Below are 144,179 nucleotides of genomic sequence, written 5' to 3' on the forward strand. Positions count from 1 at the left end.
ATGAGTCAGCAACACGTGAGCAATTGCTTGAATCAACCAACTCAACTATGTTTCATCAAAAATGTTTGAAGATTTGAAATGATGTGAGAATTTTGTGAATGAAAATAAACGTCAAGTCACCATTTTCCTACCACACCATAGGGATGCACTGTAACTCACATGAAAGAGAGAGAGAGAGAGAGAGAGAGAGAGAGAAACATGACTGGTGAGTGGAGAGGTTAAGAAAACGATTCATTCATGAACATCAGCCAATGTGGAAATATACTCACTGGGCACAAATCGTGTTCTTGCTCCCACTTATTCATATTTGTGCTTTCTTCTAACGTTGTGCATTTCTTTGCGGTCAGATCCCAGCCACAGTGAGGGTCATGAGCTCCCACACATGAACTGTAGGCACAAGATAATGAGATCAAACTTTACATCTCTGCTTTAATCCATACATATAATTGCACAGTACAACATTAGAGTACGTACATGCAATGTTTATTATCCATACATGCACGTCTGTGCTTGGGTGTCAGCTAGAAATAAATTCTGTTTGTCAGGGAACTGCAAGGACTGAAATTTGGGACAAAATCAATTTTAGAATCTATTTGAGAACAAGATTAAAAGTTATATTTGCAGTGATCATGAACACTTTTTTAACTGTTTATTTTTGATAATGGCTTGCAAAACAAAACAAATTGATCCGGCGTTTATCCAGGGATCTAATCCCAATATTTATACGCTGATTGTGCCCTCCTATGACCTCCATCATCCAAGAGCCTGGGCTACTGCATAGCTAATGAAGTTTGAGAGGGGAACTGCTAGATAGCCGGATCGCAATGGCAGCTAACATTTCTTCCTTGATCCAGGCTTAATTCAGGGAAACCCAGCAGAGTATTTTAGAATGCTTCTCAGTGAAAGGAAAATGTCCAAGTTAAATCATTACATAAGTCTGAATGGTCAGTGTTTTTTATTAGATTAGATTAGATCCCGTACAGTATGGAAACAGGCCCTTCGGCCCAACAAGTCCAAACCGACCCTCCGAAGAGTAACCCACTCAGACCCATTCCCCTACCCTATATTTACCCCTGACTAATGCACTTAACACTTTAGTTTGGTCAGTGGATATGTGCACATGAAGAAACAGGTGATATTGATAATATTTAATTCAATGCAAGGTTAAATTGAATGGAATTGTAGCTTTGAGAACCTACAAAATACGTGTTGAAGTGCAGATTCCATTGCTCCTTTGCATATTGGACATATACAGAAGCAAAGGTTCCATTCATTCCTTTCACCTACCACGATCCTGGCTAAATCCCAGAGCCAACATCATTCAAATAATAAAAGTGAACACCAAACCTGTAATGGTACAACAGAGAAACTTGTTCCACATCAGCTGGAGCATGGGATCATTGCCTAGCCATGAAGGTGACCGTGAGCCTGTCAGGAACATTCTCTGCTTGGCTTAATGAAAGTCCCACCTTTGAGAATTCCAAACTTACTATGTGAACACTCACAAATTTTGCTCCATTCCCAAAACAAATATTGACCTATAAGCAGAATGGCTAGACCCAAACCCCTCCACTGTTCCCTCTTCCTCAGATTGGAGCTTACTGTTTTCTCTGTGAATGAAATGGCAATCCACCAGATCTAGCTCCTGCTGCTGTCAGAATCATTCCTGAATTGGGCAGATTTATTTACTTTCTGCAGAATTTTTAATAATGTGAGTTTAATGCTAACATGACAGAATGAGTTAATGGTCTATAACCAACACTGCATATTTACAGGAATATCTATTTCATACATGCAGTCAACAAGCAACCTCCATCAGTGTAATAATTACTATGGATTCAACTCTCATTAGTATAAAACAAGTTTGTTTCTTCATTGGCTTAATTAAAGCCTGTACCACAACAAAACAAAATACATTCTGTAATAAAAGTGATAAAGTTTCAATGGAATGAAAACTAGGAAACTCAAAACCCAATATACAATATTATCAAAGATTATATCAAGGTGCAATAATATGCAATTATCTTGTATCAGTAAATTTTTATTTTTAAAAGTATTACCAAATAATTCAGAGGAGGTAAATTATTTTTGACAACATATGATACACTGCCATTAGAATTCTAACCTTTGTAAAGTTTGTTTTTCATAATTCTTTCACATAATCTATAGCCTTAACATTTCTGCTGATAAACTGTACCAGCACAGGCCAGACATGGCCTTTGTGATCCTTGCTTTGAAAATGCTAATCCAAATGAGGTTTAACTGCGACAGAAGTGCCTGACATAGAAAAGTCAAAACATGGACTACGATTAAAAATCTGCAAAGATGCTTTGATGAGAAGCTGACTCGATGGGTGAAATGAGATGAAAAGTCAATGACTTGTCACTATATCATTAAGCACCGCCATGTGCTGGTTCAGTCAGAGTGTCCTATTGAGTGGTTCCTGTCCTCAACTTCCAAATAGCGGAGAAAAATTGAAAAGAGGGAAATTTGAATCATCAACCTCTGCTTTTAGTGGTTTCCACTCGATACCTACAAAGCGAACTGGGGCTGTCAGCATTGATCCACTCCAGACAACAAAACAAATAAGATAAACTTACCTATTACTGGAGCAGCAATCCCTTCAATATACCACTGTGTAACAACTGCAACTGCATTTCTTAATGCTATGTGATTGCAAACTGACAACATCTCTGACCATTGTGTGCAATGCTCACAAAGATGTTCCTTTCCCCTGAGGCTGTTGCAATGGAGTAGTATAGGTTTTCTGTGAATGGTTTATTTTTCCATCACTGATGTGCACAATTGCTGTACTTTCATTTTTGGAGCGATCGGGATAAATGCCAGCGACCACACAGAACTTTAGCATTATAACCCAATGTTATAATGTGAATCACATGTACCAATAGATCACATCCATCTCTAACTACACCTGGTCTCTCCTTCTTACTATTTCGAGGGTCTGTGATTTTAAACCTTAACTGCACTGGCTTCCTCTTCCTGATGTCAGTATCTCACACTGGCGCACCTTTCAGGGGTGACCAGCAATGGCTGTCATTTGTGGAGAGGTACTGAAAAAGGCTGAGATGGATGAACTGGGACTAGGGGAAGGAGATTGGAAGTTCAAAGTTTGGACAGTTTTTGGAGTTTTTGAATGTACAAAACTTTAATGCTCAATTGCCTTTTCTAAATAGTCTTTTGCAGAACCTTCATAATACAACCACACACCCCTACTCCCTCCCCACACCTGTATTTTGGTACTCCTATCCTTTTGGTCCGAAATGCTCAAGGCTTTCAGACTGACCACATATTTTTAATTTTTTTCAACTTTTGCAGTTTCTTTGCAATACAGTTTGGCTCTTTATGTTCATTTTGCAATCTATAAGACCGATACAGTGAATTCAAAAGGAGCAGGTACCCAATGAACACAGTCTGCCGATTTCTCAGCAACAAACTCAGACAAGCAGACAAAACAGAAACCCTAGCCACTCTCCCCTACATCAAAGCCATCTTGGAAATGACTGCCAGACTACTCAGACCTCTTGGCATCATGGTAGCCCACAAACCCACCAACACACTAAAACAGTAGCTAATGAACTTGAAAGACCTGATACAGGCATCAAGCAAAACTAATGTCATTTACAAAATACCTTGCAAGAACTGTAACAAACGTTACATTGTATAAACAGGCAGAAAACTAGCCACCAGGATACATGAACATAAACTAGCCACAAAAAGACATGATCCTCAATCACTAGTATCTTTACATACAGATGAGGAAGGGCAGAACCTTGACTGGGATAACACATCTTTCCTAGGACAAGCCAAACAGAGACACATGCGAGAATTCCTAGAAGCATGGCATTCCAACAAACACATTGACTTGGATTCCATTTACCACCCCTGAGGAAAAAAGAACAGGAAGTGACATCACCACAGGAAGTGACATCACCAACCCAAGGAAACCTAAACCCAAATAAAAAGCAGGCCATACCACCGGGTGCTTCACCAGAGGCTCACTGATGATGATGATGAAACATCTGAAAATGAATCTTCAAGCTGAGCAAGCAACTTACATCCATGATCTCTGAAATATCCTAAGAAGCAGCTTCTGGGGGGATAATACTTGTGACATTTATATTACAATAGGTGCCCCCTTGAGAGGAAGTGATACTTAAAGTGAGGTCAACTTCCCTGATCCCCCTATCACCTTGTCATTGATGCTGAGCAACAAGAGCAAGAGTGTTAGAGAGAGCAGGTCTGTGCATATATCCAGCAGATGACTGCATATGCTGGATCTGGCCCTCGATGGTGGTAGTCAGCCTGTCCGTGGGGGTAGCTGAATGCATGCATGCCGTGGCCAGCACGGAATTGATAACAAAGATGGATCCCTCCATCCTTCAATCCAGCTTACTAGCTGCCTCTGACAAACTTGCCATGCTGTTGCTAAGCCTTTGTGTGCATTTTGATGAGGTAGAAATATTGGATTATCTCAGGCTTGTGCCTGGTCTCCAGCAATGTTCTGTGCATCAGCAACCTGGGGCATTTTCTTCTTGAGCAGCTGTGGAGATGTGTCAATGATGTGCTCATTAGAAATGTGCTCCCCATTCTTTGATAGATAAAGGTCCCACTGAGGTGAACGTTTGCGAGCTGGTGGACAGTGCAGGTAAAACTTACCAGAACCTCCTCTGAGGGATCAGTGGCTTGGTCCTCAGTGATAGAAGGGAATTGGAGGTCTCCAGTATCTGACCTCTCTGTGCTGGTTCACAGGGCACTGTCTGTGTCTGCATGTGAGCGAATTAGTTGTGTAAGATGGATAAAAGCTTGAGCAGATAAAGAATGTGTTAATGGGAAAGTAGCACAATGAAGCTCACTGAATCAGTTTGCCATTGAAGTCTCCCTGTTCCTATATAAGCTGCTATGCTCTTTTCTAGCTAATTCAAGAATGTTCTTTTGGCACAGAATAAGGAGCCTGATATCTGCCACCACAAAATCTAACCACACCATGGTGTGAAGGACAGTTCCTCACTTGCAGTTGTGTGCAGTGAATGACATTTTGATCTCTCTTTTCTCACAGTTCCCAAGAGAGTTGCAGAATTAATGAGGTGGAGAGCTGCTCATGAGAAAAGTCACTTGGAGCCACCATGGACTGAGCCATCACTCAATGGAACACTCCCTGAAAAAAGGAACATTCTGCCCATGTGTAATTTGTCATTAGTCAGAAGAGGAGAATGTAATTCTGTCACAACACAACTAAAACCTTCTTCATTTCCTAATATTCAAAAATCTTACCTCCGACTTCTGTAAAAGCTGCAACGTTTCAGAGGGAGTCTTATCACATGCTCCTGTAGTCCAATAAACAGAACACTCTCACTGTGTAGGATTTGAAGGTTCCTTATACGGTCTCGCTGATTGGTTGGAAAGAGTTCTATTTCCTCCAACAAACAACCACTCTGATCTTGATTCACAGGGGCAAGAACTTTCTTAATAGTTCCATAGTCTGAAAGATATTAACAGGAAAAGGCAGAATAAATAAAGATAAACTATTTCCATTGGATGGTGATTCTAGACAGACTGAGAATTAAGGCTAGCTGAGATATTGGGAAGCATGTCCACACACAAACAGTGTTAGTGTTAGTTATTTGAAACTCTGTTCCACAAGCAGCAATGGAAGCTGTTATTTTTAAATTCAAGATAATTTTTTGTCAACCAAAAATATTAAGGGGTATGGGCCAAAGGCAGGTATATGGAGTTAGACCGTGGATCAACCTCGATCGCACTGAATGGTGGAACAGACTTGAGGGACTGATGGCCTCCTCCTGCTTCTAGGTTCCCAAGGGTAAAGCATGAACAAGTTGAGCAGAAGGCAAAGTCGGACAAAGATAATACCTCACTTGACTCCAATGGGAATCATGAAATAGAGGCCCATTATAAAAAGATAATGTTTTTTTTCCATGGCTAAACAATAGCTCACTATATCTCTGAATTCTACACAGTCAAGAACTTACGTATTGAACGTTTCAGAATGGAGGCTGTATTTGCTGAAAGACTCAAGATCAGTAAGTTCATATTGTGTGATGTGTGTACAGTCAATATTAGGTTCTGCTTCACCTCAGTGCTTCTGAAACTGTATTGCTCCATAGTGGCATTCAGTAAAATCAATACAGCTCAGAAGTGTGTAAGTTCCAGTAAAAAGTAAATTGATTTACTTTTCAAGGCACAGAAATAAAAAGTTCAGCAGACTTTAGTGAGGATGTAAGGAAAGCCTTTTTCACCCAGAAGGTGGTGGGAATCTGGAACTCACTGCCTGTAAGGGTGGTAGGCATAAACCCTCACAATCTCGAAGTATTTAGATGTACATTTGCAATGCCAAGGCATATAAAACTCTGGGCAAAGTGCTAGAAAATTGGATTACAACAGTTAGATGGCTGTTTTTGACCTGTGAAGATCCTTTTTTGTGTGTGTTCTGTAGACCTTCAGTTCTAGTCTGAATTTAAAACCACTTTCTTCATTTGAAGGCTGTTATGATATGATCTGGTGAGATTTGGTATGGAGTGCCACCATATAGGAAAATAATTGAGGCTTTAACATGTTTACAGTTGAAATTTAATAGAACACTGTCAGGTATGAGGATATACAAATACAAAGTATAATTTGAAGAATTAGGGCTTTGTGCATTAGAACAATTCAGATTACAGGGCTTTATGATACCAGTCCTTAAAGTTACTAAAGGATAGGACAAGACAGGTAAAAGTAAGATTGTTTCCAATATTTCAGAGAGAAAGAAGATGTGACAATAAATAAAAATCTAGCAAAAGAAAGTTTAAACAGAGAGAGAAAATTTCTCAGGAGTTGTGAGATTCACTTAAAGGGTAGTGGTTGAAACAAATAACGTCAATGTTCAGGATTAGACTGAATAAGAAAAGGAAAAGGATGATAATGGGATTTAGTTTTTTACCTCATCTTATTTACCCCTGGGAATAAGCACTAACGTGGGTCATGTGAGCTGGTTCATGTTGATATTTTGTAATAGTTTCCCTTAGCTGACAGGGTAGCAGTGAGGCAGGATTTATGCCCATTTATTTGACTCTGTCATAACTTTGATCCATTGTCTTGTATCAGGGCTGTTGGGACATGCACAGCAGTCTGCCAGAGGCATCTCATCGCTGAAATCGTAGAAATTCTGCTGATCATACAAGACTCTCAGTAAAGTGTCTGAAGAAACAGACAAAACTCAGAATGGGTAGACAGGTACTGAAGACAACGTAAAAAAAAACGATGCAGATGCTGGAAACCAGAGTCTAGATTAGAGTGGTGCTGGAAAGCACAGCAGTTCAGGCAGTATCCGAGGAGCAGTAAAATCGACGTTTCGGGCAAAGGCCCTTCATCAGGAATACATGCAGAGAGCCTGAACGGTGGAGAGATAAGTGAGAGGAGGGTGGGGGTGGGGAGAAAGTGGCATAGAGTACAATAGGTGAGTGGGGGAGGGGATGAAGGTGATAGGTCAGGGAGGAGGGTGGAGTGGATAGGTGGAAAAGAAGATAGGCAGGTAGGACAAGTCATGGGGACTGTGGCTATTTGATTAGATTAGATTACTTACAGTGTGGAAACAGACCCTTCAGCCCAACAAGTCCACACTTACCCGCTGAAGCGCAACCCACCCAGACCCATTCCCCTACATTTACCCCTTCACCTAACACTACGGGCAATTTAGCATGGCCAATTCACCTAACCTGCATATTTTTGGATTGTGGAAGGAAACCGGAGCACCTGGAGGAAACCCACACAGACACGGGGAGAACGTGCAAACTCCACACAGTCAGTCGCCTGAGGCGGGAATTGAACCCGGGTCTCTGGCGCTGTGAGGCAGCAGTGCTAACCACTGTGCCACTGTACCACCCACCCAGTGCTGAGCTGGAAGTTTGGAACTGGGGTGAGGTGGGGGAAGGGGAAATGAGGAAACTGTTGAAGTCCACATTGATGCCCTGGGGTTGAAGTGTTCCGAGGCAGAAGATGAGGCGTTCTTCCTCCAGGCGTCTGATGGTGAGGGAGCAGCGGTGAAGAAGGCCCAGGACCTCCATGTCCTCGGCAGAGTGGGAGGGGGAGTTGAAATGTTGGGCCACAGGGCAGTGTGGTTGATTGGTTCAGGTGTCCCAGAGATGTTCCATAAAGCACTCTGCTAGGAGGCGTCCAGTCTCCTCAATGTAGAGGAGACCGCATCGGGAGCAACGGATACAGTAAATGATATTGGTGGATGTGCAGGTACTGAAGACAAAGACTGGACCATCTTTGTTAAGCTACAGTATTGTTAAAGACCAGCAGGGAGTCAAGGGCATTGAGAAAGAGGTGTTGGGAAGAAAATGTAAAAGCACAGAATGAGTTTAGTTTGGGCCTGGAGTCCAGAAGCTGAGACCCTCCTGCTGCTGCTGGCAGTCCGTTAGGTTAAGTGAGGAGAGCCTCAGTAATCATGAAAACCCAGAGGCTTTTAGATTCCCTACGCTGTGGAAACAGGCCCTTTGGCCCAACCAGTCCACACTGACCCTCCGAAGAGTAACCCACCCAGACCCATTTCCCTCTAAATGATGCACCTAACACTATGGGCAATTTAGCATGGCCAATTCACCTGACCAGCACATCTTTGGACTGTGGGAGGAAACCGGAGCACCTGGAGGAAACCCACGCAGACACAGGGAGAATGTGCAAATTCCACACAGACACTCACCCAAGGCTGGAATTGAACCTGGAACCCTGGTGCTGTGAGACAGCAGTGCTAACCACTGAGCCACATGCAGGAATAGGATGAAGAAATCATGGAGAGGGAAATAGAGATCTGATCGGCAGCTTTCATCACCCAAGTTCCTCTATATTTTTCTATATTACTTTTTTTGTTTATCTATTAATTGGTTTTTTAGAAAAAGACTATAGCAGAGAGGTATCAGAAAGTATTTTAACTCAAACCTGTACAAAGTAATAAAATAATTAACTAAGCAGAGATGGCTGGGCAGGTGGTGTGCTGTAGCTATATGATGTGTGAGCTGGCTGATCCCATTGTGAACGGCAGTGACCACATCTGCAGCAAGTGTTGGTTGCTGGAAGAACTCCGGCTCAGAGTTGATGATCTGGAATCTGAGCTCCAAACACTGTGGCACATCCGGGAGGGGGAGAGTTACCTGGACACTTAGTTTCAGGAGGCAGTCACACCTGGGAGATTCACATTCAGTTAGTGATCAGGGACATCAGAATGTGACTGTAAGTGAGGCAGGTAGGGGGAACCTGAGTTCAGGAGTGCAGGAGCCTCAGCCCTTGACCTTGTCCAACAGATATGTGATTCATGCTCCCTGTACGGATGAGGAAAAGGGCTCTGGACAGGATGAGCCAGCTGACCACGGCACCATGGTGCAGAAGGCCATTCAAGAGGGGGGAGCAAAAAGACAAGTAGTTGTTATAGGGGATTCTTTAATTAGGGGGACAGATAGTATCCTTTGCAAGTCGGATCAGGAGTCTCGCATGGTGTGTTGCCTACCCGGTGCCAGGGTACGGGACATCTCTGACCGGCTTGAAAGGATATTGGAGCGGGAGGGGGAGGATCCAGTTGTTGTGGTCCACGTTGGGACTAACAACATAGGCAAAGCTAGGGTGGAGGACCTGTTTGGGGATTATCGAGCTCTAGGAAGGAAATTGAAGTACAGGTCCTCAAGGATCATAATCTCCAGATTACTGCCCGAGCCACGTGCCAATTGGCATAGGGGTAAGAAAATTAGGGAAGTAAACACGTGGCTAAGGGATTGGTGTGGGAAAGAGGGATTCCACTTCATGGGGCATTGGCATCAGTGTTGGAACCGGGGGGATCTGTACCATTGGGACGGTCTCCACCTGAACCAATCAGGTAGCAATGTTCTAGCAAAGAGGATAAATAGGGTGGTCAGTAGGACTTTAAACTTCTGACTTGGGGGGAAGGGAAAGTGAAAGCGACATGGAGTATGGAGTTAAATGGAAAGATAAGCGGCAGGATAGCATATGTGCAGGCAGATTTAAACTTGAGACAGACTGGGAATGCAGCAAAAAGGAAGGATAACTTAGGACATCTTATGACTTCCAATATCTCTAATGATAAGAAAGTTAGCATTAAGGCACTTTACCTGAATGCTGGTAGCATTCGTAACAAAGCAGATGAACTAATGGCACAGATCATCGTGAATGATTATGATGTGGTAGGCATCACAGAGACGTGGTTACGGGGGGATCAGGACTGGCAGTTAAACATCCAAGGGTTTTCAACTTATCGAAAAAACAGGGAGGTGGGCAGAGGGGGGGGGTTGCCTTGTTAGTTAAGAACAAAATTAAATCTATGGCACTGCATGACATAGCGTCGGATGATGTGGAGTCTGTGTGGGTGGAATTGAGGAACCACAAAGGCAAAAAACCATAGTGGGAGGTATGTACAGACCACCTACAGGACCAGGGGCGCAACATGTACCGGGAAATAGAGAAGGCATGTCAGAAAGGCAAGGTCACGATGATCATGGGAGACTTCAATATGCAGGTGGACTGGGTAAATAATGTTACCAGTGGATCCAAAGAAAGGGAATTCATGGAATGCTTACAGGATGGCTTTTTGGAACAGCTTGTCATGGAGCCCACAAGGGAGCAGGCTATTCTGGACCTAGTGCTATATAATGAACCAGACTTTATAAAAAATCTTAAAGTAAGGGAACACTTAGGAAGCAGCGATCATAATATGGTAGAGTTCAGTCTGCAGTTTGAAAGAGAGAAGGCGAAATCGGATGTAATGGTGTTACAGTTAAATAAAGGGCATGAGAGAGGAACTGACGAAAATAGACTGGAAGCAGAGCCTAGCAGGGAAGACAGTAGAGCAAAAATGGCAGGAGTTTGTGGGTATAATTGAGGACACTGTACAGAGGTTCATCCCCAAGAAAAGAAAGATTAACCGGGGAGGGATTAGACAGCCATGGCTGACAAAGGAAATCAGGAAATGTATCAAAGAAAAAGAGAGATCCTATAATGTGGCCAAGAGCACTGGGAAATCAGAAGATTGGGAAGGCTACAAAAACAAACAGAGGATAACAAAGAGAGAAATAAGGAAGGAGAGGATCAAATATGAAGGTAAGCTAGCCAGTTATATTAGAAATGATAGTAAAAGTTTCTTTCAATACATAAGAAACAAACGACAGGCAAAAGTAGACATTGGGCCACTTCAAACTGATGCTGGAAGCCTAGTGATGGGAGATAAGGAAATAGCTGGAGAACTTAATAAGTACTTTGCATCAGTCTTCACAGTGGAAGACATGAGTAATATCCCAATAATTAAAGGGAGTCAGGGGGCTGAGTTGAGTATGGTTGCCATTACAAAAGAGAAAGTGCTAGAAAAGCTAAAAGGTCTTAAAATTGATAAATCTCCTGGCCCTGATGGGTTACATCCTAGAGTTCTGAGGGAGGTGACTGAGGAAAGAGTGGAGGCGTTGGTTGAGATCTTTCAAAAGTCACTGGAGTCAGGGAAAGTCCCGGATGATTGGAAGACCACTGTTGTAACCCCCTTGTTCAAGAAAGGATCAAGACAAAAGATGGAAAATTATAGGCCAATTAGCCTAACCTCGGTTGTTGGTAAAATTCTAGAATCCATCATTAAGGATGAGGTTTCTAAATTCTTGGAAGAGCAGGGTCGGATTAGAACAAGTCAACATGGATTTAGTAAGGGGAGGTCGTGCCTGACAAACCTGTTGGAATTCTTTGAAGAGGTGACAAGTAGGCTAGACCGGGGAAACCCAATGAATGTGGTCTACCTAGACTTCCAAAAGGCCTTTGATAAGGTGCCACACGGGAGGCTGCTGAGCAAGGTGAGGGGCCATGGTGTTCGAGGTGAGCTACTGGTATGGATTGAGGATTGGCTGCCTGACAGAGGGCAGAGAGTTGGGATAAAAGGTTCTTTTTTGGAATGGCAGCCGGTGACAAGCGGTGTCCCGCAGGGTTCAGTGTTGGGGCCGCAGCTGTTCACGTTATATATTAGTGATCTGGATGAAGGGACTGGGGGCATTCTAGCGAAGTTTGCCGATGATACAAAGTTAGGTGGACAGGCAGGTAGTACTGAGGAAGTGGGGAGGCTGCAGAAGGATCTAGACAGTTTGGGAGAGTGGTCCAGGAAATGGCTGATGGAATTCAATGTGAGCAAATGCGAGGTCTTGCACTTTGGAAAAAAGAATACAAGCATGGACTACTTTCTAAACGGTGAGAAAATTCATAAAGCCAAAGTACAGAGGGATCTGGGAGTGCTAGTTGAGGATTCTCTAAAGGTAAACATGCAGGTTGAGTCCGTGATTAAGAAAGCGAATGCAATGTTGTCAATTATCTCAAGAGGGTTGGAATATAAAAGCACCGTTGTGCTTCTGAGACTTTATAAAGCTCTGGTTAGGCCCCATTTTGAGTACTGTGTCCAGTTTTGGTCCCCACACCTCAGGAAGGACATACTGGCACTGGAGTGTGTCCTGCGGAGATTCACATGGATGATCCCTGGAATGGTAGGTCTAACATATGAGGAACGGCTGAGGATCCTGGGATTGTATTCATTGGAGTTTAGCAGATTAAGGGGAGATCTAATAGAAACTTACAAGATAATACATGGCTTGGAGAGGGTGGACGCTAGGAAATTGTTTCCGTTAGGCGAGGAGACTAGGACCCGTGGACACAGCCTTAGAATTAGAGGGGGTAAATTCAGAACAGAAATGCGGAGACATTTCTTCAGCCAGAAAGTGGTGGGCCTGTGGAATTCATTGCCGCTGAGTGCAGTGGAGGCTGGGACGCTAAATGTCTTCAAGGCAGAAATTGATAAATTCTTGATGTCACAAGGAATTAAGGGCTACGGGGAGAATGCGGGTAAGTGGAGTTGAAATTCCCATCAGCCATGATTGAATGGCAGAGTGGACTCGATGGGCCGAATGGACTTACTTCCGCTCTTATGTCTTATGGTCTTATAGTATTGGGCAGAATACTGGAGAAAAATCAAGCCCATATTCTCAGTGGAATAAAAATGTGCATTCTTCACCAATTCCATTACAATATGAAAGGAGAAAACATATTTCTACAGTATTACTTTATTCCAATATATGTGGAATTGATTTTTCTGTCCCTGAACAAAGTATTTAACAATTTATAACCTGATTGATGTTTTGTAATTAGATCAATGGCAGAAACAAGATATGATAACTATCTTCACATAAAGAGCTGGACATATTCCACTTGTGGTTTTGTTACGTATTAGTCATATTTTCAGCTTCACTTGTGGAGATAACATCCAGTCAAAACAATATACCTGAACCAGGATATCACCACTTGTTGGCAGTAAACAGTCAAATAGGAGAAAGTGAGGACTGCAGATGCTAAAGATCAGTGTGGTGCTGGAAAAGCACAGCAGGTCAGACAGCATCTGAAAGCAGGAGAATTGATGTTTCGGGCATAAGCCCTTCATCAGGAATTCCTGAGAGATGATATAGGTTTTATGGAGCATGAAGTCAAATCCATTTGGATGGATATTAGGAATTCCAAGAAGAAAACATCACTGATAGGCGTAGTCTATAGGCCACCAAATAATAACATCACATTGGGGTGGGTAATAAATAAGGAAATAACTAATGCCTGCAAAAATGTTACTGCTATTATCATGGGGGATTTTAATCTGCAGAGATTGGTCAAACCAGCTCGGTCAGGGACCCTTGAGGAGGAATTTGTTGAGTGTATCAGTGATAGTTTTCTTGAACAGTATGTAATAGAATTGACGAAGGAGCAGGCTATCCTACATCTGGTCCTGTGTAATGAGACAGGAATAATTAATGGCCTCATAGTCAGGGATCCTTCAGAAAGAAGTTATCAGAATATGGTTGAATTTAAAATACAGCTAGATAGTGTGAAGATAAAATCCAAGACCAGGGTCCTGGAACTGAATAAGGGGGACTATGATAGGATGAGGGAGGACCTGGCTAAAGTAAGATTGGAAACAGAGACTTTATGGTATGACAGTTGACGAGTAGTGGAGGATCTTCAAAGAAATTTTTCAAAGTGTTCAGCAAAAGTGTTTTCCAGAGAGCAGGAAGGACTATAAGAGGAGGGGTAATCTGCCATGGGTGTCTAAGGAAATAAGGCAGGTTATCAAAGTGAAATAGAAGGCATACAAAGTGGCCAAAAACAGCAGGAAAATAGCAAATATGACATTAGTGTTTAGAAAGAGAAGTAGACAAAAGATGGGGAATTATAGACCAGTGAGCTTAACCTCTATAGTGGGGAAGATGCTTGCATCTATTATCAAGGAAGAAATAGCAGGGCATCTCAAAATAAATTGTCCTCTTGTACAGCCGCAGCCTGAGTTCATAAAGGGCAGGTCATGCTTCACAAATCTTTTGGAATTCTATGAAGACATTTCAAGCAAGGTGGACAATAGGGACCCAGTGGATGTGGTATACCTAGATTTCCAAAAGGCCCTTGACAAGGTGCTGCACATGAGGCTGCTGCATAAGAATGCATGGTGTTAGGGGTAGAGTATTAGTTTGGATAGAGGATTGGTTGACTAACAGGAAGCAAAGAGTGGGGATAAATGAGTGCTATTTGGCTGGCAATCAGTGACTAGTGGTGTGCCTCAGGGATCGGTGTTGGGACCACAATTATTTACAATTTATATAGATGATTTGGAATTGAGGACCACACGTACGGTGTATGGTGCAAAGGTTGCCAATGACACTAAGACGAGTGGCAGAGCTAAGTGTGCAGAGGACTGTGAAACTTTGCAGAGGAACATTGAGTGAGTGGGCAAAGGTCTGGCAGATGGAATACAATGTAAGTAAATGTGAAGTCATACATTTTGGTAGGAGTCACAGCAAAATAGATTATTACTTGAATGGTAAAAACTTGCAGTGTGCTGATTTGCAGAGGGACCTGGGTGTCCTTTTGCATGAATCGCAGAAGGTTGGTCTGCAGGTACAACAAGTAATTAGGAAGGCAAATGGAATTTTGTCCTTCATTGTTAAAGGGTTGAGTTTAAAAGCAGAGAGGTAATGTCACAGCTGTACAAGGTGCTGGTGAGGCCACACCTGGAGTACTGTGCACAGATTTGGTCTCCTTACTTAAGGAAGGATGTACTGGCACTGGAGGGGGTGCAGAGGAAGTTCACTAGGTTGATTCCAGAGTTGAGGGGGTTGGCTTATGAGGAGACACTTAGTAGGTTGGGATTATATTCATTGGAATTTGGAAGAATGAGGGGGATCTTATAGAAACATATAAAATTATGAAGGGAATTGATAAAATAGAAATAGAGAGGATGTTTCCACTGGTAGGTGAGACTAGGACAAGAGGGCATGGCCTCAAGATTAGAGGAAGCAGGTTTAGAACTAAACTGAGAAGGAACTTCTTCACCCAGCAGATTGTTAATCTGTGGAATTACTTGCCCAGAGAAGTAGTTGACACTACTTCAGTAATCACTTTTAAAGCTAAGATAGATACTTTTTTGAAAAATAAAGGAATTAAGGGATATAGTGAAAACACGTGTAATTGGAGCTGAGTCCAAGAAAAGATCAGCCATGATCTTATTGAATGGCGGTGCAAGCTCGAAGGGCCAGACAGCCTACTCCTGCTTCTAGTTCTTATATTCTAAAGACATTTGCAATGAACAGGTATTTTAAATTTAAATACTAGGCATAACGATTTCAGCTCTCTACAGCTTAAGTCCTGTGTTTAATATAACTCCACAAAATGGTTCTCCTAAAAATGTCAGCAGGAAACAGTGGAAGATAATGAACGGCACCCTTACAATTAAAATATATTTAAGCTTTCACAAAACACTTGCTCTCATAAATGACTTTTCTTTATATGAGACAACCTAATTATGAACCAGAATTTGCTTTGCATATCTGTATAAATCCATTCAATGTTAAAATATTCGGATTAATTCACTGGAATGGAAAGCCTTTACCTGATCAACACAGAAATAGACAGGAAACATGGATAATATATGTCATGGACACCAAAATGGCACGGTAAATTATTTATCTCAACTAAACAAGCTAATTTGTAAAGATGTAGCACCACTGATACGTATAAGCATCTTTAATTCAGATGATGTGAAACTGAACTTCTACTCAAGTCAATCTGCTGTTCATTTTGTTTCACTCTGCAATGACTAAATTTCAACTGTGATTTAATATTTTTCTTTACTCTCGACGTACAGAACGTTATTCTAATGGACGATTGCGCTGGGATTGCTGTCACAAGTAGACTAGTGTAATTGTATTGTTAGTAAATATAACTGTGTTTATGAGTTAGGTAAAACGGGCAAGACAGCAGGTCATTTTATCTTTAATAATTTAAAGTGTATATAATATTACCAAGTGATCGGAAGAGATGTACAATGCAACTGAATCTATCTCTCCTCTTTTACACCATTGGCCAAAGTCAAAATTATATTCTAAACAAAAAACCAAACAACTGTGGATGGTGAATCTGAAACAAAAACAGAAATTCCTGGAAAGCAGATCTGGCAGCGTCTGTGGAGAGAGAAGGAGTTAACATTTCAATTAACGAGTTCAGAAGAAGGGTCTCTGGACCCAAAACATTAACTCTGTTTCTCTGTATACAAATGTGCCAAACCTGCTAAAACAGCAATTTCTGTTTTTGTTTCAAAATTGTACTATTTCATATATACTTATTTTCTCCCAACCATGATATTGTTTATAAATTTGTTGACTGACAACTGCTTTCGTTCAAGAGGGTTGACAATCTGCCTCAGAAATTATCAATAACAAGTTAATGTGAGTAATAAATGCAGCAAAACCAGCGATAAATTCGTAGCAGCAAATGACTTGGCATGGGCATATACTGCACTGGCTCTGTTTTCGCAATTTCCAATGTAGAGTAAACTGAAAGTATTTAAAGAGGAAGTAGATAGTTTTTTTTTTAAATATCAGGGAGTTGAGGGCTATGATAAGCTGGCACAAAGTGGGCCTGAGGCCTGGGTAAGATCAGCCATGATTTTGTTCAATGGCAGGACAAGTTTAAGGGGCAGAATGGCTTGTACCTGCTCCTATTTCTTATCATCTTATATTCTTAATAGCAAGACGAGGAGCCAGTAACTATCAGTATCTGAGCTTTATCCACCAACTGGACATGAAACAACTGAAACAAGTACCTTCCCAACCCTCTGATACCAGTGGTGGATGGTTTTGAGTGACTGGATATAACAATGACTGAAACTGGAAGTTTACAAACCGCACAATCACAAAAACAAACAATAATGATTTTAAATCAAAGAAATGTAAATGAAACATAATATATTTATCCACCAACCAGATAGCTTCATCCTATTTGAGATGTAAGCAAATGGATTGTTGTTAAAGTGACATGTTATACATAAATTACCAATTATATTGTGTCTACTAACAGTGTCTAAAAGAATACAAAGAAGTGGGAGGTGTAGCGACTGGGGAAAAGAGGTCTAGAGCTTAGGTCCATGCAATACAGCCAGAGTCACCAATGATGGAGCAATTAAAATGAAAATTCAGGAGGTCAGATGTAGATGTTTCAAAAGATCATGGGTTAGAGGAAGTTGTATCGAATGGGGTAGGAGGGTTCAAGGCAATGGAGGGATTTGAAAACAAAATAGATAATTTTACACTTGTGTTTTTGCTTAACCAGGAGCCAATGTCGATCAGCCAGGATAGGGATATGAGCAAAGAGGACGTGGTGCACTTATGACAGCAGAGTTTCAGGAGTGGATGGGCTGAGACAGGACAAGTATCAGGCAAGGTCATGGAGGTCAAAATAGGCAGTTGTAGTGATCATATAGTTATGTGGTTGGAAATTCACCTTGACGTCAAATGTGACAAGTCGTGAAAAGTCTAATTTAGCCTCAAAGACAATTGCCAAAGAGAAAAAGTAGTCAGTAGCCAGGGAGCACTGTTTATGGTAGGGACTGATGAAAATTTGAGTTTTCTCAATGTTTAATTGGAGATAATTTCTGGTCATTCTGTCTTGGCTGTTGGACAAGTAGTCTGATAATTTGGCAAAAGTGGAGGAGCTTAAAGTGATGATTAAGGGGTTGAATTGGGTGTCATCAAGATATGTAAAAACTATTGTTGAATTTTTGCTAGATGTTATCAAATCTCCAAGTTTTGTGGATTGATATTAAATAATATTAATGCCGACCATTCACACAGTAATATGAATTCAGATCATGCAATTTATTCATGAGCTGAGAGTTAACATGTGTTACCTGTGGCCAAGTACATAACATGAAAAAGCATGTCCTTTCCTTGCACAATGTCCACAACTATGTGGGAAAACCGACTGTTGTTTTCCAGGAAGACAGGCATTGAAGATGTGGGCTGCACAGCTTCATTCATAAGAATAAACTTTTCAGCATCCTGGAGATTCCTCTCTGTGAGCTTCACAGAAGGACCAGAATCAATAGTACCACACTAATAAAGTAAAAATTAAAAAATGTAAGTATCTATTGAAAATTACAAAGGAACACAAATAAAAGAACAATGAGCAATCATTGAAATTAAGAAGTAATTCTCAGAATCTTCCAGCAGTATCTGAAAAATTACTTCCATAAAATCATGAAAATTTTTATATCAATTGAGTCATAAATACCTGAAAATTAGGATTAGGATTGGAAACAGTTTGCCATGCTGAATTTTCCTGTAACTTGAATGGTCCAGCAAAAGCTTGATTAATGGCTTTCAGATTAAACATGCAGACAGCTGAAAACGCTAAACCATTGCTGTAGGAAATATGCCCATGTATAATTAAATAATATCAACAAATATTACTTTACGTTTTAATATCATTTTTATTCTATACCAGTAAATATGGGTGCAACATCTGAAAGATAAAGATGCATCACGACAGAACATTACAAGCAATAACAGTTGTCTGTTATGAACATTAGAAATAGGAGCAGAGGACGCCATTTGCCTCTCAAGTCTGCTCCACTATTCAAAAGATCAGAGCTGGATTTTCCTGCCTGCCATCCATTACTATTAACTCCTTCATCAAGAAAAACTCTCTCCAACACAGTCTTGAATGTACTTCATGACCAGGCTCCACTGTTCATGTGGGAAGGCCACTCAATATACTAACAACCTTTACAGAAAATATACCTCTTCATCTCTCCTGAATGGGAAACCCCTTGTTCACTAGTTCTAGAGTCCCCCATTAGAGGAAACCTCCATTCAGCATCTACTGTCAAGACCCCTCAGAATCAGACATGTTTCAAAAGATTCCTTCTCATTCTTCTGAACTCCAGGGATTGCAGGTCCAAACTACTCAACATTTCCGCAAAAGACAAACCCTCATCACAGGAATCAGTCTAATGAACCGTCTCTGAATTGCATCCAATGCAAGTATGTCTCCCCTTAAGTAAGTTTACCAAACCTCTAGACTCAGTCTCACCAATGCCCTTTCGAGCTGTAGCAAGATCTTCCTACTTTTATAATCTAGTCACATTGCAATAAAGGGCAAGACTCTGTTTGATTTTCCTGATTACCTCAACGCTTCATTTTTGAGAGCACCCAAATCCCTCTATGCTCCAGAGTTCTGCAATCTCTCTCTCTGTTGTTAGATGGCATTCTGCCTTTCAATTCTTCTTGCCAAAGTGGATAATGTCACATTTTTCCACATTATACTCCATACACGAAATGTTTATTTAAAACTTAAAACTGCCTATACCCCTTTGCAAGCTTTTTGATTCTTCATTGCAAATTATTTCCTATCTTTGCACCAGCAGCAAATTTGGTTGCAATACTGTCAGTACCTTCACCCTTAGTCAGATGAAATTCAGATACATCATCATTCATTAATCTGATTGTTACATCCAGAAAAATCTCTAATAAATTTATCAAACACAGTTTCCCTGTCACAAAGCCATGATAACTCTCATTGACACTATTATGATTTTGTAATTGGCCTGCTACTAATAATAGATTTCAGTATTTTCCAAACTACAGATTTAGGCTAGCTACCTCATACAAAAGTGGGTAATGTTTTCATAGTCACTTACATGTTAGTGGTGAAGATTCCAGATAGGATGTCTTGCTCAGGTAAAAAGAAAGTGCTTATCACCTCCTGGTAATAAAAAGGAACTACACCAGGGCGAGAACAATTTAATCGAGCTTTCATAAAGGTTGTCCAGGTATTCTCCAGGATAAATTGCCCTCCAATATCATTTTTACACATTCTGGCCACTCTGGGGAAAATATTTATTCCACAGTCAATTTCTACTGTATACTCCCAAAAGAAAAAATACGTGAATGTTCCAATTTCATGAGATGACACAAAATTTGGTTCTGCAAAAAAGTAACAAAAATCACAGTCATGACACTTTTTGGACATTGTACATTTTTCTGTAGCTCCTAGAGTAGAATTATTTTTCCATTCAAGTCACATCATTATATAAAAACTAATATAATAACAGTTACAAAATTCACTTGGCATAATCTCAGACACAACATTGTCATTGTGTCCAATGCTGTCTTACAATGTAGACCATACCCAAGTTTATGAAGTTAGTAAGGGGACATTTACTTAGCATGAGTCAAAGTGGCACAATGATTAATGTGGCTGAACCTTCAATTCCTGCATTAACAGTTCCCAGGCAGCCCAAGTCACATGACACTGAATAAAAGAGGCCAACTGGAAAAATGGCAACAATAAAACAAATTCCTCGATTTGGAGGTCCAAGCCACATCTCAGTCCCTGCACACAATTTGTTTTTAAAGAAGATAAATGAAGGCCCTTCCCCCTTTACAACTAATGAAGATGATTGAGATATGCCCCATTTAGCCTTTGACATCTTTCCAGGGTTCGAACAAACGAACAAATTCTGCCTATTGATGATTTTTGGAGCCACTGTGCTTTAATAAGCACAATGGTTTGTCAGGGCTAACTTCAGAACTAAAATATATAAGGTAAAATAATATTCCCAGTATGTCTTATGCTGAACTCATGGCAAAGAAGTAAGAGGGCCTCGTACTATTAACACCAACGTTAATTTTATTTATCAAGTAGTGAATTTTGCTAAGTTGCAGCACCATGTTAAACTTGGGCAAACTGAGAAGTCTGTACTTGGCCATTGCCATATACATGTTGTCTGCCCCTGACAATATATGTTGCAAAGATCCAGAAAGAAAATGCTGGGTGCAACAGAAAATCTGGTGTGCTAACTAAAAAATAACTTAACACATGAAATAATTAACTGATAATTGAAATAGCCAATCCCTGAAATCTCAATATACTGAAGTGAAACCAAAATTTCCCCAGTGCATTAATCCCACAGTAAATTGTTTTATCTATCTCATGAACAAATAAAAAATGGCTTTAGACTAAATATGAAAAATTCTAATACCCACATTGGTAACATACACCACAATCTGCACTATTACTCAATGCCCTATTTAGCTGATGCTTCCTTCCTACGGCAAAAATAATGAAGTTGTTAGTTGGCGTAAATGTGGCTGCTTAATGCAGGTGTAAACCACCAATATAGCAGGTACCCCTTGTAATTGGTTGGAAGGATGCCATAGCTTGAAAGCTTCAAGTTGCAGTCATCATGCTGTCAAAGTAAAGAACATCTACATCCTGTTTGCTCATTATTCTTCAGCGGATGATACAATTTGACAGCAGCCACTTTTCAATGCAGAGGTCTCCTGTGAACTCTCCAGGTAATTGTGGGAACCTCCAACAATGTGGGTCTGAAGTAACATAATGTATTCATTAACCCTTTGTGAACTTCCCTTTTTGGAAAAACAGTACAATGCATTTGGAACTCCCAAAGAAATATTCAATCTCTCACTTTTGTACAGCAGGGCTTAAATAAGTAGCAAATAAGAAAGATGAATTAAAACATTAGCAGGAAAAAAAATCCAAAAAAGCAAAATTAACAACTAGTTGATTGACTGAATTAATCAAAATGGAATTAGAATTGCAAAGAAATTATAACATAGACGTTTGGCTATTTAAAAGTGTGAAAACTGACACAGTTTAGCAAAGATGAAAGGAATTATTGCAACCCACTACTCCTGATGCAGTAATTTCATGTGCTGTAATCATTGCACAATTGAAATTTCTAGTCTAAAGACCTTTAACAACAATTAATACTGCCATTTTACTCAAGTACCAGGATTTGCAGTTTATATTGACAGGGGGCATACAGACTTTTGCTTAAAGCTGGAACATTCAGTCTGAATATTTTCTAATTTAATTTCATTTTGAATTTTCATTTTGAAATATACCCTCTACATGCTGGAATTGGCACATGTTGGGTCCCAAACCATCGCTTGGAAAATCAGGCACCATGCTATTCAATTGTACTAATTCCCTGGTGGGACGGCCTCAGAAAACGGATCCTTGTATAAAGTTGCTCGAGTTTTCCAACCAGTATTGTTCCAGTAATATTCAAAGGCTTTAAGGATCATTAGGTTCATAATTTTTTTGTATTACACTCTGATACCACAAGAGTCTTTCCCTGTCGCAGCTCACCATTCAGCCATTTTGAGTTGTATTGAGCCGTGCGCAGAGGAGGAAGCCCACCCAGGCTTCGATAGATGCCAACGTCTCTTGCTAGGAAATCCATGGCTGTGGCAGCATACAGTTCTCCAGTGGATGTAATTAGAGCAGTGAAAGGCAGATGTGGATTGTATGGACAGCGAGCCATGCCACTGATGCCATCATGGATTGCTGTCAAGTCAGTTAGCTGCAGAAAGTAAGCATTTCAATAAAAATGTAAGAATTGACCACTTTCAACACATTTTAACATTCTTGATCATAGCAGTTCCACTCTGCAATAGACATGTTCCAAAGTGTCAATGGGCACTCCTTTATACCATTTCAGATAGTAGCTACCTGTGTAATTAAACTCTAGGCTTCATATTGTTGCTTGTGTACAAAGTAGATGTTATAGTAGGGATTCTATTGAAGTACATGAAAATACACTTTAAAAGAATAGCAGCTCTCCAAAAGTCTCTGACCACTGGTGGCAGCCCCAGGAAGCAGCAGAATGAGGATGGAAAAGAAGTGAATTTTATGGGAATCTGGGCTCTGTCCCTGTAAGGAAGAAGTGATCAGCAGTAGCTGTGCAATGCATTAGCTGGTCAGAGTGATAAGATAAGGAAAAGTCCCATCACTCAAATTTCCCTTCATTCACTGCTTTTCAGCAGGACTGCAGAGACAACTTGTATGCATAGTTCAATTCAACATTTGTATTGCATTGCAATCTTCAGTTACAATATGGTCCTCATGTTTAAACGAGCATTTGATCAATTAAATCTAAAATAATCATTTCTGTTATATACCTACATCCTTTTGTTAGGGATGGGGCTAATAATGCTAAAGGATACCAAAGGAAAGCACACTTGCTCACATTTTTCCAATTGCAGATAGCAGTCATGGCCATCTCCAATTCAGATCTAAATTCAGAAAAATACACAATTAACCAGTGCTGTAACTTGAATTTCCAAGCCAACCACACTAATGGAAATCTGTCTGATAATTCAAGACAATCTTGAGTCATGGAAACTTCTAAAACAAATGTCATTTTGGTCTTCATGGTTGACACAGAGACCAGAGTTTTTTTGTTTCATAAATGCTTCAAAAAAAAGAATAATATGTTACCTAATCTGTCAATCACAATTTGACTTTCAACACAGAGAAAGTTGGGATAAAAGATGGCAAAACTATTTGCCAAGTATTAAATAACTGCCTTCAAGTAACAAACTCTTTAAAAATGTACATAGGGCTAATTACTATCAACTTGAAGGAAATAAATTCTTATTCCTAACCATTTTTAGTGGTAACCTCTTTGAAAAACTACCCTAATGTCAAGAAAAGGCAGTGCCTATTATTTTCTAGTTAAAGCAAACACAATCCCAGGACCACATCAATTTCCTCATGGTATACTGGATTATATTATCTAGCTTTTTACAACAAATCCATTGCTAACCCTTCTAGATTTAAGGACAATAGCCATATTATTTTGAATAACATTGCTAAAAAGACAAACAGTCATTGGGACACCAATTTATATAGGAGATGGTGATCTTGTCATTGAGATTATGCTGAATCTGTTAAGTGACAATCTTAGCCAGTTGATTACTTCAAACCAAGCAAGTAGCCTCTGATTGGTCAAGATGTTGCCATGGGGAATGCAGTAGGATTTGTAGTCTGCATAATCCTTTCTCAATGCAATAGGTGTAAGGTATATGCAAGCTTCTTTAGCATACACAGAAAGGTTGTGCTTCTGTTCGCCGAGCTGGGAATTTGTGTTGCAGACATTCTAGGTGACATCCTCAGTGCTTGGGAGCCTCCTGTGAAGCTCCTCTGTGATGTTTCCTTCGGCATTTGTAGTGGTTTGAATCTGCCGCTTCCGGTTGTCAGTTCCAGCTGTCCGCTGCAGTGGCCGGTATATTGGGTCCAGGTCGATATGCTTGTTGCTTGAATCAGTGGATGAGTGCCATGCCTCTAGGAATTCCCTGGCTGTTCTCTGTTTGGCTTGTCCGATAATAGTAGTGTTGTCCCAGTCGAACTCATGTTGCTTGTCATCTGAGTGTGTGTCATGTTGTTTCGTGGCGCGTTGGTGTTCATGGATGCAGATCATTAGCTGTCTTCCTGTTTGTCCTATGTAGTGTTTTGTGCGGTCCTTGCATGGGATTTTGTACACTACATTGGTTTTGCTCATGTTCTGGGTATTGGGTCCTTCGTCCTGGTGAGTTGTTGTCTGAGAGTGGCTGTTACTTGGCGTGCTGTTATGAGTCCTAGTGGTCGCAGTAGTCTGGCTGTCAGTTCAGAAATGTTTTTGATGTATGGTAGTGTGGCTAGTCCTTTGGGTTGTGGCATGTCCTCATTCCGTTGTCTTTCCCTTAGGCATTTGTTGATGAAATTGCGGGGGTATCCGTTTTTGGCGAATACATTGTATAGGTGTTCATCTTCCTCTTTTTGCAGTTCTGGTGTACTGCAGTGTGTTGTGGCCCTTTCGAACAGTGTCTTGATGCAACTTCTTTTGTGTGTGTTGGGGTGGTTGCTTTCGTAGTTTAGGACTTGGTCTGTGTGTGTGGCTTTCCTGTAAACCTTTGTGGTGAATTCTCCGCTAGGTGTTCTCTGTACCATCACGTCTAGGAATGGGAGTTGGTTGTCCTTTTCTTCCTCTCTAGTGAATCGGATTCCTGTGAGTGTGGTGTTGATGATCCGGTGTGTGTTCTCTATTTCTGTGTTTTAATGATTACAAAGGTGTCATTTACATATCTGACCCAGAGACTCTTTTTTTATATAGAAAGGATGTTTGAGACTTCTGTGTTCCTTGTGCCAAAAACCTGACTAATCAGAGGCTATCTGCCTGATCTGAGGTTAATCAACAGATAAGACCAACAGTTAATAGATCCTGATCCATGCCAACCATTATTCAAATAATCAGCACTTTTTTTCCTATACTATATAAATTGGTGTCCTCTGTCAAAGATTAGGTTCTTGTGTCCCACTCCTGATGAATGCAAGATGAAAGGCTTTGATTTTGTGTTTCTTTTTAGTAAGCTTTAAATTCTGTACTAACAGGCAATGAGATCACATAACCTGTATACAACCAGCTGGAGAAGCTGGAACTCCCTATGACACACTTTCTTAGCAAAGAAGCAATTAAAGAGGATTCATCTATGGATGCCAATGCCCGTAGAACTGTAAGGAACAACCTGAATGGTATAAATTCCCAGATTCTGCTTCACATTCTGAGCCTTCTGTTTCATTGTTTTAACATCATAATTTTTATGAATACATGTAATTTTCCTAATAATTAAATCACTCATGTTGGTATCACCCCATAAATCACTTCAACTGCTCTGTCATGGATCAAAACATTGCCAGATGCCATTGACAAAATTACAGTCATATGTTTATATTTGTACACCTTTTTCGCCTGTTCAAAATGGATACACAATTAAAATAAATTTATTCTGTTTTGAACTAAATTTCAAAGAAATGACATGAAGATTGAAAACAAATCACATCAGGTATAGTTTTGTGATATATTATAAATGTAAATTTAAATGATGTATATTTGAATGTAATCAATCACAATCTCACTTCATTATAAACATGTAATTTAAAATGCAAAGAACAAATTACCGGCCGAGAGGTACATATTGGATTAAATGCATTCGTGCCACAAGTGAAGATCTTGGTGCTGTTTATGAGGAGCACCCGGATATAATTCTGACATTCCTCCTGAAATGAAGTTTTAATACAAATGAAATCACTAAAATATGAAAGTTTTAGCTTGCATTCCATTCTTTCAACTGTCATATAATGGCAGACCACAATGAAAATTATTATTATGCGATTTAATGAATTGAAAAAATCACATCTCAGTTATTGGCACTGACTGAATCTTTAAGATTTCTTTCTTTATTTGTAAAGATGGTACATTCACAGCAATTTTGGTATCATTCAGTGAACATATCAGGTTGTATAGAGGGTTATGTGGGTGTTTTATGTAACTGAGATGGATTGACAGTAATCAACATATATTCCTGATACCCCAATGCTAATTTGATGCTATAATAAAGCTGACTCAAAGCAGATCAAGGATGCAAGAGATCCTTAGTTCAAAGAAATAAAGGAAATGGGAGCAGGAGTGGTTATTCAGTCCATCAAATCTGCTCCAGCATTCAGGATGGTCATGACTGATCCTTGATCTCAACACCATAATTCGGCCCTCTCCCCAGACCCATTCCATTAGCATCTAGGAATTGATCAATTTTTTTCTTAAATATACTCAGTGACTTGACCTCCACAGTCCTGGGTGGTTGAGAATTCCACAGGCTCACCACCCTGAGTAAAGCATTTTCTCCTCATCTTAGTCCCAAATGCCTACTCCATATCCTGAGACCACGATGACTAATTGTGGTCCCCCAAGATGAGGAAAATATCCTGAATCCAGTCTGTCCAACTCAGTCAGAAAATTATATGGTTCAACGCAAATCCTTAACATGCTACTACACCGTTGTGAATATGGGCCTAATCGACCCAAACTTTACTCATACAATAATATTCCATCTCAGGAGTTCCATCATTTTTATGCTTTACTTGGAATAAGGGTAACCTTTACACCCCAGTCAGTTGGCGACAGTTTATCTTCACCTGTGTTAGGGCTAAAGCCTTTCAGTCAAAAGAATTTGAATTTACGCAGTATTGAGTTTAAAATGTGGCATTTAAAAATACAGCTCACTGTGTAAAATTATAAACTTTGGTTTTGAAACTGTCATGGTCCTCCAGTTCTTCCTTTGCTGTATCTAAAATAGCTTCACCCAGTGTGCAATCACAAACTTAGTTTGTTTTAAAGGAGTGAAGTATTGTTATCCAAATGATGAAGAAATTAAATTTCGGTTTGAGGGAAAATCAAGAAGAATATCAAGTATTACTTTCTATATATAGCTAATTACAAAGGATGAGATATTTAGACAAGTGTTGAATGCCAATGATAATTATTTCAATACAGACCTGAAACCACTGTACCCAGATTGGAAACTAGCTCTTACATTAACATATTAAGAAGCGATGCAGCATGGGTACCCCATAACAGGTGCTGATATATTTCTTCTAAATTTTAAAATTTCAGAAATGTTACAATCATAAATGGTTGGTATGCATGGTATTAAAATGCAGTGTGGGGCCTTTCTAAATGTGCCCATGGTTCTGGCTAGAAATTCTTACATGGCTGCTGGCACAATACCCAACTGTGAAGGAGCAGCCTGAGCTCCCACTCACCTCACAGTACAAAACATTGCCTTATTCCCTACAGCATAATCACCACCTACCTCCGTTTTTCCTTTACTGAAACAACTCTTTTTTGATGTTTCATCTGGAAGCCATTCCACTCCCTGAAGAAAGGAGGAGAAATACCACAAGGTTACAATTAAGGCAACATCCGGCTCAGTAACACATTTCTCAGAGCCTCCGCTGACTGTATCCTGACCAATGATTGCTGTAATTATGAAATATCTCATTGACTTTGTGAAAAGTAATGCCACAAATTTAAGGTAGCCACATACACACATTGAAAACACTTCAAATTAATTGATGCAATGGTGTGGTGTGACAGACTTCATTTATTGACATCAACAAGGACTGCAAATAGATGTCCTTTAATTCCTACACAAATGGCATAGCTGAATATTGCAAGGGAAGTCAAACACAAGTTTTCCAATATATTGCAAATGCAAATGCAAATGTAGGAATCCAATGTAAGTTTAGCACATGGCTTTGTCCAGTGCATGAGGTCCATCCTCCCAGTAATGGAGAATGCCATGAGAACATACTGGTGGTTGATGCTTCAGCTTCCATTGCAAACACCGAAAAATATTTGAATTTTAATAATGGGAGCTCAGACACAAGCCATGAAATATCTACTAGCTGCCATGTGGACTCAGACCACTGCCATCATGGCTGCCAATACCAACGCCAATGAGCTTTCATTGTGTCACAGCTGTGTAGAAACCTGTCCTACAATAACTTCATGGCATTACTGGGATCTCCGCTCCCACAGAGGGGCTGACACTGCTTCTGTGAAAAAGGCCAGGATTTGTGTTCCCAGCACTTGCTACTCTTCACGCTTGTGGCCGAAGTGGGTACTGCAGGTGCTGGAAATTAGAGTCAAGAGTAGAGTGGTGCTGGAAAAGCACAGCAAGTCAGGCAGTTCCTCGGATGTGTCAAGGCAGTGCAATCTAAAATTCGACACTCAAGGTCAACTTGCAGGTATCCTGCAAAGCCACTTGCTGTCTCCACCTGTAAAGGTCAGCACCTTCCAGGAGCCACACTGTAGGCACTGAAGTAACACACCACAGGAACACTAGGGCAGATAAAGACACCTAAAATACAGTCACAAATAGAAGGTACAAGGGCAATTAGTTGGGAACTACTTGGAACATTAGATGTTGTTGTGGAAAGCTTGTTTAGTCACAGCTTTTATGTCAACATTGCCACTGCGGGGAATAGAGCAATGGTCCATCACAGGAAGATGGTTGAGTGGAGAAATAGTGAACAATGGTGCTTTGGGTTTTCATGAGGGAGAACTGCAGTTTAATGGTGTTCTCATGGAATGACCATCTGAAAAGTGGATACATCAGCTGCCTCCTCCTCTCCTCCCTATGTGCAAAATGCTAGTGACAAGGCAGGTAACCAGGTTTAACAGAATACAACACACCACCAGGAATCAGGCCACATGGTCCAAAGAGTCCTGGACTGCTTCTCCTGAGCAGTGATGACAGCAAATTGTTGCTTCCTGTCTCTGATGACCTGCTCAAAGGTGCGCCTTGTTGCTGGCCATATATGGAGAAATTGTGGAGCTGATTCATCAACCGGCTGGACAGTGAATAGCCCTTACCCATTCAGCTACCTTCCAGTTCAGCATTCTGCTGGAAGGATTACTGGATCAGTGGACTGGCACAGAATGAATGTATCATGACTGTTTCCAGAATAAGGTGCATTCTCTAGCATGATATGCTGGATGTGGTCGTACAACAACTACAAGTGAGTGGTACACTTTGTGGTTTCAATACATTTCCTATTGAGATGCAGCTTCCATAAAGTCAAGTGGGTGCAGGTCACGACACCTCGCTTTATGGGGAAGTCTGTTCTCCTGAAAACATCATGGGTGTGCTTTGCCTGCTTCTGGTCGTCTGGAGAAAACCCTTTTCTGCACACAAAGCTTTGACGATCTTTTGCATTCAGAAATGGCTGGAGATCTGGAGACGTTTGTTGTGTCACCTGCTCCAACCTGGCAGGATCCACTGGTGAAAACAGTCTGGGCCGTGGTCAATGTGCTGCTCGGAGAGTGCAAGTTCCAAGGAGCGAAGCACAGGCACTGAACCCAATGCCATTGGCCTAGATGCAGGGAGGAGAAACACTCTCTAAAGACCCTCAATAGGTAAAGCCTCCTGCTGAAAGTTCTCCCCTCCTCCTCTGTGGAGAGACTATCTTCTTGGTTCTCTCTGCTCCATATCTCTGAGGTGGGCAGGAGGTCTCCTGTATTGTCGAGCTGTGTTCAAGCGAAGGCATTCACTATAGAGATGTTATCATGAATGACAGGTCAGACCTCCTATTATTTTTGAATGCTGACTGGCATCACATTTTGCTTACTCCCATACCTCTGACACTCACACAAAAGGGCCTTTTGTGGTGCTGTGACAGTGTTCAAGTCCCACCTGCTCCAGAAGTATGTCATATCATATCAGAACAGTTTAATTAAAAACACCCAGACTGAAACCATCAACAACATGACTAGAGGTAAGCACACAAATGGTATCACAGACATTATTTTCATCTAAACCACCTTCCCTAGCAGCATAACTACTGGTGCTCAGGAGACAAATAGCACTTCAAACACTGAAACTGTTTGATTGAAGCCTCTAAAACACGTCCGAAGAAGGACACGAAATACTAACCCTGTTTCTCTCCAGCATTTTCTGTTTCAATCTCTAAAATACTTGCTCATGTATTTAATATTTAAAATAAAGAAAGCAATGTATGTTTTATTCAGCATGCTTAGTCAAGGGAGTGAAATAAATCAGCCAGTCCTCCTGACCCTCACCACTAAGTCAATAAACACATCGACTTAGATCCTGTCTACCTCCCCTTGAAATAAAGAACTATAAATAACATCACCCACTTTAAGAAACCAAGACCTGTAAATAGAGAGGAGGGACATATCACCAGCGCTTTACCAGAGACTCTCACTGATGATGTTACCTAGTATGGTGACAAAACATCTGAAAACAAACCTTCAAGCTCAGCGAGCTAACTTACACGCTAGAGGTAGTTCTCCTATAACGCGCATTTCGCAAACGGGATTTGGCTGCAATGCGATTTGTGAATTGCGGACTTTTTTTTATAAAGTGAACTTTTGTTTGCTGTTATGTGATTCTGTTCCCTGTATTACCAGCTGGTTGTGATTTACTCTGCCAGCACATCTATTGCATGTTGATTGTTGGCTGCATGTGTGTATTTTCTTGTTTCTATCTGCAACTAAGGTAGGGGAAGTGAACATTGGAATATTTTGCTGGAACGCTTACTGAGACCATGCATGGAGTTGGTGTGGTGGGGCTGAGGAGCAGAAACACAGAGAGAGAGAGAGTTAGGGGGCAAAAGAAGGTGCAAATACAGAGATGTCCAGCAACTGTTGGAGATTAAGCAGGACCTTTTGTTAAGCAGAGGCTCAGTTGCTGGAGTTTTAACACATAGCAACTTTACAAGGGAAGGGAGCCCATGTGTGTGGAAGGGGTGAGGTATGAAACTAAGGATGGACCACTGGTGACCTTCATCTTTCCCCACCCATGCATTCCCAAGTTATGCCTGATCCAAGTTCACCCGGTCTCTGTTTGAATAGGGAGTGGGGAAGGATCTCAGAGTCTCAGCCCCTCATTCTCTGAAACCCGAGTCCCATCAAAACCTCTCAACCCTTCAGCGACCCCCTCAAAAAAAAGGATATTTTACTTGCACCAAAAAAATTACTTCTGGAAGTTACACAAAGTTTAATGGCAGAGAGCTGGGTTTGAGATAAACTCCACTCCACAAGGAGACAGAATACAACAATACATTGGGAAATTTCACTTTAACTGACCAGAAATGGACAGATTCACTAAACTGGTGTCCCTAACCCTGTATTTTCTGTTGCACAATTTTCTATAACACAACATGGCAGAGGAATGCCACTACCGCACTATCAGTGAACAACCTGTATATCTAATTCAATCTTTAGGCTCAGCTGCTTTCTGTAGCAGAGACGTCCACAGGTTCATCACCCTTTCCTCATCTCACTCTTAAATGGCCGGCTAACTATCCTCAGACTGAAACCCCTTGTTCTGAACTCCCTGGTCATTGGGTGTACGTAGCTTTCTGTATTTTAATGCCTTGTCAATGTTAAAAGTTACCAACAGGTCAAAATTAACATAATAGAAACAAATTAATATTCCATCTGCTTGCTCTGAGACACTTAGCATATACAGTACAAGGCCCATTTCCACAGATTCGCTTTCCACAGTTTCAGTTATCCGTGATTTATCGCGGCCCGAAAATATTACATGGAACATTCCAGAAATAATTCCAGGGGACTGCCGGGGAGGTAAGTTTCCCATATAAATGATAGAGTTCACTACTATTCACAGTTTCGGTCATGAAACGTATCACCTGTGGATAAGGGGGGGGACACCTGTATTTCACTATTCATCTCGACAATCCTACTGCCCTCAATGAAGCGTATGTGGTTTCCATTTCAGCTCAACACTATATAGGATTACGATGACACAGACCAAATTATTTATCAGACTATAATTAAAAATGTGTAAAAACTGCACACTTCAATCAATGTTTATATCACTTAATAGTTGTAATTATAAGAGATACTATCAGTTGCAGATGTCAGTAACTGCCCCTTAATTGCTACTATGTTGTATTCTCTACACCTATAATGTTATTTTGGTATACAGCCAAACTTTCATTCTGAGGATACCCAATTCTTTGAAGCTCTGTTTCCTTACTTCCATATCAACTTATTCAACAGCATCTTTTCAGAAGATCAGTACATCTATGTAATCCACATTTTAAACTTACATCTCTATCTCTACCCCTTCATAATTAATTTTCTCAATCATTATGACTATAATGGTTCTCACCAGCTAGTCTACACTCAATATACAAGTTGCTTTGGAAGAAATTGTATCTATGAGTGGGTAAAATGCACAGCACATATATTTTATTCATGAAGTTAGTTGTCTATTGTCCACCATACTACAGGAGGCTTGAATATAACATTCTTCAATACAACATATTTAACTACAACACATTGGTGATAATTTATTTCAATTTCCAGTTAATTATGAACATATTATAGCCCCATCCTATCAATAAACACTTGTATGCACGATTATCATCACTTGCAGCACTTAATGCAACACAGGCCTCATCCATATCAGAATGCAATACTCTCACCCAAGGTTAATTTAAATATCACATAAATTTGTCCCCCACTAACTGCTTTGAATAAGCCCTGAACTCCATGCACCAGTTGGGTGTGTGTGTGTGTGATACTATGCTTGTGGCTCATCTACACACCTGGTCACCTCTTCAAAAAATTCAAACTAGTTGTCAGACATGGCTTTCCTTAACAAAGCCACACTAACTGTTCATGCTAATCCCTGCCTCTCCAAGTGTAGATTAATTCTGTTCCTCAAAATTGCTTCCATGTATCTCCACCGCTGAGGTCAGACTGACTGGTCTGTAGTTTCCTGATTTTTCTTTTCCTACCTTCCTGAATAGCAATACCACATTGGCTGTCTGCCAATCCTCTGGCACCTCTTCTCACTAGTCAGCTAATAGATAATAATAAGGTGTAAATGCATGCAAGTAGGCCCCCACATGCTCATTAGCAAAATGTTCATTTCACTGTTACCATCTTCGGTGGAAAATCAAACTCTTTTACTTGATATTGAGAATTCCATCTTTCTGATTTTGCCATCATTCAGGGCTGAAGAGATTCAGTCCATAAAGTTATACAATCATCAAACAGCTTGGCAGATTTATTTAAGAAAATAAGGTTGTTGGAATGACATTAAACAGCAATATTAATCTGTTATCAAATTTTATTATAATATTATCAAATATCAAGTCAAATTTTATTCATTGATTTATTTTCCCTTTCACTTGAGCCACTGTTTCATCCCTATCTTGTGCTGACTATAATTGTTTGTGCAATTCTTCCAGTTACTTTCAGATTAAGAATGAAGAGCCTTCGGTCACAGGTCAGGGCACTATCAAGAGTGTAGGCAGCCACAAGCCAAGAGTAATCAACAAGTAATCATGAGGTATCAAAAACCAAAGTTAAAGGATTGATGTAGGAGAACGAATAAGTAAGGTAATTATAAAACTGGTGAACAAGGCATAGACAGGAAGAGAGCGCTATGGTAGGAAAATGCCACATTAGATACAAAACCAGTATCTTTTTGCACAATTAATACTTAATCTTCTTAACTAAACCTTCATGATGGAAGGCAATCTCCAACCACACTGGTTCTATCGGTTCTGAAAACTTCTCTCAAATTTTCTCTCAATATTTTTCTTCTCCAAAGAGAACAGGCCCAACTTCTCCAATATATCGACTTAATTGAAGCTCCTCAGGCCCCTAGAAAATTCTTGTGAATCTTTTCTGCACAATCTTGAATGTTTTCATGTTCTGACAGTGTGACGAACAGATCTGGACTCAATTTTCCACGTGAGTGTGAAGCAGCTTATTTTACACTTTCGTACTCTATCCCCCCCTAATGATAAAGCCCAGGATGCATACTCTTTATTAATCACTCTCAGAACTCATCCTCTCCCCTTCAATGAGCAGGTCCTCTGCTCCTACACAGACTTTAGAATTGTATTCTATATTTTCTCCAGGTCCAATTGTACTCTTCAATCAAAATTAATCACTTCACGCTTCTCGACATTAAATTTTATCTGCTATTTAAATGGCCATTTCACCAAACTATATACAGTATGTCTTTTTGAAGCTCTACTCTGTCCTCCTCATGGTTCACCATTTTTCATGCCAGCCACAAATTCAAAGGTGGTGCCTTATTGTCAGTCAGAATGTATATCAGGAACAGCAAATGTTTTAATACCAATTCCTGTGACACTCCTCCATGCTGAAAGAGAACAGTTCACAGTAACCCTTTGTTTCCTATTACTTTTCAAAGATTGTGTTGCTGGAAAAGCACAGCCGGTCAGGCAGCGTCCGAGGAGCAGGAGAGTTGGCATTTCAAGCAAGAATGACTTATGCCTAAAACGTCAATTCTCCTGCTCCTCAGATGTTGCCTGACCAGCTGTGCTTTTCCAGCACCATGCTCTTAAACTCTGATCTCCAGTATCTGCAGTCCTCACTTTATTCTTTCCTGTCACTTGGTCAATGTCATATCCATGTTGCCACTGTGCCTTTTAATTCCATAAGCTCTAACTTTGCTCTCAAATCTGTTGTAGTGCATTGTATCAAATGTCCCCTGGGAGTCCATGTACACCACAACAGCATTACCTTCACGGTTAATGCAAGCTAATTAAAGATTATTTGCCCTCAACAAATCAATGCTGGCTTTTTAAAAATTAAACTAATTATGTGAGGAAAAGATAGGTTATCCTGAATTGTTGTTTTCCAGAAGTTTCCTAACCATTCAGGTTATCACAACTCATCTGTAGTTGTTATCCTGGCATGTTTCTTTGAACAAAAGTGTAACATTTGTCATTCCCCAATGCTCTGGCATCAGCCCTGAGTCTAAAGGAAGCTGAAAAATTAATGTCAGTGCCATTGCAATTTCCACTCACACTATTTTAGTATCATTGGATACAATTATCTGTCCTTGATGCCTTATCCACTTATCAACTCTTCCATGTTTCAGTAGTGTTTTCTAGAATTCAGTTTTATGATCTTCAACAATGAATTTTGTTTTGTCAAATCTTATTGATCAAATCATAACCAGTGAATCATTTGCAATAGCTTCCCTTCTTGCTTCCACAGCATTACCTCTGATGTGCTCCAAGTATCTATCTTTGGTTCCATTCTAATTCTGATTTACATGTTTCCTCTTGGCAGCATTATTCAAAAGCATAGCATAATTTTCATGTGTACTCTAATTATACCTGCACTGCCACACCACCATCTCACTCAATTCCTCTACTGTTGTTATGTTTCCAGACAGCTTTATCCAAGATCCAGTACTGCATGAGCAAATTCTTCTTCCAATTCAATATCACGAAGATAGAAGCCATTGTTTTGATTCCTTCTTAAACTTTGTTCCCTAGCCACCAACTCATTCCTAGAAATTCCATTCTCTTTGGCAACAGTCAGAGGCTGAAGTCATATTTGATTTGAGGTGAGTTCTGACCATATATTCATGGTTAACTCAGCCCTCCTATTTCCACCTCTATAACAAAGCCCAACCTGTCTGCTACTGAAACTCTCATTCATCCCTGGACATAACTATTCCAACACACTCCTGGCTGCTCTCCCACATTCTATCCTTCATTAAATTTGAAAACATCCAAACTTCTATGTATGCACAAGCTTAGTATGTGCTCTACGCATGTCGAGAGGGAGGGCTGGAGGGGCTGAAGGAAGTTACAGAAATATGGAGGGGTGTACAAGCTGGAGAGGGAATAGAGATAGGGAGGGATGTACAGACTGCTCATGACTTCCATCACACCAAGTCCTATTCTTCTATGATTCCTGTGCTTGCTGGCCTACAGTTGTCCACCGATCAAGCAATGTCTTCATGTTAAAATGTGCATATATGTTTCAAATCCTTCAATAGCCTTCTCCCTCTCTATTTCTGCACTGTCTTCCAGTCCCACAACCCTCAGGAATTATATTAATTTAACTCTAGCCTTTTTAGCATCCCCGATTTTAACCGCTCCATCGCTGGTGATTGCCATTTCAGTTACCTTCATTCAAACTCTGAAATTCCGTCCCTACATCTCTCCCACTTTCCCCTTTTAGGACAATCCTTAAAACGTAACCAAGCAGTTAGTCATCTGGCCTCTCCTTCTGTAATTGGGTCATATTTTATAACAAACTACCTTGAAATGATTTGTTACGTTAAAGGCTCCTTATTTTACTATTTTATATCACAAGATCACACAAGGCAAATGAAGACGAGAGAAGACATTCATATTCTCACATTTATTCATACCTTGAGTGAATCTAAGTTTTCCATACTAACCCATCTGGAATGTTTATACTGAATAAAGTATAACTTGGAGGAATGCTTAAAGACATTTTCAAATATTCTAATGTACTCTTCAAAGATACTCCAAGCTATATCTTTCTTTTTCTCCTTATTCTTAAACTATTCAAAATGGTGCCATTTGTGGCAACAAATGAAGACTTTTCACTGTATTTTATTATATTTTTACTGTAAAATACACATGACAAAAGAATCTAAATCTAAATCTAAATCTAAGGGGATCAACAAAAGCATATATTTTGTGATCAGGACATTGACAGGGACTCAGAAATGGGAAGGCAAATAAGCATTTGGATTTAATAGCTTCACACAATAATTCATCAGCAATAATAAGAGATTGCTAAGTAGTTCATTGCAAAGTGACCACTTGAGGCTTATAATAGACATGAATATGTAGGAGTTAGTGAGAATTGCAGATGCTGGAGAGTCAGAGTGGCTAGAGAGTGGAGCTGGAAAAAGCACAGCAGGTCAAGCAGCATCAGAGGAGAAGGGGAGTTAACTGTTCATCAGGACTTAATATTTAGAATTCTTCCAACCCTCTCCATTTTATTTGCTTAAAACCTATTACATCACTCGCTTTTCTTGTCCTCTTACAAATTAATTTACATGAAAAGTAAAATCAATTTCTCTCAACAAAGATGCTGCTCACCTTGCTGAGCGTTTACAGCATTTTCTATTTTCATTTCAAAAGTTCCAGCATTTGCAATTTTTTTTTAAAAAGTACAATATGTTTTCATTTAACTTTAGCACAAACCAAATGATTGAATGGGTCACATGACGTTTTCTGTTTCTGTATTGAGATGAACCCAAAGCGAATTTAAATTCCTCATTGTACCAAGAACGATTTATCTGTAAATATTAATATGAGCTACAGAGGTAGATGTAAAACCAATCTTCCCTCGACCTTCAGGGAATGCATGGAGCAACAAATTCAGACTCCAGATTCGTTCACAGATCTGCATCAGACCCTGGAATACTGTGACTGAGATACAGAGGGTAAACAGAAATGCTCATTTCCCTTTCGGGAGTGAGTGAATTTCTCAGAATTACCAATTTTCATTTTCCTGATCCTAAATCAGTTTAGGACTTGCTTTTAAGATATCCATAGTTATAAGGGTGACTGAAAGTAAATGAACTTGCATGCAAGTTACAGCACATTACCTCTGAATAAATTACTGCAATAAACTACTGCAACATGACAAATGCAGCTTTGTGTGAACAAACACAAACACAACAGACAGGTCTATGAAAGCACAAACTCTAGCAAACAGAATCCTTTATGGTAATTTAAATTTATTGCTTCCTTTAATCATTAGGAAATAGCAATATAGTTCTGCTGTTCCTTCAATGAATACATATACATAGTGGTATTCAGTCAAGCAGACAAGGATAAAATCAGATTTAACCTTTGGTCTATGCTCACTAATCTCACAAAGTACTTTCAATATTTTTATCATTCTAGTTCTGTAGTTAGAAGAATTGGAAGTTATTTATTTTTCTTCAGTTTTCAAATATCCTCATACTGATAAAACAATTGATATATATAAGAATTGTTGAAAAATAATAACTTGTGTGTAGTGATTTTTTTATTTCAATTTAGCTTCTATAGATCTATATAGAAGAAATGAATGTGGAAAAGAATACTGCCACCTGGTGGATAACTGCCTTCACAGCATGGCCAATAACTGGTTTAATTGTTATTAACCTTTTGCTTTCAGTCAAAATACAAGTATCAAGTGATGAAGAATCAACAGAATGAAAAAAAAGAAAACACTGGAAACAATATCAACACATTCCTGATTTACTTCCTTCAGGAACCGAATGTATAATAATTCTATAAAACAAAATGCAATTTTAATCATTCAAAAAGCTACCAAAACAAGAAACAACACCTGGGGTTGGAATTTCATTCTCTGAATACAGTAGGTTCAGAATGGGGTGTGCCAGCCAGACTACTGGTACATTACTGTCGCTGGTCTATTTTTAGTGAGATTGCTTGCTGGAATGGTAGTGAGTGGTAGCTTGCTGCCAGTGACAGATAGTAATTCAGATAAACTAAAATACCAATTGAGGGCACGCATCATGTGGGCCCTGCCAAGGCTGCAATGTGCTATGGATGGAGGCAGCCTCCCAGTGACAGTCGCAGGAGGCACAGAGGCCTCCTTTAACTACTTCTCCTTCCATCCCTCCAAACCCTTCCCTACTTCCCCATTGATTGCCTGGCAGCTGTGGAAATATTTTACTTTTAAACTTCCTGAGATCTTTAGAGAGCATCCCCCACCTACATTAGCAACAGCCTCTTTCTTGATGGGTTTTCCAACCAACAACAGCATTGGGTATTTTCATTGGCTCTCTTGGCTGCTCAGCTCGCCAGCTATCCCAAATTGGATGAGGTTTCCAGTGAGTTCACGTTCTTGAAAATCCCCTCCATAGTCTGACCACAGCAATTTCCAGGATGCCAACCTGGTATACAGGATGGTCTTGGGATCAGGACTCTGGAAAGAAAATCTGGAATGATGCCCCTGGTCTCTTTAATGTGACTTGTGTAGGCCCAAAATAAGATGGAACATACTGACTGATGCCTTGAAATCTTGTTTAAGCCTTTAAACTTGCTGTCATCAATGAGGGGAAACATCTCTGGTGTGAGAACCTACTTGGAGATCAGAAGCAGAGGAATAGATGCTGCTTTTCTGTGAAATGCTTATACATTGACCAGAGTACTTGCCAAAAATGTTATTTTAACATCAAAAATTATTCCCATGCAAAAAAAATAGATTTCACCCACCTGAATTAATGTCAGATCCTCCAATTTTAGCCTGTAGAGGTTGTTTCTGCAAAAAGTAATATTTACATGATCAGTGATTCTTTTGAAAGTGAAGGTCCCTCGATGTAACTGAAATATTTTCTGCAATACAGACAGATTCAAACTAGTTCCATGTACTAATCACCTCAAAGGCAATTAAGTTGATTCCTAAGCAGAAAAGTTAAGTCCCCAAGAAAATCAAAACCCCACATGAAAATGTTAATTTTAAAATGGTCATTGAGAAATGAGACTATTGCTGTTAACTGTACAAGAAAGTGGCTTGGCCGCAATGGTGTGTCCTGTGTACTTTAGTTCTAATGAAAGAGGTAATTGCATCGTGGAAAGTTTACAGCAAAATAAATTGGAAGAGATACTGTAAATATAATGAAAGGTCCAAGAAATTGGTGACTTTTTGTCAAAGCAGAGAAGTTTGAGGAAGATCAAATAGATTTCAAAACTATGGGACATTTTTAAGAAGGTGAATAATGAAAGATTGTTTCCTCGTGTTGGTAAACAAGGGAATTATGTATTCAGGATCATAAACAGAGAACAAGGAAGAAATTTGAAAAAACTTAACGTGTAGCAAATTAATAAAGCAGGTAACTCTTGCCTGCAAATGATCTTTGAAGCAGAGTTTATAACAAGATTTAAAAGGGAACTGTTAAGTATTTGAGGAGGAATGATACAAAAGGATATAGGAACAGGGAGGGAAAAATGTTTAGAGTTGATGGCCCATTACAGAGGTGGCATAGTGGCTCAGTGGTTAGCACTGCTGCCTTATAGCGTCAGGTACCTGGGTTTGATTCCAGCCTTGGGCGCTTGCACATTCTCTGAGTGTCTGCATGGATTTCCCCCAGGTGCTCTGATTTTCTCCCATAGTCCAAAGATGTGCTGGATAGGTGGATTGGCTGTGCTAAATTGCTTATAGTATCAAAGGATATGCAGGCTACATGGATTAGCCATGGGAAGTGCAGGAATAGGATGGGTGTGAGTCTAGGTGAGATATTCTCTGGGGAGTCGGTGTGGACTCGATGGGCTAAATGGCCAGCTTCCACACTGCATGGATTCTATATTGAATATATAGATGGCAGAGACATGAACACTTTATTATATATTCTATCACCTTGACATTAACTCCCCAATAATGTATATAAGAGGTTTTGAAGCAGACAAATTTTAAAAGTATTGGATGTCAATGAGACCTTGGCTCCCTACTGGAGAAGCAGGCTGTTTCCTTAATTAATTTAAAATACTCTATTAACCACTGTCAATCTTTCCAATTCACAATTTGCCCCACACTGTTTCCCCAATCTCTGATTCCCACCCTGAGCTCTCTTCTCCCCTCCCAATTATCCAAGATCATCCCCAAGGGGTCCAGCTCTGGATTCCTCTTGCTTGTGCCTATGTGCCTTCCTGCTTTTGGACTGCCACGTGGAAGGTAGGCAGCAAAACGTTCAGAAGGTTCTAATGGCAAGATCGGCAGAACTTCCACTTCTCCAGGACTTCAGCTGTTATCCGTCTCCCCCAGATCCTCCCTACAAATGTGAGTGTCTCTGATGCCAGTCAGCAAATCGAAGACTGAACTAAAAGAATGAAAACTCATGGCTACTCTACCTTTATGTAATCTTAATAAACATACTCTTGGTAATGCTGCCACGTAACAATAAAACCATGAGAAATACTAACAGGTTTAGGCTGTTTGGCCCTTGAACCTGCTCTGCTATTCAGTAGGATCATGGCTGATACACTAGTCCTTATGGCCACTTTCCTGTGTTTTCCCTGTAACTCTTGATTAACTGACTGATCTATCTCAGCCTTAAACGTACACAAGGACTCTGCTCTGCAGCTATCTGTGCCAAGGAGTTCCAAAGATTAACAATCCTCTGAGAGAAGAAATTCCTCCTCATTTCAGTCTTAAATTGGCACCTCTTTATTCTGAGACTATGCCCCTGGCCCTAGATTCTCCCATGAAGGGGAACATCCCGTCAGCAATTACCTTGTTAAGCCTCTTAACTATCCTACATGATTCATTCTGATCACCACTCAATATTCTAAACTCTAATGAGCAGAGTCCCAACCTGCTTAGCCTTTATTCAGTGGACAATCCCTCCATACTAGTGAATTAATTCAGGTGTGTGAAATCAATTTGTGTTTTTCTGGAGCAGGAATAATGTTTGATGTTAAAGTCTTTTCTGGGCATTTCTAGAAAGTAATCTGGTCAATGTATAAGGGTTTCAAAGAAAAGCAAGCATCTATTCCCCTAATTCTGATCTCCTACATAGGTCACACTGAAGAGACCAGGCATTCCAGGGTTCAGATCATCCTAGTGAATCTTGTCTGAGCCGCCTCCAAGGAAGTGGTATCTTTCCTTAAATAAGGGGACCAAAACTGCTCACAGTAGTCCAGATGTGGTCCCATCAACACCTTGTACAGTTGCAGTCAGATTTCCCTACTCTTACTCTCCAACCCCTTGAAATAAGGGCCAAAATTCCATTAGCCTTCCTGATTCCCTGCTGTACCTGTGAGCTAGCTTTCTGAGTTTTGTGCACGAGTACCCCCAAGACCCTTTGCACTGCAGCTTTCTGTAGTTTTCCCCCTTTTTAAATAATAACTCTGTTCATTCCTTCTCTCTTCAAAAATGAACAAATTCAATTTTCTACTCCATTGCTAATCTACTCCATTGCTAACTTTTTCCCCACTTACTTCATCTATCAGTATTTCTCTATACACTGTTTGTATTCCTCTGGCAACTTGCATTTACACCTATTTTTGTTGCATCTGTAAATTTGGCGAGTTTATTTGCTTCCTCCCTTCAAGTCATTAATATGTATTGAAAACAGTTGGAGTCCCAGTGCTGATCCCTGTGGAACCACACTGGTTACAGGTTGCCAACCTGAGTAAGAACCCCTAAACCCCACTCACTGTTTCCTGCCCATTTACCAATTCTTTATGTATTCCAATATGATGCTTCCAACACAAAGAGCTCTTACAACTTAGCCTTTTGTGAGGTACATTGTTGAATGCTTTCTGGAAGTCCCAAAATAAGACATCTAGTTTCACTCTATTGACTCTGGTTGAGACTTCCTCAAACAAATTCTAATAGATTAGTCATCACATGGTCCCTCTCATGAAGCCATTTTGACTCTGCTTGATTAGATTATTATTTTCCAAATGTGCGGCCATTACTTCCTTAATAATTGAATCCAATACTTTTCCAACAACAGATGTTTGGCTAATCAGTCTACGGTTCCTGCTTTTTGCCTCCCTCCCTTTTTGAATGAGATGTCATATTAGCAGTTTTCCAAATCTCTGGCACTTCTCCAGTATCAAGTAATTTTTGGGAAATTATAACCAATGTACCTACTATTTCTGTAGTTACTTCTATGATCCTAGGTGCAAACTATCAGGGCCAGGGAACATATCTGCCATTAGCTCCATTAATTTGTCTAATACTACTATTTAATGCCTTCTCCATATTCTTTCTGATTAAACTTTGGTATTAGTATCTATTCATAGATCCTAAATTATACAGTTGAAAACAATGTAGGTAAGATATGATCACATGCAGGTTTGGACTGATTAATCTTTTTTCCATTTGCATGCAGCAATGTAGTTAGATAATTATTCAAAATAATTTCATATCTGAGCATGTGAAGGCAACATGGTGTCTTGTCTCTAGATTAAATGGAAGATGTTGTTTATTGGCACACACTCCTTTATTCTATGGGATATATGTTCAGTCATTTGCTACTCCTACCTTTTGATACAAAAATAAATATTTTGAACAGGTTGGAGCATCTTTGCAGCTCCATTGACATCATGGAGACAATGTATTTTATCAAGTAACTTACACCTCAGTTATTTGGACGGCAAGCAAGTGACCTGAAATGTGAGTGACAGCTTTATGTGGCTTGGAATCCTACCCCGGGCCACCCCACCCATTATATAAATCCTCCAGTTGAAGACAACTTGAACCATATTTACTTTCTTCTCACCCACCTAAAGATTAGGTTCCCTACAGTGTGGAAACAGGCCCTTTGGCCCAACCAGTCCACACCGACCCTCCGAAGAGTAACCCACCCAGACCCATTTCCCTCTGACTAATGCACCTAATACTATGGTATAGTACCATACCATAGTATGGAGAAGGCATTAAATAGTAGTATTAGACAAATTAATGGAGCTAATGGCAGATATGTTCCCTGGCCCTGATAGTTTGCACCTAGGATCATAGAAGTAACTACAGAAATAGTAGGTACATTGGTTATAAATACTATGGGCAATTTAGCATGGCCAATTCACCTGACCCGCACATCTTTAGATTGTGGGAGGGAACCGGAGCAAACCCAGGGAGAATGTGCAAACTCCATACAGACAGACGCCCGAGGCTGGAATCGAACCTGGGACCCTGGTGCTGTGAGGCATCAGTGCTAACCACTGAGCCACCGTGTGCCCAAGACTTTGCTTCATTGGATAAGAAGGTATGGTGTAAGCCCAGGGTGGAAAAGGTTGAACATAGAACATAGAACAGTACAGTACAGGCCCTTCGGCCCTTGATGTTGTGCTGACTTTTTACCCGACTCAAAGATCAAACTAACCTACATACCCTTCATTTTGTTTTGAGTGCGAGCAGCAGCGGAGGGAAGACGAACCCTGAAGACTGCAGCTAAGGTAAGGCCGTTTTTTAAAATTACTTACCAGTAGCGGACAGCGGTATTTTCCCTTTCACAGAAGGAGCGGGAGCAGCAGAGGAAGTGACAAGGACCAGAGGGGCAGCCGGGAAGACGGCTATCAGCAAGGCGGCTAAACCCGAGACTCTACAACTATAGTTCTCCCACCCGCCCTCCTCCTCTAGCCTAGTTAATAAGGTAAGGTTCATTCTAAACTTCCTCTATTGAATATAGGTTTGTTAGTAATTTTATAGCAACTTGAACTAAGCTTTCTACTTTAGTACTGAGTGGGTGTTCAGATAAGTGGTGTATGGATGCTAGGGCAGTTGTTTGCTCCTCCTGCAGAATGTGGCAGGTGGGAGACATGGCACACGTCTCCACTGGCTACGTCTGCGGGAAGTGCACCCAACTCCAGCTCCTTGGAAACCATGTTAGGGAATTGGAGCTGGAACTGGATGAACTATGGATCATTCGGGAGGTTGAGGGGGTAATTGAGAGGAGTTACCGGGAGTTGGTCACTCCTAAGGCTCAGGACAAGGATAGATGGGTTACAGTTAGGGGGAGGAAAGGGGACAGGCAGACAGTGCAGAGATCCCCTGTGGACATGCCCCTCAGCAGTAAGTATACCGTTTTGGATATTGTTGGGGGGAAATGACCTACCAGAGGAAAGCCATAGCAGTCAGATCTCTGGCACTGAGCCTGACACTGTGGCAAAGAAGGGAAGGGGACAGAATAGAAAAGTACTCGTGGTAGGGGACTCGATAGTTAGGGGAATCGACAGGAGATTTTGTGGTCAGGATCGGGATTCCCGGAAGGTATACTGCCTCCCTGGTGCCAGGGTCTGGGACGTCTCCAATCGGGTGTATAAGGTTCTAAAAGGGGAAGGCGAACATCCAGAAATCGTGTTACATATTGGCACAATGATATAGCCAGAAAAAGGATTGAGGATATAAAAAGTGATTTCAGGGAGTTAGGATGGAAGCTGCAGAGCAGGACGAACAGAGTAGTGTTCTCTAGTTTACTACCGGTGCCACGAGATAGCGAGGTGAGGAACAGGGAGCAGGCACAGCTTAACACGTGGCTGCGTAGCTGGTGTAGGAGGAAGGGCTTCAGATATCTAGATAATTGGGATGCCTTCTGGGGAAGGTGGGACCTATACAAGAAGGACGGGTTGCATCTGAACTGGAAGGGGACCAATGTCCTGGGTGGAAGGTTTGCTAGAGTGGTTCAGGAGGGTTTAAATTAGTATGGCAGGGGGGTGGGAACCTGAGTTTATATATCAGTGATGAGAGTTGATGCAGATGAGGCAGTAGCAAGAGGTAGACCAGCTAGTGGGAAGGATTTTCCTGGGAAGGAACCAAGGGATCAGTTAAAATGTGTTTGCTTTAACGCAAGGAGTATCAGGAATAAAAGTGATGAACTTAGAGCATGGATCAGTACCTGGTGCTATGATGTTGTGGCCATAACAGAGACATGGGGGGTTTCTCAGGGGCAGGAATGGTTGCTGAATGTTCCAGGGTTTAGAGCATTTAAAAAGAATAGGGAGGGGGGAAAAAAGAGGAGGGGGTGTAGCACTACTAATCAGAGAGGGTATCACAGCCACAGAAGTTACCATTGTCGAGGAGGGTCTGCCTACTGAGTCAGTATGGGTGGAAATTAGGAACAGTAAGGGAGCAGTCACCTCATTAGAGGTTTACTACAGGCCCCCCAATAGCAGCAGGGAGATTGAAGAAAGCAAAGGTCCGCAGATTTTGGAAAAGTGTGGACGTAGTAGGGTTGTTGTAATGGGTGACTTTAACTTTCCCAATATTGATTGGAACCTCCTTTGAGGAGAAGATTTGAATGGAGCTGTTTTTGTAAGGTGTGTTCAGGAGGGTTTCCTAACTCAGTACGTTGACAGGCCGATGAGGGGAGAGGCCATTTTAGACTTGGAGCTCGGAAACGAGCTGGGACAGATATCAGATCTTGTGGTGGGAGAGCATTTCGGTGATAGTGACCACAACTGCCTCACATTCTACATAGCTATGGAGAAGGAGAGGATTAGGCAAAATGGAAGGATATTTAATTGGGGAAGAGGAAACTTTGATGCGATTAGACATGAGTTAGGAAGCATGGACTGGGAGCAATTGTTCCATGGTAAAGGCACTATAGATATGTGGAGACTGTTTAAGGAACAGTTGTTACGAGTGATGAATAAATATGTCCCTCTGAGACAGGCAAGAAGGGGTAAGATAAAGGAACCTTGGATGACGAGAGCAGTGGAGCTTCTCGTCAAAAGGAAGAAGGTAGCTTACATAAGGTGGAGGGAGCTAGGGTCAAGCTCAGCTCTAGAGGATTACAGGCAGGCGAGGAAGGAGCTCAAAAATGGTCTGAGGAGAGCCAGGAGGGGGAACGAGAAAGGCTTGGCAGAACGGATTAGAGAGAACACAAAGACATTTTACACTTATGTGAGGAATAAGAGAAAGGTCAAAGAAAGAATAGGGCCAATCAGGGATAGCATAGGGAACTTGTGTGTGGAGTCTGAGGAGGTAGGGGAAGCCCTAAATGAGTTTTTGCTTCTGTCTTTATGAAAGAAACAAATTTATAGTGAATGAAACCAGGTAAGCATGCTGGAATGGATAGAGATAGAGGAAGCTGATGTGCTGAAAATTTTGTCAAGCATTAAGATTGACAAGTCGCCAGGCCCGGACCAGATTTGTCCTCGGCTGCTTTGGGAAACGAGAAATGCAATTGCTTCACCACTTGCGAAGATCTTTGCATCCTCGCTCTCCACTGGAGTCGTACCTGAGGACTGGAGAGAAGCAAATTGTAATTCCTCTCCAAGAAAGGAAATAGGGAAATCCCCGGCAATTACAGACCAGTAAGTCTCACGTCTGTCGTCTGCAAGGTGTTAGAAAGGTTTCTGAGGGATAGGATTTATGACCATCTGGAAGAGCATGGCTTGATTAAATGCAGTCAACACGGCTTTGTGAGGGGCAGGTCATGCCTCACAAACCTTATCGAGTTCTTTGAGGATGTGACTAGAAACGTTGATGAGGGTCGAGCTGTGGATGTGGTGTATATGGACTTCAGCAAGGCATTTCATAACGTTCCCCATTCAGAAGGTCAGGAGGAATGGGATACAAGGGAACTTAGCTGTCTGGATACAGAATTGGCTGGCCAACAGAAGACAGTGAGTGGTAGTAGAAGGAAAATATTCTGCCTGGATGTCTGTGGTTACAGTGTTCCACAGGGCTCTGTCCTTGGGCCTCGACTGTTTGTAATTTTTATTAATGACTTGGATGAGGGGATTGAAGGATGGGTCAGCAAGTTTGCAGACGACACAAAGGTTGGAGGTGTTGCTGACAGTATAGAGGATTGTTGTAGGCTGCAGCGAGACATTGACAGGATGCAGAGATGGGCTGAGAGGTGGCAGATGGAGTTCAACCTGGATAAATGCGAGGTGATGCATTTTGAAAGGTCGAATTTGAAAGCTGAGTACAGGATTAAGGATAGGATTCTTGGCAGTGTGGAGGAACAGAGGGATCTTGGTGTGCAGGTACATAGATCCCTTAAAATGGCCTCCCAAGTGGACAGGGTTGTTAAGAAAGCATATAGTGTTTTGGCTTTCATTAATAGGGGGATTGAGTTTAAGAGTCGTGAGATCTTGTTGCAGCTCTATAAAACTTTGGTTAGACCGCATTTGGAATACTGCGTCCAGTTCTGGTCGCCCTATTATAGATAGGATGTGGATGCTTTGGAGAGGGTTCAAAGGAGGTTTACCAGGATGCTGCCTGGACAGGAGGGCTTATCTTATGAAGAGAGGTTGACTGAGCTCGGACTTTTTTCATTGGAGAAAAGGAGGAGGAGAGGGGACCTAATTGAGGTATACAAGATAATGAGAGGCATAGATAGAGTCGATAGCCAGAGACTATTTCCCAGGGCAGAAATGGCTAACACGAGGGGTCATAGTTTTAAGCTGGTTGGAGGAAAGTATAGAGGGGATGTCAGAGGTGGGTTCTTTACACAGAGAGTTGTGAGAGCATGGAATGCATTGCCAGCAGCAGTTGTGGAAGCAAGGTCATTGGGGACATTTAAGAGACTGCTGGACATGCATATGGTCACAGAAATTTGAGGGTGCATACATGAGGATCAATGGTCGGCACAACATGGTGGGCTGAAGGGCCTGTTCTGTGCTGTACTGTTCTATCTATGTTTTATGTTCTATTTTACTATCATCAGCCTCTGGATGAAAAGGCGGCCCCTTAGGTCTTCTTTGAATCTTTCCCCTCACACCTTATACCTAAACCCTTTAGTTTTGGACTTCCCCACACTAGGAAAAAGATTTTGTCTATTCACCCTATACAAGCCCCTCAAGACTTTAGAAATCCCTATGAGGTCACCCCTCAGCCTTTGACGCTACAGGGAAAATAGCCCCAGCCTATTCAGTCTCTCCCTATAGCTCAAACCTTCCAACCCTGACAACACCCTTGTAAATCTTTTCTGAACCCTTTCAAGTTTCACAACATCCTTCCTATAGAAGGGCAACCAAAACTGTGCACACTATTTACAAGTAATCAAGACTGAACTGGGTTGAAAAGAGTAGTTAAGTGAACCTGAATGTTCTGAGAATTAAAATAAATGGTATTCAAGATGGAATCTCACAAACCTCAGTAAAGTCATCTTTCTAAAATGTCAATGACAGTCTTAAGTAAGAAAATAAATAAGTAAAGCAGTTTACTTTGCTCCAACGATGAGTTCTTTTTGGCTCGGGTCAAAGATCAGCTGTGAGTAGTCTGTTACATCTGCAGCTTGAAATGTGTGCAGCCACGGTGCAATATCTGAGAAGAAAGTAGAAATATCCGTAACCAAGCTGGCAACAAATTACACGGGAGGTGATCAATAGACTCCTGTCAATATCTGTAATTGAAATGCAGTGAACTGAATGAATAAATCCTGACAGGAGACCTCTGGATACAAGGCATGTCACTGAATGTGCCAGAACCGTGCCCTAAGTTTACATCAATCTGTTACAGAAGTGTCTGTCCTGACAGAATTACATCAACGTTATCACCCAGGCGCCAGCTCCATCAAACCCCGAGAGACTGTATTAAAGCTCAGTGGACAAGCAAAGGAAAACTTCCAGATGTCCTACAGCTTAGCAAAAATTCAACAGACAAGATTAAAAGTGTATTTTTTTTTAAAATCCAACCAGTTTCACAATTTCCAAATCAATTTCTTGGAACGTTTTCCTGCCTTTCTTGGTAGATTTGTGAGAAAGCCACTAGGAGGATATTCTTCAGGACTTCTTAAACCACCAGGTAGACCGATTTGAGAAAATTATATGATGGTTTTGAACAACAAGTCGAAGTGTTTTGTAACGCCCAATTTGAACTTAATTTCTAGCATTATTGTTTGTCTGACTAGGTATTAAACATCCAACTTAACAGCTATTATGTTGGCCATAAGACTATCTGTCATTTCCTTGCCAAATTCTTTCTGCAACCCACAAGTTTGAACACAGAAGTCTTCACAGTACAACTGAATTCATGTACACAAGGTTGGTTTTTCTGCAACAAGACATATTTTTGCAATTTATCTGAGGCTCCAAGTGAATCTGTCACAATTCAGGTTTCCCTGTTGATTCAGTTTCATCGGGTTCATTAATATTCTTGTTTGAAAAAAGTATGTCAATCCCATCTCTGGGGGCCATCAATGTCAATGTGGTGTACACTGGTTATTTGCTGCTCAGTTCATACTTAACCTTCCTGTCAATGCTTAACATGTTGCTACAAACTCAGTTTTCTGCTATTATCCCAAAATAATTCTTTATCGTTTGTTTTTTGTATGAACAGCAAAAACAATGATTGTACCAGGTATTAAAATTTTGGGAAAGTATTGCTGAAATAACTAATTACAGGACAAAATATAAGATTTTCTTCCCATGTTACACCTCAGGAAATTTAAAGTGAAAATTAGGAGTTCAGAAAAGATACAGGCAAGAGAAAGCTTCAAACTCTGCTTCGATACAAGCTTCACCTTTAGACACCCTAATGGCAGGACCACAATAGCAAGTGAAAAAAACAGACACCAACCAACCAGGCACTAATCTTAATTGTATATGAAGATAATGCGGTAAAGTAGAGATAAACAACCGTTTGGAGACCTCTTTACAGTCAAATAATTCTGAAGAGCAAAAAAAAAAACTCAAAAAGAATGTCAACACAATGTTTTGGCAAGCTTTCCCAATATCTGCACAACTGACTGAAAACAAGTTTGGAGTTAATGTCTGAATTTTCTTCTTGCAGAATAACAGTGAAACAAACGGGACAATAGGCAATGGTAAATTTCTTTAAATCCAATCTGAGCTGGCTGGCACGTACCCTTTTCCTTTACTGCACAGCATGTGCAAATATGGTGGCTTGCAGAACACAGCAAGTTGCCCGTTTTCCAGTTTTGTGCCCTTCTATTGCTTGTTCCCTCATCAGAAGTGTGGTGGTAATAACCCCTAAGGGGAATAATGAAAGGTTCTCCCGTGTCACTCTTTGGGAAAGAGGGCCATCACCTGAAATCAGTTAACTGAGTAATAATCATGTTCCATTGTCAGAGTTCTTGTAGCACAATAGTAGTATCCTTACCTCTCAGCCTGAAGTCCCACCTGCTGCAAAAGTGCATAATATCATCTCTTAACAGGTAGATGAGAAAAATATCTTGATCAATTTCACATGGACAAGTAGTGGGATGGACAGGCAACAGGATTGCATTAGTATAGCCCAACCTTTCATTCTAGTAAAGGTTAGGAACTGTAATAATATCTAGGTAGCGCTGAAGACTAATACTCCAAACCTAGACATTTCCTTGTCAAATTATTCTCGTCTTGCTATAACACTGACACGTATCCAATACAGGGTATCACTAGCTAAAATTATCCAACACACAGAACAGATAAAATTACTCTGACCAATTGCCATCCACTAACCTAATCATCAGCAACTGATGGAAGGAGTAATCAATAGTGTTAGCAATCAGTAGTTACTGAACAAAAATCTGAACTTTGACTCAGTCCAGCTTTCACCAGAACCATTTGATCACAGAACATCCCATACTGAGATCTGAATGTGAGTACTGAAAGACAGTGGAGAGATGGAAGCAGCTATCCCAATACAAAATCAACATTAGACCACCTCTGCCATATGTAACATTCAGGTCAACAGGGATGAAGGTGAAATTCCCTATTATTTAGAGTGACACACACAAGGACAGATGGGGCTGTTTGTTGGATTCCCTTGAGGAAATGTCCTCTGTCTAACTGTTGAACTGCTCTGCATAAAGTGAGGAGTCATGCTGTTCACCAACAATTCCACAGTGTTGATTGCTAATCACTGCTCTTCCAATCATGGAACAGCCTTCCATCACTTCTGGACAACATCCACACTTATATTCTCAAACAGTAAGTAATATTAATGCCACATTAATGCCATCTCTATCAAGTAAATGTCTAACTGCTTCTCCTAAGCTTCAACACGCCATGCTGACCAGACGCACAGGAAGGATGCTACCTCATGGTGGCTACCTCAAGACAAGTAGACCACTCTGTAGTCCCCAAACCCTCTCCACTATCTACAAGGACCAGGTCAGGAGTGTAATAGAATGCTTGCTGCTTACTTTGATGGACATAACAACATTCACATCTGCCAATTAGAGTCAACTTTCCAACCAATCAGCACTCTCCTCGCTCGCAGTATAAATGGTGGTTTCCCTTTACATTGGTATTGTTAGAAATTGTTCTGATGAGTGCAAGGTGAAAAACTTCAACAAAATGCACTTTTCCTTCAAGTTATATAAATGACTTGGATAGAGGATCTAATTGAATGGGAGCTAACTTTGCTGTTGACACAGTGTTAGGTTGGAAAGCATGTTGTGAAGACACAAAAGGAGCTCCTGAAGAAGGGCCTGTGCCCGAAACGTCGAATCTCCTGTTCCCTGGATGCTGCCTGACCTGCTGTGCTGTTCCAGCAATAAAGTTTCAACAAAAGGAGCTCTCAAGGCTTAGGTTATTTGAGTTGGCGAAGATGTCACAATTGGACTATTACGTGAGGAAGAGTGAAATTATCCATCTTAGCAGAGTGAATTCTAAGAAATATATTACCTAAATGACAAAACGTTGTAGAGCGTTGGGCTGCAGAGAGTCTGCCCTCTAGTATGCATCACAAAAAGTTCATGTGCACGTATATTAAGTAATCAGGAAAGCCAAAAAAATTGTGCTATTTATTGTGATTGAAATTGAATACATAAGTAGGGGAATTGTGTTTAATCATTGAGTATTTGGTGAGATTACACTTGGAATACCATGTACAATATTAGAGCCCTCACTTCAAGAGAATATCAATGCTTTGGAAGTAATTCAGAGATGGTTTGCGAGACTTACACCTGTAAGTGATGATTTGGAGGTGCCTGTGTTGGACTCGGGTGTACAAAGTTAAAAATCACACGACATCAGGTTATAGTCCAACAGGTTTATTTGGAAGCATTAGCTTTCGAAGTGCTGGGCACCTCACACCTTCAATGCATTATCTGAGCTGACACGGCACCAATTGTTAAAGTTCACTTGAGAATGTAACTTTTTAAAAAAAGCTATGCGATGTACATATGGAAGAACTGAAACCAACATGGACATTCTAAAAGATGAGAGACTTAACAAACAATCTAGGTCTTTTTCAATATATAATTTCAGTTGTATCACACTGTAAACATTTGCTACAAATTCTGAGCTTTATGATCTTTTACTCCACAACCACTTGATGAAGGAGCAGCGGTCTGAAAACTAGTGCTTCCAAAAAAACCTGTTGGACCATAACCTGGTGTTAGGCAATTTTTAACTCTGGAATGGATAGCTTTGTCTAACAAGGAAAGGTTGGATAGACAAGGCTTGTATCCGATTGAAACACAAGACCCTAAGGGGTCTTGACTAGTGGATACCGAAACATCAGATGTTTCCTCTTGCGGAAGAATCTAGAACCAGGGGTCACTGTTTAAAATAAGGGATCACCTATTTTAAACAGAGACGAGGAGAAGCCTTTTCTTTTTGAATGTTTGAGTCTTTGGAACTTTCCTCCTCAAATGATGGTGAAAGTGGAGTCCTTGAATATTTTTAAAGTGAAGTCAGACATATTCATAACAAGAATGGGGGTGAAAGGCTGTCAGGAATAAGGAGTAAACAGGTGAACCATGATCTTATTGAATGGTGGAAGGGCCAAATGGTCAGCTCCTGCTCCAAATACTTTATGCTTGTAGGTTCCACATCCAAGATGGCAAAAAATTTACGGAGCTTCACAATGCATAATTGAATAACAAAGTTCTATGTCAAAAGAGGTACTATTAGGAGAGGTACTAAAGTTTGGTCAAAGGGATAAGTTTTAAGATTGGTCTTAAAAGTTGAAAAGAGATAAGACAATGGCTGGGGTTTGGGGAGCCAATTGCAGATAGTTGGAGCTAAGCAACCAAGGGCATGTCCGCTAGCAGTAGGATGAAGGATGGAGGGATATAGAAGAATTAGTGAAATCCAACACTTGTTTGTATGCTGGCATGTAGAGCCATAGGAAGTTATAGTGATAGGAAAGAGTGAGATGACAGGAACAACAGTTGGCTATTCAGCCCTTGTAATCTGTTCTACCATTCAGTTAGATCCTAGCTGAGCCGCATCTTAGCTCCATCTACCTGCTATGGTTCTGTAACCCTTACAGTCCTTGTCCAACAAAAATCAATCAATTTTTAAAATGTTTTAGGGCGGCACGGTGGCTCAGTGGTTAGCACTGCTGTCTCACAGCACCAGGGTCCCAGGTTCAATTCCAGCCTTGGGCAACTGTCTGTGTGGAGTTTGCACATTCTCCCTGTGTCTGCATGAGTTTCCTCCAGGTGCTCCGGTCTCCTCACACAGTCCAAAGATGTGCAGGTCAGGTGAATTGGCCACAATAAATTGCCCATAGTGTTAGATGCATTAGTCAGAGGGAAATGGGTCTGGGTGGGTTACTCTTCGGAGAGTTGATGTGGACTGGTTGGGCCGAAAGGCCTGTTTCTACGCTGTTGGAGTTTGCACGTTCTCCCCGTGTCTGCGTGGGTTTCCTCCGGGTGCTCCGGTTTCCTTCCACAGTCCAAAGATGTGCAGGGTCAGGTGAATTGGCCATACTAAATTGCCTGTAGTGTTAGGTAAGGGGTAAATGTAGGGGTATGGGTGGGTTTCGCTTCGGCGGGTCGGTGTGGACTTGTTGGGCCGAAGGGCCTGTTTCCACACTGTAATCTAATCTAATCTAATCTAATCTAATCTAATCTATATATTCATCGAATCGGGAAAGATTTACAGCATGCGAAGAGACACTCCACCCCATCATGTCCATGTTGGATTTCTGTGAGAAACTCAGATACTCCCAATCCCCATCTTTTCACAGAGCGAGTAGAAAAGCAGGGGCAATGCTTCCCACCTGGAACAATTTCCAAAAAAAATGTCATTTTAGATGGTTAAATCAAGAAAGTAACCACTTTTAATTACACTGAACACTTCACTCAGAGAAGCAAAATAAACCATTTTACTCCCGAGTGTCAGCAGAAAGTCGGTTTCCTTAATACAATACAGCTGTACATCGTATTTAAATTTTATTAGTTCTAACCAATACAAAACTATAGATTTTCAAGGCAATCAATTCATTCTGCAGTTGGAACACAGGATACATACCGCTATAAGTTAAAATATGATGTGTTGCTTTCTGACACTGCTGGTACTCCAGTAAAACAGATGATCCACTGATTCCAAATGTTCCAATCACCACTCCGAGTAAAAATGCCCAAAACCAATTGATCTTTATTGGAACCATGGGATGATGAGCAATTTCTATCAGACTGGCTTTACATTTTTCCTCTATGCATCTGAAAAGGCCTGTATCAAAAAATAAACAATAATGTACTCATTTTTTCCACATCTAATATACTTTTGTTGCATATTGTAAGTTTTAAATACTGATCATTTTATCTGTATATATGAATGGCTTGATGTTTATTTTTATTTACTCATGGGATTTGGGCATTGCTGGCTGGTATTTATTACCCATCCCTAGTTGACCTTGAGAAGGTGATGGTGAGCTGCCTTCTTGCACTGACACAGTAGATAGATCCACAATGTCGTCAGGAAGACTGTTCCAGCATCTTAACCCAGTATCTGTGAAGGAACAGTGATATACTTTCAAGTAGGATAGTGAGCGCTTGGTAGGATATTTTATATGACATCATTGATACTATTTTGAAACAACTTGGTACAAAAATGAAAATAATGTGCTGTTAATTGAGCTGTTGTGCTGTTGTGCTGTTAATTGTGCTGTTAGTTGCAACCCCTCTCCAGAATGTGTAAATCAACATTAGCTTCTTCTTAGCTGCATCTATCATGCAAAAGGCATCCCTAAAGTTTTTTTTTCAGACATGCCCATCGCCTCTCAGATGTGGAATGCCTACTAAGTTCTTTTACACTGCTATTTGCAAACCTTACAATTAAAAAAAGAAAAATTAAGCAGGCTAATATTGTTATTGATCACTGGAATTGCTCTTTTCAATGTATTCACTGTGTTTCCATCTACCTACAGCCTGATTTGGTTTCAACACAAGTGTTTTATTTTATTTTCCCAATATGATCTCTTTAACAGTCATAGAGTGTACAGTATGGAGACAGACCCTTCGGTTCAACAAGTCCCATTTGCCAACATTTGGCCCATATCCCTCTAAACCCCTCATTTTCACATAGCCATCCTGATGCCTTTTAAATGTTGTATTTGTACACGCCTACACCACTTCCTCTCACAGTTCATTCCAAACACACACCACCCCCTGCGTGAAAAAAATTGCCACTTAGGTCCTTTTTGGATCTTTCCCCTCTCACCTTAAACCTATGTTCTCTAGTTTTGAATTCTCCTACGTTGAGGAAAAGACCTTGACTATTCATCCTAACCATGGCATTCATGATTTTAAAACTTCTATAAGGTTTGCACTCAGCCTCTGATGCTCCAGGGAAAATAGTCCCAGGCCATTCAGCCTCTCCCTTTAGCTCAAACCTTCCAATCCTGGCAACATCCTTGTAAATCTTTTCTGCACCCTTTCAAGTTGAACAACATTTCTCCTCCAGCAGGGAGACCAAAACTGAACACAATATTCCAAAAAGGGTCTAATCAATGTTCTCTACAGTTGCAACATGACCTCCCAATTCCTATACTCAATGCACTGACAAATAAAGGCAAGCATACCAAAAGCCTTCTTCAGTATCCTGTCTACTTGTGATTCCACTTTCAAAGAACTATGAACCTGCACTTCAAGGTCTCTTTGTTCAGGAAGATTCCTGAGGACCTTACCATTAAATGTGTAAGTCCTGCGCTGATTTGCCCTTCCAAAATGTAGCACCTCACATTTATCTCGATTAAACTTCATCTGCCACTTCTTGTCACTGGCATTAACAAAGACTTGGAAACGTACCATTATATTGCTCTTCTTGATTACTGCCGACTGACAATTTCCTGAATGACTAACTAACCATTTGGGACGCTTCAGATCTTTCCCAGGGTTCAATGTCAATGCTGCGAAGGAATTGTGTGTTAGTGCACTGGTCTGACCCACCTGAAAAACTGCTGCTTCTTTTGATTAGAAAATACAAGAAGCCACACTGTATTACAAATATCAAGCCACTCCCCACATGGAAAAAGGCTAACAAAACTCCAATAGATCAATCACTTTGACTAGTTTTTCAAACAGTCAAATATTCTGGAAGGTTTCATTCTCAATCTCGGTCAATCTGTAACCACATCTCCGTAATGACTAATACATCTCTTTAATGACTAATTTAACAATCCAGTTTTTTTCTATCTGTTAAAATTCACTTTTACATAATCTGATTCAGTGCCTTTGAGGAACTCTTTGATGACTCAACTATTTGCTCCCAAAGCTACACTCCTCATGTTTGCAGAAATTGATGTTTTGGTTCACAGCCATTCTGGTTAATTTGATTGAATGTTTCACCTCCCAAATCCATCCATGCCTCTCCCCACCAAATCCTGTTTATGAGTTTAAAGCTTTATCTACTATTCTAGTTATTCAATTTTATTGTTTCTCAGAATGTGGGCATCACTGGCAAGGTCAGCATTTGTTAGCCATCCATAACTGGGTTTATGATGGTGCCACTAGGGCATTGGTTCCAGTTTGCTTCAAGCAGGGTTCTTGCCAATGGTAAAACTCAGTTTCATACAGTAAAACCCATGCCTCCCCCATCATTCTTTCAGCCACTCATGTAATCTTCTACTTCCTATGCTAATTTGCACAAGGTCCAGGTAACAATCCTGAGATCATCATCTGTATGACTCTGTGCTTCAGTTTAACCCAGCTCCCCAGACTTGCTCAGCAGAATCTCATTTCTAATTCTAATCAAGTTGTTGGACCACAACAACTGAGTTCTTCTCTAACTTGTGGGAACCCAGGCTCCAGGTATGCAGCATAACTTACGGATCTCTTCTTCATGGCAGCAGAGAGGCCTGGATATCTTCCTGTCTGTATTGTCCCCTATCATTCCCATGTTCCTTTTACTCTCTACACTTGAATGGTCAACTGTATCACAGTGTCCATCCATCCATCTATCCTGTAGACTTTGGTCTCATTAACAAAGATGTCAAAAACCTAGCCCCGCTAGACAAAATCAAAGAACGGGTATCTCAGCGATGTTGTGACCTGCCCGATCCACAGACACAGCCTTCCTGTGTCTGACTACTACCCAGTCCAATACCACCACCTAACCAGGAGGGGGAGGGGTATGTGTCACCTGAATCAAAATGTCTGAATAACTCTCCTGGTCCTTGAAACCCACAATATCTGCAGCTCCGATCCCAGCTCCACAATTCCATACCAAAGTTCCTCAACTTGAAGACCTTGCCTGCAGATGTGTTCGTACAGGGCCTCACTGGTTTCTAATGTTTTCTTAGTATTATTTATTTATTTAAACAGTTAAAAAGTTTTCATTCATGTGACATCTTAATTCAAATAACTGAGTAGTTAATGAACCTTAAAGTATGGTCCTAGGCTAAAGTGTTAAAAACCATTAAAACATGCCAACCAATCTCTTTCCAATGTCTATATTAGTTGTTAAAAGTCAAATAAAGATTAAAGAAATCTGTCAACACTAAAGTGCCAGATGTCGCCTTAATTACAAAAATGTTGCTTTGGAATGCTCAATGGTTCACAGTACATTTGTATATCACCAAGCTGCCAGGAGCTTGGCAACTTAATGTGGAATGCCTTTCTGGCCTCTGACCAGCATGTATTAGTTTCAGCAGATTGGTGCTGTCTAGTCCCCCTCCCAAATAGTGCAGCTAATATTCACTACAGTATGAGTTCAACTAGTCACCAGCATTGAGTTTCTCACTGAAAACAAAATTATTTATTCCAGGGAACTGAGGCAATTCTTTTGAATTCAATGGAAAAGGTACATTATTTTGGCAGCATAAAAAGAACTTGACTCAACATCTAGTCTGCTTCACACCCAAACGGAGCATATCTGATGCTGAAAATGGTTGCAAAACATAAAATAACACACCAGTCCTCATCATTTCAGTGATTATCTTGAAAACAAAGTTCAACCTCTAAAAAACTGGTATTCCTTGATTTTAAAGGATAACTTTTAATACAATAGTTCATACATTCTCATGATGTAACAATTCTGTTGTGATTATATTTAGGAAGTCAATAGTAAACTGTGAATTTTTTGATGACATAATACATGGCAGCAAAGTTTGTGTGGTTTATTGAGGTCAGATAAATCTCGACTTATGAATTTCTTTAAACATTACCAGCCATTCATTTTATACTGCAGTCTCATTTAAGAACCAATACTATAAGTGATAGATAAGAGTTGTAATTACAAGATTGCTGCTACTAAAACATAAATTATAATGTTTAATTGCAAAATTAATTATGGACAGAGAATGAACTGAAGAACTGTTTGTCACAAAACCCACAATTGCTAAATGTTCTAGTGTGCAGTCCGCTCTGCTATAACACATGTTCTTCAACATGAATTGGCTTTAATGTGACTGAAGAATTTAGACAGTTGTTTGTAGAACGTAATTAGCTCTAATGTGATTCTGGTCCCATTAGTTTAAATGGTGCAGCTACAGTGTGATTTTCTTAAAACATGAGATTGCACGAGAATGGAGCTATCAGAACTGACTGCATTGTGTTTTCTTTTCCTGATTACATTTTTAAATACCTGCTCAAAAAATGCACGTATCTATAAGTGTATCAAATATCTTTTCACATCTGTGTACTGAACAGTAACAGAAAGCGAACTGAAGAGTTCTTCCTCTGTGCATTATTTATATCGAGAAACGGTGTAAATACTGAAAATCTAGAACAATTAAATCATAACTCTGTGAAAGCAACAAAGTAGATCAGTCAGAACCTGTGAAAGAAATGGTTAACACTTTACTTTTGGCACCCATGCTCATAATGAACTGGAAAGATAATCAAGCATGGAAGAGGAAAAGAAATGGAAGGGAAATGCAAGAGGTGAAATAATCACAAGGAGAAGTTAATGGTTGAGTGTCCATCAACAGCTTCATGGAAGAGCAAGAAATGTCAGACAGTATAAATCAGTGGATTAGAACTGGAATGAGTGGATTACCTTAGGAGGAAAGGCTAGACAGGCTTGGTCTGTATCGTCTGCAGTTTAGAAGAGTCAGCGGTTACTGAACTGGAACATATAAGATCCTGGGGGGGAACTGACTGAGTGGAAAAGGTAAGATGGGCCAGAAATGAGGTTTAAAAAAACACAAGGTACCTTAAAACATTGAACAGAGAACAGTACAGCACAGTACAGGCCCTTCAGCCCACAATGTTATGCCAAGCATTTACCTTAATCTAAGATCAATCTAACCTACACATTCCTCAAATTATTGCCATCCACGTGCTTGTCCAGTAGTCGCTTAAACGTCCCTAATATCTGACTCTACTGCCACTGCTGGCAGTGCATTCCACGCACCCACCACTCTGTGTAAAGAACCTACCTCTGACACCTCCCCATACCTTCTTCCAATCCCCTTAAAATTATGACCCCTTGTGACAGCCATTTCTGCCCTGGGGAAATGTCTCTGGCTACCTATTCTATCTATGCCCCTCATTACCTTGTACACCTCTATCAAGTCTCCTCTCTTCCTTCTTCTCTCCAATGTGAAAAGCCTTAACTCACTCAACCTCTCTTCAGAAAACAAGCCCTCTGATCCAGGCAGCATCCTGGTAAATCTCCTCTGCACTCTCTCGAAAGCATCTACATCCTTCTTATAATCAGGCCATCAGAATTTGACACAATATTCCAAACCAGAAACATCTGATTCCAAAATTGCGCAGTATGCCCATCAATCCCAAAAGGAGTAAAGGATCAACTCTCTCCAATGCAAACACACTGCTAGAGCTGAATTCAGATCAAATATAAATCCTCAAATTTCTTCCCTCCCCACTGATAGTGACAGATTCACCCCATCACCACCTTCTGGTTCTACCTTCGAGCGAGTCCTGTATCCAAATGGCTAGTTCCCCCTGTATTCCATGAGATCTAACCTTGCTAAGCAGTCTCCCATGAGGAGCCTTGTCAAACACCTTACTGAAGTCCATATAGATCACGTCCACTGCTCTGGGTGATGAATTAATTAACTGAAATTTGCAAGATCAAAGCAAGAAGCTGCACTCACAAATTTGTCAATATAATAGAGTAATAGGATTGGAAGATCCTGCTGTATTGATGGAATACATTTCACATGTCCTGTTAAAAGCAGTAACTGGATTTCGCATAGGGACAACATTCACCCAGAGGGAGTAAGGAGAAGTTGTTTTGGTTAACAATCTCAGTTCGGCACAGGTGAGTACTGAGAAATAGGGACTTGATGGGTTGCTCTTGAAAGAATCATCCCAATAAACCATCGAGATGCAAAGGGATTATTCATCATAAACTGCCCCTCAACTTGAAGAGGACACCTATTCAAAGTCTCAAGTTTCTGCCATTGGTCATTACGTGACTGGACAGGCTGATCTCTGACCTGTAGATCTTTGGCCAGATAGGAAAGTACACCTTTTACATGATAGGATCTGAAGTGCAGGATTTATTTCCTGTTCTTGGCTTCTCTGCTGCTCCTTTCTTTATTTAATTAAAATCTTGGGAGTCAAAGCTTGATGCAACTCGATGGACAAGTTGTCATCATCCTGAAAAATTCATAGCAGACTCCTCCCATTTGTTACTATCAATTACGCTTGTTTCAAGAACAGCTCAGGGAGTTGTGAAATGTTTTCTTTATTCTCCCCTGGAACATTGGTCAATTGATAATTGAGGATATACAGTTTCCAGCCATTTTGCAACATGTCCTGTCCATCATATTGCAGAAGATATTCCTAAATACTCATGGAGCTGGCTTCAGGAAAGACACTTGCATTTGTTTCATGGACTTCCCATTGAATTGAGCAAATGTGTAGATGCATTGCTGATGGAATTTCTTTCACACTCTGTACATTCTTTCACTCACTGATACGATGTGACGATGAGAACTACTCTGTACACCAGGGTTTTTATCAACTTTCAGTGGTCTTTGTTCTTAAAGACTCAACACAATCATTTGTAAAAGGCTGAGTTGGTGCAAATGATCCAGTGTTGGATCTTCTCCTTAATGATGGCCTTTTGAGAGAGGCTGCCAAGGTATGATAAATGTTCAACATTTTCCACCGTCTCCTTCAACAAGGCGAGACAGTTCGGAGTTGGAGTTTACAAAAAGGAGGTGATCTTATTGAGATTTATAAAATCCTGAGGAGACTAAGAAAGTGGATTATGAAAGAATATTTCCCTTGTGGGAGATCCTAGAATAGGGGATGGAGTGGAGTTTAAAATACAAGATCTCCCATTTAAAGTGAAGATGAGGATCCTAAATGTTTGGAAGTCTCTTGCTAAGAATGTTGTGAAAGCAGGTCATGTTTTTAACACAGAGGGCAACAGATACTTACTAACAAATGTTATCAGGATAGGCAGGAAAGTGGAGTTAAGGCCACAATCAGATTTGCCATGGTCTTATTAAATATGGAAGCAGACTTCAGGGACAGAATGGCCTATTCCTGCTTCTAATTCACGTGTTAGTGTAGATGGTGAAATAACTCCTCAGAGTCCGATATACCGTCACACAGTTACCCTTCATTTACACGTGGAAAGTCTATTAAACTGGTTCAGTTCACTCAGAGCTAGCTCTCAGAATGTCAGAATGTCTGACACTTCTCTTTTTATCTATCAGCCAGGGCTCCCTGGTTGGGCCAAGTTAACAGCCCCAGTCAGGGAACACATATTCTGTGAGGTCCACTTGACCTTGTTGCAATCATTACAAATGGGAGGTGGAATATTGGCTGACCAGATGTGGATTGATATATGGGTTTCATTTCAGCAACATTCAACAACAGGTCGAGGTTGCTGTATGCTGAAGTGAAATTATTGAAACTGGTTTGCAAATCTGGTGCAGAGTGGACAAGGTCACTGCAATAATTCACAAAACATAGCTCATATGTGTCTGTGGTGGTCAGTCTAGTTTTAGTATGCAGGCAACTGATTGAGATTTAAGAGTATTCCATCCAAATAATATCTAATACTGACAGCAAATGGCAGCTGATCATTGATAAAGTCAATAGCTACTGCCAGGTGGATCATAATGGGTGGGTTTACATCAGAGTTTGAGAGTGCCTCTTTCAGATCTCCCTCTCAATTCAGGCAAAGTTGTATCATCATGAAGCAGCTGAAGGATTGTTAACCTAAATCTTTGGAGCACAATCCACAGATGCTCACGATTAACTTGGTCAAATACTGTAGTCAAATTGAGGAATACAACGAAGGTCTTGTGCTTTCATTCCTAGCTTTATCTTGAAGGCTCTGGCAATAAAGGACATATTGCAGATTCCATTGAAAGTTCTGAGGCCACACTGTGTCACTGGAAACTTTTGTCAGTCACAGGACGTAGGTGACTCAGGAGAGTGCATGAGACATTTTTGCTTGCCATGGGCAAGAGAGAACTGCCTCACTAGTTTCTTGCCTTCTCACTGGCTGCACTGCACCAGGAAGGGGTATCTCACTGAGGGGAATGTCAATTTAGAATCTTGATACCTCTCACATGATGACTGCAGTTTGGTTTTTTAGGTGGTCACCCTTGAGATTATCCATAAGTATACAAACATTCCAGCTTGCAACATTTAAAGTTTTCTGTCACCACAAAGGTGGTGATCTTGCCAGGTATGGGCATCCACACCCAAGCCAGGCAGCTTATCATAAGCAATCAGCAGCCAAGGGGGTGGATGTGTTACTGTGTGGTACCAGTGACATCACTCTCAATCCTGAACTATGTGCCAGTCACATACGTGGCAAATACATTGGATGTGCATTAAACAAGTGAACATGTCTCAATGTATAATGAGGGGCAACTCAGTTGGTGGTGTCAGCATTGTAAGTCAAGGGCAACCTCCAATATCAGTCAGGAAACTTGGGGGCAGTGAGGGTCAAGGGGTTTGTAGTCTGAAGTGTGTGTCATGGTCAACCCTGAAAGTCCAGTGCAACCACTCTGGGGATTGGCAGGAAGACAGACAAGAAATTGTGCAGTTATCAGTCAGGGGCTGGCCACTCATCTTTTGGTGCTGTCCATTTAAGTCACTCAATAGGTTGGGCCACACTCAATTTGAGCGAGGGGGGTATTCACAAAAAATAAAGGGGGTTATTAGGGGCTAATGCTTCAGGAAGGATTTGGAGGCAGCACGCTAGGAGTTAGAGGGAAATATAATTGTGAAGGGGGTTAACTCAGTATAAAAGGGGCAAGAGATGATAGAGCTTAGAATGCAAAGGGGTCTTGCAGAAGTAGGGGGAATGGTTGCCATCGACAATCAGCATCCTTGCTTTAGTGGGAACACTGCGCATGACTAAATCTGACATGTTTATTCGATATAGTAGGCGCTGGGATGTAAAGTGGGCAGATGGGTTGAGTGAAGACTTGTTGAAGTTCAAAGTCTAGTGGGTTGATGAGAAATTCTACCAAGAGGGGAATATGTACATTTGGGGGTTCATCAATTGTAAGAGGCTGGGCCTGCGTCTCAATGATTGATCAGTGACCTGTTTCCTGTCTATAACAACAAGTGATCAATGAGATGAAAATGGTTGCAAATACATTGGAGTGGGTGCGATAAGTATTTCTTTCCGTGAATGAGGGGACTTCATTTTCAAGTGATGTGAGTCTCTTCAAAGGACAACAAAAGTATACACAGATACCCTACAGTCCAGGTGAAAACATCTGTGAGCATTATATGTTCTCTGAACATGATGCATTAATCTGCAGTGGGCACCTGAGAAAACTCACTTAAGTTACCAATATGACAGAGAGGCGATGGTCTAGTGGTATTGGTATCGGACTGGCAATCCAAACACCCAGATAATGTTCCAGGGTCTCAAGTGCAAATCCAACCATGGCACTTAGTCGAATTTGTATTTACTAAAACTCAATTAAAAGTCTAGTGAAATAACTGTCGTAGAAGCTCGTCTGACTCAGTCAGGGAAACTGTCTTCCTTTCAGTTGAATCACTGGTACAAAAGAGAACAAAAAAAAACAAATATGGATGGACCAGCTAACATTGACAAACAGCTCTGTTGACCCTGCAACATCCTCCTCCCTAACATCTGGAAGCAAGTGCCAAAATTGGGAAAGTTGTCTCACTGACTACTCGTGGTTCTACTCACAGAATCAATCCCAGACCCCCCCCCCCCATAACCATTTGCTGGATGTGTCCTGTCCTACTGGCAGAAGAGATCCAACAGAGGTGGCAACAGAGGTGCGCAGTCAGGATGGTGTTGCCCTGGGAATCCTCAACATTGACTTCAGAACCCATGAAGTCTCATGGCGTCAAGTCAAACAGGGGCAACCCAGCCTAAGCTAATGTTAAACAGCTCTGAACGTTGCAAACACATAGAATGTAGTCTTGGTGGGGGATTTCAAAGACCACGAAGAGTGACTGGGCAGTAACATACTGATTGAGCCCTAAAAGTCACAGCTGCTAGCTGGGGCAGGTGTGAGGGAACCAACAAGAGGGATAAATATAATTGACCTCATCCTCACCAATCTGCCCAACATAGAGATATCTGTCCATGATAGTATCAGTAAGAGTGACGACCACACAGTCCTCCTGGAGATAAAGTTCTGTCTTCACATTGAGAATACTTTCCATTGCGTAATTGGGCACTATCACCACATTAAATGCGATGGACCTCGAACAGATGTCGTACCTCAAGATTGGGTATACATGAGGCGCAGCCAAATTGTACTCCAAAACAATTTGCAACCTCATAACCCAGCATATACCCCACTCAACTTTTCGCATCAAACAGGGGATCGATTCTAGTTCAATGAAGCTTTTTTATTCGCTTGAGGAAAGTGGGCATTGCTGCCTGGTCAACATTTATTGTCCGTCCCTAGTTGCCTTCAAGAAAGTGGTAGCACCTGTCTTCTTGAACCACTGCAGTCCACATGTTGTAGGTTGACCTACACTGCCTTTGGGAGGGAGTTCCAGAACTTTGACCCAGTGACAGTTTAGGAATAGTGAAATATTTCCAAGTCAGACGATGAGTGACTTGGAGAGCAACTTACAGGTGGTGGTGTTCCAATGTACCTGTTGCTTTTGTCTTTCTAGATGGAAGTGGTTGTGGGTTTGGAAGCTGCTGTCAAAGCATTGCATCTTGTAGACAGTACACACTGCTGCTATAGAGCATCGGCAGTGGAGGGAATGGGTGCTTGTGCATGTGATGCCAGTCAAGCGAGCTGCTTTGTCCTGGATGATGTCAAGCTTCTTGAGTGTCGTTGGAGCTGCATTCATCCAAGCAAGTGGCAAGTATTCCATCACATTCCTGACCTGCCTGGATGATGAACAGGTTCTGGGGAGTCAGGAGGTGAGTTATTCACTTAAGTATTTTCAGCCTCTGACCTGCTTTTGTAGACACTGCTTTTATGTGGTGAGGACAGTTGAGACTCTGGTCAATGGTAACCCCCAAGATGTTGATAGTGGGGGATTCAGTGATGGTAATGATATTGAATGTCAAGGGCTATGGTTAGATTGTATTTTGTCTCTGGTCATTGTCAAATATTACTTGCCATTTATCAGCCCAAATTTGGATATTGTCCAAGACCTGCTGCATTTGAACATGGACACTTCAGTATCTGAGAGGTTGCGAATGTTGGTGAACATCATGTAATCATTGGCGAACATCCTCAATTCTGATCTTATGAGGGAAGGTCACTGTCAAACCTGGCACATAGGAAGTCAGTGAAGAATTTTCCCTGTTACCCATACAAGCAGTTTCAAGAACAGTTTCTTCCCTGCTGTTAACAGACTTTTGAATGGACTTGTCAAATGTTAATGTTGATCTTGCTCTCTGAAAATTCTGTGCAGCTGTAATATTGTATTCTCTACTCTGAGTTCTGAGGAAGGGTCACTTGAACCAAAATATTAACTCTAATTCTCTCCACAAATGCTGCTAGACCTGCTGAACTTTTCCAGTAATTTCTACTGTTGTCTCAGATTTACAGCATCCATAGTTCTTTTGGTTTGTATTCTGCACTCTGTTCTCTTAGCCTGAAGCACTTTGTACGGTACAATCTGCCTGTATAGCATGACAAACAGCATTTTTCACTGTATCGCCGTAAATGTGATAACAATAAATCAAACGCAACCCCACTAACTCCAGTTTTGCAAGGGCTCCTTGAACCACGCTCAGTCAAGTATGGCCTTGATGTCAAAGGGTGTCATATTCCCTTCACCTACAGAATTCAGCTCTTTTGTCCATGTTCTAATCAAGGCTATATTGAGGTCAGGAGCTGTGGTCCAGCCGGAAATTAAATTGGGTGTCGCTGGGCAGGTTATTCCTGAGGTGCTGCTGCTTTATAGCACTGTTGATGAAATCTTCCATCACTTTCCTGATGATCAAGAATAGACTGATAGGCCATTAAGTGGCCAATTGATTTGTCCTGCCTTTTGTGTACAGGACATTCCTGGTAAATGTTGTAACTGTACTGGAATAGCTTGGTTGGGATAGCAGCAAGTTCTCAAGCACAAGTCTTCAGCATTATTGCCAGAATGTCAAGGTTCATAGTCTTTGCAGTATCCAGTACCTCCAACCATTTCTTGATATCACATGGAGTGAATCAAATTGGCTGAAGACTGGCATCTTTCATCTTGGGTACCATTACAATATGCTGAAAATGTGTTGCTGGAAAAGCGCAGCAGGCCAGGCAGCATCCAAGGAATAGGAGAATCGACGTTTCGGGCACACCATTACAATATGTCAAGATGGATCATCTGCTTGGCACATCGGCTCAAGGTTGCTGTGAATCCTTCAGCTCTACCTTTTGCACTGCTATGATTGGCTCTTCCATCATTAAAGATGGGGATATTTGTGGAGCTTCCTCTTGCAGTGAGTTGTTTCATTGTCCATTACTGGATGTGGCAGGCCTGCAGAGCTTAGAACTGATCTGTTGCTGTGGGATCACTTAGCTCTTTCTGTCACTTGCTGCTTATGTTGTTTGGCATGTAAGCAGACCTGTTTTGTACCTTCACCTCATTTTTAAGTATCCTGGTGCTGCTCCTGGCATATCCTCCTGCACTCTTCATTGAACCAGGTTTGATCCCCTAGCTTGATGGTAATGGTTGAGTAGGGGATATGCTAGGCAGTGAGGCTGCAAATTATGCTGGAGTACAATTCCGCTGTTGTTGATGGCCCACAGCACCTCATGAATGCCCAATCTTGATAGTGCCACACAATATGATGGAGGGTATTGTCAATACGATGACAGGACTTGATCTCCACAAGGACTATGTGGTGGTTGCTCTTACTGACACTGACATGGATAGATTCATCTACAGCAGACACATTGGTGCGGATAAGGTCAAGTACGTTTTTCACTCTTATCGGTTCCCTCATCCCCTCCTGCAGACCCAGTTTAGCAGCTATGTGCTTTAGGACCTGACCAGCTCAGTCATTAGTGCTGCTGCTGAGCTGCTTTTGGTAGTGGACATTGAAATACTCCACCCAGAGTGAATTTTGTATCCTTGCCACGCCTCAGTGCTTCCTCCAAATGTTGTTTAATATAGAGGAGTACTGATTCAACAGCAAAGGGAGGATGGTACAAGGTAATCAGCAGGAGATTTCCTTGCCTCTGTTTAACCTGAAGCCATTAGACAGGGTTGTATGGAGTTGTCCTGAGAGTTGGGCAGTTTGCTATGAACAATGATCTGTTTGAGGTTTGGCGGTTGTTTAAAGGCAAGTAGTGGAGGTGTGGGGAAGGTCTTGGTGAGGTGCTCATCCTCATTGATAATGTGTTGCAGGTCACGAAGAACATGGTGTAATTTTTCAGCCCCTGGCAAGTACTGAACAACGAAGGGTACCCTGTCAGTTACAGCACATGTCTGTCTCCTGAGGAGACAGCAGAGGAAAGTGGCCGAGCAGAGGCTGATAGCTAAGTTCGGTACCCATAGGGAGGGCCTCAACCAGGACCTTGGGTTCATGTCACATTACAGGTGATCACCATTGCACTACACACACACACACACAGATATTCCTACACACACACACACTCTCACATACACACGGACACAAGTACACACAGACACCCACACACACCCTTACAGACACACATGCACCCCCTCACAGACTTAAGACACTCTGCACTCACTACACACACACACACACATATACACACACACACACACACACTTTCTCACACTCACAACCCCCACCCCAGACAGACACACACACAGAGACAAAGACCCAAATGCACACATATATTTTGTGTGGTGAATTTGTACTTGCAGAGTTACATTGCACTTTGCTCAAAAACTGCATACATTCATGTAGAACTCTGAGCTCAAAAGCTGCATGAATTTATGTAAAACTCTGTTATCTCACTTTTTAGATTAGAATCAATCTAAACATCAGGTCATAGACAGAGAACACAGGGGGCTAACACCTTCAACATATTGTCTAGCTATCACCATTGTTAACAGCTAGCCCAAGAACGCAACTTTAAAAAAAAGGGTTTTGTGATTTACACATGAAAGAAGTGAAACTATCACTGTATTCTAACAAATGAAAGGCTTAACAGACAATCAATTTTTCAATGTATAATTTCAGTTACATAACACTGCAAATTTTTGCTATAAATTCTGTGATACGATCGAGTCCTCCACAATCACCTGATGAAGGAGCGTCACTCCGAAAGCTAGTGTGCTTCAAATTAAACCTGTTGGACTATAACCTGGTGTTGTGTGATTTTTAACTTTGTACACCCCATTCAACACCGGCATCTCCAAATCATGAAAATTAAAAGTCATGTCTTCAAGACAGATCTTATAAAAATAAAGTACTCCTTAACAGTAGAAAATAAAAGAACTAAATGTTTACTTGGAAATAGTTTGGTTATTCTGATACTTGGTAAGGGAATTCATTCTGATTTGAATTTTAAATAAACAAACTTTCTTCAAAAAATTGATTTTAAAAAATTCAGAGATGTAATGCGACATTTGTTTTATTGCATTGAAGCAGAGATTTAAATAAAATTAGATCAGGACATTACAGTGTATCGACTGATCCGAACTGCACCATGTTTCAGCACAACAATTAATTGATAATGCTACATTACATTCCGCTACACAACACCACTGTGAAACATTGTGAACAATTGACTTATTGGTAAGCTGATTATTTCCAGAAAGTAAATTGTCAGGGTACTTGTGTAGAAGCCCGCAGTGAATTGGAATGTAACAAAGCAACAAGTAACTGAAAGATATCTTATTTAAATTATGCAATGTATTATTCATGTCAAACCTCATATTACTGTGTAAAAAATTTAAGAATTTTACTGTTTATTATCCCACCCTCTTTGGGCCATAATGTGGAGGTGCCAGTGTTGGACTGAGGTGGACAAAGGCAAAAGTCACATACACCAGGTTATGGTCGAACAGGTTTAGTTGAAATTCCAAGCTTTGGAAGCGCTGCTCCTTCGTTAGGTGAGGCCGGAGCGGCTGTAGGACTATAACCTGGTGTTTTGTGACTTCTGACTTTGTGCACACTGTTCAGGCTTCGCTCTCAGTAAATGAAGAACCCCAAGGTATATGTAGGTAACTGGGGAACAGATACTAGTAAAAGGGGAACTATAGCGTGCATTCAGCTACTACAAACCACTGACGACTGTGGATAGCACGGAGTTACCCTGGTTTTGTAGAGTTTGAGGAGATTCGAGATGCTGAAGATTCCCTGGGGTGGGGGAGTCCAGAACTAGAGGGCTTAAGTTTAGGGTGAGAGGGGAAAGATATAAAAGAGACCTAAGGGGCAACCTTTTGACGCAGAGGGTGGTGCATGTGTGGAATGGGCTGCCAGAGGAAGTGGTGGAGACTGGTACAATTGCAACATTTTAAAGGCATCTGAATAGGTATAGGAATAGGAAGGGTCTAGAGGGATATGGGCTGGGTGCTGGAAGGTGGGACTAGATTGGTTTTGGATATCTGGTCAGCATGGACGAGTTGGACCGAAGGGTCTGTTTCTGTGTTGTACATCTCTATGACTCTATGATTTATGTTGTTCATGGTTGGGGTGGCAAGGTAATTGGCGGCTCACCTGTTCCAGTAGAATTAGGTGGAAGTGAGTACTGCAGATGTTGGAGATTAGAGTGGCGCTGGAAAAGCACAGCAGGTCTGGCAGCACCCAAGGTGCAGGAAAAATAGTCCTGATGAAGTCGATTTTCCTACTCCTCGGATGTTAGAGTAGAATTGTCACCCTGAATGCCACCCCGCACACGCCTCCAGCTCGCAAACCCTTTGGCCCAAATGATCAATGCTGTGAATATGGTGCTGATCACTGTCATCGCTGCAGGAGGAGATGGCGTTAACACTGCCGGGGAAGGAGGGCTTTGCCCGGTCACCCTGCCGGGGAAGGAGGGCTTTGCCCGGTCACCCTGCTGGAGCCGTGCCTGGTCCAGCTTTTTTTTCTCCAATGAGATCTCGGTCATTCTTCCCTGGATCGAGGTCACGGTCCCGATCCAGGTCTCTATCGAGGCAGAGAAGCCGCTCTGTATATCCCTGAAGAAGATCCAAGTCTGGATTACCGAGCCTGGATCACTTTCACCAAAGCGAGGGCGTACACCATCTGAAAACTCTGTTTGAAGGACAAGTGCTGACCGAAATGACTAAGTTGCAAAGCAAACTTTTTGGAATGATTTTTTTTCGTTTCCATTCTTTTAGTTGCATTGGAATATTGAATCTTTGTGGGATTTTGATTTGATTTTAAATGTAAGGGCTTGTTTCTAATTTAACTTTTCATGCTTGTCTCCCCCCCCCCCCCCCCCCCATGAAAAAAAGCATTTGACGCGAGCCGGACTGTTGTTTAAGAGTACACTTCCTGGCGTTGATTCTAAATCTGATCCCTTGCATTTATTTTCCTTGCATTACTGTGTTGTATTCTTTTGTTCTATTACCATATTCCTCTCAGACCTGTTGAAGTGTATCATATTTTTGTATCTCGAAATAGAAATAAATAAATTGTCCTGAGAAAAGATGGTGGAAATAGAATTCTGATAATTCGCGAGAGAACGATTTTGTGTGAATTTTTTATGGGCAAACCCTGATTTTTAAACACTGACCCTCAGTTCTCAATTCTTCAATATTGGAAACATCCTCCCCATGTCCAACTTCTCAAAAACACCTCAGGGTCTTCGTATGTTTCAATCAAGTGGTCTCTTGCTCTTCTGAACTCCCCTGAGTAGAGGCATGGTCTGGTCATTCTTCCTTCATTACCCAGTACATTCACTCCGGGTGTCAGTCTGCTAAACCTTCTCTGAGCTTCCAAATCCATTTACATTCTTCCTGTAAATAAGGTAACCGTTACTGTTCACAGTATTCTCGATGTGGTCTAGCCTATGTCCTGTACAACTAAAGTATAACTTCCTTTCTTTTGTATTCAATTCCCTTTGCAATAAATAATACAATCCTACCAGCTTTCATTATTACCTGATTCATTCTATAGGGGACCCAGCCCACACTGCAATCTCTCACCAGTTAGTTGTTTTTTATTCTTCTTGCTAAAATGGGCAAGTTTGCAAATTCCAACATTATACTCCATTTACCGCACCTTTTGCCCACCAAACCTTTTACGTTTTTTTTGTAGTATCCTTATGTCTTCTCATTGCATGCATATCTAATATACTGTTATTTCCTGGTAGACTGATTAATATCTCCCAAAATGTGTTTAGCAGAATGTGGCATTGGCCCATGATGTTCTTGAAATAATTCATCTCCAAATCATGAAATAATTAGATTCAGTTGCAGTTTGCAGGTGAAAGCCTTGTCATGTTTGGAGGTTGAATTGAACTAAAATGAACTGAAACAACCACATTTGAGAATTGTTAATTTTCAAACATCAAATGCAATGATAGAACATACTCGTTTAAACCATATCATGTTTAGAAAGTTTAGCTATTCAGGATTTAATCTGAAGCTATTCATTTAATTTGTAAATAATTACAACTCAGTGCTGTTGGAAGTACAACTGACAGTCAGTTTGGGAAATGTGAAACAATCAAGTGGGTTGCTGAAAGATTCTTGTGCAGCTTTTCTCTGTATTTGTAGGACCTCAGGATGTTCAGCAGTGACGGATCCTGCTCATTATACTGGTGGTAGCTCTTTGACTGGCTCCAGCCAATTCCATTTCTTAATTCTTTCCAGTTCTGATGAAGGATATAAGTAAGTAATGAAAGCTGCAATTGAGCAAACATGTTAGCAGTAGGAATAGGACATGTGGCCCCCTTCCAGCCTGCTTCACCATTCAATAAAATCAAACCTGATCTGGTTCCTCTAAATTCCTGTCTATTCCCCAAAAATATACCTGATAAAGTTCTACTTTAGGTATAGCATTAAGTCAGACTCAAAGACTTGGGACAACTGTTTGGAACGAGTAAAAAATTTATCTGACAAAAAGATAACAAAGATTATTTGTTAGGAATTTTCCTGGTATTGGGTTGGTGATTCTGAGCAGAGTGTCTCAATTCCTTTGTTTAGTCATTACCATTTCCAACTTAATGTCTTAGGTTCAGAAACTGATATGCGGTTGCAAAGTTAAGTGGGACAGTGAAATCTGGAAGCTCAGCAAATATGTTACTTCATTTTGACTATACTTATAATGTTAACCTACATCATTCTTTGCAGATGCTGACTGAATGGCATGGTTTCCATTATTTTCTGCTTTTATTCCATTATCCAGCCTTTCCCTGAATTATTTTGTTATCTATTATAACACATTCCTTTTTAAATGTCCATGTATTTTGTAATTTGACAAAAACAGAGTGTGTGTATGTGTATTGGTGAGGGTTTATCTTTTTAAAGCTTTCCTCTAACTTTGCTGGTAATAAGTCATACTGTATACACTGATCATCCAAACCAGTGGAAACATTCTTTCGCTGTTAATGTCATAAATTCTCATGTTTTAGAAACCCTTGGATAGATCTCTCTCAGCCTTTCTCTTCCAATGTAAAAACCCCAACTTTCTCAAAATTGCCTTTATCAATTTGACTTCTCAACCCAGCACTATTGTGAATCTTTATTTTGGCTGTACATTTTTTATGGATTTATATTATTCCTAGATATTGGAATGCCCATATCTGCATTTGTTTAGTGGAACTACTCTCTTCGGAAAAAATATACAACTGTACATATACTGACTATGTTTAAGAACAGCAAGTTCTCTCTAATGTTTAACCATTCTATATTTTGTGGTAGAGGTTTATAAAATCATGAGGAGCATAGATAAGATGAATAGCAAAGGTCTTTTCCATAAGCTGGGGGAGTTCAAAATTAGGGGGCATTTTTAAGGTGAGTGGAGAAAGATTTAAAAAGAACATGAGGGGCAACGTTTTTACACAAGTGGGACTAGTTTAGTTTGGAAAACTGGTCTGCATGGACAAGTTGGACTGAAGGGTCTGTTTCTGTGCTGTACGACTCTATGACTCTAAACAAAAACCCTCTGACTGTGAATCACAATTTTAGGCAACATTGTTACTGCAAAAGTAATATTCCATCCTGAGTTCTGAGAAATAGTCACACCAGACTTGAAACGTTAACTTTGTCTCTCTCTCCACAGATGCTGCCAGATCTGTTGAGTTTCTCCAGCCTTTTCTGTGTTTGTTTCAGATTTCCAGCATCTGCAGTATTTTGCTTTTAATTGCATGTTTTAACTTTAACACTTTCTAGATTAGTTCCCTGCTTTTTGATGTGGATAAGAATAACTCTTTTAAAAACAATTAAGTATTTAAAAAGTGTAAGAGATGGGAAATTGTCTAAAACTGGATCTCAAAGCACTTATAAACTAAATGTGAAATGTACGCGCAAGGCACCTTTCATACATCGGAGAGGCAACCAGTTCTTCATACGTTCATTATGAAGTAAACAATACCATTGTATTGTCCGAAATCCACGCAATTTTCACTTGATATTAAAACCGTACTAGTATGATAATAACCAAACGTATATGGTTTTTTTTTTGCATAAGAATAGCATTGCTTAATTCGAAATAAAAGAAGGAGCTGCAGATGCTGGAAATCTGAAACAAAAACAGAAATTGCTGGAGAAACTCAGTAGGTCTGGCGGCATCTTTGGAGAGAGAAGCTGAGTTAAGCGGGCTCAAACATTGCTTCAATTAACCAGATTACTAATACAACTGCAATGTCCACAAATACATCAGAACTACTTTTGTATGCTTGTATCTATAAATAACAAATTGACCACCACATGCAGTACGGTCGGGACTGTGAAAGACTTTAAGGTTATGTTATTGTTGCAGAACTGCCCCACAGCAGCTCAGAGCACATTCTGCAAAATAATGCGCCTGACTATTGAAACATACACTTCATTGAATATATGCTTGACTCACCGAGAAAATACTCCAACTTCCCAAACAAATTTAGTTATTAATCTACAATGCCATCAAAGTCATAACAAAAATAGAAGTTGCCGGAAAAGCTCAACAGGTCTGATAGCATCTGTGGAGAGAAATCCGAGTTAACGTTTTCGATCAAATTACCCTTCAGAACCCTGTTTCAGGGTTAACTCTGATGGGATGCTGCCAGACCTGTTCCAGCAATTTCTGTTTTTGTTCCTGTTTTACACATTCCGAAGTTATTTTGTTTTTATTTATGCGAAACAAAATCTTTCGGGAGGTCAAACTTGCTGATGAGTTTGGAGTAGTTGTGACCACTGCTTTGAGTGAGCGTTCTCCGCTTCTATCCTCTCCCTGAAGATCAGGATATCACTGCTCCGCTCTCATCCCAGCCCTGTCTGTGCTCTCTGACGCCCCACGCTATTAAATGGTGCCGTCCCAAAACGGGGGTGTCACAAGTCACATAAATCAAAACATTTCTAGCACCAACGTAAATGATGTGTCACCTTCATCTTGCTGAATATTATAATACATAGTGAAATTTCACTCAGGGATTGAGTTGCTAACAGTCCAACACTCACCTCTTGATCCCGTGAGATTCCGATCTCTCCCCTTCAGCTTTTCTTTAGCACATTCCAGCAGTTTGCAGCTTCTGAGACGTGGCATTGCTCCGTCCCCACAGTCTAAGTCAATGCTTACCGCAGGTACAGTCATTCAAACTACACTTGGGAAGAATTTATACAAAACTTCGGGTAATTATTAATCATTTGTAAAATAATGTAACTATTAAATTTGTATGCTGTTGTAATTCAGCTAAAAGTTTAGCGATGATCTTACCATGACAATTGAACATCTGGAAAGTTCAGCTTTGAAAGATGTTAACTTATGGTTTATTTGTTATTTTACTAATATATCCTTTATAATTGCAAACTATTATTTTATATTCTGTTATTACATTGAATATTTTATATGGCAGTTTTGTCTAAATATCAATTTCTGAAACAGTAATTGAGACCAGATGTCGTTTCAACAATTTTTAAAACCTTCACAAAGTGTAGAGCAAACTTTATAAATAAGTTAAAATGTATTTTCTCAATTGGCAAACTAACTGCTTGAATTTGCAATTGTTACTTTTTTAAAGTGTATGTATATTTAAAAAAAGATTTTACATTGTGGCTACCGACTTTAAAACGGTAAATACCAACAGTACTAACATGTAATTTTCGGAATCAAATGTTCTTCGGTGGTCGTCCTGACTTTGATTGACGCTTTACATTCTATGCTTTTTCTTTCATTTTTACGACCACAGTTGGGGAGCAAGATGAAAGTCTGGTAGAACAATTTGAAGCCTTATGTTTTACTACATACAGTATTCATGATTGTTAAAGAGCTAGGTTAAGTTAAATTGAAGATTAATGATACAGTAGTATTGTGCAGTTCCGGTCTCCTTCCTATGGGAAGGATATTGTGAAACCTGAAAGGGTTCAGAAAAGATTTACAAGGATGTTTCCCGGGTTGGAGGATTTGAGCTATAGGGAGAGGCTGAACAGGCTGGAGCTGTTTTCCCTGGAGTGTCGGAGGCTGAGGGGTGACCTTATAGAGGTTTATAAAATCATGAGGGGGCATGGATAGGATAAATAGACAAGGTCTTTTCCCAATGGTGGGGGAAGTCCAGAACATGAGGGCATAGGTTTAGGGTGAGAGGGGAAAGATATAAAAGTGACCTAAGGGGCAAACTTTTTCATGCAGAGGGTGGAACATGTATGGAATGAGCTGCCAGAGGAAGTGGTGGAGACTGGTACAATTACACATTTAAAAGGCATCTGGATGGATATATGAATAGGAAAGGTTTAGTTGGATATTGTCAAAATACTGGCAAGTGGGACTAGATTAAGTTAGGATATCTGGTCGGCATGGATGAATTGGACTGAAGGGTCTGTTTCTGTGCTGTACATCTCTTTGACTCCATGACTCCAGGATTTTGAGGGACCAATGCAGTTTTCTCCCTGGGCAGAAGCCGTGCTTGTACACAACAGATTTTTGAGGGTGGCATTAGTGTCAGGGATCCCAGGATATCCCAATGACAATGAGTGGAAGAATCGGACTAGCAACAACAAGCAGAGTGCCAGAGTGACATAGTAGATAGTTAATGTGAGAGTTTGTGATGATAGTGTGAGAAGAAAACTCATTAGGCTCTTAGCCAATTTCAAGCCACACCCAAGTTATCAGAAGTCACTCAGTTATCTGCACACAGTGGTCAGTTTTTGCCCGAAACGTCGATTTTGCTGCTCGTTGGATGCTGCCTGAATTGCTGTGCTCTTCCAGCACCACTGATCCAGAGTCAGACAATCAGTTGTGGCTAATTGGCTGTGAACAACCAATGGTAGGTACTGTCTAAGTTTTGTGTAAATTGGAGGTTATTTTCAGTTGTTGAAGTTCTAAATTAAGTTCAAGAGGATAAACTACATTTCATTTAGAGATTATTTACTCACTATTTGCCAGAAAATACCCACTCTCGTCAAATCCTCAATTCTCACCTCCCTCCATTTATGAAGCACACTGTTTATGACCACACGATGATGATGATGGTACAAATGATATTAAGCATCATTAATAATATTCCTAATAATCCACTCAGAATTATTAATGATTCTTTGCAACAGTGTTAACGTTGAAGGAAATCATTTTATTTCTCTTCAAATGGTGATTTTGGGGATCTGAAATTACAACAACCATTTACACATGAGCTTTAAAGATAGATGTCACAGCATGTTAAATAAGCATTATGAGCAGAATATCTAAAGAAAAGATGCCAGACATTTTCCAATTTGCATCTGCTTCTCTTCAAAGTTCTGTTAGAATATTTATCAAATTGGCAATGGGTTAATATTAACCATTCTTAATTCATTTGTTTTTACATCTGGATTTTGCAGCATCCATGAAAACCATTAGCATAATGGAATATCATCCTATCAGCAGAGAGGAAAAATGATTTCCCAACAATTTATGTTCTTAGAAGGTATGATTAATTTAACAGAGATAGTCTGAGTAACAGCATTTATTTATTTTTTCCTCCAGATGATATAACATATTGAAAAAAACTTTATCTTTGATACATCCCAGCATTTACAATTCTTTAGATTTATAAATTGACAACTAATGAAGTACTTCATTTAACAATTACATTACGGAGGAAAATGTTAAATATTTTGTGAAAATTATGATTAAAGGAATCTAAAATTATTTGAAGTTAAGATACCATCCATGGTCTGATTCACATTCAGCTTCTCTCTAAATATCCTTTCTTGATTAGTGATGAAATGAGTTAATATTAATCATTCTTTATTCCATTTGTTTTTATATCTGGACTTTTCAGCATTCCTGGAAACCTCAAGTTTTTAGATTAGATTACTTACAGTGTGGAAACAGGCTCTTCAGCCCAACAAGTCCACACCGACCCGCCGATGCACAACCCACCTAGACCCATTCCTCTACATTTACCCCTTCACCTAACTTGGCCAATTAAACTTGGCCAATTCACCTAACCTGCACATTTTTGGACTGTGGGAGGAAACCGGAACACCCGGAGGAAACCCACACAGACACGGGGAGAACGTGTAAACTCCACACAGAGATTCGCCTGAGGCTCGGAATTGAACCCGGATCTCTGGCGCTGTGAGGCAGCAGTGCTAACCACTGTGCCACTGTGCCGCCCACCAAAATGCCAAAATCAAAGACCGAGGATGATTTGTGATTCTGAACACCAGTTTAGAAGGTATGCTTTCGTTTAACATTCAAATCATTACATAGCAAAGGTGAACAGTCTATTTATGCAGTCTATTTATATGTGTTTGATGTTCTATGTGGGAAAGCTAATCAGCATTTGTTACTCAGCCTAGATCATTTGATAAATATGCACTGACTATAGAGAGCTAACATGGCTTTGTCATGTATAAGTTATGCCTGGCTAATCTACTTTAATTAGTCACAAATAAGATAAACAAAGTATTTATGGCCATTATCCATGTGTACTTTCAGGAATCATGAAATACGATTTCACACAAAAATATTGACAATGTGAGTATACAAAGTTAGAGGCAGATTTTGTCTCGGTTATAACTTGGTTATGAAACATGATGAGAGTGAAGATTAAGGCAGGTATTCTGATTGTCAAGACATGGCAAATTGTCTTCCCCTGGAATTTGTTCAGGAGCTTCATGCCACAATATTTAGAAATGGTTAAGATGAATGAACACAAAATTGAAAATCTAAATTTCCAAAACAATAGGAGAAGGCATTTGCAAAAAGACATTGTACAGTCCCCATCCAAAGTACTATGTTCAGTTTACAGTTCAATTCAAGAAGAATACGTTTGTTTATGGCAATATGGAGTTCAGTACAAATTCATCGGAATGATGTGGGGTCTTAAAGAGTTAAGTTTTGAGAACAGGTTGCATAAACTTGACTTATATTCCTTTGAGTAGAAAAGACTGAGCTTTAATTTGATCAAGTTCTCTAAAGGATTCAGTAAGGCTTATATAAAGAAACTATTCCCTCCAACAACAGAGTCAAAGTACACTGACATCATCTGAAATTTGGAACAGCACTCTCATACATTGCCTAGCATAAATCTAGAATTCATTCCCTGAAAACACTGCGGATTCAGGAACAGTTTGAGTTTCAAGATTAATGTCGACAGATTTCTTTTTTATTAGGTAATTATATCAAGAATATGGAGCTAAAGCAGGTAAACTGGATTGAATTACTGATCAGCTATGATCCATCTGAATGATGAAGCAGACTAAAAGGCTGAAATGCCTATTCCTCGTCCTGTGTCTCGAATTGAGGAAGTTCATTATTTTTAACAAAATTGTAGTTATTACTAACTGCAATTGAAAATAATGTTTTCCTGGTTAGCGTAACCTTAAGTTGGAACATTTCAGTAAAAATTGCCTTAAAGACGAGACTGTTGAGGTTGATGGTGCAGGTTGATTTCTCTGTGGAAATGATGATCTAAGGGATCTGATATTGTCTGAAGTAAACATGCCATCCATTTCCTGATTCACATTGTGTTTCTCTCTAAATTTTCATGTCTCAGTTTGGAAATTTGTTTGTTTTATTATATCTTATTCCATCTGTTTCTATGTCTGGATTTTGCAACATCCCTGGAAATCTCTGGAACACAGAACATCATTCTATAAGCAATGAGGGAAAGGGATTTCCCAATGTTTATGCTTTTAAAAGGTATGTTTTCTATTAGTACGAACAATTTGATGAACTTGTTCTATTCAACAAGCATTTACTTGTTCTATTCATCCTAATGATACAATGTATCATTTATAAAATATTGCCATGGACAGATCCCATCATTTACAACTCCTTAGATTTATAAACAATATAACTTTACTGTCATTTAATAGTGCATATATAATGGCATTATCAAACAATAATGTTTATGTTGTCCATGTTGTTTCCTCTGAGTGGTCATAAGTATGGCCCATTGAATTCAAATCATTTACTATTCTGACTGAAGTTACAATTTGTTAACATGTCTAGAATAGAGAAATCATGTTATAAAAAAGAGCTGTAGCTATTCTTATTGTATATCAGCATCTATTAAATTAGTGTTTTGTTTGTTCATATGAAATTATGTTGAAATATTTTACTAACACTGTAAGAAAAGAGGGCCACATTAATTTATGTTGGAGCATGTTGTATTTCTCTGTGAAAGTGATGAAATTGGGGATCTGAAATCATCTGAAGTTAAGATGCCATCCATTTCCTGATTCACATTCTTCTTCTGTCTATACTTCTACTGGTATATTTATCAGTTTCATAATTAGTTATAATTTTTTTTATATCTGCATTTTTCAAGATTCTTGGAAATCTAGAAGATGATGACATCCTTCAAGACAATAAGAAATTGAATTTGCAATCCTGACAGGGTTGTAGAAGATATTTTACACACGTTAAATAGACATGCCCTGGAAATAATCAGCTTGATGTTTCTTGTTTGTCTTTCCATCAAGACCTGAGTTTTTTTTGAGAAAAGGCATATTTTGTTTCATTTCAAAATATGGTTTCATAATGTATCCCATTTCTTATTTAAAATACAGAAATTATTTGCTGATATTGAAAATATTGCTGAAGAAGCAGAATACTTTACAAAACAGTCACATTGCTGAATTAATGGAACAGTTTTCTACTTTCTCCTTCTCTAGTTACAGTGGGCTCATTGCCCGTAATATTAACTAGGAATCAGATAGGCATCCAACGTTTCAAAGAAACATAGAAACATAGAAGATAGGAGCAGGAGGAGACCATTGGGCTTGCTCCACCATTCATCACGATCATGGTTCATCGTCCAACTCAATAGCCTAATCCTGATTTCTCCCCATAACCTTTAATTCCATTTGCCCCAAGTGCTATATCTAGCTGCTTGTTGAATACATTGGCATCAACATCTTCCTGTGGTAATGAATTCCACAGGCTCACCACTCTTTGGGTGAAGAAATGCATCCTCACCTCTGTCCTAAATGGTCCACACTGATTCCTTAGACTGTGACCTGTGGTTATGGGTGCACCCATCATCAGGAACATCCTCCCTGCATCTATCCTGTCTAGTCCTCTTAGAATTTTATAAGTCTATATGAAGTCCCCTCTCATTTATCTGAACTCTGGCTGCATTTTGGGAAAGCAAATCTTAGCAGGATTTATACACTTAATGGTAAGGTCCTAGGGAGTGTTACTGAACTAAGAGACCTTGGAGTGCAGGTTCATAGCTCCTTGAAAGTGGAGTCGCAGGTAGATAGGATAGTGAAGAAGGCGTTTGGTATGCTTTCCTTTATTGGTCAGAGTATTGAGTACAGGAGTTGGGAGTCATGTTGCGGCTGTACAGGACATTGGTTAGGCCACTGTTGGAATATTGTGTGCAATTCTGGTCTCCTTCTTATCGGAAAGATGTTGTGAAACTTGAAAGGGTTCAGAAAAGATTTAGAAGGATGTTTCCCGGGTTGGAGGATCTGAGCTACAGGGAGAGGCTGAACAGGCTGGGGCTGTTTTCCCTGGAGCGTCGGAGGCTGAGGGATGACCTTATAGAGGTTTACAAAATTATGAGGGGCATGGATAGGATAAATAGGCAAAGTCTTTTCCCTGGGGTGAGGGAGTCCAGAACTAGCGGGCATAGGTTTAGGGTGAGAGGGGAAAGATATAAAAGAGACCTAAGCGGCAACTTTTTCACGCAGAGGGTAGTATGTGTATGGAATGAGCTGCCAGAGGATGTGGTGGAGGCTGGTACAATTGCAACATTTAAGAGGCATTTGGATGGGTATATGAATAGGAAGGGTTTAGAGGGATATGAGCTGGGTGCTGGCAGGTGGGACTAGATTAGTTTGGGATATCTGGTCGGCGTGGACAGGTTGGACCGAAGGGTCTGATTCCATGCTGTACATCTCTATGACTCTATGACTCTGTGTGATCAGGAGCAACAAAGTGCAGTCACAGTCAATCAAGGACTGGTCCAAAGCTAGGGTTTCATTGGATTGAGGGTTGGAAAGAAAAGAGGAGCTAATTTCACATTGGATTCAGATGAGGGAAAGGCTGAGCTCAGATTTAACAACAATAAATCTTTTTTGTGCCTTTAATAACTCAAATAGTGACTGAAAATAAACAAGCCACCTTGGTTCCAGGAGCACACTGTGATAATTCTAATTTTTGTCCATAGAGTTATAATTATATATATTATTTTCATTAGATCCCAGATGTATTATGTACATATACTGCAATAATATTGAAACAATTAATCTTAAGCTTGAATCAAATGAGGAAAATTTAATTGTTCCCCCATTAATTTATCTCACACTCCTTTGTATTTAATTCATTTGTAATGAAGTGAATATAAGTTTTTCAGCATTTCAAACTCATTGCTGTATCATAGCTTGAATCTTTTTAAATTTCTAAACTATGTGCTATCTACATAACAATAAAGTGAAAATTTTGTTAAACTGTACATTTGTAATTCCAATGAAGTAGTAGTTAAGTCCTTTAGCTCCCTCAGTTTTTCTATGTCCTATGAATTCTTTCACAAATATCATCAGGTGATATTAGCAATTATCTGGTCTATGAGTGAAATACAGAATATACTGTTTACAAGAGTCTTTGAAATCAAATGAGCAAGTTATATTTGTTATTATTTGGTGCTAGGACTGAGACTAAATGACAAGACTATTTCTGTTGACCTACTTTGCTGTAATTCAGAACTGACATAAATCAATACTTCATTATAACTGGGAACAATGCAATCCATCACACAAAAAAATCGTGGTATCTATTTTTAAGAAAACAGTTTATGTGAACTGAAGCAATTTCATAGATTCATCAATAAAATTGTTCCTAATTTCTGTAGTTGTGTTTGACAGTGTTTAAAATAACATCCATGATTCGGAGATGCCGGTGTTGGACTGGGGTGTACAAAGTTAAAAATCACTCAACACCAGGTTATAGTCCAACAGGTTTAATTGGAAGCACACTAGCTTTCGGAGCGTCGCTCCTTCATCAGGTGAAGGAGCGTCGCTCCGAAAGCTAGTGTGCTTCCAATTAAACCTGTTGGACTATAACCTGGGGTTGTGTGATTTTTAACTAAAATAACATCAATATTATTGGAAGACTGATATGATGATGAAAAAACTGTAAGTTTCATTTCTTTTAATTTAATGGGGAGAGATTGAGAATATAAGAAGAGTTTGGTAATAAAGGAAAGCTTGTACTGCAAGACGCAGGAAACAATGTTTAAACTGTGATTGTCTCAGGTACTTTAAAAGATCTGACAAAGAAATCAGTCCTCAGCTCAGAACTAATTCTTCTAGTCTTCTTTTAATGCTCTTTTGTTTCACAACATATTTGCTTTCAGTACAGATATTAAGATACCAGACACTTCAACCTACCTCAACCTGTTTCGAATGAAACGTTTGCATGTAACATTCTCCATTAGAATTTGAAAAGTCCAACTTTTCAAATCTGTACAAATTCTTCCTTTACTGGCCTAAAGCCAAAATGCTCCAAGGAAGAGAGAGCGGTCCTGTCAATATAAAGGATTCTCTCTCAGCCTTCACATTGGCGGTCTTGTATCTCAAACTGAGTAAATTAAGATATACAGAGACATGGTCATCAGACCAAATACGTTGAAGATTTCCATACCACAGTTGAGTAATAATTTTTAAAAATTATTTATGGAGCCTGGCATTCTTTTACAATGGTACCCCTCCATTGTTAAATCACACTTTGATGAATCTTCTAAACCGAAACCTTTAGAACTGTAGCATTTTTGTTTAAATTATTTTTCTAATTAACCTGTTCAGAGATGATATTACACATCTCTGGAACAGGTAGGACTTGAACCAAGGCCTCCTAGTTCAGGGGTAGGGACTTTACCAATGCACCATAAGAGGACCCAACTGTAGGAATTATAGATCTAATAAAAAATTAATTTCAGGTTAAACTCCAATCAGGTTAAACTTAAATAGAATTAAACTGTGGGCACAACATTTCCCTGCCTGGAGGTGGCAAGGAGAGGAATTAATTGAGTGAGATAATTATCGAGGGATTCTCACCCACTTCTCACCACCTCAGCAGTCAGGTGCTGGGTAGAAGCTCCATTGAGGTCTTTCCCAACTGACCAGGAGCTAAGGCTCTTAAGTGATCAGTTAGCAGTCACTTAAGAGCCTCAACTCACCACCTCTATCCATGACATGCCTTCCCAGTAGTTGACTAGATAACTGGGTTAAGGGGCATTTGTCACACTCTTAGGACAATCAGGGTATGACTCAAAGAGGTGCAGAGGGACATAGACAGATTAAGTGAGTGGGTAAAAACTTGAGATGATGCACTTTGGCAGCAAGGATAAAGGACCTGAATATTAACTAAATGGAAAAAGACTGCAGAACGCCTCAGCACGGAGGAATTTGGGGTTTCTCATGCATAGATCATAAAAAGCTAGCATCCAAGTTTGACAGGTAATAAGGAAGCCAAGTAGAATATTGGCCTTTATTTCAAAGGGAATGGAGTATAAAAGTAGGGAAGTCTTGCTCGACTTTATAATGCACTAATCATACCAAAGTTGGAATACTGTGAACAGTCTTGATCCCCTATTCTAAGGAAAGATAGACTGGTATTGTAAGCAGGTGAAAGTGAGGACTGTAGATGCTGGAGATTAGTGTCAAGAGTGTAGTGCTGGAAAAGCACAGTAGGTCAGGCAGCATCCAAGGAACAGGAAAAGTAGACGTTTCAGGCAAAAACCCTTCATCAGGAATGAGGCTGGGAGCCTCAGGGGTGAAGAGGTAAATGGGAGGGGGATGGGCCTAGAGGGAAGGTAGCTGAGAGTGCAATAGTGGATGGAGGTGGGGGTGAAGGTGATAGGTCGGAGAGGAGGGTGGAGTGGATAGGTGGGAAGGAAGATGAACAAGTGGGACTGGTCATGAGAGCGGTGCTGAGCTGGAAGGTTGGAACTGGGGTAAGGTGGGGGGAGGGGATATGAAAAAACTGGTGAAATCCACATTGATGCCATGGGATTGGAGTGTCCTGAGGCAGAAGATGAGGCTTTATTCCTCTAGGTATTGGGTGGTAAGTGAGTGACGATGGAGGAGGCCCAGGACCTGTACGTCTGTAAGCGATCCTGAGAATATCCGCTTGGCTGATCCAGGTATAGAGGGACTGTCTCATGAGGAGAGATTGAGTAGGTGGGCTCATACTTCATTGGTTCCAGAACCTTCTTCAGGGGACCATGCTTGAGCTATTTCATGGAAATGACCTCTGGTCAGTCCTTCCAATTGCTGTAGAGCAGTTTCTGTATGGACTGCTGCTGCATACCATCCATTTCTCATTTATTTGCCACCTGTACTTGTCTTGGCATTCCATTTTTCCTGCCAGCCAGCATGGGTTCCCAGTGAGGGCTCTCTAAGCAGGAATCTTCCCGCTTTTCATTGGAGTCACCTTGTCGTGCTTTGAAGTCAGTGATTCATGTGCATGTTTATTGTGGAACACTACACCTCCTGTAGAGTTACTTTATAAATCCTTTGTTGTTTGCTTTTCGTTGCACTTCAGTCCCATAAGCCTGATCTTTGATTACCTGGGGTGGAGGGGGGTGGACAGATCAGGGAATCTCCTTGTGTCCCTTGTTAAAGTAGGCATCTACACATTCAGGCATCAGGCCATAGGAAGGTCATAGTTCCTGACTGCCTCTGCCATGGCTACATTTGTTCCAGTGCGCTTTAACAGGAGCACATCATGTCCACCTATGACACCTTCAGAGATGTGGGCACCACTGGGGTGCATTATTTATCCCTCTAATTCCATTTTAGTTGAGTCCTCTCCCTCTTTTCTTTCCCTTTCCCACTTTTATTGTTGCACTGCCACTGGTGGGCTGTGATTGTTACTTGTTGTTTCTTCGTTCATTAGTTAATTGGTGGACTTTCAAAAGGGTGAGGCTATAATCAAAAACTCTAGTGTACTGTCCCTCTGGGCCTCAAGGACTGGGTCCAAGTTCCACCTTTGTGTAATTGGTGTTGACGCAATGTGATTGGAGCTGGTGCAGTGTAAGTGGAGTTGGTGCAGTGTGATTGGGGTGGCATGGTATAAATGGAGCTGGTGGGGTGTAAGTGGAGTGGCTCGGTGTGATTGGAATTGGCATGGTGTAAGTAGAGCTGGCATGATGTAATTGGAGCTGGCGTGGTCTAAGTGGAACTGGAGCAATGTGACTGGAGCTGGCGTGATGTAATTGGAGCTGGCATTGTGTAAGTGGAGCTGGAGCAGTGTGATTGGAATTGGCATGGTGTAAGTAGAGCTGGCATGATGTAATTGGAGCTGGCGTGGTCTAAGTGGAGCTGGAGCAGTGTGACTGGAGCTGGCGTGATGTAATTGGAGCTGGCGTGGTCTAAGTGGAGCTGGAGCAGTGTGACTGGAGCTGGCGTGATGTAATTGGAGCTGGCGTGGTGTAGGTGGAGCTGGCGTGGTGTAAGTGGAGCTGGCGTGGTGTAGGTGGAGCTGGCGTGGTGTAAGTGGAGCTGGCGTGGTGTAGGTGGAGCTGGCATGGTCTAAGTGGAGCTGGCGTGGTGTAGGTGGAGCTGCAGTAGTGTGATTGGAGCTGGCGTGGTGTAAGTGATGCTGGTGTGGCATACGTGGAGCTGGCATGGTGTAAGTGGAGCTGCAGCAGTGTGATTGGAGCTGCTATGGAGCATGCACTGCTTGTCAGCATGGTAGAGGCCTTTAGAGACCAGGGGAGGTAATGCATCATCAGCCCAGACAATATTATTTTAATTTAGTAAGGAGCTGTTTCTGAATTACTGTCAAAACATTTACATCATTCTTTATGTAAGGTAATAACTTGTGTATACAGTACTCCAGATGTGGACTCATCAATGCCCCAAATAACTGAAAAATTATCTTCAGCTCCCTGTCTATTCAGTTCCCCTTGTGATGAATGATACCATTATATTAACTTTCCTAATAGCTTGCTATACCTGTATTCTAACCTTTTCTGACTAATGCATCCAGGTTCCTTTGCATGTCAGAGCTCTCTAATCTCTCACTATTTAGATAACATGCTTTTTTGTTCTTTTGCCAAATGGGCAACTCAATTTTCCCACATAATACTCAATTTGCTAGGTTTTTGCCTGTTCAATTCACCTATTTGTATCTTTTTGTGCCTCCTTTTGTCCTCTTTAAAATTCAGTTTGCTATCTCTATGTCAAAAGCAAATTTGACAATCAAAATTAGAATCAGATTTTATTGCCACGTTTACTCAAGTATAGGAATACGGGAATACAGTGAAAAGTGTACAGGCGCCATTCTCTGGCACCATCTTGGTTATAAAAGCAGAATTTAAAAAACAAGAGAAATAAAAGAAACAGAATCAAAAGGAACGAAAAGCGTCCAGATCTTTTTAAAGTCTCATCTTAAAAGAGATATATGGATGGGATCTAAGATGGCAGCGATCTGAGAAGATCGCACTGCAGAGCTTCGCATTGCAGCAGGAGCAGGACGGTCCTTCAACCCACCCAACTCAGGTCATCGGGGTTTCTTGGGGTGTTGGAAAGATTGTGGAGACCCAAGAAACATTTAAAAATTGACTTACCTGTATTTTCAGTCGTCCAGAAATGCCTAAAAAGGGAGGAGGAGCACCCAAGGCCGGGCCTGCAGCTCAGCCTGCAGCAGCCTTGGAGCCAATTACTCTCCAGGACCTGGTGAACCAGCTCTCGAAATCTCACAAGATGCTGGGGAAACAGATTGAAGAGAAGCTGGCTGCAGTCTCTCTCATGCTGCAGAAGGATGAGCAGCAGCTGGGAGACCTGGAGAAGAGAACGGATGAGGTGGAGCACATGGTCACAGTGGTGGAAGCTGATGCCAGTTCATTCAAGGAAGCGATCCAAGCCCTGAAGACGCAGGTTTGTAATTTGCGTGACCAAGTGGATGATCTTGAAAACGGGGCAGGATCATCGGTCTGCCTGAGGGTAAGGAAGGTGAGCAGTCTGCGGAATTTGTTGAAGATTGGCTTCCAAAATTCCTTGACTTGGAGACTGGCATGAGAGGATTGAAGATAGAGAGGGCTCACCGGGTCGCAGCGCGCAGGTCGCGTCTGGGTCAACGCCCTCGTCCTTTCCTGGTGCGGTTCCATCATTACTGGGATAAGGAGAGAGTCATGGAGGCATCCAGACTCCGAGGGAAGGATCCAAAGGCCCTAATTTACGAGGGGGTCTAAGATCATGTTTTTTCAGGACTGATCCAGAAACAAAAATCATATGATGGTGTCAAGAGAAGACTGAGGGAGCTTGGGATTCAGTACTCCCTGAGATATCCGGCAGTGCTTCGGATCACCATAGATGGATCCATGCATCTCTTTGACACATTGGAGAAGGCAAGAGACTTTGTGGACAAACTAACCTAATTTAAACAATTGTAGTATGTATATATATATATATATATATATATTTATATAGTTGTTTGGGATGTGTTTATCATTCTGTAAAAGAAATGGAGGAAATCCAGTTGGAACTTTGTTTTTCCCTTTTTTTTCCCTCTATTGATAATAATTTGGTTCAAACTATGTCTGGCAGTGGTTAAGATGTACATTTTAAATTTCTAAGTTAGGACATACCAAAGGATGGGTGGGGTATTTATTCCCCCTTTTTTTATAAAATAATGTTTTTTTATTCATATTGATATTCTATGGGCTATTTATTCTTTTTAACTTGTGCTTGCGATGCGGCTCTAGCTGGGAGAAGTCAAGGTGGTTGAGATGGTTAGATGCCTGTTTATGGGCAGTTCGGGATAGGTAGTTGCTCCCTCCGGGCAGGGGGTGAGTTCCCCTACTCAGCACTGTTGGCGCTTTATATGTTGGTTTGTTTTCTGGTTTTTGTTGTTTTTTATTTTTAATGATTTTGTATGTTTGTTAAATGTAGTGGTTTTAGTTTATGTAGTTTTTATATTTGGTGGACCATGCGACACTAAGGCTCAGCAATTTGCGGTTTGGGTTCCTCCTCTCTGGAAATTAAATGTTATTGCAGAAGATTATGGCTAATGATTTGATTAAATGGTGTACCTGGAATATCAAGGGAAGTCACTCACCAATTAAGAAGAAGAAGGTACTCTTGAGTCTTAGAAAGGAGAAGGTGGATATTGTTTTGTTACAGGAGACACATTTGGATGACAAGGAGCATCTGAAATTACATACGAATGGCTTTGACCGAGTTTATACCAGAAGTAGGGGAGTGGCTATATTGGTTAGGAAAAATCTCTCATTTAAATTGTTGGAATGTGTTAAAGACACATACCGGAGGTTTGTAAATCTGAAAGCCTTGATAAATGGGGAAGAATATGGTGTTTTAAATGTTTATTGTCCCCCAGTTCATCCTCTTAAACTCTTGGTACATGCTTTTTCTAAACTGATAAGTTTCAAATCCCGGCACATCATTATAGGGGGAGATTTTAACTGCATCATGGACCCCACAGTAGACAGGTTGCCTAAAGGTCCCTCGATACCCTCTGCACAAACTAAACAGTTATTGGGTCTGTGTGGGCAAGTAGGGTTGGTGGACGTCTGGAGGTGTCTTCACCCTACAGGTAGGGATTCCACGTTTTTCTCCAATCCGCACAGATGTCACACGAGGATTGATTTTTTTCTGACCCCTGCGGTAACCCTGGATCTGGTGGCATCTTGTATGATTGGTAATATTGCCATCTCTGATCATGCTCCAGTGTACCTCATGGTTAAGATTAAGAATGTTACAATGGATTCAAGGTGCTGGCAAATGGACCACTTTATTCTCATGGACAGTAAGTTTGTGGAGTATTTCTCTAGGGAATTTCGGGCATTCCTAGACATCAACATAGGCTCGGTTGATAGCTCATCTGTTCTCTGGGAAACTGCCAAAGCCTATGCTAGGGGGTTCATTATTTCATATTCCGCCAGTAGGAAACAGCAGAAAGATGAGCAGCAACGTCTCCTTGAAGCACAGTTGAAGGCAGCCGAGAAGGCCTACCTTGACAGACTCTCATTGGTCAAACTACAGAGGATTACGGCACTGCGGTCTGCACTAAATTCCGTGCTCACACAGATGGCAAAGAAGGAGCTGGCTTTTGCAAAGCAAAGGTTATACGAGCATGGTGACAAGCCAGGCAAATACTTAGCATACCTTGCCAGAAAGAGGAGTGCCCCATAAACCATTACAGCAATTAAAGAGGGGTCTGGGAACCTACCATGTGATTCTAAAAAGATTAATGTGGCGTTCCAGAGATTCTACTCTAAGTTATACCAATCTGAGAATTGTGAGGAGGGGCAGGCCAAAACGGAATCCTGTTTTAGAGACCTGAAGCTCCCGGGCGTGACTCCTGAACAACAGTCCTTTCTCAATGTCCCCTTATCAGAGCAAGAAGTGCAGGAAGCTGTGAGGCAGCTTCAGAGTGGCAAGACGCCCAGTCCTGATGGACGTCCCAGTGAATTCTATAAGGAATTTATAAGTATACTGTCAGGCTCGATGCTGAATATGTTTAATGATTCATACAGTCATGATTGTCTCCTACCATCTCGGAGAGAGGCCAATATTTCACTTATCCTTAAAAAAGGGAAGGATCCGGAAGACTGTGCTTCATACAGGCCCATCTCGCTCTTAAATTTGAACTTTAAGATCCTTTCAAAGGCTCTCGCGTTAAGGCTATTATTAAAGAGGATTAGAAAGGGCTTCATAAAGGGTCGCATATCCTCCAATAATATTAGGAGGCTGCTTAACATAATTCAAGCATGCCAACAGCAGTCAATACAGGGATTGTTGATTTCTTTAGATGCAGAGAAGGCATTTGACCGAGTTGAATGGCCATACCTTTTCTGTACTCTAGACCGGTTTGGTCTGGGCGAAGTTTTCATAAGATGGGTAAAGTTTCTCTGCAGTGTACCTCTCGCGACGGTTATTACCAATGGGGTACAATCAAGCAACTTTAATATTTCTAGGGGCAGTCGGCAGGGCTGCCCCCTTTCACCATTTCTTTTTACGTTGGTGATTGAACCATTGGCAGAGGCCATTCGTGGGGATCTCAATATATCAGCTCCAGAAGTGGGGTCAAAATTACATAAGATCTCGTTGTATGCAGACGATGTTCTAATTTTCTTGACAAATCCAGCAGTCTCAGTGCCTTGCCTGATACAATGCATTCACACGTTTGGCGCTTTTTCAGGTTATAAGATTAATTTTGCTGAATCAGAGGCTATGCCTATGGGTGGTCTTATGAAAGAGTTGGATCTTGAGAGTGATTATAGATTCCCATTTAGGTGGTCACAGGGGGGTTTTGTGTATTTGGGCATATTCATTACTCCAGTTCTGGATTGGCTGTTTAAAGCCAATTTTACTCAATTATTTGGAAAAATTAAACAAGATCTCCAAAGATGGGAGGCACTTCCAGTCTCATGGTTGGGTTGGATAGCGCTTATTAAGATGAATATTCTCCCTCGTTTGCTATACCCTATACGGATGCTCCCCCTGATTTTCAATAAACAAACACTCAGGAGACTGAACAGTTGTTTCAGCTCCTTTATCTGGCACCGTAAACGGCCCCTCATTAAATTAGCCAAACTGCAGTTGCCTCACAGATCGGGTGGAGTAGACCTTCCGGACATTAAAAATTACCAATTAAGCTCACTTTTGACGTACGTGAGTGATTGGGTTTATGGGGACCCTCTTTCAATATGGCTAGATATCGAAGCCTCCCAGGCAAGGTGCCCCCTTACCAGTTTGCTGTTTTTGGACAAGGTGAGGACAGTTAGGGAATATTGCCATAACCCAATAGTCATCAATACTGTTAAAGCATGGAGGGCAATTTGGCAGAGGCAAGGTAATATTGGCAAAACATCTTTGTTCACACTTTTAGTGGGTGTGCCGGGTTTTCAACCGGGTATGATAGATTCAAGATTTAAATGTTGGGCAGCTAGGGGTGTATCTTGCATGGGTGATTTATTTGTGGGAGAAGTAATGATGTCCTTCGATCAGTTAGTACGGAAGTATGAGTTTTCAAGTTAGGGATTTTATTCAAAAAAGACCACACTTTTGACTGATCCCTACAAATCTGACATAGAAAGAGGGGTACTAAGGGCTAAGCGTACACTCTCTGTCAGTACTTTATATCACCAATTGGGGGGTGCCACCTCAGATGAGTCTAATCGACTCTGCAAGATGTGGGAAAGCGAGCTGTGTGTTGAAGTTTCCTCAGAGGCATGGGAGGATATTTGGGAGAATGCAAGGAAGATATCAATTTGCAATAGGATCCGTGCTTTACAGTTGAAGATTCTCCACAGGGTCCACTTCGCTCCAGACCGTTTGTCAAAATTTACACCAGGGGTATCTTCAGCATGTCCCAAGTGCAAGGTCTGTACGGGTACTCTTACCCATTGTCTTTGGTCTTGTGACAGGCTTCAAACATATTGGAGCGCTGTGGTGGGTGCAATGGAGAGGATTTTGGATGTAGGGGTGGAGAAGGACCCTATTTCTCTCCTTTTGGGCCTACCCATTGTATTTCCTGCAGACACGCATAAGGAAAGACTTTTCAATATTCTTATGTTCTGTGCAAGGAAGAATATCTTGCTAGGTTGGATATCAGAAAACCCCCCCAGGCCTGTCGGGTTGGCGGAAGATTGTTATGGAGCATATTCCCCTGGATTTTCTCACAAATATGATACACCACAAAACTGAGAATTTTTACAAGACATGGCCTTTTTGAAATACATGGACACAGCTTTATCTTCCACACTAACAAGGGCTTTTATATAGCTGTAACGATTGTGTTTCATAAGTCCAATATCCAGGGAGGAGGAACTGTGAATGTATGAGTGTTTTGTTTGGTTGGTCTGAGTTATTACTATTTATTTGTTTGTTGTTACGTATTTATTTATTTAGTTAAATAGCTAGTTTAGGTGTTTTTTTTAATTTTATATTTCTCTATATAGTTTACACATTCATACAGAAGGGTGGGTTGGAGAATCATTTTTATTATTTGGGTTTAGTTTCGTACTATTTTTGTACTGTTTTGAATTGCATTGTTTTGTATTTGTTGTAATATTTAAAAATCTATTTTTTCTTAATAAAAATATATTATAATAAAAAGAGAGATATATGGGATGATCAACCAGTCGGTGAATATTGCATTGATCGCCAGGAGGAGCCACATTCTTGCTGCTGCCACCAGCTCAAGTCTGGGAGGAGCTTTGCTGCTGGTGTTACTACTGCCACTGATTGTCAGGAGAAGCTTTGCCGTTACCACTGCCGCTGACCCCAATCGCCGGGAGGAGTTGCAAACATACTGCTGCTTCCAAATGCCAGGAGGAGTTACAATCACCTCTTACCACCAGGAGGCTGCTGCTAATCCACCCACATCCACTCTCACAGCTGTGCCAATGCTAATGACCCTAATGCAAAAGGCTTCAAATAAAAGAAAGCAAAAAAAGGAGGAAAAGAAAAGAAAGAAAAGGAAAAAGGAAAAAAAGGCAGGCAGGAGTGAATGAGCCCTGGGCACATGAGCCCAAACACAGCCTCCATACTATGCTGCCATACTGAACATACCTTCCACCCCTTCATCTAAGTTATTTATATAAATTGTGAACAATTGAGATCCCAGCACTGATCCCTGTGGCCACCAACAGTTACATCTTGCCAGCCTGAAAAAAAAGCCCATTCATGCCTCCTCCTGTTAGCCAGCAAATCTTCAATCCATGTCAATACGGTGACCCTGCACCATGAGCTTTTATTTTCTGGATCTCTGATCTAGCACTTTATTAAATGCCTTCTGGAAATCTAAAAACATCATATTCATCAGCTTTCTTTCATCAACAGAAATGTTGCTTCTTCAACGAGCTCTAATTGATGATTAAACCTGATTTCTTTTTCACAAAACTATGCTAACTCTGCCTCATTACCTTAAATTTATCTAAGTGTCCTGTTATAAATTCTTTAGTATTAGCTTCAAACATTTTCCTAAGACAAGATTCAGCCTGTGAGCATTCTAATCATATCAGATCAATGCTGAAATATAACATAGAATACACAGAGGAATCTCGATTAATTGAAGGACACGATGATAAGTAGTTTATTCAGTTAATCGAATTCCGAATAATCAAATGCTAGATAACATCGTTGAGCCAAGCATTGGGACTTTGCGACCTTGCCAGATAATCTGATATTTGGATAATCGAATGCCGGATAATACGTAAAAAATAACAGGGATAATAAAAAGGATCACCTTTATTCAATCTATTAGCAATCATGTTAATATTCCCAGACAGATATTTAACTTACTAAAAATTGCAATATTATGTTGTAGGGTCACTGTAGGTGAGTTACAAGCAGAATAAGTCAGCAGCTGAGCAGCAAGCTGATCTTCTTTGAGGTTTGATAAAGTTAAGGATTACAAGTTTCACTTCACTTTCCACCGGCTCCCTATGTGTTGTTTGCATCCTTTCAGAACAATCCCCCGAGGAATATTTAAAAGGCTAGTCTCATTGCCAACAAACATAACTAGAAATTGGTGGTGAAACACATTATGAGAGAGTGGGGACTGCAGATGCTGGTGATCAGAGTTGAAAATTGTGGCACTGGAAAAGCACAGCAGGTCAGGCAACATCCATGGAGCAGAGGAGTCAATGTTTCTGGCATTAGCCCTTCATCAGGAATGTGGAGGGGTGGGAGCTGAGAGGTAAATAGGAGGAAGGTGGGGCTTGGGGGAAGGTAGCTTGAAAGGCAATAGTTAGATGCAGTTGGGGGTGGGGGGTGATAAGTCAGAGCAGAGGGTGGAGTGGATAGGTGGGAAGGAAAATGGACAGGTAGGACAGGTTATGAGGGCGGTGCGAATTTGGAGGGTTGGATCTGGGATGAGGTGGGGGGAGGTAAGATAAGGAAACTGGTGAAATTGACATTGATGCCATGTGGTTGGAGGGTCCCAAGGCGGAAAATGAGGTGTTCTTCCTCCAGGCTTCCTTCCCACCTATCCACTCCACCCTCCGCTCTGACCTATCACCATCACCCCCACCTTCAGCTACCTATTGCTTTCCAAGCTACCTTCCCCCCATCCCCACACCTATTTATCTCTCAGCCCCCTTCCACCCCCACCCCCATCCCATATTCCTGATGAAGGGATTATGCCCAAAACGTTGACTCTCCTGCTCCTCGGATGCTGCCTGACCTCCTATGCTTTTCCAGTGCCACACATTTTGATGGTGAAACGCATTATGTCTGGCAGCTTCTTTGGGAAAAAAAGAAAAGTTAACATTTTGAGTCTGGTAACTGTCCATCAGAACATTTTGATGAAGTGTCTGCAGACTCGCGGTTCTCCTCACAGATGCTGCCAGACCTGCTGAACGTCACCACCAATTTCTGTTTTTATTTCAGATCTCCAGCATCCATAGTTCTTTTTTGTTTTATATTAGTCTAATGTGCCTATTATTTGTCAAACAAAAATGGGCTGACTTATTTCAATGCAAATGGTCTGGTATCATACCACAATTATTGGAGAATTCTACATTCACTGCTCCATGATCTTGTTAAAACACAAGTATCTTTTTCCATTTGGCTCTAATTTCTCTAATTTTAGATTCTATTCAACACAGAACATCTCAACAGACATTTCATCTGTCACCACAACCAGATGTAAATAAATGAGTAACTTTATATGTCTAATTTAATCTGTACTTATTCCAATTTATTCCTACCAGTAATTAGAACAAAGGCAGCAAATGCTTCACTTATTTCCAATCACTGATGTAAATGGAGTCAATTGTTGTTATTAAGTCTAGGGGAATTGGTTTAGTTCAGTTGGCTGGATTGCTGGTTTTTAGAGTAGTGTAGTACCAATAGCATGGGTTCACTTCCTATCACCAGTTTGAGGTTACCATGAAGGTCTCTCATTCTCAGCCTCTCTTCTCTTGCCTAAGGTCTGATGTCCCTCAGGTTAAATCACCATCCGTCTCCTTTCTCTCTAATGAGAGAGCAACCTATGGTCTGGCAAGACTATGGCAACACATTACAATTAAGTCTAGATTCTAAATTGCCTGAGTCCATCGCAAACTCTGTTTACAGATTATGTCATTGCACAATGACATGGCAGACAAAGCTATGAAGGAATATCAGGATGGCAGTGAACAGAATCAATCCACAGTACTTTTAAGTCCAAGACAGAGTCCAGTTTAAAACCAACATATTCTTCCAGTCTCTACTTCTCAACATGAATTCATTTTTAACATTTCAGCATTTACTTTGGTAGTGTGAATATTACTATAAGTATTCTGCCAACAGTTATATGGTTATCCATTATAAGGCATGGCATTAAACAGGAACATATTCCTAAAATATTTCTCCCAAAAGCAGCACTGGAATTCTTTTCCTAAACCTTTCACATTTTTCTTTAAAACTTTCCATTTCACCAAGTTTCTTCTTCATCACCTTCTTCAATGGCCTACAGTTAATTTTCTTCTTTGAGAAGCACTTTGAAATGTTTTACAATATACTTAATAGTTTTCATAAGAAAGTGATACTGAAATGCCACTATGAAGCCAGGTTGGATGTTGTCCATTTACTGGTTTTCTTGCCCATTATGTGGACTCTGGTTAAATTGGGTTCTGTATTTCTCTTGTTTTTAGATGCTAATAATTCTCTAATGCTCAAAAAGGGGTTTGAGATACACTCATTGTGCCCACTGTTATTCTATAAGAGGATTGTGCACACCAACAGCTTGTCAGTAACATGTAGAGCAAGCAGATAAATCAATGTACAATATTAATTTGACTCTAGCACTGCGATTTGAATGCAACGCTCCTGTCTATGCTCCACCTTAACTTCACACGAAAGAACAACATTAACATTTCACTAGCACTATCTAGAAGGATCACATACTATGTATAATGTCACTATGGGGTCATTTCTTCTGGTCACTGGTGCAAATGTGCATGATGCTGGAGCTTCCATATTATGGATTCGAGAGTGTGGTGCTAGAAAAGCACAGCTGGTCAGGCAGTATTCAAGGAGCAGGAGAATCAACATTTTGGGCTAAAGCCCATCAGGAAGGACTTTGATGAAGGGCTTTAGCCTGAAACGTTGATTCTCTTGCTCCTCGGATGCTGCCTGACCAGCTGTGTTTTTCCAGCACCACACACTCAACTCCGATCTCCAGCATCTGCAGTCCTCATTTTCTCCTAACCTTTAGTTGTGCCAAAGTTAGTGGTCTGACTGGTGACAGAGTGCTTAAGGTAATTTAAAAGCTTGTGTGAAACAAGTAGCTTACAGACATGAAAGGATGGGGGGCACAATTCAATTAAGTGCTGCTCAAAGTCAACTGAGTGATTTTCACGCCAACAATGTATGCTTACGTAGTATGGCTTTTTCCTTTGGTTTTATGTCGGCTCTGCTTCAAACTATCATTTGTATTTAGTTGGCCCTCCGCTCCTTCAGTCAGTATTTATTTTCGTGTATACGTTTACCCTATTGCGCAGAAGATTTGCTGTATTTCAAATACACAATAGTGCAGACAAGTATTGTGGCATCTCATCAGAAGTAAATGGTAACAAACCTGAAATGTTAATTCTGTTCCTCAATTCATAATTGCAACAAGGCCAGCTGAGTATTTCCAGCATTTTCTGAATTTATTTCAGATTTCCAGCATCTGCAGTATTTTGCTTTTGCCACCCTGAAGCCATAGTGTTCCTGACCATGGATGCACCCCCACCAGCATTATCTTGTTCCCAACCATGCTTTACTGTATCCTTCTCTTACAAATAAGTTGCTTTCCCTTCACAATTGTCATACCGCCTATGAGAAACGAAGCTCACTCACTTCAATAATTTCAGTCTGAGACAAGATCTGAAGCAGTAGTATCGTTTATTACGTTCTTGCAAGAGGGGTGTGGTGTCTATTTACAAAATAGTCACACACACACACACACCGTGTTTAACGAGTACACAATATTTATATAATTCGTTCCTCTTCCCTCCTCCCATTGCTCCTCCCCTGTTTACATCTCCCACTTCTCTAAGACCGGCACCCATTACTCTTGTTTATCTCTTGCCTTATCCGGCCTTGTCTTTGACAAAGTGCTTATTCTGGCCTCACAAGGCCGTTTGACCACATCCTGCTGTGGTCCATTGTTAGGTATATCCTCCTTCACTACCATCTGTTTCCCTCACTTGTAACATTTCCTCCCATTCTTCATCCATATTGAGCCCTATGACCTTTTAATTGAGGTTTGTTTTTGTTTTTGCAGAAGTGGGAAACAGATACTTATAACTACTGTTTGTACAGGCGTATCTGGCTTAACCTACACCCTCACAGCACCTTATCTATTTGTCTGTAACATCTACTATTGTTTGCAGGCACATTTCATTCTTATATCCACATTTTAGCTAATACAGAAACAATTATGTATTTCCTTCATGTAGTTTTCATTCTTATTAATTCATCCGTTGGCTGAAACAATTATACACTGGTGTGAGTTCATTTACCTTGCATAAGCAATTTATGATTGCAGAAGTAACACTGCTTTACCTATATTCCACACCGCCTTTCTCCAATCCACACAAATTGGCTCCTGAGTGTCCTTCCCATTGTGATAGGCTACCTTGTCTCCCCATCAACCACTTTCCCTCAATTCCTCTGGATAGTGTTGATGGACTGACAGTGACCCATGTGCTTGAGTGATCTAACTGGACAGCCCCAGACGAGGCATTCCCTGACCACTGATTGGTGCCTGTACATCTCCCTGACTGTGTTAGCTTTAATCCCAGAATAGCTGCAGTGGTAAGAGACAGGAAGATGTAACTATGACGGAGGCAGGTAGAGGGATCCAGGAGGCAGTGCTGAAGGGAGCATTAGGCCTTGAGTTTGTCTAACAGGTTTGAGATTTGTATTCCCTGTGTGGATGAGAGTGGGAGCTGTAGGGAAGATGAGCAAACTGACCATAGCACCATGATAAAGGGAGCCATTCAAGACAGGGGGAGAAAAGACAAATGTAGTCGTAAGGCTGTGCTGCCTGCCTGGTGTCTGGGTTCAGGATATCTCCATCCAGAGGAACTTGGAGTGGGAGGGGAAGATTCAGTTGTTGTGGTCCATGTAGGTACCAACAAGTATGTGTAGAAAGAAGAAAGAGGACCTCCTGAGGGAAAATGAGTAGCTAGGGACTAAATTGAGAAGCAGAACCGAACATGTTGTGATCTCTGGATTACTACTTCAGTCAAGAGAAAATTTGCACCGGGTCAATAAGAATAAAGAGGTAAATGCATGGCTCAATGATTAATGTGGGAATAACAGTACTGGGGAAGGAGGGAGCTGGTCCTGGTGAATCATGTAACTAGGACTGAAGATAGGGCTTTAAACTAAATAGTGGGGGAGGTGTGTTCAGTTGCATGGAAAATTATGGAAAAATGTAATAAGGGTTGGGGGAGAGCTGAGCAGATGTTATTAAAGTTTCCAGAACAAGTAATAGGAAAGAGAGAGTGGAAAGGGTCAGGAATCTAACTTCAGACACAGCAGATAAGGGGGTCGCTATGAGAAGGGGATTGGTCAACACAGGACTGAGGGTATTGTTATGAAGTGGAAGGCGTGTTCAGTTACTTTAAGGAGAGTGAAAGCTAAATGCTAGCAAGCACCTGTCATGTGACTGACTAGCAGTCACAGAGTGTCCTGAAAAATTGAAAGATATAACATTTTCTGTAACTGAGATACCTCCATTGCTTTCACAGCAGTTCGAATTTAACCAATCAGTTTAAATTATGCCCCAAGATACTAAAACCTAATTGAATTTGAATTTTACTGTTTTGACAACATCGAACCCCAATGAGACAATCCGATGTTTGGAATATTAAAAAAGCAGGCATTTTGGATAGTTAGCCAGAGAGAGCACCAACTGCCATTGAAAGACTGCTATTCACTACACAGTCTGTCAAAGGTACCTTTTTCATATGAAACATCTTTGCACCAGAAGACCAAAGACGTCCCAAAGAGATCTACAAACAGGGGAAGATCGACACCGGAGGTGACAGCCACTGTCTGGTTTTGAAAATTAAATTGCTATAAATTTAATAGGGACTTTATTGGATCAGTATATTGTTATAGAGTGGGTGGTAGATAACAGATCTATAAGAGAAAGAAGGCTTAGAGTTGTAAGTAGTTGTTGTTTAATGTTCACTTTTAACATTAAAGAATAACATTAATATTTTTGTTAAATAGTGGAATTTGGGTAGTTCTCTGTCACTTATATTTTTGTGTGAAGCCGCAGGAGATGGGGCAGATACTAAACGGCACGGTGGCAGAGTGGTTAGCACTGCTGCCTCACAGCGCCAGAGACCCGGGTTCAATTCCCGCCTCAGGCGACTGACTGTGAGGAGTTTGCACATTCTCCCCGTGTCTGCGTAGGTTTCCTCCGGGTGCTCCGGTTTCCTCCCACAGTCCAAAATATGTGCAGGTTAGGTGAATTGGCCACGCTAAATTGCCCATAGTGTTAAATGTAGGTGAAGGGGAATGGGTATGGATGGGTGTGCTTCGGCGGGTCGGTGTGGACTTGTTGGGCCGAAGGGCCTGTTTCCACACTGTAAGTAATCTAATCTAATCTAAATGAGTATTTTGCATTAGTATTTACTATGGAAATAGATGGTGACATCTTGAAAAATGTCCATATTACAGAGGAGGAAATGCTGGATATCTTGAAACGCATAGAAGTGGATAAATCCTCAGGACCTGATTAGGTGTACCCTAGAACTCTGTGGGAAACCAGGGAAGTGTTTGCTGGGCTTCTTACTGAGATATTTGGATCATCAAGGTGCCGGAAGACTGGAGGTTAGCTAACATGGTGCCACTATTAAAGAAAGATGGTAAGGTCAAGCCAGGGAACTATAGACCAGTGAGCCTGCGGTCAGTGGTAGACAAGTTGTTGGTGGGAATCCTGAAGGACAGGATGTACATGTATTTGGAAAGGCAAGGACTGCTTAGGGATAGTCAATATGGCTTTGTGAATGGGAAATCATGTCTCACAAACTTGATTGAGCTTTTTGAAGAAGTAGCAAAGAAAATTGATGAGGGCAGAGTGGTAGATGTGATCTATATGGACTTCAGTAAGGTGTTCGACAAGGTTCCCCATGGGAGACTGGTTAGCAAGGTTCGATCTCGTGGAATACAGGGAGAACTAGCCATTTGGATACAGAACTGGCTCAAAGGTAGAAGATAGAGAGTGGTGGTGGAGGGTTGTTTTTCAGACTGGAGGCCTGTGACCAGCGGAGTGCCACAAGGATCGGTGCTGGGTCCACTACGTTTTATCATTTATATAAATTATTTGGATGCGAGCATAAGAGGTACAGTTAGTAAGTTTGCTGATGACACCAAAATTGGAGGTGTAGTGGACAGCGAAGAAGGTTACCTCAGATTACAACAGGATCTTGATCAGATGGGCCAATGGGTTGAGAAGTGGCAGATGGAGTTTAATCTAGATAAATGTGAGGCGCTGCATTTTGGGAAAGCAAATCTTAGCAGGACTTATACACTTAATGATAAGGTCTTAGGGATTGTTACTGAACAAAGAGATCTTGGAGTGCAGGTTCATAGCTCCTTGAACGTGCAGTCACAGGTAGATAGGATAGTGAAGAAGGCGTATGGTATGCTTTCCTTTATTGGTCAGAGTAGTGAGTACAGGAGTTGGGAGGTCATGTTGTGGCTGTACAGGACATTGGTTAGGCCACTGTTGGAGTATTGTGTGCGGTTCTGGTCTCCTTCCTGTTGGAAAGATGTTGTGAAACTTGAAAGGGTTCAGAAAAGATTTACAAGGATGTTACCAGGGTTGGAGGATTTGAGCTATAGGGAGAGGCTGAACAGGCTGGGGCTGTTTTCCCTAGAGCGTCGGAGGCTGAGGGGTGACCTTATAGAGGTTTATGAAATCATGAGGGGCATGGTTAGGATAAATAGACAAAGTTTTTCCCTGAAGTGGGGGAGTCCAGAACTAGAGGGCACAGGTTTAGGGTGAGAGGGGAAAAATATAAAAGAGACCTAAGGGGCGACTTTTTCACGTAGAGGGTGGTACGTGTATGGAATGAGCTGCCAGAGGATGTGGTGGAGGCTGGTACAATTACAACATTTAAGAGGCATTGGATGGGTATATGAATAGGAAGGGTTTGGAGGGATATGGGCCGGGTGCTGGCAGGTGGGACTAGATTGGGTTGGGATATCTGGTCGGCAAGGATGAGTTGGACCGAAGGGTCTGTTTCCATGCTGTACATCTCTATGACTCTATGACTCTAGATTATGAGGCGAGGTGAGCTTTTCTGTGTGTTTGATTTAATTAGCAGAATGGCTTATTGCTGTGTCGTAACAGTTTGGGGGCTCGGGTCCATGATTTGGACAAATTTAGAGAGATCCAGTCTGAGATTAGGACAGATTTGGGGTACGAAAGATCCCAACAGATTTAAACACTTGCCGATTAGTGTCCTAGACCTTTAAGGAAAACATAGAGGAGACAATTTGCTTAATTTCAGTTACTTCTGGTTGATTAAATTAAAAGTGAGAGAAATACCTCTTGAAATTGCTAAAGAGGTTCTGGGGTTTGCAGATGATTCCCAAATTTGCCAAGAAAATTTAGAAGGACAGAAAAAGACCATACTTTTAGAATTAGCAAAGAAGTTAGAATTGGGTTTAACCAAGGACAAAAGTAAGGGAGTTACTCAAAGACGTAGCTATATCAGAGAAACAGACAAGTGCAGGAGAGTTAGGAAAACTTAAATTACAATTGAGGAAAATTGAGTTAGAAGATAAAGAATGGGAGAGAGAAAGAGAAAAAGAGGGAGAAGAAAGACAAAAAAGAGAGGAAAAAGAAAGAGGAAAAAGATTCTTAGCTGAGCAAAGAGAGAGAGAAGAAGGAGAGAGAGAAAAAGAGAGTAAAGAAAAAGAAATGGGGAGAGAGTTTGAACTTCAGAAGTTGTGACTTTGTCAGCAAAAGCAAGTTAACAGGATGGAGATAAAGAGAGAAGGTAGTGACATATACAAATATGTTAAAACACTGCCAGAATTTGATGAGAAAGATGTTGAAGCCTTCTTTATTTCAGTTGAAAAATTTGCTAGGCAGATGGAGTGGTCAGAGGACTTGTGGGTAATGCTAATTCAGAATAAACTGGTCGGCAGAGCTAGTGAGGTATTTGCAGCGCTGTCAGATGAGGGGTCAAGAAATTATGAAGAGGTCAAACAGGCTAATTTAAGTGCTTATGAATTGGTACCAGAAGCATATAGACAGCGGTTCAGAAACATAACGAAGGAACCAGGTCAGACCTATGCTGAGTTTGAAAGAATTAAACATAGCAATATCTATAGATGGTTGCAGGCCTTAAAAATAGATAAAACCTATGAGGCTCTAAGAGAGATTATTCTGCTGGACGAGTTTAAAAACTCACTTTCAGAGATGATAAAAAATCATGTGGATGAACAGAAAGTTAAGAGGTGAGAAGAGCAGCAGAGATGACAGGTGAATATATGTTGGTGCATAAGGCAAAGTTTAGCTTCCGACAAGAATTTAATCCTGTGAGGGATAGAAATTGGAAGAAGGGGAGATCCTACACTACAAAACAAAGAGTAGAGAACACTGGTAATTGTTTACCACAGGTTAAAAAGAAGCCCAAGAGGGTGGAAAAGAGGTGAAAGGCCTCAGGTGTTTCCAGAGTGGTAAAGTGGGACATGTAAAGTCACAGTGCTGGTCATTAAGGAAAGGCACTGTCAGAAAAGATGTGATAAAAGAAGCTAAGCCAGTGGCATTAGTGAAAGTAATAAAGGAAATCCCAAGAAGAGCTAAGAAGCTGCAGGAGAGTGCACAGCCTAGGCAGGGACTGGGTATGGAGTTAGTACCTGATCTCTATTAAAAAATTGCCTTTGTGGGTAAAGTTTACTCAGAAAGAACAGGGGGAGAAGAGAAGAAATACATGATATAACCAGTCTCTTATAGTAAGAGATGAACACATTTGCACCCTTTCTGACCTGTTACATGAGAGAGTGGTCATTTGTGGGATAGATGAACAGAAATTTAGTGTTCCCCTATGTCAGAACAGGTTGAAGTGCCAACTCAAGACTGGGGAAGTAACAGTGGATATGAGTGACAGAGTGTCAATTCCAGGAAAACAGTTTGTTCTTGGGAATGATTTAGCAGGATCCTAGATGGGAGTGACACACCTTGTTATGGAGAGGCCCAAGGAAGACCAGGAAACTGAGGAGTTAAAGGAAAAATATCCTGGAATTTTCTCAGACTGTGTAGTAGCAAGATCCCATAATATGGGATATCATAAGTCACAGCATGAAGCAAAAACTAAAGAGAAAGGTGAAGGAGTTGAAGTTCAGTTAGCGGACACCCTGTTTGATGTAATGGTGCAGGAAAAACCTGAACAGGCAGAGGGTCAGGCAGAAGTGCTTAGTCCTGAAAAGCTAATGGACTTAGAACAGAAAGATGAGACAATGAAATATATATATATATGTTGATGCATACTCAGAAAAGTAGTCTGAGAATATTCCGGAGTATTATTATCTTAAAGATAGAATCCTAAGGTGAAAATGGAGACCACGGCAGGTTAGTGCAGAGGAGAAATGGGCATAAGTGCACCAGATTGTGTTGCCAGTTGACAGGAAGTATTACGGGTAGCACATGAACTACCTGTAGGAGGTCACCTAGGTGTACGAAGGACTCAGGCTAAGGTACAAAAACATTTCTATTGGCCTGGAATGCATAAGGATGTAGTTAACATTTACTGTACGTGTCATACATGCCAAATAATAGGTAAGACACAGGCAGTAATAAAACCAGCAGCTTTGTTGCCAATTCCTGCATTTGAAAAACCATTCACACAGTTATGATTGATTGTTTAGGACCCCTCCTGAAAACTAGAAGTGGGAATCAATATTTGCTAACTATAATTGATGTGTCTACCAGATTTCTGGAGGCAATTCCATTACAAAATATTAAGGCAAAAAGGGTGGTAGAGGACTTAGTAGCTTTCTTCACGCAGTATGAACTATCCAGAGAGATTCAAACAAAGCAAGGGTGTGATTTTACTGCTAGGCTGTTAAAGGAAGTCATGGATAGCTTAGGTATACAGCACTTTAAATCAAGTATATATTATCCTGAATCTCAGGGAGCTTTAGAAAGGGGGCATCAGACCCTGAAGACTACATTAAGAGTACACTGTCAGGATTACCCGAATGATTGGGATAAAGGTGTTGTTTGCCATTAGAGATACCCCAAATGAATCTACCCAGTTTACTCCCTTTGAATTAATATTCAGACATGAAGTGAGAGGCCTTTTGACATTAATTAAAGAGAAATCGACAGGACAGAAATCGGCGATCTCATACTTGGATTATGTATCAGAGGTGAGGAAGACATTAAATCGGGTGGGTGAGTTCTAAACAGCACCTGAAGAGGGCACAACATAGAATGAAGCAGGTGGCAGATAAAAACTCTAAAATTCTGACATTTTCCTGTGAGGATGACAAATTTGTATTGTCACCAGTGGTAGGAGATTCCTTCAAAACCAGGTTTAGTGATCCCTATCAAACTGAGAAAAAGTTGAGTCAGGTAAACTATCTGGTAAAGATGCCGGTTAGGAAAAAACTGCATCGCATATATCATGTGAATATATTGAAACCTTATTATAATAGAGAGAAGGAATGGGAGAAGCAGGGTGCTAGTTACTGGCCCGCAGAGTGAGGAATCAAATTCAGATGTTGTGGAGTTTGATGTACCTCAAAATACGTTAAACAATGAGGAAGTCCTTGAGGACTGGGATAGGTTAGTAAACTATCTGCCTCAGAACCAAAGAACAAGTTGAAAGGATGTTGCAGGAATATGAGGACATTTGCAGGAATATGATGGGGAGGACATAGGGAATGCTGTTCCAATAAAACAACACCCCTATGTGCCTAAGGTTTATTAAACGATTTGTGAAATTTTTTTAATAAAGGAAACTCCCATTTGCTGTTCCACATTGCTCATCCCTGGCACTAGGTATTGTGGTGCGCAGAGGATAGGATTCCGCATCGGCATGAGATTAACATACAATGTGGTAAAGATTAGTGGGAATCCAAAGGATTGGGAAGCATTTGAAAAGTACCAGAGGATTTAAAAAAGGGGGAGAGAAGAAGAAATAAGTGAGTAAATTAGCTAGTAATATAAAAGATTGCAAGAGGTTTTTACTACTGGAAAATGAGGCCGGAGAAGTAATAGGGAACAAAGAAATGGTGCAGGAACTGAATAGGTACTTTGCATCAGTTTTTATAATGGAATATATCAGCAGCATATCAGAACTTCAAGAGAGTAGAGGGCAGAGGTGAGTGCAGTGACCATCATTAAGGAGGAGGCACTGGAGAAGCCATCACTAAGGTGCTGGGTAAGCTGAGAGGTCTGAAGGTGGATAAATCACCCGGAGCAGATGGACTACACCCTAAAGTTCTGAAGAAGATAGCTGAGGAGATTGTAGAGGCATTGGTGGTGATCTTTTAGGAATCACTGGAGTCGGGGAGGGTTCCAGAGGACTGGGAAATGGCTAATGTAACACCACGTTTAAGAAGGGAGGGAAGCAGAAGACAGGAAACTATGGGCCGGTTAGCCTGACCTCAGTCATTGGTAAGATTTTAGAATCCATACACTGTATTAAGGATGAGATTGTGGAGCACTTGAAAGTGTATGGCGAATGGGGCTGAGGCAGCATGGCTTCATCAAGGGTTTATCAAGGGGCTGCCTGTTTGTTACATGCAGCATGTTTGCTTTGTAAGTTGTTGGTATATGATGCCAGTTGATGTAGCAGCATTCTGCCATACAGCAAGATGTCTGCTCCCTTGACTGGGAACTGCTGACACCAAGTCAAGCTGCCGAGTTGTGTGACTTTGCTAATTAGCACAGCAAAGCAAGGCAAGGATGGATGATGTGAACATAGAGGTAAGTGCTTAATGAGTGAGTTCTAAGAGAACAATCAACCAGCCCTGAGACGCAACCTGGTCAAATCTGTGAGCTGGGTGTCTGTTGGTGAATGCCAGGTGTCCTTACAGCATCCTTTCCATGCTAGTTGCTGGTACCCTTGCACTGTAGGTTTGTTCTTTCTTCAAGTCAATTAGAGACGTGTATGAGGATCCTGAAGGGTTGGCAAATGTCTGTGCATGAGGGGTGCATGTTGTTGATGCTCATGGATCATTCCCTGAGGTAGTGTGCTATGCTGGGTAACATGGAGACTCTTCACAGCCAGGGGTGAGCTGAAGCCTCCAGGTACACACTCTGACATCCATTTCAGGAATTCTTAGCACTTTGTTTTGTTTTCAGCTTGTTTCATAAGGTAGGTTAAGGTAGATATTAATGAGGTGAATTGTGCCATTAATATGGTCGTTAACAAGCAGTGATTCCCCCTGAACAGGCAACTTGCTGCTACTTAATGATAAACTTGCCTCAATGCCCAACAGATGCAGCAGGTTACTTCTAATGTCAAGATAGGCCTTTCTGCACTTTTCATGCCATTCTGCCATCAATATTTCCAGAGCTTGTATCATTTGCACTACCAATTAGATTCCACCCATAGAATCACAGAACTGTTACAGTGCAGAAGGAGGCCACTTGGCCCATCATGTCCATATCTGCTCTCCAAATGAGCATCATTACTTAGTGCCATTCACTCTTCCCTTCCCCATAATCCCTGCACATAATTTCTATGAAAATAACTACTAAATGCCCTCTTAAATGCCAAATTTAAAAAAAAACAAATCAAATACAAGATAAAAATCCAAAGTATACTGAGAATGTAAGTAAAAAGAGCAAACTAGAGTACATAAAGAGTTTGAAATTTGTATAAATTCATCATGGGGCAATAATATATTTAAATAATGCAGATGGTATGTTGAATGCATACAGGTATCAAATCAAATGTCTTAGAAGGTGGTAATTATAATGTTCAACAGTCAATCTCCATCCCAACCTTGAATTCATTAATGTTGTGATGCTTATTAGCCAGTTAGATAGAAAAGGATACAATAATTATAAAGGAAGGGCACTCTGAATGGGAAGGATGGGACAATGAGCTTCTGTCTGACCAATCTCCATAGTAACAGTTAGACTTGTAGAGACTGCAAGGAAAGGGTAGAATGTAAAAGTGATAACAAAGATATGTTAATTCTATCTTAATATACAACAGTCTGGTCATATAGGAACAGCAAGAAAGTCAGCAAAACTGGCCACAAATAAACATTTCTCACTCTGATGCGTTTTGTAAGGATGGAAATGGTTTACGCGTTTAATAATTCCAGCAACACATTAACATAAACTCTTTTCACATTTGTCTACTTCTTTTAAGTGTTGGTTTCCACAATAGTAGCAATTGTTTGCATAAAGTTAACAAAACTAAGGTGGGTAGTTAGCGCTAAGATACAGATCAACTAGAATCTAATTGAATAGGGGAACAAGCTTCAGGGGCTAAATGACATATTTATGTTGCTATAAAAGATTTTGTACACAGTAAGTAGTTTATAACTAGTTTTTATTATTATTATAGAATGCCTACAGTGTGGAAACAGGCCATTCAGCACAACAAGTCCACACCGACCCTCCAAAGAGCATCCCACCTACCTTATCCCTGTAACCCTGCATTTCCCATGGCTAGTGTACCTAACCTACAATCCCTGAACACTATGGCAATTTAGAATGGCCAATCCACCTAACTTGCACATCTTTGGACTGTGGGAGGAAACTAGAGCACCAGCTAGACATGGGGAGAATGTGCAAACTCCACATAGACAGTTGCCCGAGGGTGGAATTGAACCCAGGTTCCTACCTCTGTAAGGCAGCACAGAGCATAGAACATTATAGCACGGTACAGGCCCTTCGGCCTTCGATGTTGGAACCAATCTGAAGCCCATCTAACCTACACTATTCCATTATCATCCTTATATGTATCCAGTGCCCTTAAAGTTGGAGAGTCTACTACTGTTGCAGGCAGGGCACTCCACATGCTTACTACTCTCTGAGTAAAGAACCTACCTCTGACATCTGTCCTATATCTATCACCACTCAATTTAAAGCTATGTCCACTTGTGCTTACCATCACCATCCGAGAAAAAAGACTCTCAATGTCCACTCTAATCTAATCCTTTGATCAATTTGTATGTCTCTATTAAGTCACCTCTGAACCTTCTTCTCTCTAGCGAAAATAGCCTCAAGTCCCTCAGCCTTTCCTCATAAGACCTTCTCTCGATACCAGGCAACATTCTGGTAAATCTCCTCTGAACCCTTTCCAATGCTTCCACGTCCTTCCTATAATGTGGCTACCAGAACTGTACGCTCCAAGTGCAGCCACACCAGAGTTTTGTACAGCTGCAGCATGACCTCATGGCATTGAAACTCAATCCCTCTACCAACAAAAGCTAAAACACTGGGGGGGGGTTCAAAATGGCAGTGACCCAGTAGGTCTGAGTTTGCTGAGCTCTGTCTAGGACCCAGGCAAAGTGGGGTACCTACCCTCCCCTCACTTTCTAAACTGCTAAAAGTAGCTTTTTTCCAGCAGCTTTGGTCATTCTGCATTAAACTTAAGCAGTTTGATACATTTTAAAATGACCAAAGGTAAAGGATCACAGAGTTCGCAACAGGCAGGGACCCCACCCCCCGCAGGAACAGAGGTGTCCGCGGGTGCCCTGGGGGACTTAACTGCAGTGGCGAGCCTGATCTTGGAGTTTGTTAAGCTCCAAGAGAAGATCAACACGTCGATTGAAGAGACCCGGTCCAGGTGGGAGTTGATCTCGGTCATGCTGCAGAAGCCATGCAGGTCATGCGCAGGTCCGGATCGGACGAATGCCCCCACCCAGTCCTAGTTCGACTTCAGCACTACAGGGAAAAACAAATGCTGCTGGAGGCCTCCAGAATTTTGGAGAAGGATCCCCACGCCATGGTATACAAAGGTTCCAAAATAATGCTGTCCCAGGACTTCTCTCCAGTTGTGGTTCGCAAGAGGAAGGCGTTTGACGAGGTAAAGAAGCATCTGAGGGATTTAAATATTCAATATTCCATGTGATACCCAGCAACGCTGCGCTTCAGTCATGGAGGATCCGTGTATAACTTCGGATCGCCGGAAAAAGTAAAAGAATTTTTGGATGCTCTCAAATAGACTGATGGACTTGAATTATATAGATAATGACTTTATTTTACCCCCTTCTGTTTTTTTCTCCTCCTCTTTCCCTCTTTCTCTTTTCCATCCTTCCTCGGGGAAGGGGGGCTGTTCATTCTTTCTCCTTTCTTTTGACTCTTATCTATAACTCGCTGGGTTTATCCAATTGTTGGGGGATGTTTCTGAGTTGTGTTTTTGTTCCTTAATATTTGCTGGGATTGTAATTTTATATATTTCATTGCATGTTGCTGTTTTGTTAAGAGTGGCAAGGTAATAATATGGAGGGGGTGGGTTGGTTGTCCACTTTGAACTCTTGTATTATAAGATATTGGCATTTGTTTATCTTACTTTGTAATGTCTGGGCTGAGGGCATGGCTCCAGCTGGGAGGTGTTATGGTGGGATTACTGGAAGGTAGGCGTGCCCCCTGTGGACAAGGGGCAAAGTCTCCTTTTAATTATGTCTTATGTTATTATTTTAGGAGTAGTTCTTAGCTGTTTTGATTTAGTTTTTTTTATAATATATTTTTATTGAGAAAAAATAGATTTTTTAATATTACAACAAGTACAAAACAATGCAATTCAAAACAGTACAAAAATAAACCTAAATAATAAAAAAATCCCCAACCCACCTTCCTGTACAAATATTTAAACATATATAGAATATAAAATTAATAAAAAACCTAAACTAAATAAATAAACCAACAACAAACAAATAAATAGTAATAACTCAGCCCAGCCAAACAAAACACTCATACATTCACAGTTGCTCCTCCCTGGATATTGGACTCATGAAACACAATCGTTACGGCCATATAAAGGTCCTTATTAGTGTGGCAGATAAATCTGTATCCAGGTATTCCAAAAAGGGCTGCCATGTCTTGGAAAAGTTCTCAGTTTTGTGGTGTACCATATTTGTGAGAAAATCCAGGGGAATATGCTCCATAACAATCTTCCACCAACCTGACAGGCCTGGGAGTTTTTCGGATATCCAACCTAGCAAGACATTCTTTCTTGCACAGAACGTGAGAATATTGAAAAGTTTTTCTTACGCGTGTCTGCAGGAAATACAGTGGGTAGGCCCAACAGGAGAGAGATAGAGTCCTTCTCCACCCCTACATCCAAAATCCTCTCCATTGCACCCACCACAGCCCTCCAATATATTTGAAGCCTATTGCAAGACCAAAGACAATGGGTAAGAGTGCCCGTGCGAACCTTACACTTGGGACATGCTGAAGATACCCCTGTTTTAAATTTTGACAAATGGTCTGGAGCCAAGTGGACCCTGTGGAGAATCTTCAACTGTAAAGCACGGGTCCTATTGCAAATTGATATCTTCCTTGCATTCTTCCAAATATCCTCCCATGCTTCTGAGGAATCTTCAACACCCAGCTGTCTTTTCCACATCTTGCAGAGTCAATCAGATTCATCTGTGGTGGCACCCCCCAACTGATGATATAACGTACTGACAGAGAGTGTACTCTTAGCCCTTAGTACCCCTCTTTCTATGTCAGATTTGTAGGGATCAGTCAAAAGTGTGGACTTTTTTTGAATAAAATCCCTAACTTGAAGAAAACGAAAGAGGTCTCTATTAGATAACTCGTACTTCCGTACTAACTGATCAAAGGACATCATTGTGTCTCCCACAAATAAATCACCCATGCAAAACACACCCCTAGCTGCCCTTCGTTTAAATCCTGAATCTATCATACCCAGTTGAAAACGCGGCGTATCCACTAAAGCTGTATACAAAGATGTTTTGCCAAAGTTGCCTTCCCTCTGCCGAATTGTCCTCCATGCTTTAACAGTATTGATGACTATTAGATTATGGCAATATTCCCTAACTGTCCTCATCTTGTCCAAAAACAGCAAACTGGTATGGTGGCACCTTGCCTGGGAGGCTTCGATATCTAGCCATATTGAAAGAGGATCCCCACAAACCCAATCACTCATGTAGGTCAAAAGCGAGCTTAATTGGTAATTTTTAACATCTGGAAGGTCCATTCCCCCCAATCTGTGAGGCAACTGCAGTTTGGCTAATTTAATGAGGGGCCGTTTGTGGTGCCAAATAAAGGAGCTGAACCAGCCGCTCAGTCTCCTGAGTGTTTGTTTATTGAAAATCAGGGGGAGCATCCGTAGAGGGTATAGCAAACGAGGGAGAATATTCATCTTAATAAGCGCTATCCAACCCAACCACGAGACTGGAAGTGCTTCCCATCTTTGAAGATCTTGTTTAATTTTTCCAAATAATTGAGTAAAGTTGGCTTTAAACAGCCAATCCAGAACTGGAGTAATGAATATGCCCAAATACACTAAACCCCCCTGTGACCACCTAAGTGGGAATCTATAGTCACTCTCAAGAGCCAGCTCCTTCGTAAGACCACCCATAGTCATAGCCTCTGATTTAGCAAAATTAATCTTATACCCTGAAAAAGCGCCAAACGCGTGAATGCTTTGTATCAGGCAAGGCACTGAGACTGCTGGATTTATCAAAAAAATTAGGACATTGTCTGCATACAGCGAGATCTTATGTAATTTTGACCCCACTTCTGGAGCTGATATATTGAGATCCCCACGAATAGCCTCCGCCAATGATTCAATCACCAACATAAAAAGTAATGGTGAAAGGGGACAACCCTACCGGCTGCCCCTAGAAATATTAAATATTGATCGTACCTGTTGGTAATGACAGTGGCAAGAGGTACAGCGTAGAGAACCATTACCCATCTTATGAAGACTTTGCCCAAACCAAAACGCTCTAGAGTATAGTAAAGGTATGGCCATTCAACACGGTCAAATGCCTACTCTGCACCTAAAGCAATCACCAATCCCTGTATTGACTGCTGTTGGCATGCTTGAATTACGTTAAGCAGCCTCCTAACATTATTGGAGGATTTGCGACCCTTTATAAAGCCCGTCTGATCCTCTTTAATAATGGAAGGTAACACAGTCTCCAGCCTTAACGCAAGAGCCTTAGAGAGCGGCACGGTGGCACAGTGGTTAGCACTGCTGCCTCACAGCGCCTGAGACCCGGGTTCAATTCCTGCCTTAGGCGACTGACTGTGTGGAGTTTGCACATTCTCCCCGTGTCTGTGTGGGTTTCCTCCGGGTGCTCTGGTTTCCTCCCACAGTCCAAAGATGTGCAGGTTAGGTGAATTGGCCATGCTAAATTGCCCGTAGTGTTAGGTAAGGGGTAAATGTAGGGGCATGGGTGGGTTGCGCTTCGGCGGGTCGGTGTGGACTTGTTGGGCCGAAGGGCCTGTTTCCACGCTGTAATGTAATCTAAAAAACAAGAGGATTTTAAAGTCCACATTTAAGAGTGAGATGGGCCTGTATGAAGCACAGTCTTCCGGGTCCTTCCCTTTTTTAAGGATAAGTGAAATATTGGCCTCTCTCAGAGATGGTGGGAGACAATCATGACTGTATGAATCATTAAACATATTCAGCATCAGGCCTGACAGTATGCTTATAAATTCCTTATAGAATTCACTGGGAAGTCCGTCAGGACTGGGCGCCTTTCCACTGTGAAGCTGCCTCACAGCTTCCTGCACTTCTTGCTCTAATAAGGGGACATTGAGAAAGGACTGTTGTTTGGGAGTCACACCTGGGAGCTTCAGATCTCGAAAAAAGGTTTCCATTTTGGCCTCCCTTCCTCACAATTCTCAGATTGGTATAACTTAGAGTAGAATCTCTGGAACGCCACATTAATCTTTTTAGAATCACATGGTAGGTTCCCAGACCCCTCTTTAATCGCTGTAATGGTTTGTGGGGCACTCCTCTTTCTGGCAAGGTATGCTAAGTATTTGCCTGGCTTGTCACCATGCTCGTATAACCTTTGCTTTGCAAAAGCCAGCTCCTTCTTTGCCGTCTGTGTGAGCACGGAATTTAGTGCAGACCGCAGTGCCGTAATCCTCTGTAGTTTGACCAATGAGAGTCTGTCAAGGTAGGCCTTCTCGGCTGCCTTCAACTGTGCTTCAAGGAGACATTGCTGCTCATCTTTCTGCTGTTTCCTATTGGCGGAATATGAAATAATGAACCCCCTAGCATAGGCTTTGGCAGTTTCCCAGAGAACAGACGAGCTATCAACCGAGCCTATGTTGATGTCTGGGAATGCCCAAAATTCTCTAGAGAAATACTCCACAAATGTACGATCCATGAGGATAAAGGGATCCATTCGCCAGTACCTAGAACTCACTGTAACGTCCTTGGTCTTAATCATAAGGTACACTGGAGCATGATCAGAGATGGTAATATTACCAATCGTACAAGATGCTACCAGATCCAGGGTTACCGCATGGGGTCAGAAAAAACAATCCTTGTGTGACATCTGTACAGATTGGAGAAAACGTGAAATGCCTACCTGTAGGGTGGAGATGCCTCCAGACGTCCACCAACTCTAATTCCCCACACAGACCCACTAACTGTTTAGTTTGTACAGAGGGTATCGAGGGATCTTTGAGCAACCTGTCTGCTGTGGGATCCATGCGACAGTTAAAATCTTCCACTATAATGATGTGCCAGGACTCGAGACTTATCAGTTTAGAAAAAGCATCTACCAAAACTTTAAGGGGATGAGCTGGGGGACAATAAACATTTAAAACACCATATTCTTCCCCACTTATCAACGTTTTAAGAATTACACACCTCCTGTATGTGTCTTTAACACATTTCAACAATTTAAATGGGAGATTTTTCCTAACCAATATAGCCATTCCCCTACTTCTGGTATGAAATTATGAAAAATAAACTCAGTCAAAGCCATTCATATATAATTTCAGATGCTCCTTGTCATCCAAATGTGTCTCCTGTAACAAAGCAATATCCACCTTCTCCTTTCTAATACTCAAGAGTACCTTCTTCCTCTTAACTGGTGAGTGACTTCCCTTGATATTCCAGGTACACCATTTAATCAAATCATTAGCCATAATCTTCTGCAATTACATTTAATTTTCAGAGAGGAGGAACCCAAACCACAAACTGCTGAGCCTTAGTGTCACATGATCCACCAAATATAAAAACTACATAAGCCAAAACCACTACATTTAACAAACCTACAAAATGATTAAAAATAAAAAACAACAAAAACCAGAAAACAAACCAACATATAAAGCGCCAACAGCGCTGAGTAGGGGAGCTCACCCCCTGCCCGGAGGGGGCAACTAAGCATCCTGAACTGCCCAGAAGTAGGCATCTAACCATCCCAACCACCTTGACTTCTCCCAGCTAGAGCCGCATCGCAAGTACAAGCTAAAAAGAATAAACACCCCATAGAATATCAATATGAATAAAAAAAATTCTTTTATAAAACAAAAAAGGGGAAATAACTACCCCACCAATCCTTTGGCATATCCTAATTTAGAAATAGAAAATGTACATCTTAATCACTGCCAGACATAGTTTAAACCAAATTATTATCAATTGAGGAAAAAAAAGGAAAAATAAACATCCAACCGGATTTCCTCCATTTCTTTGACAGAATGATAAACACATACCCCAACAACACTATTTATACATACTACAATTGTTCAAATTAGGTTAGTATGTCACCAAAGTCTCTTCTAGAAGAAAGTGAGGACTGCAGATGCTGGAGATCAGAGATGAAAATGTGTTGCTGGAAAAGCGTAGCAGGTCAGGCAGCATCCAAGGAGCAGGAGAATCGATGTTTCGGGCATAAGCCCTTCTTCAGGAATGAGGAAAGTGTGCCAAGCAGGCTAAGATAAAAGGTAGGGAGGAGGGACTTGGGGGAGGGGCGTTGGAAATGTGATAGGTGGAAGGAGGTTAAGGTGAGGTTGATAGGCCGGAGTGGGGGTGGGGGCGGAGAGGTCGGGAAGAAGATTGCAGGTCAAGAAGGCAGTGCTGAGTCTGAGGGTTGGGACTGAGATAAGGTGGGGGGAGGGGAAATGAGGAAGCTGGAGAAATCTGCATTCATCCCTTGTGGTTGGAAGGTTCCTAGGCGGAAGATGAGGCGCTCTTCCTCCAGCCGTCGTGTTGCTATGGTCTGGCGATTGAGGAGTCCAAGGACCTGCATATCCTTGGTGAAGTGGGAGGGGGAGTTGAAGTGTTGAGCCACGGGGTGGTTGGGTTGGTTGGTCCAGGTGTCCCAGAGGTGTTCTCTGAAACGTTCCGCAAGTAGGCGGCCTGTCTCCCCAATATAGAGGAGGCCATATCGGGTGCAGCGGATGCAGTAAATGATGTGTGTGGAGGTGCAGGTGAATTTGTGGCAGATATGGAAGGATCCCTTGGGGCCTTGGAGGGAAGTAAGGGGGGAGGTGTGGGCACATGTTTTGCATTTCTTGCGGTTGCAGGGGAAGGTGCCGGGAGTGGAGGTTTGGTTGGTGGGGTGTGTGGACCTGACGAGAGAGTCACGGAGGGAGTGGTCTTTTCGGAACGCTGATAGGGGAGGGGAGGGAAATATATCCCTGGTGGTGGGGTCTGTTTGGAGGTGGCGGAAATGACGACGGATGATACGATGTATATGGAGGTTGGTGGGGTGGTAGGTGAGGACCAGTGGGGTTCTGTCCTGGTGGCGATTGGAGGGGCAGGGCTCAAGGGCGGAGGAGCGGGAAGTGGAGGAGATGCGGTGGAGGGCATCGTTGACCACGTCTGAGGGGAAATTGCAGTCTTTGAAGAAAGAGGCCATCTGGGTTGTTCGGTATTGGAACTGGTCCTCCTGGGAGCGGATGTGGCGGAGACGAAGGAATTGGGAATATGGGATGGCGTTTTTACAGGGGGCAGGGTGGGAGGAGGTGTAATCTAGGTAGCTGTGGGAGTCGGTCGGTTTATAGTAAATGTCCGTGTTGATTCGATCGCCCGAGATAGAAATGGAGAGATCTAGGAAGGGGAGGGAGGAGTCTGAGACGGTCCTGGTAAATTTGAGGTTGGGGTGGAAGGTGTTAGTAAAGTGGATGAACTGTTCAACCTCCTCGTGGGAGCACGAGGCAGCGCCGATACAGTCATTGATGTAGTGGAGGAAAAGGTGGGGGGTGGTGCGAGTGTGGCTGCGGAAGATGGACTGTTCCACATATCCTACGAAGAGGCAGGCATAGCTGGGGCCCATGTGGGTGCCCACAAAGTCTCTTGCCTTCTCTGAATTGTCAAAGAGATGTATGGATCCATCTAAGGTGATCCAAAGCATTGCCGGATATCTCAGGGAATACTGAATCCCATACTTCCTCAGTCTTCTCTTGACATCGTCGGAAGATTTTTGTTTCTGGATCACTGCCGCTGTAAAGTCCTGAAAAAACATGATCTTAGAGCCCGAGTAAATTAGGGCCTTTGGATCCTTCCCCTGGAGTCTGGAAGCCTCCATGACTCTCTCCTTATCCTGGTAATGATGGAACCGCACCAGGAGAGGACGAGGACATTGACCCAGACCCAGTCTCCGCACTGTGACCCAGTGAGCCCTCACTATCTTCAATCCTCTCATGCCAGCCTCTAAGCCAAGGAATTTCAGAAGCCAATCTTCAACAAATTCCACAGGCCGCTCACTTTCCTTACCCTCAGGCAGACCGATGATCTGAATGTTTTTTCTCCTGCCCCTGTTTTCAAGATCATCCACTTGGTCACGCAAATTACAGACCTGCGTCTTCAGGGCTTGGATCTCATCCTTGAATGAACTGGCATCAGCTTCCACCACTGTGACCCTGTGCTTCACCTCATCCGTCCTCTTCTCCAGGTCTCCCAGCTGCTGCTCATGCTTCTAAGAAACTGGGGCCAGCTTTTCTTCAATCTGTTTCCCCAGCATTTCACGAGATTTTGAGAGCTGGTTCACCAGGTCCTGGATAGTAATCGGCTCAGAGGCTGCTGCAGGCTGAACTGCAGACCCGGCCTCGGATGCTCCTCCTCCCTTTCTCAGCATCTCTCAATGGCTGAAAATACCGGTAAGTTAATTTTTAGACGTTTCTTGGGACTACACGATCTTTCTGGAGTATCAAGAAATCCCGATGACCTGGGATGGGTGGGTTAAACTGTGATGTGAAGCTCTGCTGTGCGATCTTCTCAGATTGCCACCATCTTAGATCACCCGATTTATTTGTTTTAAAGGTTGTTTTTATGTGTGAATTGTTTATAGTCTCTACTCAATGCCTTTTGAGTGAGGTGCTTTCTCCTGGGGGGTCTTGGAATTGCTTAAATAATCATGGCTAGTCAATCATTTAAATGGTGCACCTGGAATGTCAAGGGGAGCCACTCACCAATTAAAAGGAAAAAGGTATTATCAAGTCTTAAAAGATGAGAAGGTTGATGTAGCCCTTCTACAGGAGACACATCTACTTGATAAGGAGCATTTGAAGCTGCAACAGGGTGTATCTGGCCAGGTGTTCTTTTCGTCTTTTAGCTCAAAAAGTAGGGGAGTGGCCATTCTTATCCGGAAGAATCTTCCCTTCCAAATGCTAAGCCAGATAAAAGACGGTATATATTACTTAAAGCCCTAATATATGGTGAGGAATATGGGATTTTGAATGTTTATTGCACCCCGGCACATCCTTTTAAATTTGTAACAGATGTGTTCTCCAAGTTGATGGCTCTCGGGGTGCATCACACAATTATAGGGGGAGATTTTAAATGTATTATTGACCCCAAGGTGGACAGGATGCCCAGGAGCTCTGCGGGTATATTTCTGCGACCTAGGCAGTTGGCGGATCTGAATAGGGAGTTGAGGCTGGTAGCTGTGTGGAGGTATCTTCATCCTGAGGGTAGAGATTTTATTTTTTATTCTAATCCACACAAGTGTCATACCAGAATCCTTCGACCTTTCTGAATTCGATATTGTTTTGTAAAATAGATAATATAACTATTTCTGACCACGCAGCAGTGTATATGGAGGTTAAGACTAGTGATGACAAAATGGGTTCCCGACATTGGCGTATGGACTCTTTCCTATTGAAGGATAGTAAGCTCATAGAATATTTCTAGCAGGAATTTAAAACTTTCTGGGATATCAATTCAGGCATGGCCAGTAACCCATCAGTGATATGAGAGATTGCTAAGGCATATACGCATGGCTTGGCTATCTCATATTCTGCGACCCGGAAAAGACAAAAGAGAGAACAACAGCATCTGCTCGAGGCTCGCCCTAAGACAGCATATGCCGATAGACACTCCATTACGAATCTACAGCAGATTACAGCCCTCAAGCCTACTTTGAATACTGCATTTACTCAATCAGCAAAGAAGGAGATACTATTTGCGAAGCAGAGATTATTTGAATACGGCGATACACCCGGCAGGTATCTAGCATACCTTGCCAGAAAGAAAAAGGCTCCCCAATCCATTACAACTACTAGAGAGGGTGCTGGTACCCTGACTTGTGATCCAAAAAAGATCAATGCAGCCTTTAGAAAGTTCTATTTCGAATTGTACAAGTCGGAAGGCTGGGAGGATAGAATGAGGAAGATGGAGTCTTTTTTTAAAATCTGGCCCTTTCAGGCCTAACCTTGGAGCAGGTGTTGCTTTTGAATGCCCCCCTGACAACCCAGGAAGTCCAGGAGGCGGTGAGACAGCTCCCGACCGGTAAAGCACCCGGACCAGATGGATTCCAGGCTGCGTTTTATAAAGAATTTACAAACGAATTGGCCGGACCACTTATAATTATGTAGAATTATTCACACAGTCTGGGTAGCCTCCCGCCTTCTCTGAGAGAAGCAAATATCTCTCTCATTCTTAATAAAGGAAAAGCCCCAGAAGACTGTACTTGTACAGACCTATATCCTTATTGAATTTGAACTTTGAAATTCTCTCAAAAATGTTGGCATTAAGATTGGAGAGGGTTTTACCATTCATTATAAAAAAGGATCAGACGGGGTTTATTAAGGGTATAAGTCTGCTAGCAGGGACCGATATCGAGATTAGTCATCTCCCTAGATGCAGAGAAGGCATTCGATCGGGTAGAATGGCCATATCTCTTTTATACTTTGGAACTGTTTGGTATTGGAGAGGTCTTTACTCAATGGGTTGCAGTATTATGTAATGACCCCAAAGCAGCTGTGATTACCAACAGCATAAGATCGGATAGCTTTAGTGTTGGCAGAGGTTGTCATTAAGGATGCCCTCTCTCACCACTACTATTTACGCTAGTGATTGAGCTGCTGGTGGAAGCCATACAAACTGACCCTAATATAACAGCCCTGGAGGTAGAATTGGGTAAGCCAAAAATCACACTCTATGCGGATGATGTCCTTCTTTTCTTAAATGATCCATTGACATCTGTGCCCTGCTTAATTCAAGTGGTTAACTTATTTGGTATGTTCTCAGGTTACAAAATTAATTTTATGAAATCAGAGGCCATGCCACTAGGAGGTCTTACCAGAATATCCAATTTTCCGCATGGATCCCGCTTCCCCTTTCGGTGGTCACTGGGAGGCTTTCTTTTTTTAGGTATTTTTATTACCCTGGTATTTGGTCAGCTATATAAAACTAATTATACACACTTATTAGAGAAAATAAGGCAGGACCTCCAACGCTGGGAAGATCTCCCGATATCCTGGCGAGGAAGAATAGCTTTGGTTAAGATGAATATTCTATCTCGCCTATTATACCCTACGAGAATGCTTCCTTTGCTGTTGCCGAGACAGGCACTGCGTAAGCATTATGGTTGGCTTGCCTTCTTTATTTGGAGTCATAGACGGCCCCTTATTAAATTAGACAAGTTGCAGCTCCCACAAGTAAGGGGAGGTCTGGATTTTATGGATTTCAGGAGGTACCAACTGAGTTCTCTGTTATCATATGTAGCTGATTGGGTCTCCTGTGACCCACAATCAATCAATTGAGGCCGCCCAAGCAAAATGTTCCCTCATCAATCTACTATTCATGGATAAGATGAGAGTTATTATGGATCAATGTAAAAATCCAATTGTATTAAATACAATCAAAGCTTGGAAGATGAAACGACAGGATGAGGGTAATTTACAAAAAAATCTCCCCTTCTATGCCTATAGTGGGAAGTTGGGATTTCAGCTGGATTTAAAATCTGGGAGTCCAGAGGTATCTCCTGTGTGGGAGATCTGTTCAATGGGGAGGTCATGATGTCCTTCGAACAATTGCATCAGAAGTTCGGTTGCCTTGCAAGGACCTTTTTCGATATTTTCAAGTACGAGACTTCATACAAAAGAAGACCACATTGATGACTAATTCTTATAAATCAGATATGGAAAGGAAAGAGCTTCGGCCGATGGGTGTGCCCTCGGTCAATACTCTCTACCACTTGCTAGTAATAAGGTATCGAAGGACATGGAACGGTTATATAAAACCTGGAATCAAGAATTAGGCTTGGAAATCTCCTTAGAGATGTGGGAGGGTATCTGGGAAAATGCCAGGGAGATCTCTATCTGTAACAAAATTCAGGCTATTCAATTGAAGATACTTCATAGGACTCATATGGCACCAGAGCGACTTGCAAAGTTCAAGGCAGGAGCATCCCCAATGTGCCCTAAATGTAAAATAGAAGTTGGTACTCTCACTCATTGTTTATGGACATGCCATAACATTCGTAGATATTGGGACAGCATAGCAAATGCTTTGCCAAAGATTTTGGGAACGGAGGTTGGGTTGAACCCAGTGTCTCTTCTTTTGGGTTTTCCAAATCTCCCTTCTCTAGATGCATACGGGAAGTCCACCAGGACTTTCAAATTGGCATAGGATAGTTATGGAATATGGTGCACCAAAAAATGGAATTATTTTATAGAACATGGCAGCCCTTTTTGAGCTACCCTGATGCAGATGTATCGGCCATTTAGGGCCATTGTTTAGCCGTGGGGATGGGAGGACGAATCCATATAAATATGGGTTTTGTTATGACTTGATATAACTTTATTTTGAATGAGTATTTATTTATTTATGGTTATTGTTAGTAATGTACGCTACCGTGGTCTTTTTTTTAATATACACAGTCTTCTCTTCTATACTTTATTTTGTGTCTTGGTAGTTTGTAGAGTAGATTAATAGTTAGGTTTCTTAATTTTATATTGGTGCTGTTATACTATTTTGTATTAATTTTGTAATTTTTGCAAAACAAATCTCAAAAAACTTTTTTTTCAATAAAAATATTTATAAAAAAAAAGTTAACACACTGTACACTTTCTTGACAACCCTATCAACCTGGCTGGCAACTTTCGGGGATCTGTGCACATGGACACCAAGATCTTTCTGCTCATCCACACTACCAAGAACCTTGCCATTAGCCCAGTACTCTGTATTCCTGTTACTTGTTCTAAGTGAATCAAAGTGCATTAAACTCCATTTGCCACCTCTCAGCCCAGCTTGCAACTTTTCTATGTTCCTCCACAATCTACAACATCCTTCCACACCTCCACAAATCCACCGACCTTAGTATCATCCACAAATTTACTAACCTATCTTTCTACGCCCTCATCCAGGTCACTTATAAAAATGACACAGTATGAGAAGTTTTACTAATTGTTTTACAAGATTGGGAGGATTGACCAGTGTGTTTTTGATCACGAACAAAATTATGAAGTCAAATTAAAAGAATTGTTGTATACTCTCCTGGTTTAATATAACAGAGGACAATGTGTAGTTCAATTATCAATTCAGTTTTCCTTTGACCTCGGGGAAAGCAGAGTCTTCATAAAAAATAGCTTTGTATCCAATGGTGTTTGTGGGCAAATAAAACTTGTTCAATTTAAAGTTTAAAAAAAGCCACATTTGTTAGAAAATTGAGTGAACAAACTGTAAAAATTAGGTAGAATGAGAATGATTAGATCAAGTAACCTTGTCAGTGCTTTTGAACATGCCTTGACTGGGTGTTGTAATACTGCTTTAGAAAACAGCAGCAGCAGTGAGCAGAACTTGCCTCTTACTAAAGATTGTGGGAAATAAAATTCAAATACCATACATTGCGGCAACCATGGTGACAGAGAGGTGGTTCCCTAGAACGCAGGAAATGTTAATGGATTGATTTAACTGGAAAATGCAGATGAATGGATCACTAACTGGCAAAGTTCAGCATTGAGTAGATCTTTACTCAGGAAGGATAATATTGCAGGCTTGCTGGTCAATAGTCTGCTTGTATCAGTTTGCAATTGTGTCAGCACATTCAAATCCTCCTGCCTGCAAGTGGCAGTAAAGATTGTTGACATAAATTCCTGAAGGAGTTTGAATTTGCTGTTTTATCTACAAACACAAACAAACCAGCTCAGTCAGCAACAGCAATATTAAACTTGGAGCAGCAGTTCCATCCTAAGTCATTATGCGTGTTTCACAAGGGAGCTTCCATCAGCCTTTATTGAATAAGAGACAAATATGGCTTCATGGGCTATTTTTTCTCCCTCTGTAACCTAATGGCATTGAGGCAATGCAGCACCTTTACCACTGCCCTGATTGAGATCAATCAGCTCACCCAGTACTGAGAGGGGATAAAGGCTGCGACTATTTACATCTGTGTAATAAATTAGTCACTGCTTGAATTCAACTGAGGCATGGTCATGCTTCAGCCAGTCACTACTATCCTGATACCAAGTTCCCAGGTGAAGGACAAGGGTTTCAATTCCTCAAAATGTCACCCAGACACTGGTCTCAAAGCATTTATTTAATTGAACATAAAGTTTTTTTTTATATTGACTTGAAGGAAATGTTAATGTCACCCTGGTTTGTGATGCATGGCACTTGTGCGATAAATACAAGCTCAGAGAAAGCTAAGGTTGGCCAAGGAAATTATCTAACATCCCCTTGTTATTTTTTTTCTGCTGCATGGACATTCAAGGTCTGTGCATAACAGTGGCTTCTGTAGGGGAAGCCGATCAGTCTATGCAGGTACACAGATCCTCCCAGCAGCTGTGCAGTTGCACAGCTTAAAGGGAACATTGTCTCACATAAAGAAAAGCAAAATCTGTAAATATTGGAGATCTGAAATAAATGCAAAGTTCTGAAGAAATCAAGGAGGTCTGGCAGCATCTGTGGAGATCAACAGAGTTAACTTTTTGAATCCAATAACTGTAATTTAATTTTGTGTCCCAGGAGCTGCACCAGGACCTGTGATTTCTGACCCTGGCCTTGTCTCTGAGCCATTCTTGGAGATGGACACTGAAGTCCCCCATCCAGAGGATATTCTGAATCCTTGCCAGCCATGGTGCATCTTCCATGGTGTTCAACACAGCTGAGGAGGGGTGGTAAGTGATAAACTGCCTTGCCCATGCGACTCAATGCCATGAGATGACATGGGCTCTACAATTAACATTGAAGACTCCAAGGCAACTATGTCATAATAGAATACTACTGTGTTGCCACCTCTATTGGGGCAGGACATACCCAGACATGGTGATAGCAGTGACCAGGATACTGTTGATAATATATGATCCTATGAGAATGGCAATGTAAGGCTCTTGCTTGATTAGTCAGTGAGACAGTTCTCTCTATTCTGTCACAAGGCCGTAGATGTTAGGAAGGAGGACTTTACAGTATTGAAGAGGCTGTATACCAATGTTGTTTCTGGTGCCTTGGTGAATGATGGATGCTCCATCAAGTTTCATTCCTTTAATCAGACTTTGTTGCAGTTTGATTAAACAGGGTGCCTTGCTATGCCATTTCAGAGTCAGCCACACCACTGTGGATCTGAAGCCACATGTAGGCCAGACCATGCGAAGATGATACATTTTCCTTCATGAGGAACATTAGTGAACCAGTTACTACAATGCTGACTATTAGACTAGCTTTTAATTCTCGACTTATCAATTTAAATCAAATTTAATGTGTGATAGAGGGATTTGAACCCCCAAACAACGGTCTGGGTCTCCAGACTTCTGCTCCTCCCCCTCATACTCATCTTATCTTCTTACATGGCTTAGTGTCATGTTATGGTTTATTATGGCTCTGCAAAGCTCCCTGTAAAGTTTCATTATGTTAAATGTGCTATATAAATATAAATTGTTGAATTATGCAGGGCATTCACTGCTGGCTGCCAATGTACTCAGCAATGGATTGGGTAGAGTGCGCTGAGAGCACACAGTTTACATAGCCTGCTCCTCCAATAGGTAACCTGCATTCAGTAGAAGGGAGCTGTGGCCGACTGCTTGTCTTGACACTGGCTGTAGGTAGGAGCTGCACAAATACCACACCAGGAAAGCAAGAGGTTCATTGACATATTGCTTATAATCATAATGCTGAAGGTTAACAGGGATAAAACAGATTATGTTGGAGATAGGTAGGCATCAAGAGAAACCCTCATAAGTGAATGGGAATATGTGATCATGGAGGTTAATGACTTCAGTCATTGGCTTCAAAGTTCAAAAAGCAATGCTATAAGAATTTCAGTGTTCGCACACAAATAGTCAAGTTAAATGAATGCATCTTCAAAGGACATCTGCTCCCCAAAATAGCATCATATCTCTAACCATTCAATGCACCACACCCTCATCATTAACTCATCAAAACAACAACAATAGGCCTTAACAGTCAAATAGTCCCACATATCACCATGAAGCCAGGCTTACACTGGGTTCCTGAAAGCGGAGCTAGAAACACCATTCTACTTGGAGGCCTTCCGGCTTCCATAACACCACCATTACACTATGCAGCTGAATCTTTCAGCCAGAATATTTGATAACAGCTGAGAGAAAGCTGATGCAGATGTTGAATTCCAAACATTCAACCAAAAAAAATGTTTCTGATCCTGGACAGGGAGTCCACAGAAGCTGTCAGAAACAGGCAAGTGCTTGTCAAGTGTGGGCCCATATGATCATATTCTTCTCTACAGAGAATCATAGAATCCCTACAGTGTGGAAAAAGGCTGTTTGGCCCATCAAATTGGTACCAACCCTCTGAAGAGCATTCTACCCAGACCTAGCCCCCAATCCTATCTCCTTAAGCACCACTCTCCCCCATCACCATTTCCCATGGCAAATCCACCTAACCTGCATATCTCTGGACAGTATCTGCAATTTTGCATGGCCAATCCACCTAATCTGCATATCTTTGGATATGGGAGGAAAATGGAGCACCCAGCAGAAACCCACACAGACCAGGAATAATGTGCAAACTCCACATAGATGCTGTGAGGCAACAGTACTAACCACTAAGCTACCATGCTGCCCAATGATTTTACTATAAGGGGAAATCAAATAGAACAGATCGACAATGTTTGGAGTTTCAATGAATAAAAGGTGATTGCATTGAAACACGCAGGATTCTGAGAGGGCTTAATAGGATAGGTAATGACAGGTTGACTCTTCTGGCTAGAGAGTCTAGAGCTGTGGGGCAGTGCCTCAGGATAAGGGAGCAATTTTCTAGTGATCATATTGCAGAAACATAGATTGGTCAAATAAAGAATGAGGTCATGTGACTCACTGAAAGAGCATCTCACTTCATCTGCCTCACTCACCTGTTCCCTCAGCTCAACACTTTTTTTATGTTTAGATAATTGACCAATTCTCTACAGAAGACCTTGATTGAATCTGCCTACATCACACTCACAGGTAGACATCCCAGATCCTGAAAATCAGTCACGATCTTAATAAATGGCAGTGCAGATTCAAGGGTATGGTCTACTCCTCTGTTTGTCTTTTTACAACTACACCTCACATTGTCCATAAATCATACTGTTGAAGCCACCAGTTTACTGAGAATTACATGTGTACATTGATCATCCCCTTTTTCTCCTCCAGTTGTGCAGTAAAAGTTACTGCCAATCCCAATGTCCAGGTCAACTAGCCCTGCAGCCACAGAATAATGCTGATTTTGCTCATGTGGTACATAATTACCAAGGGACTAAGAATAGACAAAATAGTTTTGGGCTGCATGTGAATACAGGAAGGAATTTTGGAAGTACAAATAGAAAGCTAATTGAAGCTAACAACCAGTATGGAGGTAAACCAACTGGAATGTATAGCCAAGGAAATAAAGACCCAAACTTCCAAGTCCAATGAAACAGACTTGTGCTGATATTCAGGAATGCTGCATTCACTAATTGCGGTGCAAGCCCTTCCCATTAGTTGTAATTGATTCTTTTCACAATTATGAACAGGGAATTCATCCCCTGAGCTGGTTGATTGCAAATTATAAAATTGGGGAAACCATGCATTCATAAATGGATGCAGCTTAGCTTCAGTGTTAGGAGTTACCTACATTTTTATCTTAGAGACTAAAGAGAGAAACAGAATTGGCACATGGAGCAATAATACCAGCACCAAAGAGTATGCCATCTGGCAAGAAATTATTCAGTATGCTTTCATGTAAACAAAGGTAGTTCAATTTTGAAAAGTGAAGGAAGACTGGAGATGTGCCTCATCCTTTAGTGGCCAGGGATCAGTTAGTGCGACTGTTTAGAATGAGATTGATTGTGTAGAGTTATTGCCTTGCAACTAACATTCAGGAATGAGTGATTCTGGGCCACTTTAATACTGAGCAATGGCACGTAAAAGTGAGAACCGTGTCTACAAGATATAGCCCACTCAACACAACCTTGACTGCATTAAAAAGCTGCCGTGAGGTTTTGATACTTTTGTCCCAAAAACATTTAGAGAATGAATTATGTTTAAGTCTTGTGATTTCAGATAAAATGAATTTCCACAGGTGAAAGTCTGAGATTTGCAGAGGCTTTTTTGATTTTAATTCCAGCATGACTGGAAAGATTAAGCAACTATTTTCCAAGTTTCACATGGCCTAAAATCCACAACAAAAGCTGCCCTGTTATTTCGAGCTTGATCCTGTTCCTGAGTTCAGCAGAAGGTATCTACTGTAAATAACACCTTAGGAGAAGGGACAACTATTTGATTGAAATGTTTGTAGGTGAACCCTTATGCAGAGAAAGAATGAAGGTATCACCATTCCACTTCCTCTGAATACATAGAAGGACAGGAAATAAAAGAGATATTTGGCTCTGTTCCTGCCAATCAATGGTGTTGACACTACTGGTTCGGTGGCACTTGAACCAATTAGTGGATTCTGGAGAGAACCTCATTAACAAGTAAAAAATCTGCTGGACCTGTAAATCAGACCTCCCCTGGGATTACTGTCTGTTTCTGACAGCTTCCTGCTGGGAGTTAAAGGCTGTTTTAAATAGACTTAGAAGTGTATGTCTGGTGAACTTTTGTGAGTGAGAACTGGACTAGATGGAAAGTAATACCAAATTTAAGTAAAAGTAAGTATTTTTTCCTCATGTTCTTAGGAGATGACTGAATTTGATTGAAGGAATCAACTTTTGATTATAATAGGTTCCTGTTGCTTGTAAAATATGACAGTTTCATGATACTTTACTAAGGATAAAGTTAAAAATCACACAACACCAGGTTATAGTCCAACAGGTTTATTTGGAAGCACTAGCTTTCGAAGCACTGCTCCTTCATCAGGTGGTTGTGAAGTATAAGATCATAAGACACAGAATTTATAGCAAAAGGAGTACAGTGTCATGGACCTCCAAAGAGGTTTCTGTTGGCTTGGACAGTGGTGGATGTTGCTGGCACTGTCCCCAGTTGGGGTCTCAGCTCTCCAGCCACTTTCCGTCAGTACATGGAGGTTCGTGGATGAGAAAATTGCTTGCTCTCCTCCTGAGCCAGCGACTGGCTGTGACTGATTCTCTTCATGCCAGCTGGACCTCTTGCTGCTCCACAACCATCTGATGAAGGAACAGCAATTTGGAAGCTAGTGCTTCCAAATAAACCTGTTGGACTATAACCTGGTGTTGTGTGATTTTTAACTTTGTCCATCACAGTCCAACACCAGCACCTCCAATTCGTTACTAAGGCTAAACAAACATTTAAGTGCTTTTCTGTTTCCTAATAATGCATTGGAGAAGTGCACATGGGGGAGATATGGAAAAGATGTAAAATTCTGGCTCAGATCAAAATGGGTGCTATGTTACTAACCCATGAAACATAATAACAAAATGATTTCTCAGAGCACTGCTGCCTCACAGCACCAGGGTCCCGGGTTCGATTCTGGCCTCAGGCGACTGTTTGTGTGGAGTTTGCACATTCTCCCCATGTCTGCGTGAATTTCTTCCGGGTACTCCGGTTTCCTCCCACAATCCAAAGATGTGCAGGATAGGCGAATTGGCCATGCTAAATTGCCCATAGTATTAGGTGCATCATTCAGAGGGAAATGGATTTGGGTGGGCTACTCTTCGGAGGGTCGGTTGGACTGGTTGGGAATCTGATCTAAAAAATACCAAAATGATTCTATATTCTTCTGTCTTTTACTTTAGCACAACTCCAAAACAATACAAATTAAATATGAATTAACCAGCAAATCACAGTTCACGTAATGAATACTTCAAACAGTTGACACAAAAATATGTCCCTAACACAACTACAAACATTTTGCTATAAATTCTGTGTCTTGTGATCTTATTATCATTAATTGCACAGTTCCAAATATGATGTTCTATATTGACAAAGCGCACGTCAGGAGTACTATCTGATAGCACCTTTCATCTTCAAGTTTCATACATGCAAGTATTATCAGCAGGGCACATGATGACTCTTCTCTCCTTTGGGTTATGAAAGTCCTGATGGGGAAGTCCTCTAGAGTTCCTTTTCAACAAAACAACCAATAACATCTCAGTTTACAGTTTGATTGCTTCTGAGAAACCAGCTCTTGAGCCTCTCCAAGCTATTCATAAAGCTTTCAGGATTTTAGAACTTTTTAATCTACTTGCATGTTCCCTCTGAGAGCTCCTGCATCCTTTTCTGTCAAACAGAAAAACTAAACTTTGTCTGCGAGTGATTTTTTTTCCTTCTCCTTGCAAAAGCTTTGTGTTCTTCTTTCTGTTTTTACCCATGTACTGGTCACCTTCACCTCTGCATGTGGCTTTGTGTCTGCAACTCTCCTTTGTTTTTGCTAACCACATGGCATCTTCCTTAACTTCCTTCTTGTTGGGACTTATGCAATAAAAGATAATGATAGCTTTACTCAAAGAATAGCCTCCAAGTATGTGCTTAAGGAATCTTACCATAGTGATGTCAGATCAAATGGACATAGGACCCAAGCAGAGTACTGAAGGTGTCTTTCCCTACCATCCTTTACATACAGTAATGTTCAATACAGTTTTTAATGTTCACTCATATTGAGTGTAGGCCTGATGTTACAACAGTACTGGTTCCAGGTCAAGGATCACCAGGTCACATAGACCAGTATTACTCAACAGTCGAGAAAATTACCTTGAGGTAAAACATTTAAAGTTCTTCTTCAAATTCTCTGAAAAACAATTTTGGATACAACAGATCTTTTAAAGAATTTCCAGATTTGCTCGTCAAAGTTGTCATGATTGTTATTTCACCAGTGTGGTTAAAATTTAGGCAATAAAGAAAGATTCCTGATATAGAAGACTTGGACTGTGTAAGAAAGACACCTTACTACTACAGATTGGATATCTTTTATACACAGGAGGAAGTGAGGACTGCTGATGCTGGAGATCAGAGCTGAAAATGTGTTGCTGGAAAAGCGCAGCAGGTTAGGCAGCATCCAAGGAGCAGGAGAATCGACGTTTCGGGCATGAGCCCTTCTTCAGGAATGAGGAAAGTGTGTCCAGCAGGCTAAGATAAAAGGTAGGGAGGAGGGACTTGGGGGAGGGGCATTGGAAATGCGATAGGTGGAAGGAGGTCAAGGTGAGGGTGATAGGCCGGAGTGGGGTGGGGGCGGAGAGGTCAGGAAGAAGATTGCAGGTTAGGAAGGCGGTGCTGAGTTCGAGGGATTTGAATGAGACAAGGTGGGAGGGAGGGGAAATGAGGCCTTCTTCAGGCTCATGCCCGAAACGTCGATTCTCCTGCTCCTTGGATGCTGTCTGACCTGCTGCGCTTTTCCAGCAACACATTTTCAGCTCTGATCTCCAGCATCTGAAGTTCTCACTTTCTCCTTGAAGAAGATTCCTGTCAACATTTATCTCGAGCTATTAGGAGCTTTAAAACACTGAAAGACAAATTCTTTGTTTTTCCTGATTAAATTGCACTGTAGGAATTGCAGCAGTGCAGTGAGGCCCCAGAAAACTGGTTTAATAAAAGTCACCCAAAAAGGCTTGGTCCCAAATGTAGTTGGGAATTTCAGCTTGGTCTTGTTGGAGACAAGAGGCTGAATTTTCTCAGCCCCTGCACAATGTGAGCAATGGCGAGATATATGATGAGGTCAAAAAAATGAGGTTCTCAACGACAAGAAAGGCAGTTTGGTTTTCTACCCAAGATGAGATGAGAATCTTGGTAGTCAGTGGTGAGAGGTACATTTGTATGCATTAACATCTCATTATTATCTATACTTGCCTCATTTATATGCAGTTTGCTATTCTCCCATTCAGCGGAGAGAAACTAGAGGGTGACATTTCAATATGCAAGTGGCAGATCACCACTTGCTCCTCCAAGGCTCCATCTAGTTAGCAGTCCCCAACACCCCACAGATAGCCACAACCTGCATTCCCCCCCCACCCCATCCATGGAGGTTGGTAACTGACATTATACCCACCTCACTATATCATCATGGCACAACTTGCTTAGAATACTGTTACTCATTGCTAAACATGAGAGTGCATTGCATTGTAACGCTTTGGAGCTTTTCACAAACCAATTAGGCAAGAGATATTCAGAGATTTAAAGGGTTTATGGTAAATCCAAAATTTTGCACAAACACCAGTTTTCACCTTTCCCTTGTGGATCCTTTCCCAGTTGAGAACACAGCCCCCTTGCTGGGAAAGAACTCAGCTTAAACACAAAGTTTATGAGCATATCACATGATCTCAATCAGCTCTGGAACTATTTACCTTTAAAGGTACCTGCATTTCTCATACTGATGGATTCCTTTTCTTTTTAAGAAAACATTAAACTAATACAGGGTGCAGAATTAAAATTCACAATTCCAGAATTTTCAATATATCCATCATCTCAAGTCTTCAACAATTCTTCTATAGAGGCATTCATCTCAGTGAAACAATCTGATAGGTCGGTGGATGCTAGTCGCTACCTATACCTAAGAGATTTATTTCCTCTCCAATCTCTACTTTAAACTAACAATATCTTTCCTAAGCCCTTTTTTCACTTTTTGTAGAATGTATATTATCCCACAAAGACCGATTACCTATGTAACATTTTATTGGGTTTGTTCTTTTGGCCCCTTTTACAGGTAGCGTTTCCACTAATATCTCAGACAAAATAGACACCATGTCAACTGCATCAATAAGAGCCAGAGTTTTAATGGCTAATGTGCTCTTCATCACTTTTTTTTCTCTGCCTCATGCCAAAGGGCAATATTTTCCATTTTCTCCCACAGGAAATGCAATAAAGTTTTCTGCACTGGAAAATCCATTACCAACATTTCCACAGAAAATGATTAATGTCATGTTATTGCAATCACCCAAAGTGGAGAACGTCATCATACACTTCGCTATTTTAACTTTTTTACATGCTTTATTTGCTTACAAGATATCCTCCACCTTTGGACTTTACATGGCCAGATTAATTTCCAGCATATCAAACTTGCATATGTTCTGGAATATGTGTCTAATCACTTGAGCTTTCCGATGAGACTCCATCTCCACTTCCATCCCATTCTTTGTAGCCGCCTTGTCTTTCTGCTCAGATCTGGCACGACTAATTGCAATTGGATTGATATTTTCTCAGAAAGACTCAGTGAAGAATTAAATTTAATTCATCCTGCTTAATTTGTAATCCTATATATTTGGCATCTTCAAAGGTTTGAATGCCATTTTTGAGTTCTTTGATATTTTGATTTACAATCTTTTCTTCAAAGACTTTTGTACCTTCCACAAAATATCATCAACATGCATCATAAAGAAGTGAAAATTTTCTATGACATTGCAAGGTCTGCCTTCCGCTGTGAAATACTCTTATCATTAACAGAAGTGGAATGAATCAGTTACTGAAAAATACTACAGCTAAGAAGCATCATTTAAACCTGAAATGCTTTATACAATTTCAGAGCTTCTGTTCCTGGAGCTTCCTTTGGGTGTTGTCAGATTATGAGCTTCTCAGTCAGGTTACCCTGAAGGACTTTGATTTGATATTTATAGAGTTACAATTCCAAGAAAACACTCAAATAATTATCAAAGTTACTTCCCCAGCTGTTGGAAAGTCTATCTTTATTTTGCTTTACCCTAATTATTCCTCAAAGTCTCTAGCTACAAAACTAGCCTTGGTCTACAGGTCCCACCTGTTGAGATGTTTTCCATTTGTGGCAAAGTAGGTTGATCTCAATCATCAACTTCCAAAAACACTCTGAATTCTTTCAGATTCTGTAAATCTCTTAGTTTAGCCTTTTCTATCTCCCTACTTCCATTCTACTAGTAACCACAAGTACCTCTTTTATTTGTTGTCTGGGAAGACTTTCCATTATCCTATGCTATTTGGAGGCTGCAGGTTCTTCTATCATGTTGTGATCTCTCTGGATTAGTCCCACAATGCTGTTTGCTGGAAATCCTCTTCATTGTCTGCGATGTTTTCCTCCTAAATCGATCTTCCAAATCACACTAGTTCACCACTTCTTGTGCCTCTGCTGCCAATCCATGATCCTCATTTTATCTCCCTCATCTTGGACATTTAGCTAGATTTCATACTTTCCCATTGATTGCCACCATTTCCCACCCTCATGACCACTTTTGAATCATCTGACTTCTGTCTGGTAAACTATCCAACTACCCATGACCCTACTTTGGACAAATGATCGCCACATCAGATTATCTTTCATGTTATCCATAATCAGTATACCTATTGAATTGTATTTCCTGAGCTCTTATGTCCTGCTCCTCTGCATCCAAATTCTCACGGATATGCAAAATACATGGTGCGTCATCATTAACACCTTCTCCCACATTCTCAGCATTTCATAACTCAAAATTCATAACTCATCCCCACTATTCATGAGGAAGATGTCTTTATGGTCTGATTGTTGTGTTTTACTGTGGATGTTTTACCATCGAGTCCGGTAACATTTCCTGCCTGTTAACATTCCTTGTGTAATTCTCTATGTCACCATGTCACCAGATCTGAAATCACCTCCAGATTGTCTGATGCACATCTTAACATTATTATTTTGATGCCTCAGCTTTATTGAACACTTTTCTATCAGTGTGCATTAAGACAAGTGCAAAATAAAGTAGCTGGTATTCTAATGCTGGACGATTGTCCTGCACTATTGCAAGCAATTTTGGGTTCTGACTGCATACTAATTGGTTTAGACTATACCCACCCCAACCATCTGTGGTGGTTTTTTTGCATGTACTGTCCATGTCAGCATTATTTGTATCTTACCGTCTGGCTATTCTGCTAGTATTTTGTGCAATCTCAATTTTTGCACAGCCATTGCTGAATGGACTTTCAACGAAGAGCATTACTATAAAATTGACTTTTCATATATCCTAAAATACATTATTTGCAAATTCACCTCCATTATCCATTAAGAAATTTGTTCGTAATCTAAGATCTGTGTTGACCCACTTTTCAATGACTTTGTTCACTATAATCTGTCTGTCTTTATTGCAATCATCATGGATATACGATACCTGGTCACCATATCTATAAAAATATAATAGATAAACATTTGGTTCTTTGTCCCACATCATCAAATCTGCAGCTACCACATTATTTAATTCCCAGGCTAAAGGACACTCAAAACTGGCAATGGTTTTTGATATTTAACACATACAACACACTGCAATGTGAACAGTTCTACAAGGAATTTATATTCTTCACCCATAACTCCAACATCTTTTAACAGTAGCCTTCTTTTTTGAGAGAAGGGATGAGCAAATAGTTTGCGCAATGTCCATATAATTCTGTTCTTATCAGCCAGATTCCTATTTTGCAGAGATCAATATCATTCTTGGACGTCTTCACAAGCAATGGCTGTTTCCCTCAAAGAAATACGTTAATGTTTGGATCATGTGTATTGCATGTTTAGCACTTTACTGAATACAAATACTTTATAATTCTTCATGTTTAAATTCATTTTTGCTTTATTCAAATCAAAATTTACTTAGTATACTATTTATATGTCCGTTTATGAAATGATGCAGTCCTGCAATTTCACAGGGGAGAAGCACTCTCCTCAAAGGTGATAAAAGTTTATCATCCACAAATTGAAAGCAAGGAGTGCTTTCATTTTGTTAACCATATTTTTATCTGCTTTGACCAGAGTTTCCAAATAACAATTCACCCCATCAATACCATGCAATGCTGAGTTACAACAAATATCCAGTATGGTACATTGGAATGAATCAGTTACTAAGAAACACATGGGTGGATTTACATTTTCACCTCCTAACAATATTTTTCTTGCTATTCATCATATTCATCCTTAACTGAAGGAGCAGAAATATATTTCTAAGTTAAAATGGTGAGTGGCTTGCAGGGGAACTTGCAGGTGGCAGTGTTCTCACGTATCAGCTGCCCATGTCCTTCTAGATGTGAGTGATTGTGGGTTTGAAAGATGCTGTCAAAGGAGCCTTTGTGAATTTCTACAGTACACACTGTTGCTATTACATGACAGTAGTGGATTGAGTGGATGTGGATGTGCTGCCAATCAAATAGGCTGCTTTGTCAAGCCTTTTGACTGTTGTTGAAGTTACATCCATACAGGCAAATGGGGTGTATTCCATCACAACCCTAACTAGTGTATTGTAGATGGTGGACAGGCTTTGGGAGTCTGTAAATAAGGTACTCGCTTCAAGATTCCTAGCTTCTGGCCTGCTGTTGTTGTCACAGTATTTATATCGATTAGGAGAAAGTGAGGATTGCAGATACAAGCCACAGTGTTGGAGCTAGTATATTGGCATTCTTAGAGAATTCTGGATCAGTGGTGCTGGAAGAGCACAGCAATTCAGGCAGCATCCGAGGACAGGCAAAATCGACGTTTCGGGCAAAAGCCCTTCATCAGGAATAAAGCTCTCTGCCTTTATTCCTGATGAAGGGCTTTTGCCCGAAACGTCGATTTTGCCTGTCCTCGGATGCTGCCTGAATTGCTGTGCTCTTCCAGCACCACTGATCCAGAATCTGGTTTCCAGCATCTGCAGTCATTGTTTTTACCTCATTCTTAGAGAATTGACTAATGGGCAGGAAACAGGACTGGGATAAGGGGTTCTTCTTCAGGATGGCAACCTGCAACCAGTGCGCTTCCACAAGGATCATTGCTGGGACCCCAACTGTTTACATTATATATTAATGACTTGGAGAAAAGATGCAAATGTATTGTAACCAAAATTGCAGACCACACAAAACAGCAGGTTGTGAAAGGAATACAAACAGTTTACAGGAAGAAGTTGATGTGTTAAGTAAGTCAGAAGAAGAATTGGTAAGTGGAATATAATGTGGGGAAAATGTGAATTTGTTCATTTTGTAAGGGAGAACAGAATGTCATTTAAATGGAGAAGAGCTGAAGAAAGTTGAAACACAAAGGGACTTGAGGATACTTGTGCAAAAAAACACAAAAAGCTCGTGCACAGGTGCAGCAGGTAATCAGGAAGATTAATGCAATGTTGGCCTTGATTTCAATGGGTTGGAGTATTTCTGAAGGTCCGGGAGGGACTCACATCTGGAGTACCGTAAGCAGTTTTGGTTTCCTTATTTTAGGGAAATATATCATTTCCCTGTAGGTAGTTCAGAAGAGATTCACAAGGATGATCTCTGGTATGGAGAGATTGTCTTCTGATTAAAGACTAGGCAGAATGAGACTCCACTCACTGGAGTTTAGAAGAATGAGAGGTGGTCTCATTGAAATATATTGGATTCTTGGGGTTTGACAGGGTAAATGCTGACAGGAGGTTTATCCTCATAGACAAGTCATAGGACACGAGCGCAGAGACTCAGAATAAAGGGGTGCCAATTTAAGACTGAGATGTTGATGGATTTCTCTTCTCAGAGGGTGGTGGGTCTTTAGAACTCCTTGCCACAGAGAGCTGTGGGAACAGAGTCCTTGTAAATATTTAAGATTGAAATAGATAGATTCTTGATCAGTGTGGCAATCAAGGGTTATGGGGAAACCAAAGGAAGATGGACAAGAGGAATGTACAATCAGTCAAGATCCTAGTGAATGGCAGAACAGGCTTGAGGGGTCAAACAGCCTATTCTTGTTCCTATTTCTTCTGGTCTTATATAAATTATCAGGCCCTGGGGATTTATTAGCTTTAAGTCCCATTAATTTCTCCAGCAATTTTGATTTTTTTTTAAACTCCTACTAGTTCCTTCCTAAAAGACCACTGTTTCCCTAGCATTTCGTGGAAATTATTTGCCTGTTCTTCTATAAAGACAGAACATAAGTAGTTATTTAATTACTTTTCCATTCCCTTGTATCAATTATTAATTCTCCTGTTTCAGACTAAAAAGACCCTTCAATTGTATTCACTTTTTTTTGCATGTACTGTCCATGTCAGCATTATTTGTATCTTACCGTCTGGCTAATCTGCTAGTATTTTGTGCAATCTCAATTTTTGCACAGCCATTGCTGAATGGACTTTCAACAAAGGGCATTACTATAAAATTGACTTTTCATATATCTTAAATACATTATTTGCAACTTAAAACAACAATTAACTTATCTTTTCTACTCCCTCCTTAAAACAAGCTATACAACTCCAATCAGAAAGTTACAAATGAATTTGCCCGACTATCTCACAGTACCAAAGCAGTCAATGAACATAAGGCGGTATCAATGCAAAACCCTCCCAACTTTATTAGGAAAAACATTAAATTAGCTTTTACTAAAAACAATTATATCTCCAATCCTATTCAGCCCCTTAAGTTTACAATACTTCGAGTCTCCTGTAGATTTGTGCAGTCACTCTGTCTCTGTCTGTCTCTGTGGGACTGAGATGCTGCTTTTGTTCTTCCTTTCTCTCTGCACAGGTAGCTGGTCTCTGCCTTTGGCCATGCTGATCTCAGAAGGCCTGCAGGTTATACCTGTTTTTTTTTATGGTTTCCTTTAAAACTTTCTATACTTCTGTCCAATCAAGGACACTCCCTAAATAGTTTGAAACAGTGTCAATCATTTGGATGGCTTGCTGCTGTTTGTTTCTTTGTTCAGCAGAACCCAGTGATTTTCTGTCTAGGCCCTCCTTTATTTGGTGGATAAGGTATTGGGGGTATGTTGACCAGGAAAACTGTTGCCTTTTACATTTTGCTAATATCATTAGCACCTGGCCTCTATATTTTCACAGAGTCTGGTCTGTGGGTTTTGTGATTTCAGCGTTATATTTGGCCAATGTACCCTGCATCCCTTGCTGTTTGGTCAAGTTAACAATCTGTATTTTAGCAACAGGAAGCTGCCACAGCTCTGACAAGAGAGAATTAAAGTCTTCAGTTGTGCAAAGTACAGAGCCTCACTGACCTCCTTCTTGCAACGGTGAATGATAAGCTGGACAATTTTTCAAATATCACCTGTTGCAGCCTGCAAGTAGCCACATCCATAAAGGCTCATTGTTAGTGGTTATCAGGGTAACAGTGGCCATGTTCAGCTATGGCTGCAGCAGATGCTGGATTTCTGGGAAGACATCTGGAGTGAAGTGGAGTTATCTTAAACCACTGCTCAAAATACATGGGGGGAACGAGTGAACTTGCACCTTAAATCCCCCAAAACCTTTGTGAAAATTCAATCATAGGCTCAACCTAAAAAAATAGTTTACTCCCTCCCCATGAGTAGAATTGACAGATTTTTTAGTTTTCTGCCTTTTATTTGTTGCTAACAGGTTCCCAAGATCAGCTTGATGCTGGAAGCCACCAAACACTTCCGCACACCAGTAATCAACCCTTCTGACATACCTCTAGGGCAGATGGAACCTAAACTGGGACTTTCTGCCTGAGAGAAAGGGAAAACTTCGAGTCAGCCCCAACAAATTCTTGCCCTGCATTAAAATCAAAATTAACCAGGTTAGAGCGCCCTCTGGTGAGGTAACCAAATACTTCTACAATTGCAGCTGTCGCCAGTCAAAACCAATCAATCAATCAGCAACTAAACTAAATTCAGCAGAATATCCTTCTAATTGGTCCCATTCAGCTGCATATCTATTCAGATTGGTTAAGGAAACATATTTCATGGAAGCATTGAGCTTCAAAAGACCACTGATGTCATTATGCATTGCCTATTGATTGACATCACAATTCTTCTGATGCTTTACGTATGTTTCAGAACTTCTAGTTTGCAGGCTCCAGCTGCCTCCTGTTCACCACATGCATCTCTTTACACATCCAAACCCATTAAAATGGTCTCAGGGCTTGCTGTTTCTCTGAGAAAAGTCTGAACTGTCCCCATCCACCACCAACCTCCTCTGCCTGGCCAAGCTTATCCTCAGTTTGAACAATTTCTTTTCGTGTGGCCACTATTATCCACATGGACCTCAGTTATGTCCCTCTCTTTGTGAGGTACATTGAACATTTCTTTTCCTAATTCTACTTGGGCCCCCTCCCACAACTCTTCCTCCGGTATATTGATGACATCAATGCTATTTCCCTCTCTCATCCAACATTGGAAACATTTCTCAATTTCACTTCCACATTTCCACCCTGTTCTCACCTTCACCTGGTCCATCTCTGACTCTACCCTTCCCTTTCCCGACATTTGTTTCCATTTCTGGGGATAAGTTGGCCACTAATATCCACTACAAACCCACTGACTCGCACTTACCTTGATGAAAAATCCTCACACCCCACTTCCTGTAAAAATTCTATTCTACAACTTTCTCTGTCTCCGTTGTGTCTGTTCTGATGATTCCAGATTCAACAAGGGGGCCTCTGAAATGTCCACCTTCGTCTACAACCAAGATTTCCCATTGCAATAATTAGGCCCTCAGCCAGATTCAACCCATCTCTCTTACATCAGCCCTCACTCCTCGTCATCTCTTCCACAGCCCTGTCCTGACTTACCATCTGTCACAAAGCTAGTCTCTTTTTTTCTGAAAGCTGTTCCTTGGCTCAAGGAGACGGTCCTTAATTTTTTGGAGGGGCAATAAACCGGGCTAGGCTCCAATCAGTCTGGTTTGGTACAGAGATGAAAAGGATTTTGACAGGCTTTTTGTTGATATGTAAACAGATGAAACTTCAGGCCAAAGCGATCATGTTTTAGAGGTGACCTGTATAATGAAAGGGGAGTGGTCAGCTCTTTAGCTGAGATGAGCTGAGCACTTTTAGTTCAGTCTTGAACTAGGAAGTTCAACTGGGAGCTATGTGGAAACTCTTTCTTTTATCTGCCCTCCAACTTCAACCTGTAAGCATGTGTTTCATTTTATACTGGTTTTTAAAGGGAGTTTGCTTATTGGGACTGTTCTGTATTTGGAACAGCATAATTAAGTCTAGTTGGATAGGCTGAGTTCTGTATGGGGTTCTTTATGTTTCATTGTGTAATATTGTGAATAAATTTTTGTCTGTTTTAAAATCTAGTAGTCAACCGAGCTAACTTAATCTGGGTAATTTTCACTGTACACTTAGTGAAACAAATTGCCAAGTTATGGTCTGAGCTGCCCTGCTTAAGAATGTTTTGAGTGGTCTGACCACCCGTCAGGATTCAGACACCACCTGTTTGGACTATGTGTCAAATTTTAGGGAACAATTAAATAGAGCTGGAGAGTTGGTTAGACAGTATTTAAAAGTATCACAGCATACAATGAAACAGGAAGCAGATAAGAAATCACAAATTCACAATTTTGCAATTGGGGATAAGGTATTGGTGTTACTTCCAGTAACAGGTGAGCCTTTAAAAGCAAATTTTAGTGGACCATATCAAATTGAGAGGAAATTGAGTAAGGTGAACTACTTGATAAGGACTCCAGACAGGAAGAAATCTCACAGAGTATGTCATATGAATATGCTCAGAAGGTATTTTGATATGGAAGGAAAGCAAGAGGAGAAGGTGTTCATGATTTCAGCACAGAAGGCAGAACCAAGTTCAGAGGATTCTCAACTGGACATTCCTCAAATCAAATTGGACAATGAGGACATTGTAAAAAATTGGGATAAATTATTGAGTTACCTTCCACAAGAAAATCGAAATAACCTGAAAGAGTTATTACTATCACATGGGGAGATTTGTGGAAATAAACTGGGATGTACTAACCTAATTGTGCATGATATAGATATAGGAGATGCTGTTCCGATTAAGCAACATCCTTATAGGCATAACCCTCTAAAGTTGGCACAGGTTCAGAAGGAGATAGAGCGCATACTCCAAGGTGGCATAATCGAAGTGAGTTACAGTGACTAGAGCTCACCCATAGTCATGGTGCCAAAGCCAGATGGCACCCAACAGTTGTGTGGACTATGGCAAAGTCAACGTTGTTACAAAGACTAATACAAATCCAATTCCACGATTGGAGGACTGTGTAGAAAAAGTGGCCAAGCAACTTATATTTCTAAGTTGGACTTGCTCAGAGGCTACTGCCTAGTACCTCTGTTAGAGAGAGAAAAGGCAATTTCGGCTTTCTTAACATCAGATGGACCATATCAGTTCAAAGTCATGCCATTTGGTATGAAAAAACGCTCCAGCCACATTTCAGAGACTGACTAATAAGGTCATTGTGGGGTTGATGACCTGGTGATTTTTAGTCATTCATGGAAGGAACAATTACAGCATTTATCAGACTTGTTCAACCAACTTCAGAAAGTAGGCTTGGTGGTAAACCTAGCTAAAAGTGAATTTGCCAAAGCCCAAGTCACCTTCCTGGGCCATGTTATTGGACATGGACAAATGGCGCCACGAAATGCAAAAACGAAAGTAATTGGAGAACTTCCCACACCATCGACGAAAAGAACAGTTACTGGGGTTGAGTGGATTTTATGAAGGTTTGTGCTGAACTTTACTCACTCACCGATTTGTTAAAAAAGAGCAAGGGAGGATCCAAGATGACAGCGATCTAGGAGGATTGCGTTGCAGAGTTCAGCGCTTCAACACAAGCAGGATGAATTTCTAACCCACCCAACCCAGACCATTATGATATCCTGGGACTCTAGAAAGGTCGTGGAGTCCTAGGAAACTGTGAAAAATGGACTTACCTGCGTTTTTACTGTCCAGAGATGCCAAAGAAGGGGGGAGGAGGAGTGTCTGAGGCCGGGCCCTCAGACTCGATTACTTACCAGGCCCTTCTGAAGTAGCTCACGAAATCTCGCAAGATACTGGGTAAGCAGATAGAGGAGAAGCAGGCCCCAATCTCTATCATGCTGCAGAAGCATGAACAGCAGCTGGGAATCTTGGCAAAGAGGACGGATGAAGTTAAGCACAGAGTTACAGTGGTTGAGGCTGATGCCAGTTCCTCCAAGGATAGGATCCAAGCCCTGGAGACGCAGGTCCGTAGTTTGCATGACCAAGTGGATGATCTTGAGAACAGGGGCAGGAGAAAGAATATTTGGATTGTCATTCTGCTGGAGGCTAAGGAAGGTGAAGAGTGGCCAGCAGGATTTATTGAGGACTGGTTGCTGAAATTCCTTAACATGGAGGCTGGAATGAGAGACTTGAAGATCGAGAGGGCTCAGGGTCTCGGTACGGAGATCAGGTCTGGGTCAACATCCTCGTCCTCTCCTGTTGCGGCTCCATCACTACAGAGATAAGGGGCGAATCATGGAAGCTTCCAGAATCCAGGGGAAGGATTCGAAGGCCCTAATTTCTGAGGGTCCTAAGATCATGTTCTTCCAGGACTTCTCAGCAGTGGTAATCCAGAAAAAAAAATCCTATGACGGTGTCAAGAGACGACTGAGGGAGCTTCGGATTCCGTACTTTCTGAGGTATCCGGTGGTGCTTCTGTTCACCTTAGATGGATCTATACATCTCTTTGACACGTCAGAGAAGACAAGAGACTTTGTGGACAAATTAACCTAATCTGAGCAATTTAGTATGTACAAATAGTAGTGTTGTTTTGGCATGTCTTTTTTTAAAAAAAGCAGAGGTAGTCCGGTTGGAGCTTTCTTTTCCTATATTTTTCTGTTGGCAATAATTTAGTTTAAGCTATGTTTGGTGGCATTTGAGATGTGTACTTTCAATTTCTAAGTTATACCAGAGGATGGGTGGGATATTTACCTATTTTTTCCTTTAAAAAAATTATTTTTCTTTATTCATATTGCTATTCCGTGGTGTATTTACTTTCCTTTCTGCTTGTGTTTGCAGTGCGGCTCTAGCTAGGAGGAGGGAAAATAGTTAGGATGGCTAGATGCCTACTTACAGGCAGTTTGGGATGGGTAGTTGCCCCTTTGGACAGGGAGTGAGTTCCCCTATTCAGCACTGTTGGCGCTTTATATGTTGGCTTTTTTTTTAGTTTTTGTTATTTTTAATCTTTAATAGTTTTGTAGGTGTGTTAAATGTAGTG

General features: G+C 41.0%; 1 protein-coding gene, 1 long non-coding RNA gene and 2 other non-coding genes across 4 annotated transcripts; 3 read left to right on the plus strand and 1 right to left on the minus strand.

Moving 5' to 3' along the window:
• Positions 1–218: 218 nt before the first annotated feature.
• Positions 219–65,552, minus strand: LOC148149929 (semaphorin-5A-like). The gene is made up of 12 exons (XM_087986888.1): positions 65,444–65,552; positions 54,988–55,188; positions 49,000–49,099; positions 39,592–39,637; positions 27,855–27,917; positions 26,164–26,262; positions 22,534–22,747; positions 20,057–20,342; positions 18,649–18,778; positions 18,266–18,470; positions 5,293–5,500; positions 219–387 (listed from the first exon to the last, which is right to left on the minus strand). Exons 1-12 carry the CDS (start codon positions 65,550–65,552, stop codon positions 219–221), a joined length of 1,830 nt encoding a protein of 609 aa, XP_087843014.1.
• Positions 65,553–75,984: 10,432 nt separating this feature from the next.
• On the plus strand, positions 75,985–83,741 carry LOC122550289 (uncharacterized). The gene is made up of 6 exons (XR_015757106.1): positions 75,985–76,049; positions 78,231–78,316; positions 78,674–79,072; positions 79,336–79,374; positions 80,484–80,541; positions 81,173–83,741. It is a non-coding gene; the product is annotated as an uncharacterized LOC122550289 (long non-coding RNA).
• On the plus strand, positions 80,296–80,364 carry LOC122550400 (small nucleolar RNA SNORD123). The gene has a single exon (XR_006311847.1). It is a non-coding gene; the product is annotated as a small nucleolar RNA SNORD123 (small nucleolar RNA).
• LOC122550398 (small nucleolar RNA SNORD123) lies at positions 81,021–81,089 on the plus strand. The gene has a single exon (XR_006311845.1). It is a non-coding gene; the product is annotated as a small nucleolar RNA SNORD123 (small nucleolar RNA).
• Positions 83,742–144,179: the final 60,438 nt, after the last annotated feature.

This window comes from Chiloscyllium plagiosum, unplaced genomic scaffold, assembly GCF_037043375.1.
Source record: "Chiloscyllium plagiosum isolate Xiang-an unplaced genomic scaffold, Cpla_swu_hap1 HiC_scaffold_5, whole genome shotgun sequence".
Lineage (NCBI taxonomy): Eukaryota > Metazoa > Chordata > Chondrichthyes > Orectolobiformes > Hemiscylliidae > Chiloscyllium > Chiloscyllium plagiosum.

Excerpts from the sequence above, each read along its gene's own strand:
- LOC148149929 (XM_087986888.1), bottom strand. The coding sequence starts at position 65,552 with ATGGAAAGTATTCTCAATGTGAAGACAGAACTTTATCTCCAGGAGGAC. Across the intron at positions 27,918-39,591 it reads AGGATCTGACATTAATTCAG|GGAGTGGAATGGCTTCCAGA; the intron begins GTGGGTGAAATC and ends TCCTTTCTTCAG. Across the intron at positions 22,748-26,163 it reads CAATATGTACCTCTCGGCCG|CTAACTGACTTGACAGCAAT; the intron begins GTAATTTGTTCT and ends TACTTTCTGCAG.